General features: G+C 35.0%; 12 protein-coding genes, 2 non-coding genes and 2 pseudogenes across 20 annotated transcripts in view; 8 read left to right on the top strand and 8 right to left on the bottom strand.

Annotated features, from left to right (window-relative positions):
* Positions 1 to 13307: 13307 nt before the first annotated feature.
* Positions 13308 to 15804, bottom strand: LOC144556016 (ferritin-4, chloroplastic-like). 2 transcript variants are annotated; one of them, XM_078304486.1, is made up of 9 exons: positions 15452 to 15804; positions 14682 to 14765; positions 14521 to 14581; positions 14315 to 14402; positions 14100 to 14161; positions 13895 to 13960; positions 13728 to 13791; positions 13563 to 13645; positions 13360 to 13502 (listed from the first exon to the last, which is right to left on the bottom strand). In XM_078304486.1, the coding sequence occupies exons 1-8, from the start codon at positions 15724 to 15726 to the stop codon at positions 13590 to 13592; spliced, it is 756 nt and encodes a 251-aa protein (XP_078160612.1). In that variant the 5' UTR covers positions 15727 to 15804; the 3' UTR covers positions 13360 to 13502; positions 13563 to 13589. The 2 variants fall into 2 exon arrangements, with proteins under 2 accessions (XP_078160611.1, XP_078160612.1); XM_078304485.1 differs by having other exon boundaries at positions 13308 to 13645; positions 15452 to 15803.
* A 7255-nt stretch (positions 15805 to 23059) lies between these two features.
* Positions 23060 to 25210, top strand: LOC144556134 (O-Glycosyl hydrolases family 17 protein). Its single transcript, XM_078304625.1, has 2 exons — positions 23060 to 23542; positions 24013 to 25210. Exons 1-2 carry the CDS (start codon positions 23136 to 23138, stop codon positions 25115 to 25117), a joined length of 1512 nt encoding a protein of 503 aa, XP_078160751.1. The 5' UTR covers positions 23060 to 23135; the 3' UTR covers positions 25118 to 25210.
* A 461-nt stretch (positions 25211 to 25671) lies between these two features.
* Positions 25672 to 26073, bottom strand: LOC144555626 (egg cell-secreted protein 1.4 pseudogene; annotated as a pseudogene).
* Positions 26074 to 26970: 897 nt separating this feature from the next.
* LOC144555625 (egg cell-secreted protein 1.4-like) lies at positions 26971 to 27384 on the top strand. Its single transcript, XM_078304023.1, has one exon. It carries the CDS (start codon positions 26971 to 26973, stop codon positions 27382 to 27384), a length of 414 nt encoding a protein of 137 aa, XP_078160149.1.
* Positions 27385 to 27968: 584 nt separating this feature from the next.
* Positions 27969 to 31908, top strand: LOC144555750 (autophagy-like protein). The gene is made up of 11 exons (XM_078304166.1): positions 27969 to 28237; positions 29175 to 29217; positions 29510 to 29563; positions 29685 to 29748; positions 29876 to 29932; positions 30129 to 30235; positions 30771 to 30809; positions 30922 to 31010; positions 31086 to 31164; positions 31264 to 31311; positions 31575 to 31908. Exons 1-11 carry the CDS (start codon positions 28053 to 28055, stop codon positions 31650 to 31652), a joined length of 843 nt encoding a protein of 280 aa, XP_078160292.1. The 5' UTR covers positions 27969 to 28052; the 3' UTR covers positions 31653 to 31908.
* Positions 31909 to 39171: 7263 nt separating this feature from the next.
* On the top strand, positions 39172 to 41570 carry LOC144555423 (uncharacterized). Its single transcript, XM_078303743.1, has 2 exons — positions 39172 to 40056; positions 41086 to 41570. The coding sequence occupies exons 1-2, from the start codon at positions 39310 to 39312 to the stop codon at positions 41287 to 41289; spliced, it is 951 nt and encodes a 316-aa protein (XP_078159869.1). The 5' UTR covers positions 39172 to 39309; the 3' UTR covers positions 41290 to 41570.
* Positions 41571 to 41844: 274 nt separating this feature from the next.
* TRNAG-GCC (transfer RNA glycine (anticodon GCC)) lies at positions 41845 to 41915 on the top strand. Its single transcript has one exon. It is a non-coding gene; the product is annotated as a tRNA-Gly (tRNA).
* An 8036-nt stretch (positions 41916 to 49951) lies between these two features.
* Positions 49952 to 50022, top strand: TRNAG-GCC (transfer RNA glycine (anticodon GCC)). The gene has a single exon. It is a non-coding gene; the product is annotated as a tRNA-Gly (tRNA).
* A 1292-nt stretch (positions 50023 to 51314) lies between these two features.
* LOC144555587 (uncharacterized protein At5g01610-like) lies at positions 51315 to 54063 on the bottom strand. Its single transcript, XM_078303980.1, has 3 exons — positions 53794 to 54063; positions 52381 to 52435; positions 51315 to 51911 (listed from the first exon to the last, which is right to left on the bottom strand). The coding sequence occupies exons 1-3, from the start codon at positions 53878 to 53880 to the stop codon at positions 51541 to 51543; spliced, it is 513 nt and encodes a 170-aa protein (XP_078160106.1). The 5' UTR covers positions 53881 to 54063; the 3' UTR covers positions 51315 to 51540.
* Positions 54064 to 55898: 1835 nt separating this feature from the next.
* Positions 55899 to 57420, top strand: LOC144555558 (uncharacterized). 2 transcript variants are annotated; one of them, XM_078303941.1, is made up of 3 exons: positions 55899 to 56049; positions 56852 to 57014; positions 57097 to 57420. In XM_078303941.1, the coding sequence occupies exons 2-3, from the start codon at positions 56853 to 56855 to the stop codon at positions 57142 to 57144; spliced, it is 210 nt and encodes a 69-aa protein (XP_078160067.1). In that variant the 5' UTR covers positions 55899 to 56049; position 56852; the 3' UTR covers positions 57145 to 57420. The 2 variants fall into 2 exon arrangements, with proteins under 2 accessions (XP_078160067.1, XP_078160068.1); XM_078303942.1 differs by lacking the exon at positions 55899 to 56049 and adding an exon at positions 56542 to 56663 and having other exon boundaries at positions 56726 to 57014.
* A 2288-nt stretch (positions 57421 to 59708) lies between these two features.
* On the bottom strand, positions 59709 to 62564 carry LOC144555861 (putative disease resistance RPP13-like protein 3). Its single transcript, XM_078304298.1, has 4 exons — positions 62154 to 62564; positions 61385 to 61772; positions 60522 to 61286; positions 59709 to 60428 (listed from the first exon to the last, which is right to left on the bottom strand). Exons 1-4 carry the CDS (start codon positions 62425 to 62427, stop codon positions 59867 to 59869), a joined length of 1989 nt encoding a protein of 662 aa, XP_078160424.1. The 5' UTR covers positions 62428 to 62564; the 3' UTR covers positions 59709 to 59866.
* Positions 62565 to 69810: 7246 nt separating this feature from the next.
* Positions 69811 to 71993, top strand: LOC144555767 (small ribosomal subunit protein eS7). Of its 3 annotated transcripts, none has more exons than XM_078304195.1 (6): positions 69811 to 69938; positions 70332 to 70421; positions 70512 to 70585; positions 70689 to 70812; positions 71295 to 71477; positions 71684 to 71993. In XM_078304195.1, the coding sequence occupies exons 2-6, from the start codon at positions 70347 to 70349 to the stop codon at positions 71804 to 71806; spliced, it is 579 nt and encodes a 192-aa protein (XP_078160321.1). In that variant the 5' UTR covers positions 69811 to 69938; positions 70332 to 70346; the 3' UTR covers positions 71807 to 71993. The 3 variants fall into 3 exon arrangements, with proteins under 3 accessions (XP_078160321.1, XP_078160320.1, XP_078160322.1); XM_078304194.1 differs by having other exon boundaries at positions 69812 to 69899; positions 70324 to 70421; XM_078304196.1 differs by having other exon boundaries at positions 69883 to 69899.
* A 1043-nt stretch (positions 71994 to 73036) lies between these two features.
* On the bottom strand, positions 73037 to 76054 carry EMB3147 (Acyl-carrier-protein S-malonyltransferase). The gene is made up of 10 exons (XM_078304165.1): positions 75624 to 76054; positions 75172 to 75257; positions 75005 to 75071; positions 74727 to 74866; positions 74589 to 74637; positions 74350 to 74487; positions 74175 to 74255; positions 73728 to 73904; positions 73547 to 73633; positions 73037 to 73306 (listed from the first exon to the last, which is right to left on the bottom strand). Exons 1-10 carry the CDS (start codon positions 75924 to 75926, stop codon positions 73244 to 73246), a joined length of 1191 nt encoding a protein of 396 aa, XP_078160291.1. The 5' UTR covers positions 75927 to 76054; the 3' UTR covers positions 73037 to 73243.
* Positions 76055 to 100574: 24520 nt separating this feature from the next.
* On the bottom strand, positions 100575 to 101585 carry LOC144555996 (abscisic acid receptor PYL4 pseudogene; annotated as a pseudogene). The gene has a single exon (XR_013512169.1). The product of XR_013512169.1 is annotated as an abscisic acid receptor PYL4 pseudogene (transcript).
* Positions 101586 to 118885: 17300 nt separating this feature from the next.
* On the bottom strand, positions 118886 to 126460 carry LOC144555363 (SNF2 domain-containing protein CLASSY 2-like). Its single transcript, XM_078303662.1, has 4 exons — positions 126280 to 126460; positions 123695 to 125041; positions 121417 to 121560; positions 118886 to 120952 (listed from the first exon to the last, which is right to left on the bottom strand). Exons 1-4 carry the CDS (start codon positions 126430 to 126432, stop codon positions 119051 to 119053), a joined length of 3546 nt encoding a protein of 1181 aa, XP_078159788.1. The 5' UTR covers positions 126433 to 126460; the 3' UTR covers positions 118886 to 119050.
* A 10631-nt stretch (positions 126461 to 137091) lies between these two features.
* The window catches only part of LOC144555362 (SNF2 domain-containing protein CLASSY 1-like), an 8151-nt gene continuing 1712 nt past the window's right edge, over positions 137092 to 143530 (bottom strand). The window contains exons 2-5 of one of the 2 annotated variants that reach the window (XM_078303660.1): positions 143138 to 143388; positions 141023 to 142240; positions 140653 to 140799; positions 137092 to 139128 (exon numbers count right to left, since the gene is read on the bottom strand). In XM_078303660.1, the coding sequence (XP_078159786.1) occupies positions 137230 to 139128; positions 140653 to 140799; positions 141023 to 142240; positions 143138 to 143388 (3515 nt within the window). In that variant the 3' untranslated portion in view covers positions 137092 to 137229. The remainder of the gene's footprint in view (positions 139129 to 140652; positions 140800 to 141022; positions 142241 to 143137; positions 143389 to 143530) is intronic. The other variant, XM_078303661.1, reaches the window with a different exon arrangement.

The raw sequence follows: 143530 nt of genomic DNA, 5'->3' as shown, positions 1-143530 counted from the left end.
TGATGCGACTGACACCACCACTGATGCGACCGGCACCACTACAGTGCGACTCGCATCGACACCAGAAGAACCTGTGGATGCGACCCACAATGGTACAGTGCGACCCGCATCAAGAGAGTCTGACAAGTCTGACAAAGAGAAAGGGAAGGGAGTTGAGAAATTGGCACATTACAGACCACCTGTGCCCTTTCCCCGACGATTAGCTGAGAACAAGTTGAATGCACAATTCGCGAAATTCACTGAGGTGATCAAAGGCATGCAAATCACGATCCCGTTCACCGATGCCTTGACTCAAATGCCCTCCTATGCCAAGTTCCTGAAGGATATTCTATCCAATAAGCGAAGCTTGGGGGGAAATGAAACGGTGAAGTTGACAGAACAATGCAGTGCCATTCTGAAGAACGACCTACCTCCCAAATTGGACGATCCAGGTAAGTTCTCCATTCCTTGCATCATAGGAAAGGCGACAATCAGGAAAGCTCTCTGCGATCTAGGAGCAAGCGTGAGTCTCATGCCACGCACGATCTACGAGCGAATGGGGGTAGGTGAGCTCAGACCCACGCGAATGACGTTACAGCTAGCTGACTCCTCGGTACGGTTACCACTTGGCATTGTGGAGGACGTACCAGTGCAAGTTGGTAAGTACTTTGTACCTGTCGACTTTGTGGTCATGGAAATGGAAGAGGACAAAGAAGTCCCCATCATTCTTGGACGTCCTTTCCTCAGAACAGCAGGCGCAATCATTGACGTTTCTCAAGGAACGCTGACCTTGAACTTCGGAGGAGAGAAAGTGTGTTTTCAAATCGACCGCGCCATGAGGTATCCTTCAATCGAATCTTGTTTCCGAGTAGATGTGCTCGAAGAATGCCTAACAGATTTGGTAGAAGACTACCTTCTTGAGCGGACCAATGAGAGTATGAACGAACACTTCGAATTTCTTTCTGAAATGCAAGGTGAGACGGGAAATTCAGAAGCATGTGGAGCAGATGTGAAAGCAGCTGAACTGGGAGAACATGGACGCAACCTGCATCAAACTCATACGACCCGCTTGGAGCATGATGCGACCCGCTTGGAGCATGATGCGACTCGCATCAAAGCCCAGGCAGAGAAACCCACTCTTGAGCTCAAGCCTCTACCAGCCAACCTCAGGTATGAGTACCTTGGACCAGATCAATCTCTCCCCGTTATAGTAAACGCCGAATTGAATCCCGAACAAACCGCCAAGCTTTTGGAGAAATTGAGACTTCATCGAGGCGCGATTGGGTATTCGATCAACGACTTGAAGGGGATCAGCCCGTCCATCTGCTCACACCGAATCTTCTTGGAGGATGATCACAAGCCATCTGTTGAGCACCAAAGACGGCTCAATCCGAACCTGAAAGAGGTAGTCAAGAAAGAAATTTTCAAGCTTTTGGACGCCGGTATTATATACCCTATCTCTGACAGTAGGTGGGTGAGCCCAGTCCACGTGGTGCCAAAGAAAGGAGGGGCAACGGTGGTAAGAAATGAGAAGAACGAACTGGTCCAAACCCGTGTGGTGACGGGACATCGCATGTGCATCGACTACAGGAAGCTGAATGCAGCCACACGCAAGGACCATTTCCCTCTGCCATTCGTTGACCAACTCCTCGAACGACTTGCAGATCACTCCTATTTCTGTTATCTGGATGGTTACTCTGGTTTCTTCCAGATACCGATTCACCCGCAAGACCAAGAAATGACCACTTTTACCTGTCCCTACGGTACGTACGCGTACCGTAGGATGCCATTTGGTCTGTGCAATGCACCGGCAACCTTTCAAAGAGCCATGATGGCCATCTTTTCAGACTTCATTGAGAAAGAGGTTGAAATTTTCATGGATGACTTCTCGGTGTATGGAACATGCTTCGATACTTGTCTGACCAACCTGTGCAAGATCTTGCAGAGATGTGAGGAAGTCCATCTCATTCTGAACTGGGAGAAATGCCACTTCATGGTCCAGTCAGGAGTCGTCCTTGGACATGTCGTGACCTCAAAGGGCATAGAAGTCGACAAAGCCAAGATCGAGGTGATCGAGAAACTAGAGATTCCAACGAGCGTCAAAGGAGTTCGAAGCTTTCTTGGACATGCTGGATTCTACCGTCGATTCATCAAGGATTTTTCCAAGATTGCTAAGCCATTGACCAATCTGCTCATCAAAGAGTCTGACTTTGTCTTCACTGAAGAATGCGTCAAATCTTTTCGCAGCTTGAAGGAAGCTCTCATCTCAGCACCTATCCTGCAACCACCTGACTGGTCTCTTCCCTTTGAGATCATGTGCGATGCGAGCGACTACGCAGTAGGAGCTGTTCTTGGGCAGAGGAAAGGAACGATGCCGTGTGCCATCTACTACGCTAGCAAGGTGCTAGACCCTGCCCAGATGAATTACACGACTACCGACAAAGAACTTCTTGCTGTTGTGTTTGCTCTTGACAAGTTCAGGTCGTATCTGGTTGGTTCAAAGATCATCATTTACACCGACCATGCCGCGCTCAGGTACTTGTTGAAAAAGCAGGACGCGAAGCCTCGACTGATAAGATGGATTCTTCTCCTGCAAGAATTCGATCTTGAGATCAGAGACAAGAAAAGAGTCGAGAACACAGTAGCTGACCATCTTTCCAGACTTCACTTGGATGACGAGAGTTCTGCCGACTTGCCAATTGATGATTCCTTCCCCGACGAGCAGCTCTTCTCCACTTCAACTCTGGCTCACCTTGATGCGACTCGCATGGAGTGTCTTGCGACTCGCATCCTTCACGATGAGACTCGCATGGGAGTCAATGCGACCCGCTTGAGCAGGTATCGAGACCCTTGGTATGCAGACATGGCCAATTACCTTGCCTCTGGGATCCTACCAAACGCCATGACTTACCAGCAGGGGAAAAAGCTAAAATCTGACGCAAAATTCTATTTCTGGGACGATCCCTTTCTTTTCAAGTTAGGGATCGACAGCATCCTCCGACGCTGTGTACCACATGAAGAGACACGTTCCATTCTCGAGCACTGCCATTCATCCGCCTATGGCGGACATGCCTCGTTCTCCAAAACGGCCGCCAAGGTTTTACAATGTGGTTTCTTCTGGCCATCTCTCTTTCAAGATGCGAAAACCTTGGTGATGTCATGTGACAAGTGTCAGCGCACTTATGAGAACACGCGCCGAGTCGATTTTGACACTTTGGATGCCTTTGGGGTTCGCGAGGAATTCCTTCGTCTCACTGGAAGGATCGGGTTCACTCCCGCCTTCTGGGCAATCGAGCGTAACTGCTACACCGAGCTTACCCTCGAGTTCCTCTCCTCTCTCAAGCTGCGTCAGGATGTGCATGGCAACTACTACATCAAGTTCCAGATGCTCAACCAGACGCACCGGCTCACTCTGGTCCGACTCCGTGAGTGGTTCGGATTTGACAGCGACCCCGATACCGATTTCCTTGACCATCGCGTGGGGTTCGACAAGGCTCATTTCTGGCGTCTGATCTCTGGGATGATGAGTGCCACCAGTGCCCAGTACCGCAGCATTGCCATCTCTCACCCGGTACTGCGGTGCATCCAGCGCACCATCGGCTGCTCTATCTTCGCACGCGGGGAGACTGCAGCCCGAGTCAATGAGGAGGACCTTTGCCTTATGGACCACATGCTCCGTCCTGAGGCTGAGTTGGTGCGACCAGACCTGATGTTGTTCATGGTCCGTCACTGGGTGGATCTCCAGCGCAACACGAAGGTGGGTGGCACTGTCCGCATTGGAGCCTATGTCACCCTGATCGCTGATCGGCTGGGCATCTCCACCGCAGGCCTCACTCTCTCCACTGGCCATCTCACCCTGGATGCCAGGGCCTACGAGCGGGCCACTTTTCTCAAGATTGAGCGCGGTCCTGCTGGCCACCGTTCTTGGTATTTCTGGACCTTGAAGGGTCATGGCTCGCATCTGATGCCTCTCCGTCTTGCACCCTTATCCTTTGAGGATGAGAGCACATGGTTTTTCACTGAGCCACTATCAGACGTGCCAGCACCACCTTCTCCGCCTATCCAGACCACTTCTCTAGCCCAGGAGGATGTCGCCATGCCAGATGTCCCTCGCTCTCCTACCCACCCTTACACTTCTCCTATGCACCTTCCTGATTCCACATTTCAGGCAGGCACATCCACCTTCCAGGCAGGCCCATCTCCCTATCATGCTGGCCCCTCCACTTCATATGCTGGTCCTTCCTATCCACCACCAGTTCCCTCACCCACTATCCAGGATATCTACAGCCTCGTCTATGACATGAGGTCTGAGCAGGGTGCCATTCTCTACGACTTACAGCGCCGGGTGGGAGACATTGAGGATGTTCTGCGCGATTGGAGGTTCGACCCCTCCGATGACTGAGCAGGTTTGTTTTTCTTCTCCCCTTCCCTTTGTTTTATCCTAGAGTCTTGAAGCATTGAGGACAATGCTCAGACTAAGCTTGGGGGGGTGACTTTAGGATTTTTAGGATTTATTCGTTCTTACTTAGGCCATGTTTACTTGTTTATTGCATTTTTAGGTAGGAATTTGTGTGATTGTGTAAATTGGAAACTTTTTGAATAATTGTTGGTGTTGATCAGGATGACCCTAGGAGATTCGAACTATCCCATAATTGACCAACAAACTGATGAGGACGAATGTTTTGACCATTTGTAATAATGAAAACTTGAAATGTATTGAGAAACTCATTTAGAAATTGACTTGTGCCTTCTCAAATAGGGAAATGGGGGTTATTGATAAAGAAAGTTTGGGATATCATTTGGTATGAATGAATATCAAAGGATGTGTGTATTCATGATATGTGCAAAAGAATAAAAATATAATAATAGATGGAGAAACCAAGAGTACTGGCAATAAGTCCTTTTTAGGGCGCCTTTGAGCTCATCTCCTAAAAAAAAAAAAAAAAAAAAGAGAAGAAATGAAAAGACAGAGAACATAAGAGTACTGGCAATAAGTCCTTTTAGGGCGCCTTTGAGCTCGTCTCCCACTTAGAAAAGAAAGAAAATTTTGCACATATCAACACGCGAAGTCTGCAACTTTCTGACCTAAGCTTGTTCCAAGCTTGGGGGGGTTGAAAAGGGAAAATCTCCACAAATGAGGACAATAGTTAAATAGATAAATGATAACTTGATTGATTCAAGTGCTCAGCTTTACAAGTATTCAAATGTTTCAGAATTTGAAGTTTGGTTGGTCGATTTGTGTGGAGAATCAAGGTTAAATAGGAAAGTCCAAGTTATACCAACATGATTTTTAAAGTTCCTAATTGAAACAACTCATATAAATTCTTACATTTAGGAAACTCGCATTTAGAATTTAGATTGGTACCAATGTTTAGATTTCTGCTTGAGGACAAGCAAAGGTTAAGCTTGGGGGAATTTGATATCACTTTATTAGACCTATTATATTGACTTGTTTCCATACAGAAAATGATATTTTGAACCAACAAATAGCACCTTTTACATTGAATATCCATAGAATGTGGTACTGCTATGTTTTGGTTCCTACTTTGCAGGAATCAGGTGAAATCAGGCAAAAGGCAGACTTCAGGAAGCTCTGATGCGAGTCGCATTCACCTGGTGCGAGTCGCATCCAAGCCCAAAGCGACATGCGATGCGACTGATCGGCGTAAAAGCGCAACGCAAGTTTCGGTACGCTTGGGAGCGTACCTTTTAAACCGCGGTTACACCTTCCGATTAGGGTTGCAAGTGCACAACCCTATCGAGGAGTATAATCGGGTATCGATCCACAGGGACGGTTTCTTTATCTAGAATTTTACTTAGCTTAGCTAAAGACTAGAAGTGAGAAAAAGGGGTTTTGGTGTTTAATTTTCCTAAGGAATCAACTCAAGCAATCACACAATGATATAGAATAGTAAATGTGCAAGAAAAGGTATAAACTGTGTTTTGATTTGGGATAAAAGGTGTTTCAAGGGTTTCAGACTTCATCTCTGATTTGCCTCTAGTGGTACGGCCCTTACCAAGTTGGTACGGCCAGGCCGCACCAACCTGGTATGACCAAGCCGTATGGGGCTTGGTACGGGTAGGCCGCACCACTCTTGTAAGGGCCGTACTGGTTTACCAGAACAGAGCTTACAAGTTCGAGTTGATGCATTTCTTGCTGGTACCTCGTATTAAACTCTTGATAAAGGTTCAATTGACCATACCTAAGGTTCCTAAACCTCAACTCTCGTTTGTTGGTTCAAGATCTAAGTTTTGGATTCAATTCTTCACCTTCTAGGGTTTCTAAACCTCAACTCTCATGTTTTGGTCCAGATCCTCTAGTTGATTGATTGGAGATCTAAGGTAACCTCTAATCTGTCGATTAGAGGAGAATTCAACCTTTCGGCTTCAATTCGATCAAGTCTACCTAAAGGGATTGGTTTGGTTGAGAGAAGGCAATGGTCACATGACCTTGTTAGGGTTGATCTACCACTATAGGCACACCACATGCAATCACAGAAACACAAAGCAATCAAGAAAAGCAAATTCACAATCAATTCAATCACAAGAGTTCATACAAGATCCAAATCAAGAAAAGCAACACAAATCAAGAAAAGCAACACAAATCAAGAAAATCCATCTACAAACCCTAGAAACGAAAGTCTACTACTCACAAGTCATGGATCTGTCCAGATATACAAGAAAAGAGATAGAGAAAGTCATGAAAGAACTAGATTGAAGATCGGGAATGGAGAAGGTGTAGATCCGTCGATTCTCGCCTCTTCCTCTTCCTTGATCTTCTCTTCTTGCTCCTTTGCTCTCTTTCTCTCTTTCACTGAGCTCTCAATCTGGAATGAAGTGGAATCCCCGAAAATGGAGAGATCCCCCGCTATATATAGCCTCTGCCAAGATTTGAATTCTGTCAGGCGGCACCTATGTACGGCCCGTACCAATTTGGTACGGCCAGGCCGTACAAGGTGGGAAGAAGGCTGAAACGGCCAAGTTTGGTACAGGCCGTACCAAGTTTGGTAAGGGCCGTACCAAGGTGTCCAAAAACGCCGTTTCTTCGTGTATTTTGCTCCAATCCTGCAGAAAACAAACAAACTCTCAGCAGTACCAAATTCTAAGAATATATCAATGAAATGCACATGGTTTTGACAATTTGGAACATGAATTTGGTATGAAATCAAGTCAAATATAGGCTAAATATGCGAGGTATCAGCGACCCTCACTGCTCTCTCTTGAAGACCATCTGATGCGAGTCGCATCCAGTTGATGCGAGTCGCATCAACTGTTGCCGCCCAATTCAAATTCGACCTGATAAGCTCCAAGTCAGATCTAATGCCTATATAAAGAGGTCCTAAGCCAGAAATTGGAGAGCTTTTTCCCCCTCTACATTCCAGAACACAAAAAGAGCGAAGATCAAGAGAGAAGAAGGAGATTGGAGCTTGATTGAAGAAGAAGAGAAGGGAAGATTTCAAGATCCTCTCCAATCTACTTTGGATCTTCGAGCTCCATCATGATTTGCTTATTCTCTCTCTCTTTCATGTTTACTTTTGTTATGCTTGAGTAGATCTCTAGTTCTTAGGGTTAAGATGTAATCTCCAAACCTTTTCTTTGAGTTGAATGATGTTTTGATCTAATGTTGAACTTGTGTGATTGTTGTTTGAGTATTCATCGTTTGCTTGATTGTGATTTCTTGATTGATTCTTGATTGTCTACTGTTAGATGTCTATAGCATCTATTCTAGTAATTAGGCCTTGATGTATCTTGCAATTGTAATTGAGCACTTGAAGTAGATCTAAGATCAATAGTAACCGAGAGGTGAAATTTCTATTATCGAGAGGTTATAGATACTTCTAGTTAACCAGACAATCAATTTAGGATAGATACCAGTAGGCGAGAGCCACAGGTTGAAGCCTCGCACAAGAAATCAACTTAGATACGAACTCATGTCAGCTCTGCTCGAGGGCCATGCGACCCGCATCAGAGATGATGCGAGTCGCATCACACAGGTCGCATCAGAGATGATGCGAGTTGTATGATAGGTCCAGAGAAGGAAAAGTTTGAGATGAAGTCTGAAACCCTAAGAACACCTTTTATAATTGATTCAAAACCAAATCTTTTAATCGCTTTCATTTACCTTTAATTGAATTGTCTTTTGAAATTAGGAAACATAAACAAATCAAACCCAATTCTTCAAACTTCTAGTACCTAACTTGGATTTGTGAAGGTCTAGAATTGAGTTTAACCGTCCCTGAGGATCGATACCTTATTTTACTACACGGATAGGATTGTACACTTGCAATCCTAGACGTGAGTGGATTCAAGGTTTAAAACAAGTACAATTAGTTGTATTTGGAACTTTGTAAGCACTTTCTGAGAAGCGAACAACAATCATGCTCACAAATGCACCATTCATCATAACATAAAACAATTTACACTTTCATTTAATAACTAATAGCTCACTGACCATCACTTTGCTTGTGATGTGTTAATTCACTGACCACCACTTTGCTTGTGATGCGTTAATTCACTGACCACCCATCAATTGTGGATGCGTTATCTTGCACTTTTACCCTGCTAGCAGTTATCACTGACCATCACTTTGTTTGTGATGCGTTAATTCACTGACCATCCATCAACTGTGGATGCGTTATCTTATCTTAATTCACTGACCATCCATCAGCCGTTGATGCGTTATCTTATCTTAATTCACTGACCATCACTTTGTTTGTGATGCGTTAATTCACTGACCATCCATCAACCGTGGATGCGTTATTTATGATTAATTCACTGACCATCCATCACCCGTGGATGCGTTACCTCATAATTAATCACTCAACATCAATTCATATTTACTTCATGATATGCAACAATCCCAAGGTATCTACTATGTTCATTAACCGTATGCAAATCTTTGGTTAACAAGATAATACCCTATCCATTTATGATTTCCAATGATGCCTAATCCAAAATATTTACGGAAGGTTCGATTCACAACATGCAATCAATTCACACGTATGCATCATGAAATAAAATATTAAGGAAATAAGTATTTTACAAAAAGTCTAGGAAACCCGCACCTGTTTGCGTAGTAAATTATTGACTGTTAACCACGTCTCTTAGTCCCTCGTAAGTTGAACCTAAAAATTAAATATACCTCTATTTAATAAAGGTCACACATTCTTATTTTCTAAAGTTCTCTATTTATCATTATAATCACAGATTATTAGTTCTAACTTTCTAAACCGTGGCTAGTCTAAACCTCTGATATTATATGTGCTATTAAATAATTACAAGAAATAAAGAAAGCAAATCAAGCAAATTTGAAGCTTTATATCACAGATGGTTTTGATTCACATGATTTATATTTATTTATTTATTTTGATATTATAGATTTGAAAAGAATTAGTATCTATTATATAACTACTAATTAAGAGAATAATTTAAATGAGTACTTAAAATCACAGAAGTATATCTTTACTCCATTACATAAATAATTTAAGAATTTCTCATTAAGAAAGGAATGAATTTTATAACCGAATCATTTTTATCAATTTTAACAACTAACAATAGATGAACAAAACAAAATCAAATCCATGTGGAGTACAGAAGCATCATGCCATGCATGGTTATTCAATTAATATAGCTAAGTAATGTGTCATTATAAAACTAATCATTTTTAATTAAACAAAGGAGAAAAGGAATTAAAGAAATAGATGACTCGGTTATTGTACATCATTTTCTTCGAAAATTTAGAACATCTAGGTTTCATGAATACAATTTAATACCAAGACCTTATCGTTAAGAAAAATGAGATTTATAAAGTGTATTATTTGAAATTTGCAGTTTAGGAAGGGTACGCGCAGCAGTCACTGTTTTGGACGGTTCTCGATGGTCGAGACTCCGATCGGGATGAATCCAGCGCTCACGGTTCCATATCGCCAAGCACTACAACTCTCATGTTGAATGCTTCTCCAAAATCCGGACGTACGGGCAGTGGTTCTCTTCGGAAGTTGGCTACCCGGTTTGGGTCCAGCAGGGGTTTAGATCCGAAATGGAGGAAAGGGTGCTGTGGCGGCTAGGGTTTGAGAAGAGGTTTATAGAGAGGTGAGGCTAAGGTTTGCCTCCAACTTCTGGTTGGGTTGGACTGGGCCTTTATAGGCCACGATCAAATTTAATATGTCAATTTGGACTAAGAACATAAATCTGTTTCTGTTGTTTTATTTTTCATCTTCAAAGATTGACAAAACTGGAATTATGGGTTCGGAATATGAAATTATTTTTCACATAAGAGTCGTAGCATTTTCTGTTATGGTTCTAACGCGACTGTTTTCACCTTAATTGGATTTTCCAGTGAGGAGAAAAGATAGAAATGGTCAACAAAGGTCTGCAGTCTCCGAACAGAAACGTCTACTGACTTTATAATTTTATAGAGAATCCTACATTCGGAATTTAGGGTAGTCTTATACACGAAAGTTGTAGATCATTGTTCTCTTTTCAGCTATTAAATTTCATTCAAATCTGAATTAATATGAATGATCTGTGATTAGGATACTAACGGTTGTTCATCTGAAAATTACAACAGAAGCTAAATTCGGAAGGTTATCAAAAGATATAGCTCAAACGAAGTTTTTAAATAAGATTTTGATTTGTATTTATTTCATAATTATTTGAAGTCAACTAAGAAAACCTTTGTTTCATAAATTAGAAGGGCAATTATTTTAATTTTTATGAGATTTTTCTACAATATTTTCTATAAGGATAATTATGCGTGTCATTCTAACTCAAGACATGTATAAATATTTAATTTGTTTCTCGATTGGGCTTAATTTTTATTTTTTTTATTTTTTATGGTATCAAATATCATACCTAGAAATAACATGGTGTTACACTCCACGAGTGCCTAATCCTCCTCGGTAAGTTCCCCACCAGCTTCTTCTTCCTCCTCTGCAACCATCAGATGTGCTCGGTTGCCTCCTCTTCCACCTCTCCGACCTCTCCGACCTCCACGACCGCGACCACGACTCCCAAACTGCCGCCTCCTACCTGTGTCTCTCTCATTTGGTGGCTTAGGGCAAGCCTGCTTCAGGTGACCTACCTCACCACAGTTGTAGCACTGTCGAGTCTCACCTCTGTACCCTGTGTTACCTGAGTTGGAGACCACTAGTGCTGACTTCACTCCTGGAAGTCCTCCTGCTCCAGCCTGTAGCTTCATCCAGCTTTCCTCCTGTATCATGGCTGAGACTGTCTCCGCAAGCGAGGGAATCCTATTCCCGCTCAGTAACATAGCCACCCTCTGCTCAAATGCTGGCGCCAAATGCTTGAGGAACAACATAGTCCTATCCTCCATGGAGGCCTCTTTCTCAGAACACGTAGGGTGTGGGCAACATGGTCGGACCCTGAAGTGATCATGCTCTAACCATAAGCGCTCCAGCTCTATGGCATATTCCTGCACGCTCTTCTCCCCTTGTACCACATCTAAGATCTCCCCCTTGATCTGGTACACCCTCATGATATTCCCCACACCATCATAAGTTCGTTTCAACTTTTCCCAGACATCCTTTACCTTCTCCATGCCATCCACTGTGGATGCAATAGACGAAGGCAACGAACTCAGAAGCCAGATGTACACCTGCATGTGAGTGGACTTCCACTCATCTCTCCCCAGTGCACCCTCAACTGGCTCTGCCTTCTCCCCAATCAAGTACCCCTCCAGATTCTTTCCTTCTAGAGTGTACCTTACTCGACGTGACCAGCTCAGATACTTTTCTGGCCCATCGAGTTTCGTATCAATAGGTGGAAGATCCAACCTATGCTGCCTCGGCTCAACAGGAACTACAGGGGCTGCAGGAGTTTGGCCCAATCCAGACATGGCAAACTGTCGCATCATGTGAGTCATCATGGCACTCACATCCTCCGCAGTCAGCTTTGCAATAGCCTCAACAAACGGATCCCTCTCCTTGTCATCTTCCGACATCGATCCGACTCAGATATACGCCTCACGTATTGTTGTTCTAAGTCCGAATCACTTTTACAAAATCGAGTTCTCGACCCGATTTAGATCCACATCTCCCCCTCTTGATCCGATCTTGATCTAGCGCATCAAGGTTCGAGTCAAGAAAAAACGATCAACCTTAATCAAATCCCGCTTCTCGGGTATCGTGGGGTATAGGCCCCCCACGCCGGCCAAAATAAAAAATAAAAAAAACAACATTTTTTTTATATATATATTAGAAAACAAAACAGATCAACTTAAACAAAAACGACAGTGATCAATGCACTACCCGTTTCTACTATAATAGATGTATACTATTTATTAAGGAAGCATTTTACGTAGCTGCTTCAACAATCAACAAAACAAAAAAAAACAGACTCTAGAGAGAAAGGCAACGACGGTAAGGAATCGGCCTAGGTCATCAGATCTGAGCTCGGCTGGTGCAGCGGCGGGGCGGAGCTCAAACGGCCGGCGCTGGCAGGGCGGAGCTGTTCTCTGCCTTGGGCGGAATCTACTGTAGCTCCAACAGTAAGTTGCGAAAAAACACAGAAGGGTTTCCTGGCTCTTGATACCACGTGGAAAAATAGAAAAAGTTGTATCTTCATTGTTCACTTTGGGCATATATATGCACCAATCTTACATTCAAGTCCTTACAATATTCTATATTCCTTTTCTTACCAAAAGGTCTCTATAACTTCTATAATTGCATAAACATACAAATCTCAACAGTTATTTTGTTAAATATGACTTGTTTTGTTATCTGGTATTTCAGATTTCTCTAGGTTTGTATAATTAAATGTAGTTGTGGTATGATGCAAGAACTTATGTAAGACTTAGCTATGGAAGTCGGTACCACTTTTTTGTACCTCTTTTCAACTTGTGGTTTCATATATGAAATCCGTAGCTATGTCCACTTCTATTCAAAAAAACAACTATAAACTGTTCATGATTAGAAAATGTTAGATACCCTGCCATAATGCCATTGGCTGCATACCATATGATTTTACATGATTAAACAGAGCAATAGACTTGACTATCGAGTCCTATTTCCATTGGCTTTCTGCATCCGCTTTCAGTAATATACACGAAATGCATAATCCCGCAATCATTTTCTTAAGAACAGAGGCCATAGCATCAACGAATCAACAATTTAAATGCTTACTTTTTGAAAAAGAAAACTGACACATTCACAGCCACCCATTACCATTTCATTTTAAAATCGAAGCAATATTACAAATATTGTCCATGTTGAACCCCCCCCCCCCGATTAAAAACCTTGAGAGAGTTGAGATTGTAAGTTCCCAGAATATGTATAGAAAGGAAGAAGCACAACGACTATTACTTCTCCCAAAAAAACAACTTAGATGTATACTGGTACACGGCAAGTTGGCAACCAGGTACAGATACCAACAACATAGCATCAACAAAGTAAACTAATTACAACAGCCAGCAGCAGCCTTTATGTAACAATCATTTTTAACTGGCCAACAATTCAAAGCCAATTACCAACTTTTATTTAGACATGCACATTTCCTATAATCTCCTTACCCTCACCCAATAAAGGAAAAGAAAAAGGTAAAGTCAAACTCATCCCACAAGTAACTTCATCATGAAATCATGTAACTAGAGCCTAAGCATGAACTGCATCTCCTCCATGCAACATGACCTGATCGAAATGCCAAACCCCTGAAAAGAATAACAGGAAATGATTAATAAATTTTAAAAAAAAATATTACAAAATGCAATTGTTTTCAGGGATGTAACTTACCATGACCAGGACCCACCCTCCTCAGCTGCGAAATGAACTCAGAAATTTTCTTTATTGCCTCTACCTAACAAAACAAGATAGTGAAGTACATTAGAGAAGGAATCCAGACAATCTGACAGTCTTGGCAAGTGAAAAAGGTTTAAGAAAATCTCTGACTCTAGACTCACCTGTTCTCCCAGAAACTCAGACTCAATAAAGCTCATGAGCTCGACATCCTTGCATTCTTCTGCCACCTATAATGAAATTGAAATGAAAACTAAACTGAATACATTTTTCTTTTCGGACCAGAAAAAATGAACTATAACCACAAAAGAAAGGAAATATGAATCATTTTTAACACCATTGACCCAAAACTGCAGAAGAGAATCTTACTTTATGCAGATTAAGAAGCTTATCATTTGTCAGCTTCTCTAGGGCCAGAGCAAGCTCCATTGCTGAAAAATAAGAGAAGAAATTAAGTAGATTAGTTCGGATGTCTAAATGCTAGTCATATTGAAAATATCGACTAGGTAATACTTTGGTCAAACTATAATTCAATCTAGTATAATTACATTAAAAGGATATGATAGCAATCTAAAAAGGTTTACCATATAGTGCATCGCCTTTTTCAGAATGATTGAATTCACAGACAGGCATCAAGATTGCTTGCAACTTCACTCTTCCTCCTCTCTTATTCTATTAGAACCGAACCAATTTTAATATAATTAAACAAATAGGTAAAAAGGTGTGGTTTAATAGGAATGAAAAAAAAAAACCCTCTAAAAGATCTACAGAGATGAGGAAAAGAAAATACCTGGTATTCCATCAGTTTCTCTGCATGCTCTCTTTCTTCCTCACTGGATTCCTTGAAGAACCTGAAAGTGCAATGTTGAGCAAGTGTTACAACAGCGAAAAACTAGTGTAACAAGTAACACAAATGAAAGATCCATTTGAACTTACAAATATAGAACTTACTTCGCAAAACCCTTCAATGCAACGTTATCACGGTCAAAGTACGCATACATTGCATGGTAGATATATGAGATGTTGTACTCAACGCTGCTCCATATAATAAATAAACATGCAACAATTAGACATTGGTTTGTAAGTTCACCTTAAGAGGATTTAGACAAAATAAACTAGTGTACATGACATTCTGTTTCTTCTTTGAAGTAAAATCATACACCCCTGCTTTCAATTAGGATCAAGATTCAAGAAAACCAATCAAGAGTACAGAATCAATTTTTGGAGAACAAGTATATCTTTCTTTGAAGAGATAAGAACTTTCTTCAACAACCAGGACACATGATTAAACAGGTATCAAAGTAAAAGTAATAATAATAATAATAATAATAAAAAAAAAAAACAGAGATCTTCTATGTTCTTTAAAAGTAGAGTACTACTTTGTAAATTTCGGGCATTCCCTATTTTCTTTTAAAATAGAGTTCTAGTTTGTAAATATATCACAAATTCTGCTTCGCGAATTCAATCTCCCTAGAGTGAGCATACAACTCATCGTCTAATTAAAACCAGTAGAGAGCAAGTCATAAGTTATATTTTACTATGTATCGCTTAATTTCTTCAAAGAAAAACTGTAAATTGCCATCTCGTACCCATACAGAGTTACAGACTTACAGTCTTACTAAAAATTGTACTAACAGTAAATACTATTGTAGGATGACTTCCAGTTCTAGCGCAACATAATAGCAAGAGAAAGATCTGATTTAGAGGTAAATCAAACGCACTTGATCTGCTCATTGACAGCAGCCTGGCTCTTCTCGGAGTACTTGTAGCGAGCAAGCGACTTGTCAGCCTCAACCGGGATCAGAGCCACCTCGGGCTTATGCTTGAGCTCCTCAAATGGAGAGAATATCACGCCGGTGATGGCGCCGCCTGCTGAGCCCTTCGCCATCGCCACTCCGTGTCTCTCCACTCCGATCAGTCGCCTTGTCAGATGAAAGGATTTCCAGGGAAGGTTAGGGGAAGAGGCAGAGAGCGAAGGAGAGATTTTGAGAAGCATGATTGATTTTGGAATGAGGAGCTAGAGGTTGAAGACGACAAGAGAAAGGGGTTTATGGAACTAAGGGGGTTTTTGCGGTTGGGTTTAGTAATATGTAATAACCAAATGCAATGCATTCAATCTTCTCCGGTTGTGCGATAAGCAAGATGCAGAAACTTCGATGGTGAGTATGTAAAAGAGAACTGGAGGGAACTGGAGTTGAGAAGTAATGGAGGTTTCTGTTCGGAAGAATTTCCAGAAACGTCGTCTGTCTCAATAAATGATCGCTGACTCGGTCACTGAGGTAGTGAGGTGGCCATAAAGTTAATAAGACAAATAAATAAATAATAACACCTCGAATAATCTTGTGACAGAATTTTTTTTGCTAGCGTATAATTGTATAAACCATTCACATATTGTCCATGATAAAATGTTAAAATTTAAATTAATAATATCATAGAAACTCAAGAATAATTATATGACAAACTTAATTTACTTGTGCTTGTGTCACTATTAAATTATTGAAGTCTTATTTCTAACATGTGAATGTAGAAAGGGATGAAATTGCTTGCATGATAACAAAATTGTTAATCTCTTTCAAGAAAACTCAAGAAAATGTATATGAAGTTTGATATAAAAATCTCACTGAAATTGGAAGAAGCAGTCTTGATTATAACTATAAAACTTGACTTCTTAACTGTTACTTAAAGCTATGATGTTATATTTGACTTGAAAGATCGTGACTGGATAGAGACGAGTAACAACACTGATTACCTAGAACATTTTTTCGATAAAATCCAAATTGCGTTTCGAACGTAGGTCATAGTGCGCGTGGCAACCACGGCGTTATAGTTGCTCTGTCCTGCCACATGCCGTTGCGTTCTGACATTATAACTGATCCTAGCAGAAACCGTTATAACCGCACGACTTAAAATAAATATTTTTCACCCGGCCAAAAAAGAAAAAGCTAATATATGGAGTAAAAGCAATCCAACTATTTGTTGAAACTTATATAATTCAAAATTGAAAATTGAAAATTTAATATGTTAGCTATAAAGTATTTATATGTTATATTCGGACTTTGAGGATTAAATTGGAAGTACATTTAAAATATATCATTGAAACGTTATAATTAAATAGACTCCTGACTATTGCAGGCTCTCTATCTCGAGTCTGGCTAATGTCATAACATTATAATTTCAGTTTAAATTATAACGAATTAGTTTTTGCGATTTTAAAGTCCGAACAGTCGATATAAACTGTTCAACATGATCTCCATAGTAAAATACACCTGGAGAACAAATATTATATTTTTTGAAATTCTTTTATTATTTTTTTAGATAGGTACAAAATCATTGTTTTCAGATAATTCTGAACTATCCAAAAAAGAAATTTTGTACCTATCTAAAAAATAGTAAAAAATTTGAAAAATATAAAATTTGTTCTCCAAATAGGGGTGTCAATGGCACCCTTTTACCCATTTACCCGACCCGTATCGTATCCGAAAACACGAGTAAGGATAAGATTTTTTTTCGTTAGCTAATTGGGTAGAGGTAAGGGTAATGATTTTTTTTCTTTATCTTACCCGTTTTCGTATAAGATAATTTTTAAAAAATAAAATTATATACATAGATATATATTTGTGTGAAGATGATACATGATACAATAAAGTTTTTGTATTTTATTAAATTTTCATAATACAAATTAGTTGTATTCATTATTTTTTTTCTTATTTTGAAAAATATTTTATCGAAAATACAAATCGAAATGTTAATGACACTTTTTTATCCGTTTACCCGACCCATACCGTATTGAAAAATACGAGTAAGAGTAAAGATTTTTTTTCGTTACCATAACGGGTACGGGTATGAAAATATCTCCACCCAACCCGTATCGTACCCGTTGACACCCCTATCTCCAAACACATTTTACTATGGAGATCATGTTGAGCAGTTCAGATCGACTGTTCGGACTTTAGAATCGCAAATACTAACCCGTTATAATTTAAGCTGAAATTATAACGTTATGATATTAATCAGACTCCTCTCTCTCTCTCACTTACCATTAAAGATATAAAATGCCATTAATTATTGTTTTATTTTTTTAGTAATAATTAATTTTCTCTCTCAAATAAGATATTATTTTTCTCTATTTTGCATCAGAGAGAATAAAAATAAAAACCTCTTAGCCCTTTCTTATTGGGACTAGTATTGTGTCCGTACGTTGCAACATAAACATATTATAAGAGGAAAAAAATTATACAAAATGACATATTTTTATTAAAAAAAGATCAAACTAAATAACAAATGACAATTCTTAAATGACATCTTCATGTAAATAGCGTTCCTTAAATGACATTCATGTTTTTTTTTGACATATTTTTATAATAAAAAAATATCATACAAAAGGACATATTGTATGACAAATAGCATTCTTTAAATGATATAAAGAAATAGAAAGAAATGAAGACATGACCAATCAATTATCAATAAATTGTCAATCATTTAAAAAATTCCTTAAATGACATCTAAAAAATAGAAAGAAATCAGAACTAATAAAAAAGATAATACAATTTGCATGTGGCGAGTACGTGTCTAACTAAATTTGAACTTCTATACGTAAAAAATAAATAAAAAAGATGCATAGAATAAAAAAAATTATTTAATTGGAGGGTTGATATTCAATCTGAAATTTTCTTTTTTAATCACAGTCATTGACGAATCAGGACGTATGGGTTTAATATAAAAATGGAGATATACCCATCAAGATAAAGAGATATCCCCTCTCCATTTGTATCTGACAAGAAAATAGAAAGATTTTTTTTCTTTTCTCTTTCTCTTATGTCATTTTGAATTCAATTAAATCAATAATTCAATGCATAAAAGGGTATTATTTTTGCCACTAAATCAAAGATTGGTTCTCAGTAAAAACAAAAAACAAAAAAACAAAACCTAATTTCTATAATATTATTATTGTACGATTCATACTATGCAGTATTTTCTTTATTTTTAGAATGATTTTAAGAGTTATAAATTGAGTTTTTAATGCCGTAGCAAAGGTGAAAACCTTCTGCAATATTTTGTTTTGCAAATATAAATTATTAATTATTATGCGTCTAAATTGAAGTTCAACAGTTATATAAGAAGATCATATGTACGTATGTCTTTTTTATTTTTTTGATGAAATATAAAATTCTACTAGACTTTTGGATTGAGCATGCTTGTTGCTATCACGATAAACGTCAACCTGGGCTTTAAGAGACGGAAATTGCGGACGTACCTAATTTATTACATTTGGTGGAATGTCTCTCTCTCTCTCTCTCTCTCTCTCTCTCATACAAAATAAAAATTTTCACGTGGTTGGTTATCAGAAATAGAATATTAACTTAAACAAAATCTTAGAAAAAGAGGATGGATAGGTAATACTAGATGTAGGGGTGTCAATGGTACCTTTTTAGCCATTTACCCGACTCATACGTATTCGATAAGGCGGGTATGGGTAAGATTTTTATTTCGTTAGTTTATTGAGTATGGGTATGGATAAGAATTTTTTTTCGTTAATCAAATGGATAAGAGTATAAGTAATGACTATTTCGTACCCGTTACCCTATAGGATAATTATAAAATCTAAATATATTTTCAATTTAGTTTCCTACCCACATAAACATATATTCGTGGTTTTCAATTTTCTTCTTTTATAAAATATAATTTAGTTAGAATTAATTATACATTTACTTTTATTTTTTATAAGAAATACAATTACATATGTGTGAAATAAATGAGTTTTGATGTTTCATTTGTAAAATATAATAAAATTAATTATTATAATAGTATTATCCGTTATTCACCCGCTACCGTTTCGTTACCCGATAATATTAACGGGTAAGGGTAGAGTAGGGTAAAGTTAATTTTTAATGGGTATTGGTAAAGCCAATTTTAATGGGTATGGATATGAAAATACCTCCACCCGACCCGTACCGTACCCATTGACACCCCTAACCAGATGCCACTTCTGCGATGCAGAAGAAACTACTAGCTAGTCATCTTTTTCTTAAGTGTCCCCTCACACAACATATATGGTTTTGGATGGGGTAATGCCAACTAGCTAGTCTATAAACAATGGAACAGATTTCAGGACATAATTGATTTTGCTATGTCACTTAGAGGAGAGCATCAAATTGCACTTTTAATCATGCTCAGTGCTTTGTGTTGGTCATTTAGAAGCTCAAAAATGAAATTTTGTTTCAACAAACACAAAAAAAATCTTTTAAAACTGTTATTTTATTAATTATTTCTCTCATTACATACTGGCTAGGCAATGCGAAGAGACATGCGAAAGAGCTAGTTCCTTTATGGATGCCAACTGAGCTTTGATGAGATACCTCTCCAGGTGTGGAACCCTACTAAGGAAGATCTTCAGGGTACGTTTGGATGTACTTTAGAATAGCTAGAATAGCTACTATTTGAGAATAATATATGAAAATAGTGATTTTTGGAAGAGTGTGAGAATAGGGTTGATGTGGTGCTATTCGGAATAGCGAAAATGTTGTTTGAATTGAATATTTAAAATAGCGATGAAGGGATTAAACATTTGAGAGAGCACCAATTCCTATTCCAACTTTTTGTAGGAATAGCGAGAATAGTGAGAACAGTGCTATTCTCGCTGTTCCGAATAGCAAGAATAGCGAGAACAGCGCTATTCTCACTGTTCCGAATAGCAATTGAGTATGTTTGCATGGATCGAAACAGCGCTATTCTCGCTATTCTTGCTATTCTCAGTACATCCAATGTACCCTCAGATGGTGGTGTACTAGGCATCTACTGCCATGGATAGCTCCTCTGATGCTAGCCAGTAGAGGAGCATACCAACAAACTTATCTGATGATTTATGTTTTATATTTTGTACTTAGTGGTTTCGCTTGATGCTGTACGTTTTGTTGCCAAATTCTAGTAGGCGATGTTACATATATTTCTGCATTTTTAGCCGAAATTTTTAAATATACCATGGTTCAAAAAAAGATAAATCCAAACACCCTTTTTTTGAAAAATTTCGAATTTTGACACGGCCGCATCCCGAGGGAGCGGCCACCCTGTTTTCAGTTCAAAGTCACATGAGAAAAAGGCAAAAAAAAAAAAAAAAAAAAAGGGCCGCTGCCCCTAGATGCGGCCCACAGAAAAGTGACCGCACCTATGCGATGCGGTCATGTCAAAATTCGAAAATTTTCAAAACCGGGGTGTTTGGATTTATCTTTTTTAGGATGATGGTATATTTAAAAATTTCGGCATTTTTAGACTATGAGTAGGTAGTTTTATTTTGTGTTGCGGTTTGATAAATGATTTGATTTGTATCAAACAAGCGAAAACCCTTTTATCCAAAAAAAAAAGAAAGTTGTGGGCCTAATAAGTACAATATCAGTATGGACTAGATAACAAATATTGGGGCCATTGTTTTAGGAAGACACCTCTGAATCCCGTAATTTTTATTAATACTCTAAAAAAAAAATATCAAATCTGCCATAGCTTTGAAATTAATTTTAAAAATGTCCTGACCGTTCAACGTTGGAGCGATCAGCCTTTTTCACCAAACCGCTCAGCATTTGGGCGGTCAACTTTTTTTTTTTTTTTTTTTACCAAACCACCTAGCGTTTGAGTGGTCAGGTACTAATATTTTTTTTAGAGACCTTAAAAGTTTCAGATGTTTACCAAGGTATAAACTAGTTTATACTAGCAAATAACAAATATATAGCAAATATATACTAGTTCTAAAATTGATTGTGATTTTTTTTTAAAGATGTTTACCAAATAGTAATTTTTTTTTTTAGAGAGATTTTAAAATTTTCATCTAAAATGTATATTATATGACACCTATCCTAGAATTGTAATCATAGAGAGATTATGTGTTGTTGTATCGATCAAATTAGATTAGTTTGAAGAGACATTCTAATTTGTCAGAATATATTGCAAATACTTGAACAGCCGTCAGGCACCCATTTGAGATGTAAAATTGACAAATGCATATCCAAAGTTGCCAAAAAACAAAGGAAATGGCCTCCAAACTTGAGTTGAAGTTTCCGATTAAGTTATTCATTTTTATTTTTCGAACATGTAAAAGACCAATTTTTATAGCAAACATTCATTCTATACACACTAAATATCTCTAAAAATAAATAAATAATAGCAAATCGCCCCACTGTGGGGCGGTCAGCTAAACATTTTCTTAGAGATATTTAGTGTGTATAGAATGAATGTTTGCTATAAAAATTGGACATTAGAATGAATGTTTTGATATATTTTATATTGTCTTTCAAGTTAGATTGATTACCCTGAGGTTTCGCAACGCGGGGTATTGCCTTGACATTTTTCATTTTTAGCACTGAATTGAACATTAAGAAAAATATCAAAACAAGTGTTTGCTATAAAATTAAACATTTTTTAGTTCCCATTTTTAGATAAAAATATTAAGATCTCTAAAAAAGAAAAATATATTGTAGCTGACCGTCCAAACGCTATGCAGTTTGGTATAAAAAAAAAAACTGATCGCTCAAACACTAGGCGATTTGGTGAAAAAAGCTAACTGCCCCAATGTTAGACAATCATGATATTTTAAAAATTAATTTCAATGTGAGAGTAGATTTGATATCTCTTTTTTTTTTAAGGGTATTAATAAAAATCACGGCTCTAAACGTATAGGAATTTGTATCCTTACTACAAAAACACTGTTTTGTATAATAAGATGATTCACCCTTTTTTTAATCTGGAACGATCTTAAAGGGAACAGTAGAATATAAATAAGCACGGATTAAATTTGGTATGGCTAAAAGTAAATATGAACCGTAAAATTGTGACCACCGTTTGGTACTGAGGAGGATGGGAGAGTATTCTTTGCGGAGCTTTTAATCTGGTCCGTTTGTTTTGATCGGATGGACCAGATTAGAGGGAGTCCAAATTTTAAGATCTGATTTGGTCCGTCCGATTAAAACGAACGGACCAGATTAAAAGCTCCGCACAGCTCCGCAAAGGATAGCGTTCCGGAGGAGGATACGGATTCGAACCTATAGTGGACCAACATAATTGCGGATCCGTATCCTCCCAGGTACCTGACTCAACACAATTGAAATGGACGGCCCAGATTTAATTTCAGCCGGTAGGCGATTGAAAGGGCAGTGGGGGCAGTATTATGTGTGCTTTGAGATGCGTGCCAAGTTAAAATTTCCATCTTCGGACCGTCCGATTCAATTCTACTCGGTCAGTTAACGGGAGGGGATACGAATTCCATAATTGCTATTACGAGTTGTGTTCTCTTTTTAAGACTCAAAATCATATTTTAATCGAATTAACCGGACATTCTTCTGCGACTGCGATTATTTTGTTTAAGAAACCTTCATAAACCCTTAGCATGTGTCGTCACTTCCCTTCAAATTCCAAAGACCAATGCTCTGCAGTGACAGCTACTGGCTCCTCCACCAGTCAATGTCATCACTCATGCGGTCAGAGCACCGCCCGGTGACTCTCTTTTTAGTCCTCCTCCTCTCATGGAGCACTGATAGTGTGTCAGCGGTGGGGGTAAACTGGGGCCTTGCTTCCTCCACCCCACTTCCTCCCTCCAAGGTGGTGAACGGACTCCTCCTGTCAAACGGCGTGACGCGTGTCAAGCTACCGGACGCTGATCCGACCGTGCTTGAGAGCCTTTCTGGGTCGGGTATAGGGGTTATAGTAGGGATCCGAAATGAGATGCTCCGCTATCTCAGCCAATCAAAGAAAGCTGCGGCGAGTTGGGTTCATGACAATGTCACTCGCTATTATTCTGATAATCGCGCTGGTGGTGGTGTTCAAATTGAGTAAGGAAGCCCTTTTTATATATATTTTTTTTATTTGGCTGTTGGCTTCTCGATTCATATCTTATGATATTTTCTTTGGGTAAAACCAGAATCGCTATAATTAGAAATTATATGTCTAATCTTTGTTCAGTTATGAAATGGTCCTTTGGTCAATGAATTTGTGAGTGTTTAGACATTGAGATTTTGAATTACAGAATTAACATCAATTTTATAAGGGGGGGAAAAGCATTGTGCCTCGACATTATTGAACTTCATTGTAGGACTTTTAACAAATTCACAATCAATCTCCTAGTTAATAGCTCAAAAGTCAAAAGGAGTATTGCAACAATTGAGAATCTAATCATTTCAATAATTTGGTAAATCATTGTTTTTTCATTTATTTATCTTTCTTGTTCATTTCTCAAATTATTATACTCGTAGCTTTTACAAATTTTATTGACTAATTTAATCTTTTTTATTTTTTGTGCCAGATACATTGCAGTAGGAGACGAGCCTTTCCTTCTCAGCTATGGCCAGCAATACCAACCTTATGTAATTGGTGCAGCTATGAATATTCACACAGCATTAAAAGCTGCAAAGCTTTCAGAACGAATAAAACTGATTGTACCATGCAGCTCAGATGTGTACCAGACCAACTCCAGTCTCCCTTCCAAAGCCCACTTCAGGCCTGATCTGAACAAGACCATGGTTGACCTCCTCTCTATCCTTTCTAATCACAGTTCGCTGTTTGTACTTGACATGAATCCATTTTCAAGCTTCCAACAGAACAAGAACCTTTCACTGGATTTTCACCTCTTTCAATTAACCTCGAGGCCTTTAACTGACGGCCACAGTAAATATGGTAATTACTTCGATCTAAGCATAGACAGTGTGGTATCTTCTTTATCCAAGGTTGGCTTTGGTGACATGGACATAATGGTTGGCAGTGTAGGCTGGCCCACAGATGGAGCCTCAAATGCCACATCAGCAAATGCGCAACTCTTCATGCAAGGCCTAATTGACCATTTAAAGGCTAAAACCGGTTCTCCACTAAGACCCAAGAGGCCTCCAACTGAGACATACCTGTTTACCTTATTAGACGAAAATCAGCTTAATATAACCACAGGAAATTATGAGAGGCATTATGGTATTTTCACATTTGATGGTCAAGCGAAATATAACATGGACGTAGGTCAGGGGTCGAGGCCACTTAAGAATGTGCATGAGGTGGATTATCTCAACCAGAAATGGTGTGTAGTGAATAATAACAAAGATTTGTATAATGTAACAGCTAGTGTTGTACAAGCTTGTTCAAATGCTGATTGTAGCTCTTTATCTTCCGGAGGCTCTTGCGGTGGGATTGGATGGCCTGGAAATGTGTCATATGCATTTAATAGTTATTTTCAGGCCAATGGGCAGAGTCAGGAGAGTTGTGATTTTAATGGGTTAGGTTTGATAACCACTGTTGACCCGTCTGTGGGAGAGTGTAGGTTTGTTATTGGGCTCCACACATCAGGTTCTAATTCATTTTTTCAGAGCTTGGTGGTATTGCAGCAAGTGGTGTCTGTGTTTATCTTTGTCGCCTCCTTTGTTTAGATTTAACTGGAACTAGGTGAAGAGGGATGTATTGTTGTAATTTAAGCTTTAATGCCACGACTCCTTGAAATTAAGTGGAAAGGGTGCTGGGTCTCTTTTGATTTCTTCAAGCTGCTAATTTTTTTACTGGGTTCTATGTATGGTATGTGCGCTATCTTATAATTGATTTTACTATTCTCTGGTTGGACTTATTTGAATGGTTTTGCCATTATATGACTTTATGTTGGTTGGTTAAAAGTTTTGCCGTGGTGGGTTATGGCCTCCTTTTATTTTCATGTACAATGACTTCTCAATTTATTAGTACCGTGGTTATTTACCTTGGATTACCATGCCACAAAAGGCTGCATGTCTTGGATACAGACATAAAAAATAAAATTGCATATTATTACCTCGTGATAAACTTACATAACATAATCCCTAGTCAAATTACCCTACTAACAGAATAGTTCTAAAAGAGATGCATTCAGAAACAGAAATTAACCAGCATTCATTATTCTCAAGCAAAACAGTATCAGTAAAGACCACTCTATATTGCACCAATATTCAAGGCAAGCCTAACAATCTGTCGGACCAGGCGCAACTGGAGACGGCTGCCCTCCAGTTCCTGCATCATCTCCAGTGCTGGCATCACAGTATCCACGGAGAATGTTACCTTCATGGACCGTAAACCCAAGAGCAGCCAGCATGGCATCAGCAGCCCAGCACTGGTGCTCTATGATCTGGATTGCACGGCAGCAGCTGGGGCCCAAGTACGTCTCGCCGTTCAAAAAGAACAGCACGACCTCGCCGGAGCATGACCGGAGCTCCATCAGTGAGTCCCAGCACTGCTTCAGGGTGTTGGCTTGTAAGCGCGAGACAAGGTTAGGAAGGTTTGGATGTGAGGCAATTGGGTTGAGCATGGCAGAGAGAATAGTGGCAAGGAGAACAAGAGAAATAACACGCTTAAATGTGGCCATTTGAGAGTTTCTGAGCGTTTGGGAAATTGGGGTAGAACTAGAATATATTAGTATGCAGTTTGATGTGCTTGGAAAATTTGGGTAAATGGTTGCAATATATATAGTTGGAGCGAGGGATATGAGGGAGCTTGACAGTTATCTTATGGAACATGAGGAGGCTCGAGAATATATTTTTTGTCGAAAAAAATCGCGCCATAAATGGCTTTGGAGTTTTGGAATACCGAACGGTGATGAACCTACCGTGATAGCTAACAAGCTCCAATTAGGTGATAACTGAAACGAGCAATCAATCAATCCTATTAGTTCACTTAAATAAACGGTAATATCTCAGCACCTTGTCCCTTCTCCAAATTTCTTTTACTTCGTTCCCAATTCAAATTTCTTAGTTAAACAGCAATAATTGAAAGAAGCAATCAATACCTCTAATGTGATAATCAGTGATTCTTCCACAGAGAAGGCTGAAAGGCTAATAGTGCTGCATTTGCTGACTTGGCTTTTAATGAAATATATGTTGTTAGACGATTTATCTCAGTAAAAGAGATATTAAGTATTGGACCCTTGATTTCCTGTGCGTTACCCCGTATTTATGGCATTTCAGAGACAATAATTAACCACGTTCGCAATCTCCAAACCATTGACATTCCACATTAATCTATTCCAAATTAACAAACGGGATGAAAATAATTAACCACGGTTGTCTCCAAACCATTAACATTCCAAATTAATTCCCTTTTTATAACCTAGGCTGTTCATATCCCTTAATTAGCCTCACTGTGCAGACCCCAAACACTATTTATAAATACAAATTGTAGCTACATGCTCCACACAACAATCATACTTTTACAGTTCAATTTGACACATTACAATTTCTCAAGTTCTTGAGTTCTAACAATATTCATGGCTCCCCTGAAAGTCTCTTTGCTCACCATTCTCCTCCTAACCATCACTCTCTCCACCATGTCCAACCCAACTGAAGCCCGATCCTTTGGCTCAAATCTCGAAGCACGACTACAATCGAATGGCCTTGTCCAGTGCTGGGACTCTCTGATCGAGCTTCGCTCATGCACCGGTGAGATCATCCTCTTCTTTGTCAATGGCGAGACATATCTCGGACCAAGTTGTTGCCGTGCAATAGGAGTCATACAGCACCAGTGTTGGGCTGCTGATGCCATGCTTTCTGCACTTGGATTGACAGCCGAAGAAGGAGATGTTCTGCGAGGTTATTGCGATGCTAGCGAGGAACAAAACTATGCCCCGGTTTCGGCTCCACAGATCGCACCTGGTCCTGCCCCTGTGGCAGCTCTTGCTTGATCGCATTTGTTCACTGTTTTAGTTTGGTTTTTAGTTATTGTCCAATAAGTAGAAAATTTTTTGCTAGTATCACATTTTCTGGGTGTAATCATGTTACTTTCATGGTTTATCTGATATCTTAGGGTTCTACTTATATGTAGGTGTTGTGCACTTGTGCTTCGTATGTTCGTATCACGGATAAGACTTACTATGAATAAAGTTTTTATTTCGCAACTGACCTTTTGCTTTTCGTCGTTTTTTTTTTTTTTTTCTAAAGTAGCAGGAAAATGCTTACTAAGTAATCCGTGAATTGCGAGTTTAATCAGTCGAAAATTTATTTCCACAAACCATATTTAAAATCAGAAGCTTGGGTCGGCGCTGAGAATGATTGAACATACAAATTTTGTGGCAAAAAAAAAAAATGAACTCCTAGCATCGGCCCACAGTATCAGATTGTAGGCCCATATGTCTCCTTGAGCCCAAACTATCTAATTACTGGCTGTTCCTGGATTATGATATGGTAAACCGACTGAAAATAGGACCCACAATACTGTATACTACAATCCACAGATCACGGGAAATGAACTCGTGAACTCGTGAACCGTCCAAAACTCAGGGTTTGTTTTCCAGTACTAGGCCAGCACTTGCCCTCTCCACTCTCTTCTCCAGTTCTCGTCACTGGCCTAAAAATGGGGAAACGAGATCTCCCCATATCGCGCGCTCTACTTTTCTTTATGTTACTGGATTCTCTCCTCTCGTTAGCAGCTGCGAAAGCGTCGTGTAAGCTCGGTGTTGTGCACGGTAACACTCTCTACAACTACAGCCTCGCATCGCCATCCGCCGAATTCCCTCATGGAATCCTCAGCGAAGACGGGTATTCCTTTTTCTTTTTTCTTTTTTGTTTTGTCTGTCTCGTACTTGTAGGATGTGAAGAGAAATCACCGTTGGAGCACCTCCATGTAGTCCTGAGAGGCGTTCTATACTTGGATCTTGATCATAGAATGAAATATCTTGTTTATTTTATCTTCCAACTCAATTATATATTGAGATATCCTTCCAAATTAGTAGAAGAGACATGAGGAATGGTACTTGATGGATTTTATAGGAACTTGTTAGAGTAGTTGTTTCCAGTGGTGTGAAAGGGATGGAAACGAGTACCTCTGTGACCACTGTAATTGGCATCCAGTTTGACTGAAATCATGAATCAAGTCTAATTATTCTCTCTATCTTTATATCGTTTATTAACCTCACAAATCCTCGATTGTGATCATGAATCATGCAAAATCATGACATTTTTGTTTATGTACAAATGTGAAATGCTGGAAATTGGTACTTTGGAGGTGGTTATGTAATCTTCGCACTAGTGAAATTTAGAGGTGATAGTGCTTTAGATAATTGGGAGTTCTCAATCTGTTATATAATTATTTACTTGTAAGTCCTGTGGGTTTAGTGCATCACAGGGGCGGATCTACATTCACCCGTACAGGTGCTAAGCCACCTTATGATTTTAAAATTTTAGTTATGTATATTGAAATTGAATTGAATTTTTTTTTTTTTAGAACTTTTTATATAGCCTAGCCCCCCTCATAAAATATCACATGTCTACTTGTAGCCTAGTGGTTAGAGCTTAGTTTGTGGTTGTGGAGAGCTTGGGTTCAATTCCCACCAACAAGATATTGTTCATTTTAAATTTTAGCACCCCCTATTATGAATTTCTAGTTCCGCCCCTGGTGCATCGGACAGTTTGCAAGCATTGTATTTTTGACGGCATGCAAGTGTGCGTAATAAGATCATCCTTTCTTTTGTTTCAGGTTTTACAAGGTTGCGTTGGATGGCACAGTTCTCTGGTTCCAGGTTTGCTATGCCAGGTTACTTTATTTGATTAACACATCTCTCTTTCTTTTTCCAAACAAATCCATCCTTAAATTATTTCTTCTTACTTGGTCATATCATAAAATAACAGCTTTCATGGGTATGCACGAAAGCTCATTTCATTACTTGTAGCCTCCAGATTCTCCCTTTTAGTAATGCTACTCGGAAAAGCATCCAATTATATATATTTCATAGCTTTAATTTTTACTTTTTACAAATTGCAGCTTCTATTGTTCATGTATCATTGAAAAAAATTCAACTGTATTTTTCGCAGCTCTGCAGTAACATGATATTTAATCATGATCAACCTGCATGCTTTGGATGTCAGGTCCGTTCTAGAGAAGCTTCACATATCTTATTTTTCTTGTCCTTTTCTTTTATTTTCTTTTCTATCATATGATATCTTGATTTTTTTTTTTTAAATGTTTTTTATTGATTTGCAATAAAAGGATTGTGGAGGTTCCTCACGATGTGGCATGACATGCAGTGCATTGGTATCAAACAACATAGGAGGCATGTTAAATATAAAATATATTTTGAACTGGTTATATTTATTAGTTTTGAGATGAGAGTAAATTTTTCCAAGATTTTCTTCTTCAACCTTGTGCCCAAAATTTGTTATTTCTGCTTTTACATTCAGGATATGATGTCTGCACTGCAGTTGGGAATGCTTCAAATAGTCAGATTTCACTTATTGGTAACTTCAGAATATATCTTCTGATTATTATTTCGAGGCTTGTTTTAAAACAACTGATCAGTCATTTAATTGTTTACTGATTGGTTTACCTAAATAGTTAACCATTTTTTGGAATGATTAGTTACCCAACTATCTTATATTTTTTCAGAACCTCATTATGATTATAAGGTATTTACTTTATTTTTTAACTTGACAGATGAAAATAACCCCAAGAAAGGTGTTTTAGTCAAGATGGTATCATCTGGCAAAACAAATAATTGTTCCTTGTCTGTTGCTATTTTGTGTGACTCAAGTGTAGTTAGGGTGAGTTAGTATAATTTTTTTATAATTTAATGATAATCATATTTTAGAGTAGAGTTAGGGTGTTCTTAAGCTCATCAAGCCCTTAGTGAGCTTAACTCTAAAACCTATTGGATTGGCCTGAATGATGAATCCAAACGTTGAAACCGATTTGCTTCACAAGTGATGCGTTTACATACAAAATTTATAAATTTATAAATAAATTTACTATAAAGTCAAGTGGTCAAAAAGTGATGAAAAATGAATAAATTGAAATAAACTTATAAACTTTTTTATTTTACCGTTTGACTTTATAAGAAATTAATTCAAAAATTTATAAATTTTACATACAAATGCATCACTTGTAAATTAGATATGTTTCAATGCTTTGGATTCGTCCTTTGAAGCCAATCCGATAGGTTTTGGAGTTAAGCTCACGAAGAGGCTTGGCGAGCTTAAGAACACCCTAGTTATACTCCATATTTTAATTTCTCAAAAAGCTCATTTTACCAATTCTACTGAACTCCTCCCACATTACATTTTGTTGTTTTATATCTAGGTACCCACTTCATTTAACCTCTCAGGAGATTGCAACTATGTGAGTGTTGTTATTACTTACTGGATACGAAATTGGATACATGCAATTTGTACATAGTGCACACATGGTGCACTTGAGAGTATTATGTGAAGTCTTTCTGTTCTCTTTGCAGGCAACTGAACTTACTCATCCTTCGGGCTGTGCAATTACAGTTGCAGTAGGTGGAAAAGGATTAGGCTGGTTTGGAACTTTGCTATTGATGTATGTGCTTTTTGTTTGGCAGTTAAACAAATAAATTACCGAATTGTTTATTAATGTATAACAATTGTTTTGTAGAGTAATATGCCTTCTTGGTGGATACATCTTGATCGGCACAGTTTACAGATTCTTTTTCCTTGGAATTCATAGCATAGAGGTACCAAGCTGTTACCTGCACTTTATTTTAGCTAGTGTCTTCTTAGTGGTTCTTTTCTAAAGTAATAAAAGCATCTCCATTTCTGATCTTCTTTTTCAGGCAATTCCAAATTTGGAATTCTGGATCAGTTTGCCTGAAAGAATGAAGGTAAGGTTTTGTGCAAAGCTGCTTAGTCTCGCAAATTTGTACTCCTTAGCATGATTTTTTATTATCAAAATAAGAATAATTTCAAATTTGCCAAATTTTGTTCTTTTTCCAGATTGGAAAATTTGTTGGATTTTTTAAAAAATCAGTTCATATTGCCATCCCATCTCCTATAAGCGAATTTTGAGCTGAGTGCTTTCATTTGTTCTTTTATTGGTTTCTTCATAGAAATGGTAACTTCCCTTTTTGTTCTCTCTCCCTTGCAGAGTTTACTCGGTTCTATAGTGAGAAAGTTTACAAGCCAGAGTGGAGGCACCAGAGCTACATATGCTCCTATTAATTGATACATTTTGATGAACCTTTTTCAGAACTTTTTTTGCGAAAACAACTCCACGGGATGCTAAAACTACAGCATGATGCCAGAGATTCTAGGTTAAACATTTAGACTTTTTGTTAGCATCCATTCCTAATAAGATTATAAGAGGCCCTAGTTCAGTTTTATAGCATGATAGATGATTTGAATTAGTCATTTGACCAGTAGTGTCTCTCAAAGTAACATCAAATTTTGTTCCTTGAGATGATGAATTATTTTTTTTGGGGGGTTAGCTTGGTTTTACAATTATATTCTTATAAAGCTGTTAATACTTTACAATGGTAACTTTGTGTGCAGCTTATTTCTATTTATTGGATATCTGATTACTGTTCTCAATCATCGATTAAGATTGTGCCCCCCACCCATATTGCACTTAGCATTTAGTGTAACTGCTTAATTTGAATCTGGTGTTACAAGCGCAGTGCAATATCAATCAAATTGTTTTAATTGATTCATCGAACCATACAATTATTATAGAGCAGCTGCACCCAAGTCAATTTGCCAGGGTGCCTTGTGAGTCTGTAATTGATCGAAACCTGTCATCAAGAAGAGAGCATCACAGTGAAAAAGTATCTCCAAAGAAAAGAAGAAAAAAGAGGGGTGAAGATACATTTGTCGGGAGCGGTAATTGGCCTTTGCTATTGACCACTAAAAACTGGTGCCGTGCACACGCAAGATAGAATATTGTGAAGAAGGAGCCTCCAAACAATGGTTTAAAGTTCTGATCGTTGTCGTTGCCAACATGTGAAAGGCACAGGCAGTGAAGCCAATAGCCACAGCTTTTTGGTGATAAATGTTGCAATGTTGTTTTCTGAACAAAAATCCAAAGGCCAATGTGTGTTGTCAGATACGGGATAAGTTTTTTTTCTTGTAGAACTGTTTATTCATCATGCCTGAAAGCTCAGGGGTTAAAGTGGAGGGAAAAAAAAAATGTCCGCAAGGCATCAAGAAATCTCAAGTTTGCTTTTACGTTTTCAAGATAAGATAGTGATTGCGTTGTCTTTTTGGAAATATGAGAAATTAAAAATACTCTTTCAGGCGGCATAAAATGGGGATGGTTTTCATATCAACGATGATGATTGTGCCCGCCGTTTGTAATTCTGATCAAATTTTAGAAAAGAACGGTGTCGATCCTCCAACACCGATGAATTGCTGTCACATTCACTCATGTTTTAGCTCAGTTTGTTCTTTTGTTTATGAAAAACATTTTCGTTTCCGTTAAGTTTGAGAGTATGTGGTTTTTCATATAGCCCGTTTGCAGTTTGCTGAAGTTGGAATATTTGATTCTTTTTTCTCTAATTTTATGAGTAACGTTAATATGCTTATCCAATTAGTAAACGTCACATATTAATTATTCAGCTATTCCATTAGTACAGAATCCGAATTCGCTGTATTAATGTATTTTATTAACCTTTCTTCGTTATGACTCAAATGCCAGAATGAGGAAATTAATTAACAATGCATACATGCGAATTTATATTTGGAAACGCAATACGCAATATAGCTTATCATACAACAAATATGATAAGTACATGATTTAAAATAATATCAACAGCATATCCACGGGGATTTCAGATTTGGAACCATTTCTCTTTTTCTTTTCTTTTTTTAATTCATATTAAATGTTGATATATTAACATCTCGTGACCATATTTTGAATGTCCTCGTTATATATATTAGAAGACTAAAACCTAAATTTCAGACAATTATTTAGAAGTAATGACTCAAATGCGGTCATTTTTCAGTTGATAAATAATGTAACTTCAAAAGGAACAAAAACTTTATTTAAGGGGGTAATTCTTGCCGCACAAAAGATGCTGGTATTTTTTTAAAAACCGTTGCTCTTTTTCCCCGGTGTCATTGGAGAGAGACCCGTTTAAAATTTTAAATAATTATTTATTTCTAATTAAACCCAAGACCCGGTTAAATAATTGCATGCGTGATCAAGCTTCCTTCAAGTTTTCAACCAAGAAAAGTCCACCGCAGCCATTTCAAGACAAATTCCACCCCATAACTTTTTCTTATCGCCTCAATCAGCCAATTGGGAATAGAAAAATGTAAAAAGAAGCGCAAAGAAAAAGTAATATTTAGAGGGACTTTTATCTTCTGAACTGAATAACACATTTAAGCTCCATGTGGCCATATGTGAGTTGAACAGTTGCCAGTTGTAAAGATTGGGTTCAGGTAATTATCGACTTTGTATATTTAATTTAAATTGATATTTGCTCGATTTTGACTAGTCTATATAATTTAAATTTGTATGATATCGAAATAATAATATCGATGTCTGATAGAATAATATATTGTAAAAAAACTCTCATCATATAACAATTGTCTGGTCAAATTAATAACGATCGTACATAATTTGTGTATCATACTAAGACTCGTCTCGTAAAATTGTACTTAATGGTATTCATAATATCTCACTTAAGTTATACTTAAATGTATTTGAGTTCTGCACTTAAAAATACATACACTAGCACGATTTTTTTTTAAAAAAAAATAGAACTGTTTTTAATCTTTTTAATGGAACAAGCACTATTCGTGCTAAAGTTATAAAAAAATACTCCACTAATCTCTGGGTGGAGACAAAAAAAATTCTCCATCAGTGGAGCTATTTTCTGACCCGGCTGATAGGGTCATGTTCCCAAGACCCTTTTAGCTTCAATCTGGGCCATGAACAAAGCCGGAATTAAGATCTCTTTTTGAGAGGCCAACCCGGGATACAATGCAAAGCCCACGATTGAAGTCCCTTATGACAAAAGCCCAAAATAGACTGGCTTAAATAGGCTGAGATAGCCCGTATCTCGCGACACGGAGCCTGAAGTCGCCCCTGGGATGATAACCGCTCATAACTGGTCGCGATGTCAGTTAAGCCATAACGTTCACGACATCGCATAACCGCTGGTTATACGTGGCCACGATCACGTGGTCTTATAACTAACCCACGACCTGACTTATCCTGACATGGGTGAGACGGTACGTAGGTCACACTATATAAAGTCCTCCCTTTGACAAGAAAAGGGCAAATCACAAGCAATACAAGCTTACACACTTACACTCTCAGAGATATCAGAAAGGAAAGAGTTCGATATCTCCAAGATCATCCCTTAGTCTCCGAGGTCGTCTTCTGACTTCCGAGATCTGAGACACGAGATCATCCCTTGATCTCCCCGAGTTAGTCACTCCTCGACCTGCAATCCCAAACAGGACGAGCCCAATCCAAGCCCTTATTATCATACGACCTGCTATCTCGAGATAGCCCGTATCACTGGCAGTTTTGTCATCACAAAAGATCCTATCCCTTACCTCACCGAGGCTGGATTTTAAAAAAATACCCCACAGGTGCAAGTTGCAACGCAAAGATGAAGTGAACCAAATAGGAAGAAGTATTAATTCTTGATTCTCATTGATTTGATTGATTATTATCTTTGAACCGTCAGTTCTTTATCCAACGGTATAAAATACATTTGGCAGTCAATGATATTTGTATTGATTTGATTTGATTATTATCAATGATATTTGTATAAAATACATTTGGCAGTCATTGTCAATATTTGTTTTAAAAAGAATTGTATTTAATAAATAAAATGTTTTAAGTTTTTTTATATATATAATGTGGGACAAATATCACATTGCTCTTATAATTTGTCAAATATAAAAATATTTTGAAAAGAAACTGAACAAGAATAATTATGCAATCGACAATTATTCCGAATTAAATGGTAGAGGGTCCCGATGTCAGTAACACACTTTAACACCAAAAACAATAGTTTACGATCCTCTCCACCGTTATAACTACGGAAGCACGTCCTTAAGCGTGCATTTACATTTGATGTAGATATAACACAAATCACGAGGAATTCGATCGGGTGGTTTTAGCAAAGTGAGCGAGCCTCGTTGCAGAGGATATATTGAAATTGGACACAATGATCGAGGCAGCAAAAGAAACACCGTACAAAAGAAATTTGAGGCTCTGCCGACTTACAGAAGCGTGGAGATATTTTGTGTGACTAATTGTGCAGATTGTTATAGCTGAGTTAGAAAATGGCTCCACTAATTTTAGAGAGCAGCGGAGAAAATGTTTTTTTGTCTCCACGGATCTCTGAGTCTTTTTTTATAACTTTTGCACAAACAGTACTTGTTATATTAAAAATATTAAAAATAGTTCTAGAGTGAGTCTATGGTACTATGCATATCACGGGTTGTTACCGTGCTACGGCACTATATTTGAGTTTTCAAATCCTAACGGTCGATCCGAACCGTTCATCTTGTTCTCCATATTAATATGTGTTTGGAGACCAAATTTTACATTTTTTTTGAAATTTTTTTACTATTTTTTTAGATATTTAGAAAATCACTTGATCTGAAAATTCTGGACCATCCAAAAACAGTGATTTTCAATAAATCTAAAAAAATAGTAAAAAAGTTTCAAAAAATATAAAATTTGGTCTCCAAACACATATTAATATGGAGAACAAGATGAACAGTTCGGATCGACCGTTGGGATTTAAAAACTCAAATATAGAGCCGTAGCACGGTGCCAAATCGTAATATGCATAGTACCATAGACTCACTCATAGTTCTATTTAAAAAAAGATTCACTAAACACAATATATGCATATAAAATTATTATACACAAGGGTGGTGTTATTTTGAGAGCAAGATTTTGATTATTGAGATATAAGAGAAAAATTTATCCTTTTTATACCCAATTTGTTCTTAAACTCTCTTTTTATTTTATTTTTGAAAATTAATTCATAACATATATAATGAAAAGTGAAAACAGAAAGATATAAGACAATATATTGCAATGAGATAAACGATACATCTCAAAAGTAAAGTGCAAAGGTCGGTTTTTCTTTTCTTTTTTTCCTGTTTTTTTCACTGATCCATCATCAATTTAGAACGTATACATGTTATGTATCATTATTTTCTCATCTTTCATAATAAATACTTGGTGATATAATATAATTGTGTTTCTGTCAATGAAGTTATGGAACAATAAAAAAGAACAGGAAAAAGAAATTTAAAGACAGCTTATATATTTCCGAACTTTTTTAATAGAATTTGATAATTTGAATGTATATATAGTACTGGATTTAGAAAAAAAAAAAAAAAAAAAAAGATATGCGTGATATAACATATAGCATATTGAAAATTTGAAATAAAATTTAGTGATAATTAACGTTACGATTCTCTATCGAACAAAATTTCAATATAATTTCTAAAAAAAACTTAATACAAACATACAGACACAAAGAAAAAAAAACAGAAGATATTGTTGTATTTTGTTTTTGTATTGTAAATTATTTCCATAAAATTGTTTCTTTGGACGTCCATTAATTTGTTTTCCTTTAAAGAAGTATTTTTATCGCACTGTAATTATTTCGTTGTTTTCTTTTGTGTTGTGCATTTATTGCACAAGATACGAGGAAGAAAAAACTAACAACCAAATTGAATATAAAAAAAGATGAAAATTTCTTTCAACTCAGTAATAATTGTTGTACGCTTAAAATAGCCTCACCTTAGAGTAGAACTAGGGTGCTCTTAAGCTTACCAAAGTTTTGGTGAGCTTAACTCTAAAACTCATCAAATCGATTTCAAATGACGAATCCGAACCGTTAAAACCCACCTACCTTACGTGTGATGCATCTACGTGTGAAATTTTTAAACATTCGAATTAATTTAGTATAAAGTCAAGCAGTCAAAAACGTTCAAAAAATGAATGCACTAAAATTAATTTATTAACTTTCGAATTTTAACCGCTTGACTTTATACTAAATTAATTCGAATGTTTAAAATTTTCACATGTAGATGCATCACACGTAAGGTAGGCGGGTTTCAACGGTTCAGATTCGTCGTTTGAAATCAATTTGATGAGTTTTAGAGTTATAAGAGCACCCTAGTTCTACTCCTCACCTTACATCCAATGAGTTCGGAGAAAGAGAAGTCTGAAACTGAACAATACATAGCATACTACATTTAAATTATGTAGGCACTAATTAATGTTGAAACTTAAATAGAACAAATTATATAGTTGTCAAGAAATAGAGTTTTTTTTTATCATATTATAGAAGGAAAGAAAATCATTGTTGTGTTACTCCATAGAGTGCTGTAACAAGTAGTAACTAGCAAGCATAGTCACAAGATTCATAAATTATATCTGAATTATACTCGAATAATTTATTTTTTGAGTGATTTCAAACCGAATGCCGAATCATTCAGTTGACCGAATTAAACCCGAATAATTTGCTAATTTTACAAATATTTCCCAAATTTTTTCCAGATTTTTTTTGCTCTTTTGCAGAACTAAGATTTCTGATCCAAATAATTCCGAATCATTCCAGAATTATATCCGAATTATTCCCGAATCATGAATTTTTAACATCGCCGAAATGAACCCAAATAATTCATTTGTCACTATGCTAGCAAGCATAGTGTGACAAACGAAAAGTCCAGGTTCGGTTTGGTGGTTCAAAAATTCATGATTCGGATATAATTTGGAAATGATTCGGTACAATAAGTAAGCCAAAAAAAAACCAGCAAAATTTTTTTTCAAAAAAATTCAAAAATAAAAATAATTATTTTGTCGCTTTTTCATGTTTTTCTCGGGAATAATCCGTGACTCGCGTTTTATACGCATTTTATTAGAAAACGTTTGTTTTTTTGCTTTTTATTCGAGGTTCAGTTCAGAAAATCAAAGAAATATTTTATACGCGAATTAAACGTGAGTACACGAGTCAAAGAAATATTTTATTAGAAAACGCGAGTCATCTCACTATACTAGCAGGGAACAAATAGCAAAAGGATACATGAGTACACGAGTCGATAGCAATAGGAAGGGAACATGAGATCTGAACTTGCGGGATCTCCAAGTGTAACTGGAAAGTCTGGAAACATCCAGCTCCAGATCTTTTGGACTGATTCTCTGCATCATTTTCTTTCATCTGCTTGCGTGTAACGAATCCAACTTTTTTTTTTTACTGGCACCACCGCCCCAGAAGGCAGAAACTCAGAAATCATTGGTAAGGAAAAACTGAAGCAGATTAGAACTTAGAAAAGCCAGAACAAACAATAGATTTGCTACAAAAACCGAAAAATGTTTTTATCCTTGACACCGCCTTTATTATCCGCGACTTCCTGGATCCGATTAAGAAAATTAAAGTAATTCGTAATCGAAATTAAAAACGTTATTAACACGAAATATCTTCTCTTCTTTCCCGGTCGTCCCTTGCAAAATTCTAATTCTCAATCCGAACCCACCTGTCAGTGACAGTGAAAAACGCTCGTGACTCGTGAGACGTGAACAACTTGAAAAGAATATAAGGATGCAGTTCGATTCTGTCCTCCCAATATCTAGCGTACTGTTTCTTAATTAACACCAGTGGCAAAATCAAACCAAAACAAGCCAATAGCCATAATTAAATATTATGGGATTAGCTAAGCTAACAACTTAGCATAGGAGGGGAAGGAAAAAAACGCTTCCTCCTCCGATACAGACAGGGATTCGCAAAGACTGCCTCTGTATTTCAACGAAGAACCCTTCGTTGCGCCGTTAAAATCCCCTCGATCCTCCTCCCAAATCCTAATTGACAAACCCTAACACCTTCCTCTCTACCTCTCTCATGGCCGCCGACGCATCGCCCAAGTTCCACCCCTCGCCCGACCTTCTCTCGCCCGATCTGACCATGATTGCACAACACGATGGCCTCCGCTTCTACCAGTACATGGCCGCCGGATCCCTCGCCGGAGTAGTCGAACATTGCGCAATGTTCCCGATAGATACTCTTAAAACGCGCATGCAAGCCGGGTCGCTTCCATGCCGACCGCCGCTAGGTCTCCGTGCTGCGTTGCTCACAGAGAATCCCGCGGCGCTATACCGCGGCCTCTCAGCAATGGTCCTTGGCGCGGGGCCCGCTCACGCGGTCTATTTCTATGTCTACGAGCTGTCAAAGAAGCTCCTTTCCGTTAACCAAAACCCTAACAATCCGTTAATCCACGCATCCGCTGGAATTTTTGCAACAGTCTCCAGCGACGCAGTTTTTACCCCGATGGACACCATCAAGCAGCGGCTGCAGCTGACCAATAGTCCGTACAAGGGGGTGCTAGATTGCATAAAGACAGTGAGGAGGGAGGAAGGCATCGGGGCATTCTTCAAATCGTACAAAACGACGGCTGTGATGAACGCGCCTTTCACTGCTGTACATTTTGCGACTTACGAGGCGGCAAAGAGGATGCTGGCTGAAGTGTCACCTGAGAGTGCTGAGGAGGAGAGGCTGGTTGTTCATGCCACAGCTGGGGCAGCTGCGGGGGCTATTGCGGCTGCCGTGACCACGCCTCTTGATGTGGTCAAAACTCAGCTACAGTGCCAGGTGGGTTTTTTGAACCAATTTGTCCTTTTGTAATTCACTAGGTTTGGTTGGTTTAATTTTGTATGGTTTGGGGATAGAAGCAATTTTATAAATCAAGCAAAATTCTATTGAAATGGGACTGAAATTTTAGTCTAATTGGTCGTCTAAATACTGCCGGGAGTCAGGATGTTGGTTTGTCGATAGAAAAATTGTTTGATTAAGGACTGTATCAGCCAAAATTCTGAACTCTTTTATATGTGTTGTACTTTCCATAGAACAGTATATTTCTGTTGCTTAAATAAAAACCTCAATTTAGTTCTGATGTAGTAGTTCAGCAGATGTGTCATGTTAAAAACTACTACCTGACAATTCTTAATTATCCACTATCAGCAGTCTTCCTGATAAATATAGTCAAGCATGTGATCTGCAATTGGCAACGTTCATGAGGTCCAAATGCAAGTTGTTATGAACTCATGTTGCTATTTAACTGTGACTTCAGTGTATAGAAAAACTTTGGGTCCATTTTTTATCACAGAGTCATCTTTGACAATACCATATAAAGTTTCTTTTTTCGAGTTTTGCAATCATTTTGCTTTCCAAAATGTATTTGGGAAATTTATTTTGCTCTTAAGGCTTTTCTGACCCTTCCATACTGATCGCGTCAAAATACATAGGAAATTAGGTTGGATTGGAAATGGTAAAATTACTGGTATACTGTTGTAAGTTGCAAATTATCACAGAAAGTCTGTAACTTATGTGAAGCTGCACTCTTAGGATAGTTTGTGAATTGTGACATAAGCTTTAAAATAATAGATCTCTTCTAATCATGAGTTTAATGCCTGGTAATTTTATTAATTATTCTGTACACTAAAATGTACAACCTTTATTTTGCCAATTGCCTTTTTATTGAATCCTACAAGGACAATGCAACAGTACGAGTGTTTATTGTTTTTATCTTTGCTACTTACCAGAAAAAATCTCTGTTTGATTCTCTGTCCATATATGATTGATAATTTAAAGACTCTGACCCACTTCCCATAAAATTTGCAGGGAGTATGTGGTTGTGAGAGATTCTCAACAAGTTCAATAGGAGAGGTATTTCGAGTTATTGTAAAGCGTGATGGCTACTCTGTGCTGATGCGAGGATGGACGGCACGGATGCTCTTCCATGCACCAGCTGCTGCCATTTGCTGGTCCACTTACGAGTCTGCCAAGTCATTTTTCCAAAGACTAAATGAAGAGAATGAAAAATAAGAGGAGGATTCAAATGAGACAAAAATCTTACCCGCTCTTGATTTTTAGAGGATGTGTGGATAGATGCCAACTAGAACTCCCTCCATGGAAGTAGATAGCTGTGACAGCAAGTGGATGCGATTGTGTTGTAGAAGATCCAATGGAAAGATTTACATGTGAAATGCTGTCAATATTTATTTGACTAGATTTCGAGTTGTATTTTAGTTGCTGCCTTGTTTTTCAGAATAATATATAGATGTTCCTTCTTCTGAATAATAAGCACGAATTTTGTTAAATCAGGTGCAAGATTTATTCTTCTTCCTCCTTTTATTGTAACAAAGGGAATTTTGCTAATGCAGCTAATTTTGTTTAAGAATGGTCTGTGGCTGAAGCTTGCAGCTAATTTTGTTTTGACCGTTATGTTACTTACGTATGACATGTATTTTGTTTGTAACAAATAAAAATATATTTGCCAACAGTGTCCGTCCTTTTGTACGATGGTGGTGTATTTTGATGAGAAGTAGCTGACTAGGTTCGAACGAATATCACTGAATTCAATGAATCTATCTCAACAAAGCACCAGTGGTCTAGTGGTAGAATAGTACCCTGCCACGGTACAGACCCGGGTTCGATTCCCGGCTGGTGCAATTTTACATTTTTTGGATATTCAGCCAGTACTTTGATTTTGTGCTCTGTTTTCCCTTCAACGATGACAATTTTCTTTCGGGAATAACTCCAATACTTCTTTCTATCTTAAAATTCGGAATTAATTTTCGTCATAATCATTTTTTTAAGTATGAAGTCATAATTAGGAAATACTTTTGTCAAATGTTGAGAAGTAATAATTTTCATCGTAATCATTTCCGTTTATAATTTTCTCTCAACTTCCTGCCAGAAGCAGATCAAGTAGGAAAAATATTGAGTTTAGTTGTTTTTTTTATATGTACTTAGTCTCTTATTTCATCATGTGGAGTTTATAAGAAGGAAAAATTAATATTATTACAACATTGTGTTACTTTTGTAATTTAATTTAAGCAATAAAATATCACAAAAGGAAAGAAGAAAATTGTATAACATAAAATAGCTTTTAATGAATAATGTATGAAGTAATAATCAAAAAGTACTTCAATTATATCCAGTCAGGAGCGGATTTAGTCCGGTGACCAAGTCACTCCATAATTTTTGAAATCAAAGTAGAGTTCAATTGTCGTTATTTTTTAAAAAAGAAAAGAGAAATGCCTCTGGATTCTATTAATGAAGGACACCAGAGGTGTCAAAGAGTGCAATCATCATCATGCCTTGTTTATACAAAAATAAGATTCTAATAATTTTATTTTAGTTGTATTGAGAACTAAAAAAAAAAAGATGGTGGAATTTGAGACTTTATTTTTTCAATTACTATGGATACAAATTGCTCTTGATTATTGAATTAATCATGACTATGAAATAGTTTGGTCAAATGAAATGGATATGTGAGCTATGTCCATCAGTTATAGGTATTACATTCATATTTTCGCTAAAATATATCATGTAGTAAATAACTAAATTGTAGGTCCACTCTCCGTTATTTATTTTTTATTTTTTTGAGGTCCATGCAAAACAGTTTGAAATTATGAACTCTAGCTAGTTTGACATGCCTAAAGATATGGCTTCAACGTTCTTCTTTTTACTTTTGAGGAGAAGTCCTCAGCCGAATACTTTATTAGATGAAGGATAACTAATACATTAAGGACCTGTTTGGCGAGCTTTAAAGGAATAGAAATTAAAAGTTTAGAACTAATTTTTACTGTTCACGTAGAGATTTATTAAAAAAAAAAATGTTCATATGAAAAAAAAAAAAAATTTCAATCAAAATGAATTTTTGTTTTCGCATGTGAACAATAACAGGACCCAAGTCAATAAAAAATAGATCCTAGTCCCAATCAAGACAAGCACCCTATGAAAAGCTCATTGGAACAGGTGCAAAAGTTTTTATAGTCGAAAAAATAATTCTAGATAAACAAATATTCATTGCCCCCACAAATCCAATGCACCCCACGAGGCCACGACTAGGGGGCGCTTCCTACAAAACAGCAAATATTTAATTTCACAAACTTTTATAGTATGATTGAGATTGCGTAACTTATCATGAGGCGGGTAAGTTTTGAACTATTCGAATGCTCCAATGTAGGTGTTACGGAGAACATCACATGAGATTGAACAGAAAAAAAAACTTTTGTTGTGAATTTGTGCCACTATAAATGTTAATAAACGTAACATTGTAACAAATGCATTTGACTCGTTATACCGTTGTAATTTACTTGCTACACGGTAGCTAGATTGTAAAGAGAACAATACAAAAGATACTGCCAATTAGAGAAGTTTGTGTAAATTGAGAAATAATATTAAAATGATATAGGAATTAAAACAGCAGTATTTTCTACCGTGATATTCAAATAATATAAAAAATTCTGTCCGACAGCCATGAATATACTTTCTAATTTTTTTATTAATAAAAAATAAATACAAATATTTCGAAATAAGAGTAGGTTTTTATAAAATTTTGAAATATATATAAGAAGAACAGAATGATTTATCTTGTTCAACTAATTTCATCACTAATCACGCAAAATTACTAAAAAAAGACCCTAAACGGGATAGTCTATCCCGTCTAGTACTGGTCATATTTTTTTTTTCTTTTTCTTTTGTTGGATGGATTATCCGTCCAATTTTTTTTTAATTAGCGAATTTACGTGGTTAGGGACAGATTTTGCTGGACATGAGAATTTATGATGTTCTTCCTATATTTCAAAATTTCACCAAATCTTACTCTTATTTTGATATTTTATTTATTTATTTATTTTCTATTAATAAAAAAATCGGCACTCTCTTTATATATGAATATGGTCCTTTTTGTTAATTTATACGACATTTGACGCAAAATTCCATAAATTCAACATTTTTGTATCATTTTCTTTACAACCTATCGTGTAGCAGGTAAATTACATCAGTATAAATGTATAATAAGTTAATGTTCATTTGTTACATGCTACACACGCCTTACTGAACCAAATTTTGATTTGAGAGGGTTCACTGTTAAACCCGAAATCTTACCTAAATCAGTCATTATCTCCATCAGTGCCTGAACTTCCCGGGTTGTTGCTCTTCCCATAATCATGAGATCGTCAGCATACATAGTATGCGTCAAAACTAGTGCAGTTCTTGCCAATTTAACCCCTTCTACTTTCCCTGTCCGTTGAGCCTGGTCGATGGCTTTGGTTAGAAATATTCATTCCATGTAGAATTGGTTTAGAAATTTGATTATCTAGACTTAGAATTTTTGTTGGAGTTTGAGTTGATTTCCTTCACCTTCAAATAAGTGTCTAATGTGAATGTCTTTCTCTTAGACATAATATTATATGTATACAAATTACACACAGAAATATATCACTTCATTCGTAATTCCATAGACAAGTTATTCTTAACATAACTTTTTTTTACACAAATCTAATAATTTAATAGATGAAGATGTAATTTTTTTTACACTAACCTATTGAGAATCAATGATCTGAAATAGAATAAAGAGAGACCAAGAGAGTAAATTATATATTCTAACAATTCAATGAGGTGCATACTTCCTCTGAGAATCGGAGAAATAAAATTTGGTGCATAAGTGAAATTTGGTGAAGACGGTCCAGAATTTTGAGTAGTTGCCTAGTTAGAGTCGTGAAGAACGGATAGTCAAAGACACTTCAATTTTTACAGGATTAGAGGATCGGTGCTATAATTTATAATTTGGATTTTTTTTTCTTCAATTTAGGAATTTGTCTATTTCAAAGAAACAGATACTTTGTCGGTTCTATAAAGAAATTTTTATTTTGTTCTTTTCCCAGCACAAAACACAAATAGAATAGATATAAAATCTATTTTTGTAATCACTAATCAGAAGGCCCAGGCTTGACTGGCCCAGATATATCTATTTTGTTATTTAAATTTTAATTTGAAGTCCCATAACTTTGTATATTATTATTGGGTTGTATTTGTAAAACAAATCATATAGTATTGCTTTTATATACTTAGTAATAAAAAAAATTAAAATCTTGAGATGGTTTAACACCTCCCAGGTATACTTATGACCCGCCACTGGATCATATAGTTAGTGTATTACTAGTATTATTACTATTAGTAGTAGTACTACTATTATTATTTTATTACTATCTACTTCACCTTATGACTACAATTAAGTTTCATTTTTAACATTCCTCAACTTATTTGGAACTAGAGACTTGGTTATTATTGTTGTTGTTAATGTTGCTACACTCTTTCTTTGTATTGTATTCTCTTTAAGTCCATGTTTAGGTTTTCTGGTTCACAGAATCACAATTATCTGGGTTTTCATGTAATTGATTAATTGTAGAATTGTAGTTTCCTCAAACATAAAAAAGATGTAATTGAATTGCAGTTTAGCTGTGCTCTTTCTTATACAAGTATTTATAAAAATAAACCAACGAAATCTTTTTTTTTTTTGCTCTAAAAAACAAAACAACACACCAGAACAGATGCCAATGATGCCACGATTAACAGATTCCTTGCACAAATGAAAAGGGAAAACACCAACAAAAGTAAAAGAGGCAACCCATCTTGCCTCTTCTTTCCTATTTTTCACCCTTTTTTATCACATTATCTCCTTTCCTGGTCCCAACTTTCAATTATATGGTTGGTTAGCCCAGAATCTACATGCAGAAATTAGAGAGATAAAAAGGGGGTTATCCTACAAATCAGGTAAAATAAACACTCCTAACATGCTCTACAAACCATCCACACTTTACATTTGCCTTCCTCATTCTCTTCTATTGTTTTCTCATCTTAGTTTAAATTTACGATAAATAAGCTAGCTAATACTGGGCGCGCAGATCGCCTCCACTGCCACTGTTTTCATAACATTGGGGAATGGATCTCCACCAAAATTATTTGGGGAGATTGTAACAGTACATCTCTCTTGGCCAATGCATTTATGTTGAGCAAGGAAAAGACGGATAATAAGTTCCATAAATTAATGAAGTGAACCTGTAACAAATATGATATATCTGGGGTTCCAAGAAAATATATATGATATATCTGTAGTTGTACAAACTAATAGAAGGAGGAATAAAAATGTTCAAGTAAAATTCTCAAAGAACAAAAGATAGTTTGAGATTCAAGAACCTTTTCTAGTATAGTATGTGAATCTGGAGAATGGCAAGTTCCCTTCTGATAATTGCCACAGGTACTCAAAGGTGTCCCAATGCTCGCAAATTTTATCTCAGATATGTTCTGACCACGTGCACAGTGCAAGTGCACCTTGGCGCAGCGCACCTCCTCGGGTTGGCCGTAGCTCTCTATTTGCTGGTTGTGAATATTCGGGTGCCACTCTGACACATCAACACACACTGTAGAAACAGATCATTTTACCAGAGAAATTTTGCCCGCATTCCCACCAAGTTCCTCAAATACCACCAATAGATTTTGGGTAGGTTGGAGCAAGGATCTAGGTACATGGTACCTAGTTAAAATTTTAGAAAACTTTTAGTTGATTTTGAAGGAATAATTGAGTTACTACAGAACTTTGGGTAGGCGAATTTGTGAAGGATGCTCAAATGTATTGAGTATTATTTTAACTTTTGTAATCCTGTCACAAAGCTTTTGTAACTATCTTATTGAAATTAAATGTGGACTTAATTGATCCACATTTTATTCTCTCAAAAAAATAAAAATAAAAATAATAACGGTAACAAAAATACAATTTTAAAGATCATTTATCCATCCTTCAAATTTTATTATGTAATAAGACATCGATCATGAGCAGCAAGAACTCATTCATACAAAATAGATAAAAAAAAGAAAAGACAAACAGGGTTGGCAGGAACCGGTGCTCCTAAGCATGTTCCTAACAACATAGACTTGTTATGCCTTGACTTGGTGGCTATAATAATCCGTGATAATTTGCTTCCTGCTTAACTCCCATCCCCTCATACAAGCCCGAGCATGAGGCACATCATCACGGATCTATTATATCCACCACATCCACATATGGTTATCATTGATGAGTGAAAATAGAGAGAATGAGAGAAATAGATCATTTAGAAATAACTTGTGCTTTGAACTTGTGTTAACCATTACCATATATATAAATGGCAATAATTCTGACGCAGCGAAATCTTAAAAGATTGTGAGTATCCATATTTGTACATGATGAGACAAATAGCTATAGTTGCTCCACTTAAACGTGTTTTGTGATGGCTTTGAAATCAATGGGACACCATGATGACAAATAGCTATAGTATCCTCCTGGAAAAGATTCCTTTCACTTGACGGTTTGATGCATGCCAAATTAAAATCTTCCTATTAACCTCTCAAAAAAAAAATCTTCCTATTAGGGTACCGGGAAGGATGGGGTGTAGATTTTAACAACAAAGTTTTGACTCAAGCAGCGTCGAGGTAAGAGAATTATTTTTATTTAGACCATACTACCCTTGCTTCAAAAATAAAGTTAATAAAAAGACTATTTTGAATCTTTCAAATTAAGAAAGTTACGTGCATATCACCGAATATTAATCTGCAACTCATTAGTTGGCTTTTACAGCTGAGTACAAACAAAATATTATTTGGTATTTCGTGCCTCTTTATTATCTCTTCTTCAACACATTATTCAAAATTTCCAAATCCCTACTCAAGAACAAAAAAAAATGTAAATATTAAATCAGCTTTATTCTTCAAACGTTTTCAAAAAGTTTCTCTCTCATTATTTCTGTACGTATGAAAGTTCTAAACTAATTAGTAATTTTTTAAAGGAAAATTTATTTAAGTTTTTTTCCTTGACAATCTAGCGATATAGTACAATCCGATCAAAAAAAATTTATTTAACTATACTTTCATAATAAGATACATAATTACATTGACAAAAGTGTACTTTGCAAGACTAAAAAAAAAATACAATATTAGTATTTTCAACAATAATTTTTTTTTCCAAATTAATGATTTTAATGATTTTTCTTAATTATATTAACAAGACTGATAAGCCGGAATTATATCTATTGAAACCTAGGGTTTGTTATGTAAATTAATATTCTAACTTGTTCCTATGGAGACGATCCCTAAGTACTCCTCGATAAGGTTGTACACTTGCAACCAAATTGAGTGCAATTTAGAATTTATTAATTGCATTGTAATATCTCACATCAAAGACTAAATGAAGTTAATTTTCTACAATTATAGTGGCGTAAGAGTCATTTAACCCCATCAAAAATTGAAAGACTTTTTCCCGTTGTTGGTATTGAGAATAGTCTTTGACAATTCCACAACCACACATCGGAATACAAGTTAAGGATTCGAGTTCATCCCAATATCCCTTTAGGACCGTGTAATAAGAGGTAATGGAAATATCATTCTGAACGTGCATGGAAATTGCCCGTTTGATGTTATAGATCTGAATAGAGTTGCTCGGTGCGTATCTTTCTTTCAGATCATCCCACACATCTGACATCTTTTGCAGTTTTTAAGTAAATCACGCTGTTCGTGATTTCTTTTGACACGGCATTCCAGATCCAAGAGAGCACCATCGTGTTGCACTGCTCCCATAGACTTAGATCTGGTGCATTTGTGGGTTTGGTTACTGTTCCATCAACAAATCCGAGTTTGTTTTTGGCTGAGAGTGCAATAATCATTGCTTGACTCCATGTTGGATAGTTATCTTCAGTAAGCAGCTGTGAAACTAGCACGATGCCGGGACTATCGGCATGATGCAGGAAAAATGGGGATAAAGAATCTGACCTATCAACTAGAGTTACAGTAGCAGACTCATTAACATTCTTCTCTTCCATTTTTAAGATATTGCACAACAAATTTTCTTTGGATCAAAATCGCTCTGATACCATGATAAAATTAGAGAGAGTATACAGACATAAAAGTTAGTAGGTGGAAAAGTGATTTTCTTCAATCTATCTTTGTACAACTTCAATTACAGCATATTTATAATATAAACAGAGAATAGATAAAAGGAAACACCTATACATGTCAACTAATAAATTTCAGAAGGAAAGATATTGATATAAAGATTATTGCTGAATTTTGAGAATCTAAATAAACAGAAATAAATAAAACGTGAGATAGCTAATAAAATAAATATATGGAAATAATGATTAATGTTGGTAAAATTAATTAAAAAATTGTAAATGAATTTAGAGTATGTTCGATGTTTATGGGACTTATTTTGATTTGATGAGCTCAATCATTGTTCAATCCACTTTAATATGTGTGTGTTTCACATTAAAATTTGTGCTAGTCTGTTTCAATTTTCATGCTAACAGATCTGAAAGCGGATCAGACGGTAGTGGAGCCGCTTTAAGGTGTTTCAAATAAAAATAGAATTTTTGTTTTTGCATAGAAATATTGGTCGAAGGCAACCCATGGAGTTCTTCTTCTTCAATAGCAGTCCGGGTCGAGGTCGACATGTCAGACTGAAACCTGACTTGCTTAGGTGGGTATTTTTTTGTTTGAAACCCTGATAATGGCATTCTATTGGAATGCATCCAGCTAATTAGGATAATAAATAGGAGCTAGTCGGATGGAGTAGATTATTTTTCGTCAACTATTACGGTATTACCCTGAACCCAGGATGTCAATTTGATTAATGTTATATTATATAAGTTTATTTTTCTAATGTAAAGCACCAGTGGTCTAGTGGTAGAATAGTACCCTGCCACGGTACAGACCCGGGTTCGATTCCCGGCTGGTGCACTAAATTTTTTATTTTTGAGCGACAGAAAATTTTTCTGCTTCGGAAATTGCAGGTTCAAAACTAACATAACTATGATTCTATGAAAGAAAATAAAAAAAGGATCGCAGACAAAAAGATGAGGATTTCGGCTTTGAATTTTCACATTATCAAGTAGTACTCTTTTTTTGATAATTTCTGACAGATGCTGCCAGGTCTGTATTTATACCAAAATATCAGTAAAAATTACAAAAAATGAGTTGTTGTTATTCTCCATCATTCATCCCCGCGCACTACAAACAATTAAAAAAAAAAACTAAAAAAACTAACAGCCAAAACAACTCCCTAAGTTAGCAAGGTAATTGACACAAAAAAATCAGCAAAACATCAACCATAGCCTCCCTTCTGTCAGTATCCTTTCAACCAGTATTGGTGGATGTCTCATTCCACCCCTAAATACACGTTCGTTCCTCTCTTTCCACAGGGTCCATGCGACACAAACAAACCACATAATCCATGTTATCTCATCTCCATTGGAACTGTTTTTGTAAGCTGCTAATGAATTATATCGATTCAACTGTCCCACCTGGTATGAATAGTTGAAAACCAAGTTTAGAAGAGACCAAGTACCAAATATGTACAGCATAGGGATGCAGAAAAAAACAGATGTAAAGAAGATTCAATCGGACAGTTCCGACACATAACACACCCGAGAGTACAATAAATCCTTCTTTTTCTTAAAACATCTTGTGTCAGTGTTCTTCCTCTTAAAAGCAAGTAAGCGAAATTTTTTGTCGTTCTTGGACATTTTGCTGCCCAAAGTTTTTCAAAACCCCACCTGACCTTTCCCCCTTTAAGAAGCATGTCATAGGCATTTTTTGCAGAGTAGATACCTGATGAGCTCCACTTCCGAACCAAGTAGTCTTGTCCGGTGCTTAGGATCGGTACCAATTCCAGAGAAGGAAGTAGTTCTGTAATGTTAGGCATAGCTTCAGCTAGGGAAAATTTCTTGTTATCGGGTTTAGGTAGACCATCAGGTCGTGATCTGAGTCTAAATTCATGCCATTTGTCGTACCAGAACGATATTAGATTGCCATCTTTTATGTTCCAAGTCGTGAACCACTGAAACAGGTCCTCCAAATTTAGCAATTGGGTCCAAAAAAAGGATCCGCTCTTCATCCATATACTTGGACCTACAGCTCGACCTCGACCTCGTAACCTCTTCATCCATATACTTGGACATCACAGTGTGGTACTATTATCCTCAAAACTATGAAAGAAAAGAAAAAAAGGATGGCAAACAAAAAGATGAGGATTTCGGCTTTGAATTCACATTATCAAGAAGTTATCAAATTATACAAAAATAGGAATAGGACATCACAGTGTGGTACTATTATCCAGTTTGTGGGTATTTGAGTCAAAATTTACAATCAAAAGCTGAACACAAGGCAATTATGAAGCCACAAAAGGGTAAAAAGAAAAGAAAAGGAATACAGAGTGATTAAAACATGAAAATCTAGTACCAGTAGCTCCAAAGTAATCTAGAACTCCTCTACAGGGATGCCATCTTTGAGAACTTCATATACATCTCGTGGCCTATTTTTCTTCACCCCCACCTTAAACTGAACCTTTGACCCCTCGGTTTTTACATAAATAACATTTGACCATATCAAAACTTTGGTCTTTATACCCTCTATTTCTAACAGCTTTCCTTTCTCGAGGCGTCCAGTTACAGTGGTGTCAAACCGCACGACGGAGGAATCACGGTAGGGAACCTCGCAGATAGAAGGCACGTACACTATAATTTTCTTCGTCTCCTCATTGAACTCATAATGGGTTGCATCACGAGGAAAGAGACCCGCTGGCAAGTCATATTCGCGTAATAGCTCTGGGAGAGGTTTCTGCATCTTTCCTGAAGTTCACTTGCATTGTTAATACAGAGGTTTTATTTGATAGTATTAAATTGAGCTCTAGCCCTTAAAAATGTTTGAATCAATTAGCTAGCTAGCTAGGATTTTTTTTAGTGCCTTTACTTTTAAACAAAAAAAATAAAGGAAAAAATTTAAGCGCCACTTATGGGTTCCCTATGTACAATTTGATAAAACAACTCTCGTATTTTTAACTATTTTTCTTTCCATCAGAAAGATAAACCAGCCAGATAACTGTTTGACAATTTTATTGTACCTGACCCGTACAAGGAATCGCCAAACTTCTATTATTGGTTTTTATTGCAACATGAACACATTTCCTGGAGCCCAGCTCAAGATACCTTGGAGAGGGCTTACATGAAACAGCAATCAAGATAAAACATTTTTTTTTTGAAGAAGAAGTGAACAGCAATCGAGAAAAAGTGAAAATCTGATGCAAGGAAACATTGTTACCTTTCATTTTGTTCACCAACCATTTTGCCCCATCCTGGATGCTGGTAGAAAGTGACTGAGTTCACAATTAATGCACAAAATTAGAGCATAAAAGAGGATTTTGCTCAAATTTGTTCAATAGTTTTTGTTTTTGTTATTTGCAGGATGCATTTCATGTGCCACCCTGGGAAACTTGAAAGTCTCTCCCCTTTTAAACTACAAATTATCACAGTATTGGGTAGCACCAAGTCAACCTCAGAAAGTTAACTTCCTCAAAATTGTTTTTTTCCTAAAAAAACTTCCTCAAAATTGTGGTCCACTTCTCACTTTGCGGCTTTACCCAATTCTTCCCATTTGAACAATTTACAAAAGAAAAAGAAAACTATCTAAATCTTTCTTTGTCCAAATCAAGAAGTATAAATTGGTGATTCTTCCATGTGGGTCTTGCTTTATTGAAATCTCTGTGTTTACTGATCTCACTTGAAGAATTCCATGTTCTTCCTTTTTTCAATTTTTTTCATCCATTCATTACTACTTATATTAATTCTTAATTACCAAGCTATTAATTTCATTATTCTAAATCAATCTCTTACGTACTTATATCTGTTACTTCTTATTATAATTATCTTAGAATTGACTTCCCAAAATCACTTTCTTTATAACATGATGGTATTAACCAACAGTATATTTGTACAATTCATTAAATGAAGTAACAAAATGAAAAAGTTTCATTATAAATCATCAACATGTGTTACTTTTCTTTTATGCAATTGGATGGAGTTGCAATGAAAGATGTTTAAATGATCAATTTGACATCAAAAAGTTACTGTTTGGGATGTAAATATGTTGGTACTAATTTGACACCAAAACCTTCGACAATGGACCCATCATACAGTATTTGCTTACTAAGTAACAATATGATAAAAGAAATTGGGTTAAATGAATGGAGTTTAACTACAAGTAATGATATGATATTAATGACATGTTATAAACTTTCTGAAGGTATCCATGATATTCCGTAGTTTTGAAGGGCATATATTACATTTATCATGCGGCAGGCTTCATGTTATATTTCTTTTTTAAAGGTGCAAACAAAACTCTGCTTTTCTATTTAAGCTACATGCCTGAGTTCAATAATCAACACACAATTCCTACATACTAAATTGAAGTGTTGCAGTACATAATCATTAATCAAGTTCAATTACTCCATAAATTCAACTTTTTCCTGAGTGAATTGATTAATATATGTGCGTAGGAAGATAATTGGTTGTAATAAACAGCTCCGGAGCAAATCAGTAGTCTAAACTCTAAAACCTCTTAATCAAAGTGAACTAGAGTAATATCTTAACAGCGATGAGGATTGGAAGAAGAAAAACAGTAATTTTATTTAGAAAGGCAAAAATAAAAATAAAAATAAAGAAAAAACATTAAAACCTCCATATCATCGCCGGCCGAAGAGATTTCCTTGTTGGCACGTTGCTTGAAATAAAAGCTCCCGAGCTTATTCATTATCTCATCCATCTTTCTCTTGATCTCCTTTCTCGAACTCGATCAATTAGATTTTGATCTGATTTTTTTTTTTCTGGAAGAAGAGGAGAGAGAAATTTTGAAGAGGTAAAGTGGCGTAAATGGTTGCTATGACTAATTCAAGGTGGAAGAGAACAAAAGGTTTGGAAAAAAAATGTCGCGTCGTTGAAACAGAGCTGCTTGAGAACGGAAGGAAGGTTCCTAGGCCTGGTGTTGTACGCCGTATAAAAAACTTCGTGCTTATATAAATATTTTTGACTTGCATATAAAAACCTCCGTAGCTTGTATAAATATTTTTACGCAATTATGCAAGGAAGAAAATTCTTGTATATGAAAAGAAAAAAAATAATTTTAAATAAGAAGTCTCGTTATTTTTCATATTGATATTTTTAGATTTTTTTTACAAAAATTAGAAACATATTTATCCATTCTATAAAGCACAAAACTCATCCTATACTAAGTCTGTGATTCAAAGAAAAATAAAAATATTTCAAGCCGTCAAAATTAGCTAAGTTAGAAAATAAAAAACTTGGAGGAGAATCCCTTCACTACATACTTCTCATCTTGAAATTCCTTCACATGAAACCAATTGTGGTTAATATAAAATGAGACCTCAACCCTCATTGTTTTTGAAAAAGAAATTGCTAAATTAAATTATTAGTATGGGAAGAAAAATTTATTTTGTACCGAAAATTAAAGAGGGAGATTTCTCTATTTCACAATAAAAAGATAAATTTTTAGTAAATATTATTTAACAAATACTATCACAGAATGACAAAACCATAATTAAGAAAAAAAAAATCAAAATATGTTAGTGCTACGATGGAGACGTCTAATTGAATTGCTGCCAATTTTTCATATTAAAAAAATGTTTTATAAACACCTATAAGCTATAAGAGCCGTAATTACCGCGTCTTGGAAAATATTAACCAAACCAAACCAAGAGCTCCTTTTTTGTGTACACGCTTACACGGATTGTTGCCTTGTTGGCCTCTATACTCCGAATTCGCATCCTCTCCTCTGAGATATCTCAAACTGTGATTATTTTTCTGGAAAATGTCAATCGTTAACATACGTTCTGCACGCATCTTAAAGGATAAATAAGACAAGTCCCTTGCGCTATCCCGAATAGACACCTAGGGGTGAGTAAATCGCTCATAACTCGTGAGCCGCTCATAACTCGCTCATTAAAAGCTCATCTAAACTCGCTCATTTATCCGCTCATTTAAACTCGCTCATTAACAACTCGCTCATTTATTTAATGAGCGAGCATGAGCATGACCCAACTCGCTCATAACTCGCTCATTAAGAATTTGCCACACCTAATCCCTGGCACATTTAATCCTATGTAATTCTGTATAACATCAACCTTGCCTCATTAAAATTGATAGATAGTGAGCATAGTTTCATATTTAATCATGTGTAATATAATGAGTACAATGTAACATTTAATCCTGTGTAATATACTAATATTCATAGTTTCATATTCATTTTTTTTGTAAATCGGCAGAATCAAAACCTCTGCCAAAAGCCCAAAACAAGTAATAGTCATAACAACTCACTTATTTAAATGAATTATAACAATCTGTTGGATTTTATTACGATGACTTTTAACAAATTTTGTTATGCGTGGACACACTATATAATTTTGTTATGAGTCACAAGTCATAACTCGTGAGCCGCTCATAACTCGCTCATTTACAACTTGCTCATTTATCCGCTCATTTAAACTCGCTCATTAACAACTCGCTCATTTACTTAATGAGCGAGCATGAGCATACCCTAACTCGCTCATGCTCGCTCATTAATCACCCCCACCGTATATGTCGGTCACGCAAAAGTTGAGATATCTCAGAGAATACGCGCTCCTGTACTCCAACGTCAATTCAAAGTCGCCATTGTAATAAATAAATAAATAAAAGACGAATAGCAAGTGAAGTCATATTGAGTTATTGACAACATAGTCCGGATTCCGGCCAATTGCGCCTAATTGGACCCAATTCACCAGTCCAACTCAATTCAGACTCCAATTGTATCAATTCTATATCCTCAGTTCCTCGTATTGGCACAAGAGCGGGTTTGTCTATTATTCTATCTTTCTCATCGATAGAACAAGCGAATCCGCTGAATTCCTTCCATTCTCTCGCCGATCATCCTTTCCAGGTACTGACACGACGATTGTTGAACTATTTCTATGATATCTTTTTGTCAGATTATGTATTCTTTTATTCGTTCGGGGGTGTTTGTTTGGGCTTTATCTGATTTTGCACCTAAATACTGGGAGTTATCCTTGGACTTTAGTGACTGTATTGATGATTTTTGTTCGAGCGCATTGCTTAACTTTAGGTTTCTCAGCTCATCCAATTTGTTTGGTTTCTCTTTTGATGAATCATCGTATCGATATAGATTTACCCTACCTTCGATCCAAAATCCTCTATGTTGATGTTTAGAGATGCTACTTTTATGCGGACCTATATCCGACCTGAACCTAACCAATTAAGCTTAATTTATGCACATGACCATGGCTGTGTGGATGGATTTTCTAGCACAAACCTGAATCTGATCCTTGTTTACAAGTAGACATGCATATCAGGAAAAACCAAAATTTTATAAGAGACTCTAATTTAAAAACTTGCAGAACAGTTATCAACTTTTAAGAGAAGTTACAACTCAATCACTATGCCAACATATTTGGATAGCATTTCTCATTGGAGTTAAATTGCATTTCACAGAAATTCTTCAAATCAGGTGTTTGGTACGTCCATAGTATATATCTTGTAGAATCAGTCCTTACAAATTTCTTTAATGTGGTGTTTCCTATATATGACATTACATAAAGTCTGTCAGAGTAAATATACCAAGTGGATTTCTTCATTCTTGTTTACTTGAATTTATGATATAAACAAGTTAACAGAAGAGTGTTCAACCGGATAACCAGTAAAAGTTTATTTTTATTTTTCAAAAGGATGATGTCAGAAGCACCAGCAGTTCTTCCAAGAGAAAAGCTCATTAAGCATCAGCAGTTCTTCCAAAATATCAGCAAGCACACATACCTGAAAGGCAGATATGATGTGATTACCTCAGTTGCTATACCTCTTGCACTGGCAGTTTCCTCTGGAGCTCTTATTGTAAGCATGCTCTTTTCTAGTAACTCATTTTAATGCAATTGGTTCGCTTGCTGTTCTTAGACGGTTATACTTTAATGTTTAGGCTCGTGGAATCTTCAACATGCCCCATGGAATTGGCAAGAAAGCTTGAGAAAGGAGAGTGATTCTCTCTTTTCTGATTGAAGGAGAATGATCTTCTCCAGTTCAATAATGTTTTTTGTGCCAAGGCCCAATTTTAATTTGTCTTTTTATTATATCCAATTATATCTTTGACTTTGCTTTTTTTTCTTTTTTGTGATAAGAGAGTGCGAGGCATTTCATCTGATATTTAATGAGATCTTTACTTGCTGACTTGCTGTTCGAATAGTCAACTTTGTAGCTTGCATGGAAATAATATTCTGAGATGAGCTAATTGTGGCACAATATTATTTGCATGGTATTGCACACAGTTATTTTCCCCCCTTTTGTTTTGGATTCCAGAGTACATAAAGTAGCTGAAGCTTTACAACTTTGACATGGGTTTGAAATTCAGCTTCAGCTGGTATAAAAAGGAGCTTATGCCTCTCTTGTCAAAAAAAGAAAAAAAAATTTTAAAAAATAATAAAAAAAAAAGCTTAGATGCACAATTTTCTGTTACAATGAAACCCATACCAGTCGAAGTATTGGGAGTTGCCAGCAAAAAATCACGAATATACCCGAAGCCCAAAGGGTTTCAATAATATCTTGGTATGAGAAGGTCTGAAATATGTGGGATTCTAGAAGCCATAATTTTCTAGAGAAATTGAAACAATGGATATTGGATTCAGGATTTTGGTCAGAGTAAGACATAAAATATGGACAAGAGTATAATATTTTTTTTTGTTTTGATGAATCGGATTGGAGTAGTGGATAGAGATCTAAAAAAGTCACGGCACGATCAAATACGTCATGGCACAATATGGTTCCATCACGGCACGTGTGTCAGTTACATGCTGTGATCATCTTTCAAAAATTTGATACAACAAGGCAAATTACATAAAAGATTTGGTCACGGCATAACACATGGTCATGGTCATGTGAAATTAAGATCGTTAGATCTTGATTGAATCTTGAATCTTAAATAAACTAACATAAATTATGAAAAAATAGTTAAACGTGACAAATGTGACTCATCACATGTGATTGCGGTATTATTAACGTGTTATGACCATTCACGTGTCATATCTATTTTTTTAAATTTGATCACAACACAACACATAATTCAAGTTACGATGTGACTAGTCATTGCACGGTACATATTTATATCTTTAGTAGTGGATCTTTTTTTTCTCCTAACAAATCAACGATTCTTTTAAGTAAATAACTAATCGGACTACGTCCTTTTTTTCTGTCTTTCTTTTATGTGCAACAATCTGGACTGGTTTTCTTTTTCACACAATTTTTTTCTACTGAATTGTAAATTAAATCTAAAAATAGATATTATATACATCCAGAAATATCACAGCTATAAAATAGCACTGTGTTTAAAAAAAAAAATCGAATTCACTTGCCTACCCCTGTCTCTTCTTGGGGTCCGCCATTGGATGTCACAGGTACATTTATATATCGAGTCCGACGCAATGCATTTTCGAAGATCATACAATCAGGAGAAATCATGTATTGATTTTAAGACGTATCAGTCAGACGTCAAGTTTGTAAGAACAGTTGTGGGAAGTCGGAGCATTATGCTGAAATATTATACTTTGCTAATTTAAGTTCATTACTTCAATTAATAAAATATTGAGTCTATTACCATAGTGAATAAGCCTGGATGATTTTATTAATATGCAATATGGAGTTTGTTTAGTTTAACATCGCTAAAAGCCTGAAACGCAATCAAAATCAACACCAATTGCAGGATAGAAAAATAAAATAGGCCAACAACAATGATTGCAGTACACTATTACACATGATATAACTCCCAATAATACAACATCAGTTGAAGCAAAATGCATGCACAAGAATAATAAACATAAAGACAATTCAGCAGAAAATAAAGAAAGCAAACTAGAAAGGCTGAGCGGCGGTTTGACAAACAAATTCACTTATGTCTGAGATCGGACCTGACTTCTTCGAGAAACAGACGGTCTGAAATGACGAGTCAATTAATTAAACTATTCTTGATCTGAGCTATTTGACTGGAAAAGCAAATCAGAATCATGGCGACATGGATCTATCCCGATGTGGTGGGTGGAGTCTTTGGGTCCCTGGATCTTCTCCATATATAAATTATAAGAAAACCCAATTGCTCCCAAGAATACAACAGCAGTTGAGATATCCGTTTTTTTTTTTCCTACCACCCTCAAAAATCAGAATTAAATGAATACCATCCGAATAATCAGATTTCAGATTCTGACACGTTCGCACCGTGGATCTGCGAACGGATCGCCAACCCGTTCGTGAAATGGATCTGTGGACTGACCCGCTCGCGCCCTGACCCGCTCGCGTGACCCGTTCGCATCGTGGATCTGCGCACCGACCCATAGATCTGTGCACTGACACGCTCGCTTTGACCCGCTCACGTCATGACCCGCTCGAGTGATCCATTCGCACTGTGGATCTGCGAACGGGTCAACCCGTTCGCAGATCCACGGTGCGAACGTGGCAGAATCTGAATTCTGATTTTTCAGATGGTATTCATTTAATTCTGATTTTTGAGGGTGGTAGAAAAAAATAAAACGGTTGAAACCAAGTGCATGCACAAATAATTAACATATATAAATTATAAGAAAGACCAATTGCTCCCAATAATACAACATCAGTTGAAACAAAGTGCATGCACAAAAATAATAAGCATATATAAATTATAAGAAAAACCAATTGCTTCAGGAACAGAATCTGCACTTCCAATTTGATCAAGACTTACATTCAACCCGATTAACTACTAGTTTCAGTGCCTCATTGCACTTGATAGACTTTGGTAGGTCAACAACTTTTGTATCAGTGAGATCCAAATATTCAAGGCAATGCAAGCTGCCAATTTTTTCTGGCAGTGTGTCGTTCTCAAGCTCACACTTGCGAAACTCCAAATGTCTCAGGCTGATCAGATTCTCCAACCAGGTGTGCCTTCCATTTCCGAATGTCACACTGGTACGGTAGACAATCAACACTTTCAGCAGCTTCATTCGAGAGTGGATGGGCAATATCGTGTTAAAGAACATCACGGTACGCACGTTTGGTCCTGTGTATTCGATCACGTCTTTGTTTTCGGTGGAGTTGCTTTGCACCTCGGGTGTGTAAAAATGGAATGAAGCATGGCGTGCAGTCTCCTTCTTTTGGTAATCTTCGTGCTTCCAGAATATGGTGATGAAGCCCTTCTCCTTGGCTTCATGAACAGCTAGGTTCCTGAGTAGTGTGTGCACTCGACATCGCTCGATGGTGCCGCTTGAAGTTTTTGCTGTGACTTGAACCATACATCTGCAAAAAAAGGTTATATTATGTGAGCATGATACTATGTATACTTAAAAAGTAAATGAAATGATAATTAAATTACATAAAACATGCAAGTACCTTTGGACAAGTTCTTCTAAGAAACCTTGACCTTTTTCTTCCATTGTGCCCCTCCCATCCTTGGGTATGAATCCCTCGACACTCCAATATGAAATGAGAGACTGAGCATTGATTTCATAGTCCTCAGGAAAAATAGATAATGACATGAAACATGATTTCAGATGTAATGGCAAGTGCTTGTAGCTAGTTGTGATACTATCGAAGCAACTTTTTCCATCTGTAACCCAATCCATGGTATGCATGAACCTTTGCCAAGTCGAGTAGTCCCGGGATTTTCTCGATAAGAGACCCCCTAAAACCACCAATTGCAGAGGCAAGCCGCCACATTTTATGGCAAATTCTCTTGCAAGCTTTTTAAGATCTTGAGGACAAGCTTCATTTGGGCAAGCCTTTTGACGTAGAAGCTCCACGCTTTGTTCTTCATTTAAATACTGCAGTTGGTGCGGATTAGGATCTGCTGTCTTAGCAACATTAACAAACCGAGAAGTTATCAGTACCCGACTACCATTTTTAACATCAGGGAATGCCATGTGTAATTGTTCCCATAAGTCTTCTGTCCAAATGTCATCCATAACAACTAAATATTTTTTCTCTTTCATGGATTTATAAATTTCCCCAATCAAGTAGGCTTCGGTTGAGTCGTGATAATCTCTCTGGTTGACTGGTTGAAGCTTTTCATGCATCCTCTTCAAGAGGTCAATCAGGGTGAACTCCTCAGAAACCGATAACCATATATGAATTTTAAATCTGTCCTTGACCTCAGCACTGCAGTAAAGGAGATAACAATGCTGTAAGGTTTAAAGGCAGAGAACATAAATGCAAAGACAACAATATATACATCTGTGTAAAGCATAAAGACATACTTGTTGTATACTGTTTTGGCGAGAGTGGTCTTTCCAATACCTCCGGGACCCACAATAGAGACCACAGAACGCCTCGAAGTATGTTCATCAAGGAGTCGGCCAATAATGTTCTTCTTGTCAGATTCAAAGCCAACAACTTCCATTTCTGTCTCGCCAATGTCGGGAAGAATCAGTCGTCTGTTTGGCGGCTTCGATCTTTCCGAACTGCCATCGTCAAGGCTGTTTACCCCCACTGTCAATCTGGATTCAGTGATCTCTTTGATCCTAGCCTGAGCATCATCCATCTCACCGCCGAGTGTGTGGAGTGCTGGAAGCAACATGGGTTTCTTGAAAATCCTCTTCATGAAATTGATGAAGCCAGGCTCTTTATAATTAATCCAATCAACTTCTGCCTGAAATTATCTAAGATCTTTCAGTGCATATTTTGATTAAAAAAAAACAGTTTTATTAGCTAGAATCTTTGCTATGCATTTTCTAGTTGCGCACACAGTCCTATGCCGCAGTTAACTTTTTTTCCCTGTTCTAAAGTATTTGGTTATTTCTATTAAATTTGCTCAGCAGAAGGATTAATTTAATTCGATTTATTGTCATAACTTAAGGTAAGAATATATTGCTAAATTATCAAAATTTTGTGAAAATAATTACTAAGTACTGAAGCTTAGGATCAGGTCAAGGATCTCGGAGTCATGTTCGTTTGGTCAATTTCGATCAGCACTTGAGCTGTTCCAGGAATAAAGTAGCATGCAAAGTAAATTCAATGAAAGAACACTTGCCTGGAAGGTGTCAACAGCATCCTCAATCAAGTATGCAAGGTTCCTGACCTCCTTGACCCAGTTTTGGACCCGCGCTTCGCCGGAGACGGAGGATTTTGAATCTGCGTCTCGAAGGAAGCTTTTTATCCTCACTAGCTCTCGTTGCACCGCACTCACCTTATCAGTGACCCCGTACAGAGAAATACCCTCCTGAAGCAGTGCATCTTTTACTGGGCCAGTCAGAGCATCTTGCAGCTTCTGGCATACAAAGTCTACAACGATCTCTGCCATCTGTGTATCTTTGGTCTCTTGATTTCTCTCCCTCTTATTTTCTTTGTTGGAGACAGAATTGGGTTTTCGAAGAGGATAGGAAATTTAGAGCTAGTTTCTGAGATGCCACCTACAGGAGGATCTGAATTTGATTGGTCAATTTATTATTAATGTATGACCCGCGTCCAATAAAAATTGTTTTAGGACGGTGGATTAGTTTTTAAATTGACTACTTGCTGTGCACTTATTTCCAGTAGGGACAAACGCTAATTCCTCTCCAATTGAAGTTAAATGGAGATATATGAGCTACCAACGAAACTTCGTCCAGTTGACATATTGTTTTTAAGTACTAAATAGATATGAATTTATAAAACTAGAGTGTTCTTAAGCTCACCAAGATGTTTGGTAAGCTTAATTTCAAAATATATTACATCGATTTCAAACGATATAATTTAAGCTATTGAAATTCATCTACTTCTAAATTGATGAATTTACATGCAAAGATTTTAAGTTTTCAAATTATTTTAGTATAAAGTCAAGCAGTCAAAATTAGAAGATTTATAAATTAATTTTAATGCATTTATTTTTTGAACTTTTTTTTACCACTTGATTTTATACAAAATTAATTCAAAATTCTAAAAACTTTACATGTAATTTAGATTTTGAAGTTATATAAGCTTACCAAACACCTTAGTGAACTTAAGAACACCTACAGGGGCGGATCTTAAGCCAATCAAAAGGTGGCTAAGCCACGCCTATGATTTAAAAATATTAGTTATATATACTAAGATTTAATTAAATTTTATTTTTTTAAACATTTTATATAGTCCAGCCCCCCTCATAAATGATTACATGTTAATTTTAATATAGTGGTAAAAGCTTATGTAGTGTTGAGAAGAGCTTGGATTCAATTCTCACTAGCCACAATTTTTGTATTTTAATTTTTAGCCCTCCTATTAAGATTTTCTAGTTCCGCCCCTTAACACCTAGTTCTACTCTATTTTTTATATGATTCACATTTAACACAAATATAATTAATATTTGCCGACCTCACACACATTATTCAGATATGCAAAATTTGAGTTTTCTTTCGAGAAAAAGAGGCTTTGAAGGTTCATTTTTTTTTCCCCTATTTCTTGGCAGCGCATTAAACTTTATTTTTTTTGTTACAAGTTGATCTGTACATAAGTACATGTACATTTATTGTTTTACTAGGTATTGAATGTAGCCTATTCTAAATAAATTGATTAATTAGATTTTTCGTCTAATATATAGAGTACCTTAAATGTTAGAAAAAAAGATAACCTTGTCATCACTGAGTAATTTAATTGAAATTTCCAAACTATGGTGATACTAAACAAAGTGCATTGACCTCAAAGCTGACAAAATGCAAACCTGACAAAAGGAAATAAAAAGAAATGGAGCAATCGATGAGGGCCCTGATGTTTGTAAATTTCTTAGCAGCATCCAAAGCTGAGGTATCACCTCTTGAACCCATGTGGCTATCTCTGCGTCGTGGTCAACTACTCAACTTCTTGCTTGGATTAGAAAATGGAAACAAATTGTTTAAAATGATTGCATGACTAACCACGTCTCCAGTAATATGCTCTCGTGCAATTCACAATTAATAGGTGCATGGTAACTTTGTCGGAAATTATTATTGTATGAAAACTTAAGTTATTTATTTTTGGTTTAAAACCTACGGTATTTTCATTAATCATGACAAACCAGTTACACATAATTTTGTATCAGTACATATAATATTTGTATCAATATATTAAATATTACAACTAAATTCTTTTACAAAAGTAGACAAGAAAAATTAGAAAATAAAAGCATAACCAATTGATTCTGCGTTCAGATCGGTAGATATATATTGAGCCTACCGGATTTAATGTGCTTGTGCTCAGATTGGTAGATTGTGAGCCTGCATAATTTCTTGCCGTTAGCACAAAACAGTGATGTTGAAATCAAGGCGAGACAGAGGAATCCAGAGGAGCCTTTATGCTCAGATGAAGTTTGTGCCTAATTTATTCAAATGGAAATATGGCGAGGACAAAGATAGGTTGAAGCAGAGGAGAACGAAGAGGAGGAGAGAAGAAGATTACATTACTGCTGACAACATAACTGTCATCAACCATAAACACGTACCTTATTTATGTATATATATGGTAGATACTACAGGCGAAGCGCCTCTATCCGAACTTGGTGAGTTGAGACGAGAGAGTAGCGGGACAAAGCGGTGATCAGATCCATTAATGAAAACACTGCTCGAATTAAATGAGACGGAGTGGACCGGGCAGAATGAGAGGAGGGAGGGCCATAGCTTGAACTAGCCGGGATTTCAAGGATTTAGGATTTAGCAATTTGAGTTTAAGTATGTTGATGTTTTTTTCTAGTCAACATATGTGATTTAATTCGTTAGAAAAATTATGCAATTATGTAGCAATGTATTAACATTTATTGTGTTGAAGTATGTATTTAATTATCTGATTTTCTCTTTATAATTTTATTCATATGTTGATAACATTTTTTTCTTTCTTTTTATGTTATGAATTACAATAAAATAAGAAAGTAATTAACATGTTTATTCAGTATAATTACCCTCCTATTCAACGGAGCGGTAAAGATAAAATAATTCAGTATAATTACCTTCCTTTTTGAAATTTTATCTTTTAGTCATTCGAGTTTTCTTTTGGTCATTTTGTTAATGGCCCATAATTCTCCAGTATAATTACCTTCCTATTTAAAAATCCAATACACATCTTGGAATGAATTGATGGCATTCGAGTTTATCTAGTTATAAAACAATAATAACCTTCAAATAGTACATAATTTGCAAGAAAATTATTGGATTATGAAATTAATTAATTAACTGATTGATAGTAGAAGCTAGAGTATTAATTATACCCGACAAGGGTATACCCTACTCTACCCGCCCGTGCCCGCCGCCCGGGGTACCCATGCCCGAGCCCGGGTATGGGTCGGGTACGCGGGTACGGGCAAAAAAAGGGCCGGATCGGTTTTTTTGGACAAATACCCGACCATACCTGTACCCGACCTTACCCGTACTCGACTTTATCCTACCCGGCTACCCGTCTACCCGTACCCGTACCCTTATACCCGACCCAATAATTCAAACCCCAAATTCAAATCCCCCCCCCCAAATTCAATTTAATTTCTGTTTTTAAAATTCTGTTTTTTAATTTATGTTTTTAAAATTCTGTTTTTATTTTTAATTTCTGTTTTTTATTTATATTTATATTTTATTGTTTTTAAAGTAAAAAAAAACATAACAAAAACAGAAAAAAAAAATAACAGGAAAAAAAACGGAAAAAAAAAAACAAAAACAAAAAAACCAGAAAAAAATAGCAAAAAAAAATAAAAACCCGTATCCGGACCGCCCTACCCGTCAAGGGTACACGGGTATGGATATAGGACGGGTAGGGTATGGTTTTTGAAAAAAATATCCGACATACCCGTACCCGTATACCCTAGTACCCGTCATACCCGTACCCGAGACGTACCCGCCCGACCATTAATACACTAGTAGAAGCCTATCGGAATTTAAATTCGCATGGGGCAACTTTACAGCGTGTTGACAAACCATTTAATTTGCTCAAAAGCTCAAGATCAAACTGGAGTATTACAGAGTGAAATAAACATATTTATGAAGAATTTATTCCTCTCCATTAATATTCTTTGCTTCAATATTAGTACTAAACAGTGTCTTGGAAGAAAAAAAATAACGATCGTTGGAAGAAAATTTAGGATGTAAAAAATTTAGTTAATTATGTTTTATATAGGTTTGTCAATTGGATTTTCAACAGTGGATGATAAGTCGATAACTATTTCAATTCATAATTAACCAAGGTAATTTTTATTTAAAAGCGATTATGTTTATCTTGTGGATGACCAATAAACTGACATGGTAACTGTTGTTCAAGCAATAATATTTTTCGTTTATTTGACTAATTTGCAAAAACATACAATTATTGAATTTTATGATTTCTTCTATTTTTAAAGTTATGCAGATTTAAGCAAATTGGAATTGCAATAAGAATTGTTTGAATTGAAGAAATCATGAAGACATTTATCAAGAATTTAAATTGTAATATTTTAAAACTTGGTAAAATGTGTTTGATGTTGTTTCAACAGAGAACAAACGTTGGTAACGTTTGTACAACGTTACAACGATTCAGCCTGTAAAGAAACGTTGAGGAACAACTTGATCAAACTTAGAAGGAATAACAAACATTGATAACGTTCGTCAATCGTTACAACGATTTAATTTCAGCGTTGTAATGTTTGATAAATGTTGTAACAATTTAAATTAAATTCAACATTCAGAAATTCCTATCTTTGATCAAGTTTGTACAGTGCAAAACGTTATGTAACGTTTTACAATCGTTGGTAACGTTTTGATCAATCTCGCAGAAAAAGAAAACCTAGAATTCAAAATTGAACTAAAACATTGTAATGTTTTAGGTCAAATCGCTCTTTTTGGAGCTGTCTCTACAAATAGAGCTGCGGGGGTCTCTTCTCCACTTATCTCAGCCGACCCTAAATTTCAAAAATATTGTTTTTCTGTGAGCTTGGTTACTCCATTGTTGTGAGAGCTTAAAACTTCAAAATCTCTCAAACAACCTCAAACCCACTTCACTAATCCTAAGTTAGATTAGGTTAGAGTTATCTTTTGAGTGTTTTTCTTGAGTAGCTTAAACTTAGAGATTTTGTTCTCTTCTCAAGTTGGTCGTATGACTTTTCGATTGGATTGTAAGGGCTCACCGGTTCACAAGTTGCAAACCTTGCTCATTGGTATAGAAAGGCGCACCTAGAAGAGGTTGCGATGCCCCGAAGACGTAGGCCTTTGTTTTGCCGAACTCCATTAACATCCTACGTATCAAATTTCTCTAAACTCATCTATTTACTTCTAATCGCATTTATTTTCAGTTTTTGAATGATTAGCGGTGCAATTAGAATAACAGTAACAGCTAAAGGTGCTACTTTTACCTGATTACCCGAATCTGATCCGGAACTGACCCGATACCCGGTTAATTTGGATAGGGTATGGTTTAAAAATATAACCGGTTAAATTATAGGTATGGTTACAAAATTAATAATTTAATATTCGATCCGAATCTGAACTAGAATCGATATTGTAATGGATAGGATATGGGTTTGATTTAGTTATCCGACCCATAACCGAACCTGACCTGATACCCGTATAAATACCCGATAAAACATATATTAATAACTATGAAAATACAATTTTGTATATAATCAAATCAACAAATGTCACGTCAATAATCATACTTTGCATATTAATTTTTTGAATATAATTTATTGCTCTGAATATATTCTTCAATATTTGCCTTCTATATCCTATGCATAATCATAGAAATTTATTGTTCTCATTAGTATGTCATTTGCAATAAAACTCATTGAAATCAAATATCAGTCATATATCATTCTTTGATGTCTTTGTCTATCAATATTTTACTTTCTAAAAATATATGTCATCTTCAATATTTTACTTTTTAAAAATTATATCTCTTATGAGGAGGGTTCAAATGCCTGCATTATGTCTCCATTTTTTTAAACTTTAATAACTCCAAATTTAAAACTTAAAAGTTAAAATAAAACCGTTAGATGTGATCTATGTTATTTTCTTTATGTGCTCATAAAAAATTATCACATTTCAATTTTGTTTTTATGTGAATCAATAAGTTAAAAAATCAACGTCTAGAAATTATCCACATTAGTACGTTTTTTACAAGCTCTTGATGACAATCAAAATAACATTGAAATGTCATAATTTTTTACACGTGCATAGTTAATATGATGTAGATCATATTCAACGGTTTTATTTTGATTTTTAAGTTTTAAATTTTGAATTATTTAAGTTTTAAAAAATAGAGGCATAGTGGAGACACAAAAAATGAAGGCATTTGAACCCTTCTCATCTCTTATTCAATATTTTGATTTTCAAAAGTGATATCTGTTCGGCCTCCTGAATTCAAAAGCTATTAACAAAAAAATAAAAAAATTTCCAATACTTTTCGGCACACCATGAGTACTCCAAACAATGAACAATCAAATTCTGAAAATACTATCCAATAATCCAAGAAATTATAATTATATTTAAATGTAAATGATTTCTCAAATACTTAGGAGTTGTGATAAATATCCACTCCGGATCTGGAATCACCCCATATATGAACCGGATCCGATAATCCACAAACAAGTTATGGGTATCTATCTATCCGGAACCGAAAGACTGGACCCAAAATATCTACGAGTAGATAGGTATCCGGATCCGGACCCGACCCGACCCGATTTGAAACAAATAAGTATATGGATCGAAATTAAGATCCGAACACATTTAGAGTACGGATCCAAATATAATAGTATCCGGATCCGACCCGATAGCACCTCTAGTAACAGTCACATATTTTTTATGAATATTGATTGACTTTGCGCTGACGGGCTTTAAATGCGTAAAAACCAAGTCTTTCATGACGAGGCATAAAGGGATAATCATATGAGATAGGTCGGTTTCGTAGCAGCATCAAGAAACCAGAGAGGATACGAACTAGGGGCGCAAGGAGATATATTTACCCGTGCGGATCCGGATTCGATACGTATGCCAACTTTTATAAATTTGAATATTCGAATACGGATCTGAATATATATGAATGTGTTACGGATAATTATCCATCGATAATTGTATGTATTAATTATTTCGATATCCGTTTGTTTGAATACATATTAAGTTTTGGAAGCGGATACGAATCGGATAATTATCTGCATATGCATTTGTATATTTTAATTTTATGAATATTTGTTTGTCTAATATAGTTTTAGTTTTGAAAGTGAATATAGATAATTATTCATATATGTATGTTTTAATTTTTCAGATGTATGTTTGCTTTATAAGCATGTATAATTAGAGAGAAGAATATTTTTTGTATTGGTATCTTTTGATTAAAGACATAATTATGTTGGTCATTAATTTTTGTTTATGGTGATTGAATATTCAAATTATACGTATTTAACGTTACTTTTATTTAGTAATGAGAAAAATAATTTGTCAAATAATATATTAGTTTTGTTACATTATTCGAATTAATTTTATATTATATACGTATTTATATTTATATTCATTTAATATCTGATTTCTGATTTGAATCTATATATCCATCTCAAAAATAAAAATAATATGAATATAAATTTTGTTCCTATCCGATTCGTATAAAAAAGATATCATAAAGGAGGCACAAGAAAAATAATCAAATAAAACCAGAAGCCCATTAACAAAAAGAATTATGGCCCGTTTTCTTATTATGGGCCCATAACAGTTCTTGTACATTTTCAGCGTTGGGACAAATGGAAATAAGCGTGAATATAGGCAGTGTTAGGTTTTGAAAGCCTTCCCTTTGTCGCTCCAAAAATCTAGAGAGGCGCCGCAGCTCATTGCAACTCCTTGCAAGGTATTCTTCCGTAAAAGCTCGTATCTCGATTTCTACATGGTGATTTATCCTCCATTAAGATCTCGACGTTGTGTTATTCAGTTTGGGAAAAGTTGACTGGTTAGATTTATTCCTAAATTGTTTTTGGGAAGTAAATCGAAATGCATATACCTGTTTTCGTCCTTATGATCTGGGACTATTGTCATGAATCAACTACTTGTTTCATCTGTTCATTTCATTAGATTGTTTTTTCATTAAATAAATCTAAACAATATTTGGTCGAATTATCTCTCTTCCGATCAATTGGTTAGATCCAGATGAATAAAGTGTCGGGCAACGCGACCATTTTGTTATTCTACATCCTATACTCGTAATTTTGAAGAAGTTGATTACCCTATTCAATTTGATTAACTCTAATGTACAGATTTTGTTTTCTTGTTTTTAGAATTGCAGACCAGGTAAGTGACAATGTACACAGCATCGAGTAAGATCCGCAAGGACAAAGGCCTTGAGCCATCTGAGTTTGAAGACTCCGTTGCTCAGGTAATTCTTACTGTCCTTTACTCCTTTTGATTATATATTGTTTTGTATTTTATTTTCAAATCATTGTTGTTTATGTGCATTGTTTTTCAGGCATTCTTTGACTTGGAGAACAGCAATCAAGAGCTGAAGAGTGACCTGAAGGATCTCTATATCAACAATGCCATGTAAGATATTCTTTTTGGTGTTAATTCCATGGCAAAACAAATTTGGTACTCTGCATAAATCTGTAAATGTAATCATTTGATGTTTTTTTTAATTATTGTACAGTCAGTTGGATGTGACTGGAAATAGGAAGGCTGTGATTATTCATGTCCCTTACAGACTCAGGAAGGCCTTCAAGAAGATCCATGTTAGGCTTGTCCGAGAGCTTGAAAAGAAATTCAGTGGCAAGGTATTCCTTTTTTTCTAGATGGTATTAGGTTATCTTTTGACAATTCTAAAGTTGGATTAAATGCCTAAGTCATCATCATTAAATTAGTTAACTAAATTAGCTGCATTGACCCTGCAGCTTGGAAGTACTGAATCTTAGTCTGGGTCTTTAAATTTGTCTTGGTACCTAACAATTATTGTTGATCTGGAAAGGGGCTCCTGTAATAATAACATCTGTGTTTGGTACTTGTATTATTACTATAAGATATTTGGTATCCTACGATTAAATCTGTCAATATAAGACAATTTCACTTGTATTATCAAATCGGTTTTCGATGCCTTTGTGTTAGTTCCAACAAGTCCTGAAACTCTTAAGCATTTATGTAATATGCCTGAATGGTACTAAATTTCATATGTTAGGTCCTTGAAATTCAGTATATAAAATATTATGGTTAAAAGAGCTAGACAACATTATCAAATAAATTTGTCATTTAATTTTGGCAGGATGTTATTGTTGTTGCAACAAGAAGGATAGTAAAACCCCCAAAGAAGGGGTCTGCTGTGATACGCCCCAGAACACGCACTCTGACTGCAGTGCACGAGGGTATGTTGGAGGATGTTGTCTACCCTGCTGAGATTGTTGGCAAGCGCATCAGATACCGTCTCGATGGCAGCAAGTTGATCAAGGTCTGTTGTTATTTAGAGTTTGTATCATAAGGTTCTGGACTAAACAGTACATGTGAAAATCCTTTCTGGATGGCAATTGTAATTTATACTTGATTGTGTCTGATTTTTACTGGCAAACTCTTTAAAGAAAGACACTTTGTGTCACTACCTATACAGTTAGAAGTAATTGAAATTAATACTTACAATTTTATGGTACTTTTTTTTAGATCTTCTTGGACCCTAAGGAGCGCAACAACACTGAGTACAAACTGGAGACATTCTCCTCGGTGTACCGCAAGCTTTGCGGGAAGGATGTGGTGTTTGAGTACCCAGTTACTGAGAGCGCTTAAACATCTCGGGAGCATATTTGCCATTTCTTGAATCTAGAAAGTTTTGGTTAAATTTTTCAAGTTGAATCTTGTATTCTGTTTGGTGTTATAATAGCTAGGGATTTTTGTCAATATGTTGTTTTAAGTTCTGGACAGATGAAATAGGACAGTTCTTTTTTGGTTCAATGAAGATAATTTAGGCTCTTTATTTTTATATTTGTTTTGCTTAATTTTAGCAAAGTTATTATTAAGTTTAACATATTCATTCATCCTATCTAAGGCTGTTATTTGTTACAAGCTGCAATTGCTGAATGTAGTTTGAGCTCAACCTTTTTTTAATTAGATTTTTGGCTAGTTTTAGCTGGAACTCGGAATTTATTTTGGGTTGTTTGCTTAAGTTAAGCGTGAATTGAAATATTTTTATTTGTTATTCAATGTGGACATCTTAGTCAACAATTTACCATAATATGTTCAATATGCTTAAATTAAATGTAATTTTTTAAAAAATTGTATCATGAAAAGCAAAATAATATTACCAAGTATATAATGAGAAGTTTGGCTAGCATAACATCAGTGTCATTTCAGCCTATATAATACAAACTCTAAAATCTATCAAATTGACTTTGAACGACTAATTCAAACCATTCAAACTGTTTTACATTACAAGTGATGCGTTTACATACAATTTTTTTATATTTTCAAATTATTTTAGTATCAAATCAAGCAGTAAAAATATTTAAAAATTAATGTATTAAAATTAACTTAAAAACTCACATTTGACCGCTTGACTTAATACTAAATAAATTTAAAAAGTTGTAAATTTTACATGTAAACACACAACTAATGAAGTAGATCGGTTTGAATTCACAGTTTGAAATCAATTTGATATGTTTTAGAATTAATGTTATATAAGTTGAAATGACAATAATGTTATAAATAATGTTATACTAGCCAAACTCTGTAATAAGCACCTAATATCAAATAGCGCTAGGAGCTGGGAGCTAGAATCAGCTCTCCCGGAGCTCAAACTCATTTTCAGTCCTGAATCATTCATGTTTCAAGTATATCGATAACTATTGTACTATTTCATGAACATGAAATGCCAAACTTCAGTTACAGCATATTTGTTCTATGATGTATCTCGACCATTGCTTTGCAGCATTCACTAAGTATTGAACGTTTAAGGTCAAGTAAGCGCGTTTCAAAGAGCATATTTGTTCTTCAAGTACAGTTATAGCACAACAAACAAAGTACAAAAACCCAGCTTTGTTAAATGGACGGGCTGAGCAATATTGAAATAGTTTTAAAATACAAAATTGTACAAAAAGAACCGGGGAACCTAAGAGGAGAAAACAATTTATATTTGGTTCTCCTAAATCTCTGCGCTAATAGTATTCCCGCAAAAGCATCAATCTACTTCAAGCACTCTGAAACACCAGGATGGAATGCTGGAAAATCTCATGCACCTATATTTTCAATAGCAGCAGTCTTATCCAGTCTCTTTACGATTCCAGCAATGACCTAAAGAAAATAAAAGGAAAAATGTACCAAAATAAGTATGATGTCCAATTTATGATGCTGTTCTGGTCTGACTGGTACAGTCTCGAGTCATACAAATCTGTCAGGTTCAGGCCAAAATGTACCGAGATGCTATGTCCAAATTTAACTGTATGTATTTGTACACAACATAGCAGGGACAGGAGGTACAATTAAAAGGATGAAATCATGAGCATTCAAATCAAATTTTTAATAAGAAATCACCTTGCCAGGGCCCAATTCATATCCTTTCTTAAGCCCCTTCTCCAAGAGTGTCTTCACTGTCAATTCCCATTGAACTGGAGATGTCACCTGCACCAGCAAACCATAATAACCCATTATGCAAAAGACAAAAATCTACAAAGTAGAGAGCTACCAAAGGACATGCAAGGAAAATCAAACTAACCTGGCGTGCCAAAATCTTCTTAATTGTATCAGGGTTTGAGTGAGGCTGCGCATCCACGTTTGAAATAACAGGGATCCTTGGGATCTTAATTTGTGTCGCCGCCAGTGCAGTTTCTAGCCTCGAAACAGCTGGCTCCATGAAACTTGTGTGAAATGCACCTGCAACAGCCAGACGTACCTATAAAGAGAAAAAGAAAATAAAAAGAAAGAATACATTAAGAGCAGAACTATAAAAATATTTGACATTTTCTGTTCAGATCCTTTTCAAGATTTGGTAGAAAGACAAAAAAGTACAGTAGATCCTAAAAGATCAGAATGCAAGCTACGAGGGCCCCAGTTCAGGCCAAAAGCAAAATTCGTAAGGTAAAACAGATATATATGTCAAACAAGAAATGGAATGTTAAGATACAAATGACAATGAATTGTTAAAGAAAAGAAATGCACTAACCGTCATACGAGCCTTGAAAGACTTTGCCTTTGCTTCTACCACTTCTATTCCTTTGACCCCACCGGATACAGCATAATTTCCCTAGGACCCAAAATTACCAATAACCAAATTACTTAGACAAACACACTATAGGCAAATATTAAATATATTTTAATCTAGAAGATTTTGATCTTACAGGGCACAAGTAATTAGCTATCTGAACTTTTTCGCTCTCATCTACTTCCTCATTGGCTGCATCGCATAGCAGTTGCACTTTATCTGAGTCGAGCCCGATCACGCTAACCATTGCACTACTTGCTGCATCAGCAGCATCCTGATAAATATAATTAGTAAACATCCGTCTTAGTATATTAAATATTATTAAACCATGTGCATTTGATGCAATTTAAGAGTAAACATTTTTGTACTACTGACCTGCATGGCTTCCCCTCTAAGCTTGACCAGCTTGAGACCATCCTCAAAGCTGAAAATTTTCAGGTTCATAATTAGCAACATAACAAACTAAAATCTGTAAACTTAAAAGAGTGCAGAAAACAATAAAAGGAAAGGTACCTAAATGCACCAGAAAATGCAAGTGCAGTGTATTCCCCTAAGCTGAGACCACAAGTAACATCAGCTGACTCAATTATATCTTCACCTCCACGTGCTCTCAGCACCTCCACTGCTGCTAGACTGGTTACATATATTGCTGGCTACAAAATTAAATCATATGTCCATTTAACTTTTAATAAACTGAAATAGGTGAAAGCAAGCTCAAATAGAGAACAAGGATGGGAGCTTTAGGGAAAAAAATAAAGAAAGCATAAGGTAGAGTAAAAGCCGTGCAGTACCTGGCTTATAACTGTTGAATTGAGCTTTTCTTTTGGCCCATTGGTACAAATATCTAGCAAGTCAAAGCTACACAGAGGAAAGGAAAGGTTAGCAACCTGAACCACCAAAACCATGGATAATTTGAGAATAACAAACAGAGAAGTTAAAATTGTGATAATTGACTGACCCAAGTATGTCATTAGCCTTTTTAAATAGCTCGGCTGCTGCTGGTACGGTTTGAGCTTCTGCGCCCATACCAACTGCTTGAGCGCCCTGATCCATGGTAAATAAAAAAAAAAAATCACTATGTATGAAATGAGCAACCCAATCTATGCACATTTTACATTGTTGAAGGGTATACAGAGTTGAGTGAGTTTAAGCAAAATGAGACGTTACATTTAAGAAACAACTAGAATTCACTAGCTTCAAAGGTGAAACCTTATCCATGTCTTGCCATAATTTAAGAGAACAAAATCAATGAATTCTGCCCCATAGAAACAAGAAATTCAACTTCCAATAGGAAAAACATGGTATACCATTGAACCTATGTAATTGAATTATTGGAATTGATTGTACTTGTTGCTCACTATTAAGACTTATATAGAAGTAATTTGACATGAATTGAGCTCAATCAAGTACCTGACCGGGAAATAAAAAGGCACAGGTAGGCTTGTAATCCTTCAAAAGCAGATCATCTGCAACAGCCACTTGCGATCCCACAGAGGCAGTCATAGAAACCCTGGACCTCGTAGCAAATTTGTTAAGAGAAGAAACACGAGCTCTCTGGCCATGGGTTGAGATCTGACGGACGGGAGCAGATGGAAGAACAGCCATAGAAGCTGACGCCATTGGTGAGCGATTGACGATAGAGAATCTCCTAGGAATCGAAGAGAGGGAGGAGGGAAGACTGAAGGTTTTAGAGCGAGAAAATTGCAATTGCATAAGAGGTGTTGGTTTTATTTGTTTTTATCAAGCAGCTTGGCGGAGTTTACAAAGTTACTCTGACGGAGTGAAGACGATGAAGAGAGAGGGAGAAGATGGGCTGATTTTTAAATTGGACTTTTTATTTGGGTCTCGGCTAATTTTACATTTTAAATTTTACATTATCTTTCGGGTTGAGTTCTTCCTGGGCCGGGTGTTGTTTATAACCAGATAAGACCTTTTAAGATTACCAATTCAAATGAGCCCATGTATGATGAAGTTGATCTGGGCCTTAGTTGCGCAAGATAATGGATCAAAAAATGACAATCTTTTTCAGCCTAGCGAAATGTACATTATTATTTCGATACTTGTAGAGAAAGAGAAGAAAAAGGATGATAACCAAACCACCGACATTTTTATTTTTACTCATTTTTAAAAATATTTTATTAAAAATAACCATGGTTCAGCTAGAATTTTAAAAATACCCAACCCGTGAAAAAAAATTCACGGTCCGGAACTTTAATTCGGAACCGTGAATTTTTTCCATGGTTCGGGGTTTTTTTTTTGCACTATAAATAGGGTTTGGAGTTTATTTTCAGTTGCATACAGTATATATAATATAATATATGTATATATAATATATGTATATGTGTATGTATTTATATATAATATATGTATAATGAGATGGGCTACGGTGAGTTGCGAAGTAAAACGCGTTTCTACTTCACGCTGTATTTTTATTTTGAAAGTTCAAACGACCGATCCGAACCGTTGGATGTTTAATCCATATTGAAATGTGCTTGGAGACCAAATTTTATATTTTTTGGAATTTTTTTACTATTTATTAAGCATTTTTGAAAATTGTTGTTTTGCTGTGAACAGTAAAATTTTCTGAACCATCTGATCAGCGACTTTCAAAATTGCTTAATAAATAGTAAAAAAATTCCAAAAAATGTAAAATTTGGTCTCCAAGCACATTTCAATATGGAGAACAAGATGAACGGTTCGGATCGACGTTTTAAACTTTAAAATCGCAAAATATGAGCGTGAAGTAAAATAGTCGCTTTACTTTGCAACTCACCGTAGCCCATCTCTATGTATAATATATATATGTATGTATATCAAATTTGACCTTTGCTAGTAAATCAGCAAGTTTGGACTGATACAGGGGCCAAATTGCAAAAGTGATTACACTAGCATGTAGAGCATTAAAAAATACACAGAATTGACACAAATTTCAATTTATTTGAATTTTTCTACAGATCAGCCTTTGGCTAAGAAAGTTCAACTTTTGAAAAAACTTTAAACAACCATGGCTAGAAAAGTTGAATTTGCGCGTATGACCACTTTTCGAAGGGGGGGGGGACGAGACGTATTCAAATTTTGCCTGGGGAGAATCCCCGGACATTCGAAGCATTAGAATTACAAAAAAAATATCATTTAGTGCCTTAAAAATTCAGTTTAAGTTTTTGTTCAATGGTAGGCATACAAAGATCGGTATTTTGTTTAGTCAAAAGCTTGAGAGATTATTCAAGAATTATCCATTTATTATTTTAAAATGCATTTACTATTTACAGATCGGCCTATGGGCGGTCAGATCCCTAGTGGAACGCCCCTGCCCCAGGTGGTCAGCTAGAAAACATACACATATATTATATATTATATATGCATATATGCATATACATATACATATATTATATTATGAGGAGGGATTAAGTTACAACAATTTTTGAGTTACAACAAGTTACCACAACTATTTTCTACATTTTCAAAGTCCAAATTGTCGATTCAAACTGTACAACATGATCTCCATAATAAAATATGTTTCCAGATCAAATTTTACTTTTTTTTTTGAATTTTTTACTATTTATTAAGATGGGTACAAAATTCAATGGTCTAAATTTAACTAGTTTTTGTACTCATCTTAATAAATAGTAAAAAAAAATTTCAAAAAATGTAAAATTTGGTCTCCAAGCACATTTTATTGTAGAGATCACATCTAACGGTTTGGATCGACGATTTGAATTTTGAAAATGTAAAAAATAGTTGTGGTAACTTGTTGTAACTCAAAAATTGTTGTAACTTAATCCCTCATCTTATATTATATATACATATACATATATTATATTATATATACATATATGTATTTACTATATTATTATAGTAAATGGGTATTTAAAAAAAATGTGGAAAAAATTAACGGTTTCGAATTAAAATTTCGGACTGTGAATTTTTTTTCTGGAATTGACCATTTTTAAAATTCCGACTGAACTCTGATTATTTTTAATAAAATATTTTAAAAAATGGATAAAAATAAAAATGTCGGACCAAACCAATTTGCCGAACTTCTTGCCTATATAGTTGTTGCAATCGAGTTAGGACTTGATTTTATGGTCGGTACTAAATATGACTTGCAAGCATCTCACATGATAACGGTACAAGTCGACCAATTTTTAAAAAATAATGTAGGATGGTCTTTCTAAGAACGATTGTAAAGGAGTCGAATTAAGTAAAATTTGAACTCGGCTCCTGCGAGAATGAGCATCAATATGCCAAGATTGAGTTTGGTCGAGTTGATCACGAACTGAGCCGATCCAACTCGTTCGTGTTGTGAAACGCACGATCAAAGATTTTCATCGATTGTGAGCACACATTGATCACAAGTCAGGAAGTAATTTTATTTTTTTAGGGAGTTAACCCTCTCATGGTCAACATGAAGAGGAATAATAAAAGACTACCAGTTGAGAAAAAAATTATATTCTTCATACAACGAACTGAGAAACGAATCAAACCAGCACGATTTGGGTTGAGTTAACATTGAACTAAGTCATGACAAAATCTAGTAATTTATTACGAGATTTTATCGAACTGATCTCAAACCAACCACGAATTAGTATTTTTTTTTTTTTTTACAACCGTAATTTTACTGATTGTCCAATAAGACAACAGCCTAAAATGTTAAAATGTAGAGTGCCATCTACATTTTTTATATATTTATTTATTTATTTATTTTTGTGTTGCTGCTGCTAGTTGATATGAGAAGCGACCAATTTGACCAATTATAGTGGAGCTAAAGAAGAGTACTACTGTACTAGCATACAAAAAGGTTAAAAAAAAAAAAAAACTTTTGTTACGTCAAACATTTAATTATTCAAGAGTACCAACTCTATAGTGTTATTGATTTAAAACATTGGAACATCATCATAACAAAGGGCAGTAGTTAATATTTTGTCAATTGGAACATCATGTATTAACTCACTTCTATTTTAAAAAAAACAATAGCTAATATATTTGAATTTTCTTTATGGGTTGTATGGTCTAAACATAACATAGTTATTCTTAATAATGTTCTCAATCTGAGCAAAAACTTTTGCTTAGTTATATTATGTTGCTATTTTATATTGTCAGTTTATATTTCGAATTTGGATGAGTTGTATTTGATGTGATGTATAACTGGTAGGATGGACCTGAGCAATTCGGGCTACCTAAGGTTTGGCGGTATTTTGTGTGAGAGGGGGATAGGAACCAGAATCATCAGATGGAAGAACAATAGTCACATGTCACAGGAAAATATCTCCAATTATTGTTATAAAAAGCATGGAAAGTTGAAAACCAATAAACAAACACCCACTGAATAAAGAAATTTATTATGGATATTAAATAGTTAGTTGACTTCACTTTCAATCTTTATCTAAAAACAAGACAACATCATTAATTAAGTAATATGATTAAATGTAAATTTGAAAATTATGCAATTTCTTTTAGTAAATAGGTTAATTCCGACCTTTTACTACTTGACAGTTCTTAAAGAGGATCCTGAATTTGACTTGTTCAAAGTTTCATTCAAAAATAATTTAAGGGTCTCTATCATGTTTATTTTGTGGGTCTCTATCAGAAGAGTTCAAATATCTTTATTTTATGGGTCTCTATCATGTTTCTATTTTTAAAACTATTATAACTTAAATTTTTAAACTTAATTGTCAAAATAAAACCGTTAATTATGATCTATATCATTTTCTTTATGCACACATACAAACTTATGACATTTTTATTTTGTTATGATTAATAACAATTGCTTACAAAAATACACTGATATAGATAAATTTTGGATGTTGATTTTTAAACTCATTGATTCATATAAAACCTAAATCGAAAGTGATATTTTTATGTGCATGTAGAGAAAATAATATTGATCACATCCAACGGTTTTATTTTGATATGTAAATTTAAAAAATTAAAAAGTGCAGATACATCAGAGACAAAAGAAATAAAGATATTTAAATCCTCTTCTCTTCGACATATATTTACTTTTAGGGGCGGATTCAGAAATTTGATCAGGAGTAGACACAAAATACTAATAAGAGTGCAAAATATTTTTTAACTATATAATCTCATGAGCTAAAGTACAAAATGCTAACAAGATTATAAAATAAAAAAGTAGTAGTGTTTTTACATATAAAAAACAACAAATATAGTAATACCTAACTAGTCAAATCAAGTCAATGACAATGAATAAAGATTGCATTTACAGTTCTTCATACGTTGAAATCTTTGCATAATTATTTCATTCTTAACACTCCTGAACAAATCTCTCTCAATACAAGTAACTAAACAATCATTCAACCATTTATCTCCCATGCTATTTCTTGAGTTGTTTTTCACCAAATTCATTGCCGAAAATATCCTTTCAACACTAGCAGTAGCCACCGGCAATATTAATGCCAATTTTACTAATTTGTAAACCAAGAGATAAACAATGTGTTTTTTCTTTTCCACAAGTTTTTGAGAAAGTTCAACTAATCCCCTTACCTCCAAAAAATAACTATTATTTTGCAAATCCAAATGGTAATTCTCCAATTGATTTTTTAGAGTAGCGAGCTCCCATTGGTTGAAATCCGAGGGATTAAATTGAGCAAGTTTAAGCAACTTGTGTTTGTTAAATGAAGAAAAAGAATCATTTGAGTCTAAACATGACATACATATAAGAAGTTCGGTAGTTGTTTCCGTGAATCTATCCTTAAGCTCTTGTAATTACATATCAATAACCGTGTTAAACATTTCAACACGATAGTAATGCAAATTATTAAATCCCATTGGTCGACGCCATGATATACCGGGACAGATACTCTCCATGTCCGGAATTTCAATATTGTGTTTCTCACAAAATGCATACACTTCTTGGAATAACAATCTCCATTCATTATTCCTCATTTTTTGCAACCAAGATTTAGCGACACTCACCAAACACATAGCATTAACCACATCTTGATTTTTAAGTTGCAAAGCTTGCGATAAATCATTGTTGATGCCTAATAACTTTCTCATGAGATGACAATTGAATACAAAATCAAAATATTCCATCGTTTTCAATCTTTCTGAGCCCAGGGTTAGGCACAATAATAATTCAGGAGTAGGCACTGGGCTATTCTATACTAGATCAAAAAAAAAAAAAATTGAAATCTAGGGATAGGCAAGTACCTATCCCTGAACTTTTATGGATCCGCCACTGTTTACTTTTGTGGTACATAAATAGTGAACTTGTTGGTGTACATGTGTGGGCAAAAAAAATTACATTCATAAATTATTCTCCACCATTTAGACAAAACATATATTAAATTGCATATAATTAATATAGTTTATTCGCTGACCATTTAATATAAAAGTTTATATTAGTAGTTTAGTTAACAATTTATAAGTAGATGAAGTAATAGTTTTCACATCAGAATGACAAACAATATGTCCAAAATATCAAATATTTAATTAATATTCCCCCTGCTTAAAAACAATTGGTTAAAATATCAATAGATGGAAAATAAATTGGACTATATGCTAAAATTATCGTTAATATTTCATATTGTTTTTTTTTTTTTGTATTGGTCGATAATGGGTGCTCAATATCTTGTACATTTGAAAATCAATACATGATTCCGCGCACCGAATCTTATCCCATCTTAAAAACAAATAAACTAAGGAAAACACAATTTGTAATCACAATTAATTACATGCTTGGCATTATTTAAGCGCTGTATTTAAGATGCTCTGAGTATTAAATTGCCAAAAAGAAAGTTCTCCTCCTGTTCAATGGTGGGTAGGCATATTGACACCACACACATTTATATTAACACAACATCTTTACAAAAAATTAATGTATGGACAATTTTAACCCTCATTAAATCTCTTCCTTATAACTACCATATTTTTTCATAATGTAATTAATATAGCGATCATTAAATTATTTGGTTTCCATAATTGATAGATTTTTTTTTTCCTTTTTTTTTATATTTTGCATTCATATTAAATCAAAAGTTACAGAATTTCGTTGATCTTCCTTTTTTTTCATGGAAATATAGCTACATAATTTACACAAGAAAACATTCAATTCAATTAAGATTTTAAGCAGTCAAGTCAAAATATGTATTTAATTTTTTTTTAATAATAAGATACACTCGCTTTAATATGCGATATATTCCAACTCAAATATATTATAAATTTATATTTTTTTCTCTTAATTTTGATACTTATAATCTATTAGTCTATTTTAATTAAAATTGTTAGAAATTTTTTTATTGATGTTTTGTAATTAAAGTTTTGAATTATGCAAATGAAGGCAATCAACTTTTTAATTTGAAGTTTGAATATTCTGATGATATACTTCTTGTCGTTCGTGGTTTATATGGTGCTAAAGGCTATGTACGCTAACAACTCGCGACTTGCGACCAAATAAATTTGGTATTTTGTAGTGTTTTGTTGTACTTTTAATTTATTATTTTAGTCATAAATTGAATGCAAAATTATTCATGATAATTTGCATTCAATATGTTTTTTTATGTAAGTAATCATGTCATTTTCTTAGCGTTATTGCGCAAAAAAAAGATAAATTTTAATAGACAAAATAATATAGTAGATTGTTAAAAACAAATTGTGAAGTTTTACAAAATAGATCGATATATACAATGTTGATAGATTTTAATAATATAATAAAATTAATTCACTGTTGTAATTCCCTTAAAAAATCTTAAAGATTTGATTAAAATAAATAATGAATACTTATTATATGATAACATAAATAACTTTTAAGTAATAGATTTTAAAATAATATATGACAGAAAAATATATTTTACACAAAATAACATACTTTATAAAACATAACTTTTAAGGAAAAGCATAAATGTGCTAATATATAAGAGAGAATTAGTTTTTAAAGAAAACACTTAATGAAAAATAAAATTGTCTATATAGTGAAATATTTTGATAATATTGTGTTAATATAAAATTGAATTGTTTTAATATTATCACCCTTGAATGGTCGATAGAACCAACAAAGAAAAAGTATCTCTAGCAGAAATCATAAAGGGATACAACGGGAGACAAAAATGGCAAGTTGCACTTTAATTAGATCGTACGGAAAACCCATTTGCAAATAAAATACCTTTTCCGTACATGTGAGGAATCGATCTGTACTGTAACTCGGTTGCTTACCAAAGGAAAAGAAAAGAAAAGGCATTGTCCTGTACTCATAGGATTCCATCTCAGTGCCACTTGGATCTTGCTGTTGTTCATTTAGGATGAATTACATTGCACAAGGGACGACCTTTTGGAATTCTGTAAATAAAAATTGATGGCTTGTGAAAAGTTGACACGATGTTTGTACAAGATAGCAAGTACTCGTTTCCTATTTTGCAGTCATTTTTATTAATATCTCAAAAAAAAAAATTAATTTAAAAAAAAACTCTGCATTCTATTTTTTTTTAAAAAATAACTTAACCGTCTGGCCCACGGACAGTCCAATAAATAAACAAACCGTCTGGTCCACGGGCGGTCTCCTAGGAACCAACCCCCCCCCCCCCCCCCCCGGAATTCACATCCTCTCCAATACCTGATAAGGGAATCTTTTACAATTACTAGATCTGAACCGTACTTTTTAACTTGGCACGAATCTCAAAGCCCAAAAATGGGGCCCCCTACAGTGACCCGAATCCCAAGCCGGTTGAGATTTAATCTCAAACCGTAAAGTAAGTGATCCTCTGCAATAATTGTGCAATACCTGAGAGGATACGGGTTCTCCCCCCCCCCTCCCCACGGGCGGTCTCCTCTTTTTTTTTTTTTTTTTTTTTTAGAGATCTGAGTTTTTTTATTTAAATAATTTTGTGAAGAAAAAGTTTTCTTATTTAGAGTGTATGCCAAAAAAATAAGACATTTGATAAATTTATGAAGTGATGTCATAACTCTTTATAACTTTGATTTTATTTGCCAGTTAGATATCACAAGTCTAAATATAACACTAATAAAAGACTTGGCCTTTATTCAAAAATTTCCAAGCTCTGACAGCTTGTTGATCTTTTTCTCTTTTTTTTTCGGTTTTTTTATAATATATGTATAATATATACATATATACATGAGGAGGGTTCAAATGCCTCCATTTTTTGTGCCACCATCATGCCTTCATTTTTAAAAACTTTAATAACTCAAAATTTAAATCTTAAAATTCAAAATAAAACCGTTGGATATGAACTATATCATTTTATCTATGCACATGTAAAAAATTATGGCATATTAATAAAAATGGCGAACAAGATGAACGGTTCAGATCGACTTTTTGAATTTTGAAATTTCAAATTTGGATCGTGTGTATTTCGGCCCATATGCTACCGAAAGCACATTAGCCCATCTTTATATAATATATGTATATGTATATATTTATATATACATATATACATACTAGTAATCGTGCCCGTGCACAGCAACGAGAGCAAATTATGTAGTAGAAATCATTAAGCTCCTTAATAAGGAGGAGAGATAATTTAAATCAAATTTGTAGTGAAAAATAGTTAAATACTATATTTATCTACAAGATAACACATGTGAACTCTAGTGTAGTGGTAAGAATTTTGGCACCAACAGAACCCAACTGGGTTCGAATCCCGTCTTCAGCAGAAAAAAAAAGAAAAAAGGTGCGCGGTGCACAGGCTCGGTCCGCAGGTGTGACGCGTGGTCTAGGGGCACTGGGATCATATGCGACGCGACCAGTGCATACTTAAGTGTTGAAGCTCATAATTTGGAAAATTCATCTATGTGCGATCTGGAAATTCAACGGCTGAGCATCATTCCAAAAAAAAAAAACAGTAAATCAGGACCCTTGCAAGATCTAGACATTAAGCTCCTTAATAAGGAGGAGAGATATTATAAAAAAATGAGTTTATAAAAAAAAATTGTATATGTGTATATGTATATATATATGTATATGTATATGTATATGTATATGTATATGTATATATGTGTATGTGTATATGTATATGTATATGTATATTTGTATGTGTGTGTGTGTGTGTGTGTGTGTGTGTGTATTATACATATATTATAAAAATCAAAAAAAGAGAAAAAGACAAGCTGTCAGAGCTTGAAAATTTTTGAATAAAGGCCAAGTCCTTTATTAGTGTTATATTTAGACTTGTGATATCTAACTGACAAATAAAATCAAAGTTATAAAGAGTTACGACATCACTTCATAAATTTATCAAATGTCTTATTTTTTTGGCATACACTCTAAACAAGAAAACTTTTTTTCCACAAAATTATTTAAATCAAAATACTCAGATCTCTAAAAAAAATAATAATAAAAAAAAAGGAGACCGCCCGTGGGAGGGGGGCGGGGGGGGGAGGGGTTGGTCTCCTAGGAGACCGCCCGTGGGCTAGGTGGTTTGTTTATTTACTGGGCCGCCCGTGGGCCAGACGGTTAAATCATTTTTGAAAAAAAATAGAATGCAGGATTATTTTTAAAATTAACTTTTTCTTTTGAACTATTAATAAAAATGACCGCCTATTTTGTAAACAGATGACTGCATATGGATTGGGAATAAAGTGCCTGAGAATTGAGAACGCCTTTTTTGTTACAGTGATTAAAGAGATTCTAGCTCCATAAAAGAAAGAAAGAAAAAAAAAAAAAAAAAAAAAAAAGAAAGAAAGGAATTTAGGAGTCTGAAAAAAATTGAGCACGGATCAAATAAAATAGAATGTCAAAATTTATGTGTCATATCAAGATTAGTGCTGTCAGAATCTCTCTTAAAATCTACAATTTATGTTATTTTATTTATATCTTCCTTCTAAAGAATGATGCTCCAGAATACTAAAAAGTTTTTAGACGGTTTCTATTTTAATTTTGTCGTACAATTCTAATGAGAAAGTTAGAATGTTTACGTTTAGGAGCATTAAGGTCATTTTGATTTTCAAAATAAATGGAGAGAAAATAGACCGGGTCCAGTGTACACCGTGCATATTTATCTATGATAAATCAATTATTAGAATTTAGTCTGTTAAATTTGTCACTAAAAAGTTAAAACTGAATATGTAATTTTTACATATTAATTTTAAATATTAAAAAAATATATAATTTATTCTATTATTCTCATTAAAAAAAAGGTGGTGTACTGTAACAAAAAGTTTGATTTCCAAAATATATTTTATGCCTTTAATTAGAAGTTGACCTTTCCTCATACCCCTACAACAGATCATCGTACAAGATTTATATTTTCATAAAATATCTTCCAAGATTTTCGTGCAGACGTTGACTTGACCTTAAATACTAGTGGAGTACTAATATCTAATGCTCGTGGATCGGGGTTTATTTCAACCTTACATCGTGCAAGGTGGTATAGCTATTGGTCATGTTTGGTTATGAAGTAAAGTTAATTTAAATTAAATTTTTTATTTTGAATTAGAATATATTAAAATAATTATGTTTGATTAGAGTTTGAAGAAAGAAAATTATAACATAATGTTACTCTAACTACGAAATTCACAGGTGTAGCAAGTTACTTTATCTAAGAAAATAAACTTAATTCGAATTAATTCAAATATTACTCCATCTTACTCTTTCAAATTTACTCATCCTTTGACTCCTTAAAGATGGAGTAAAAGGTTTACTCCACCATTTACTTCAGAACCAAATTAACATGACCTGGATGACATTTTAGCTTCGTTTATTTTAGTTTGACAATAATCTTAAAGACTTTCTGTGCATTTAGGACAGGTTCGAAAAACATAATTCTTTTGGCTAGAATTAACTCAAATGCTACAGGTACATCCAATAGCATACATTACACCTACACATTGAAAGCACCATATTCCCAACATAAAAACACTGATTGGTGTCATCTTTACATTCAATGTGTAAATTCCGAAAGAGAAATCTAAAATTAATTTATCATACCATTTTCAATTTAATAAATTCGCATTAAGATTATACTTAAATTCAACTATTCAAATCTGTTTCATCAACAGTCTTTTAAGAAATGAACCATATAGGAGACGCATAATGTTAGATTTAAATATGTTCTTTTTTCTTTTGAGAAAAGAAGCACATTAGTATTTTTCTTTTCTCTTTATCTTTCTAAACTCTTTTCTTTATGGTGTTATAGAGATAAGAGAGAAGAAGAATATCAAGATGTTTCTTGTTTTATTAAAAATGGCAAAAAATAATTTTTGAAGATCAGTGAGCATTGGCTCAACCAAAAATGGCAAATTTGGATCCCATAACGTTACATTATTAATTAGAAGTTTGTAAGTAGGAGCTAAATTAGAATTTTAATAGGAGAGAACAAAACTGGTATTTTCTTCTTCAAAATGTCACAAAAAGAGTGTAAAATGACTGGGCCACAGTAAATTTAATTTTATTGAACCATTTTTTTTTTTTGGCACACGGGGGAGATTTGGACGGATCCGTATCCTCTCAGGTACCTGACTCAACACAATTGAAACGGACGGCTCAGAAATTCTCAAAATCATTTATTTGATATTTTTTGATAATTTATTTAGATAAAATATTAAAATTATAGACGTGTATTTTACCATTTAAATATGAGATATATTAAATTTGGTCTGATTCTGTATTTAATTAGTTGGTCATCCATCGAATCATTGAATTTTATGGTTTAGTTTTGTCAGCCTAACTTTTGAGTTTTGATAGGTAACTTAAACCTAAATTGAACAAATTTGATGTATGTATCATAATTATGAATGATACATCTACGGCATCTGATACTGTACTTGATTTAAACCCACACTAGAACCAACTTCAGGAGTTGGTATAAATGATACCAGAATTCAACAAGGTTGCGTTCACTTTTTTGTTTGATCAATACATCAAGGCATTTTTCTACCATCCAAAACAGTCTTATAACGAAGGAAAGGATCCCAAAGCAGATCAGAAAATGAATATAGTTCAAGGGTCAAACAAGAAATCTGATCATCATAGATTAGTTCAAGCTCAAGTGCTCAACAATTGGCTTCAATAATTTCTTTAACATTACTCCTTCCAACTTGTTTTCCAATTCAGCTTAAAAATTAACTTCAATATTAATTATCCTCAGTTGACCATTTTGCCGCTCTGAAAATTGAGAAGAACACTGATTTTTAAGACTTTTTCCAAAAATAAAATGTAGATAATGTTAATAGTGCTCATATATAATTCAATATAATTCTAAACATAATGCTTAAATTGAATTCATAAGCACCGCTTGCAAAGTAGCAATATTCAAAATTATTCACTGGTCATGTCGGTCTCTATTTAGATTATTATCTGAGCTATCAGATTGAGTAACAATATTTGCAAGATCACGCTCCAATTATAGGCTCGATTCTGAATGTTAATTAACGGATAAAACTTATAAATTATTCCGTTAATTTTCGTACGGAAGCAGATTTTGCGAGCGTAGCAGTATCACTGGTTCTGCAAGGAATCACAAGCCGAAGCCGGAAGCCCTGCATTTTTCACGACCTAAGACCTTTAAGTATTAACATAGTGTTTTCTTTTTTACGAAACAGTGGCAGTTACTGTTATCAATATCTGATTGTTTTAAGAGAGAAGGATAGAGTTTATATAAAAATCAATGCACCTCTTCATAATAGGTCAGCACCTCTTCATATATATATTTTTAAGTACTTGCTCTCACACTTTGTATCATATCTAGATTAAAATCAATATCATTTCTATGTTCTACTAAAACATAGAAGCGATTGCATGTGTGAAAAGACCAATCAACTGTCTGACATACCTTTCATTTTATATCTCATGTGTTATGGTAAATATATTGGTATTAAATAATTTGTAACAATATAAATGAATAAGAAAATAGCATTCATTGCATTTATCCCACAAATACAAATATACATAATATACTGTTCAATCAAATGTATAACTACAATTTACGTAACCCTAGAGATTTCACATGACCAATAAACACATCTCTAGGTATTGCCTTTGTAAAAGGATCTGCCACCATTTTGTATGTAGATAAGTATTGCATGCAAACTTGCTTTTTCGCCACCATGTCTCTAACGAAGTTAAACTTAGTATCAGTGTGTTTGGTCTTTGAGTGATACTTGGGATCTTTTGTATAAGCGATTGCTGCTTGGCTATCACTGTGTACCAACACTGAGTTAGTTTCATTCTCACCGAAACCCAAGTAATTCAAAAATCTTTTAAGCCAAACTCCTTTTGTATTGCTGCTGAAAATGCTACAAATTCAGCTTCCATTGTGGATAAGGATATGCAACTCTGTTTCTTACTACTCCAAGAGATAAGTCCATTACTAAGTAAGAAAATATAGCCTGAGGTAAATTTTCTTTCATCTAAATCTCCTCCCCAATCAGCATCGATCTGCGTAACCCATGAGTTGTAAATTTTCTCCTTGGAAACACAATGAATAATTTGCAGTACCTTTTAGATACCCAAGTATTCTTTTTACTGCTTTCCAATGGGACTGTCCTGGATTGGCTTGATATCTACTTTCCATCCCAACGGCGAAACTGATATCCGACCTAGTACACATCATAACATACATGAGGCTGCCAACAACACTTGAGTAAGGAACTTTTTTCATTTGTGCTTTTTCATCTGGAGTCTTTAAACACATTCTTAAACTAAGACCTTTGACTTTTGTTAGAGGAGTATCAATGGGTTTACAGTCTTGCATATGAAACTTTTCAAGTACTTTCTTGATGTAATGCTCTTGTGATAGAGCTAACATCTTCTTAGAACGATCTCTTTCAATCTTCACTCCAAGAATGTATGCTGCTTCACCCATACCCTTCATATCAAAATTGGAGGATAACCATTCTTTAATGATTTGCACATACTCTTTATTGTTACTAGCCAACAATATATCATCCACATAAAGTGATAGAATCACAAATTTTTCTTTGGATCTCTTGACATACAACAGTGGTCTTCATCAATCATTTCGAAATCAAATGATATGATTGCTTAATAAAACCGAATGTACCATTGTCTAGAAGATTGTTTGAGACCATAAATAGATCTCAACAATTTGCATACTTTGTGCTCTTGACCTTCGGCAACAAAACCGACAGGTTGTTCCATATATATCTATTTTTCCATATTGTCATTTAAAAACACAGTTTTAATATCCATTTTGATGCAATTCCAAATCTAAACTGGCAATAATAGCTAGTATCAATCGTATAGAAGTAAATCTTACAACAGGAGAGAAAGTCTCTTCATAATCTATCCCTTCTTGTTGTGTATACCCCTTAGCAACAAGACGTGCCCTATACCTCTCAATCGAGCCGTCAGCTAGATGCTTAATCTTGAGAACCCATTTGTTTCCAATTGCCTTGCGTCCTTCAGAGATATCTACTAATTCTCAATCATTATTTGATCCCATTGACTCCATTTCTTCTTCCATTGCTTTCATCCATTTCTCTTTAGCAGGACAAGTGAGAGCCTCTCGAATATTTCTTGGCTCTTCTTCATCTTGCATGACAATCATGTAAGATTCATTTTCGATTGAAAAATGACGTTTAGGAACTCTAGCACGATTGCTATGCCTAATTTGTGATTGTGCTGAACCTGGCTCAGCATCATCTACTGACTTGCTCCCACTTGGATGAGATACTATTGAAGATTCAAGAATATGTACCAAACGATTTGAATAGCCTTGTTCTAAAAATAGCCTTCTTCACATCTAATTTCACCTGAGTTCAAATTTGTTTGCAAAGTTGGAAAAAAAAAGAAAAAAAAAACCTTCCTAGTTGAACTTGAAGTGATGTTTTACATTCATGCATGAGTTTCCAAATATGATTTGGAATCAACATTAGCAAATTGTGAAGTATAATCTATGCATTTAGTTACAACAGTAATTATTTCTTCAAAAAAAAAAAAAATTCAAAGCAAAGTACACACGCAATTGACTTTTTCATGTCAGAACTTCATGGGACAAATTTTCAGTTGTGAGCCTTCATGCTTCAAATACAAATTAAATCACAAATTTTGGAGTAAAAGATGGAGGTCAAGTGCTTTATTTTGACTTGGTGGAGTCTTTTATGACTTCGCTTAGCCGTCCTTTTTTTCTGTTTTGCTCAATTGTTTTGCTGTTTGCAAAAGGACTTTTTGTTCAGCATGGGACCAAAAATAGTAAAATGTTGGTATGAAAGGATAAACTATAAGCACCGTATAATGCTAGTTATAGAATAGCCTAATGTAAAATTAAGTAAAACTATAATTCTGCCAAAATTTTGTAATACTTCCTCAGCTGCAGAGAAGACGAGCAACTACTGCTTATAAAATGCCTGGAATTAATTACATAAATTAGAGGTATTTTTTAGACTTTGCAAAACATGTCTATTAAGAAAACCTTTTTTTAAAAAAAAAAAAAAAAAAAAAAAAAACTGGCCTATTAAAAGTTGGGCATTCAAAAAAGCTTGAGCATATATTTTTTTTTTAAATGTTGAAGACATACAATACTAAACACCAAGATTAACCATCTAATAATTCAATATAGACACACACAAAAAATTATATTACTTACAGTTATTCACATCAAAAAAAAATAATGAGAAAAAAAAAACATGATACAAGATTCTTAATCAAAATAAATAAGACGAAAAATTGAATAAAATGAATGAAAACATATAAGACAGCACAACTAAAAATCTTAGAAACTTAAAAATGAATTTCTATTCTTTCAGTATACATCTCCTAACGTAATAAGCAACAAGAACCATATATCATTTTGTTTCTATTTCAATACCTTTTGTCATTTATTAAAACAATTAATATCATTTTTATTATAAAAATTTCAGTGTATAGACTTGTACATCAGGTTCCTGTGTCATTATTTATGTAGCAGTCATTGTCGAGTTTACAATAATACCAATAATGAATCCAAACCTGCTGAAATTTCAAAGGGAATTTCAAAAACCCTGCAATTCCCTTCTCTCTCTTTTTTCTCTCTCATTAACTCTTTGATGAGAGAGAGCAGAGAGATAGGGAGAGAAAGAGATTGTAGGGTTTCTGAAATTTTCTTTGAAATTTCAGCGGATCTAAATTCTACCGACAATAATTAGAATACCGATAATAATAAGTAAACAACAATTGTAAATTGATTTTGGACTTTTTTAAATGCCACGAGTGATTGAATTTCGCTATCAGATCCGCGTTAGCAGGATACTCGTAGCTTCAAGCATGCATCAAGTCTTTAAATGGGTCAAGAGTCAAGACTGGATTGCCTTTTTTTTTTTCTTTTTTTTTTTGCATATGGGTGCACGAGCACAAACCTTTTTTGTCGATTTAAGTTGACATCTTGCTTCTTCCCCCTTGTAGCAACAGTTTTATGACCTTTTGTTTTCAAATGGTCGATTTTTTTTGTTCCCGGTTAGTTTAGGGACCGGACTTTGATGCGATTTTCTGGGTGATAAAAAAAAAACAATGGTGTGTAAAAAAAAAAAATTAAAGGAATCAAACTATGAGTTCCTTTTCTTAAGTATTTTTAAAGAAATCAAATGAATAATTTGGTTTCTTCTATGACATCATTTGTTTTTTAGTCTATCTAATATTTTATATTATTTTTAGATAATTTCTAAAAGAGCAGGATCAAAATGCAAGTGCATAATAGGTCTAATAAACTTTGAATCTATTTTTGTTTCTAATGGGTACTAGAGTCGTCTGATGCACTTTAAAATCTGTGCGCCTCCTGATCTGAGATTCGTGTTAAAGATTTTAAGAGCATCAAACGGCTTTGGGGTCCATCAGACTTACTTTGTGCTCTTAAAATGCACAATTAATTTTGTACTTTAATTATGAGCAGCCATTTTTATTAATAACCAAAAAAAATAGTTTTTTTATAAAAATACCCTCAAAATATGAGTTTTTTCAAATATAACCAAACCGCCCGAGACACAGGCGGTTTGCTCTTCTTCTTCTTCTTTTTCTTTTTTTTTTTCTTCTTTTTTTTAGAGATCTGAATTTTTTTCTTAATATTTTCATTTGTGAAGTTTTAGTTGTTTTTTTGTTTAGGGTATTTGCCAAAAAATAAAACATTTGATATATTTATAAGTGGTGTTGTAACTCTTTATAACTTTGATTTGATTTGTCAGTTGAATATCACAAGTCTAAAGATAACACTAATTAAGGACTAGGCAAATGCCCACTGATTTGATTTGTCAGTTGAATATCATCAAGAATCTTAACTCATCTGAGAATTAAGAGAAATGAAAATTGAAGAGATTAAAGTGAAAATCCGCTGTACTATTCTTTTTCTTTTCCTTCTTTTTTTTTTCTTTACGGGAGAGAAGGTCCCTTAATTAAGGGTAATAACTTGTTGTTTCACTCAACACACACAAAATTTTGTATGTATAAAGGGTTCAAGTATGGATTGATACAGCATGTAGAGCATTCAAAAATACATAGAATTGATATAAATTTCAACTTATTTGGATTTTTCTACAGTTAGTTATGAATTTCCAAAGTTTAATTTTCGAAAAAACTTTAAATACCCATAACTTTGGCTAGGAAAGTCAAATTTATGCGTATGAGCACTTTTCGGAAAGGGGAAGACGAGACGGATCTGATTTTGCCCGGTGAAACACAGGCATCGGAAGCATCAAAATTTAAAAAAAATATCGTTTAGTGCCTCAAAAATCCAGTTTTCGTTCGATGGTAGGCATTAAAAAACAGCGATTTTCAAACCATCTTAATAAATAGTAAAAAAATTAAAATAAATGTAAATTTTGGTTTTCAAGCACATTTTAATATAGATTAAACATCTAACAGTTTGGATCGGCTATTTAGATTTCGAAACTAGAGATATGAACGCGAATTAAAATGCCCCGTTTAATTCATGAAGTAGCGTAGCCTTACTTTACATGTATATATATGTATATTATATATTATATATATAATATATAATATATGTATATATTTATAATGAGGAGGGATCGGATGACACCCTTTTTTGGTGACATCGGATAACATCGTGCATTTTCAAAGTTTTCAAAGTTCAAACGATCGATCCAAACTGTTCAACTTGATGGATATGTTAAAATGTGCTTTCAGCTCAAATTTTACCTTTTTTAGAATTTTTTAATTATTTATTAAGTATTTAACAAAATCGCTATATTCAGACCATTGAATTTTTGTACCCATCTTAATAAATAGTAAAAAAATTCAGAAAAATATAAAATTTGATCTGCAAGCACATTTTAACATATCCATCAAGTTGAACAGTTTGGATCGACCGTTTGAACTTTGAAAATGGACCGTTTCATCCGATGTCACCAAAAAAGGGTGTCATCCGATCCCTCCTCATTTATAATATACATATATTATAAAAAAAATGAGTTTATAAAAAAAAAATTGTATATATGTATATGTATACGTGTTTATGTGCATATGTGTATATATGTGTATGTATATGAGTTTATAAAAAAAAAATTGAACTATGGTGAACTAACTCTGTAATACTATGCAAAATATGTAAATGGAATTAATGATTGAAGGTAATATACAAAATGCTTGAAGATATTTTTATAGAATAAATTGCATTTTAGTGTCAAGTATCATTTTATTAAGCATAACATCATATATTTAAGTTACTTTGTCCAATTATATGTTGTTAATTTGAAATTCCAAACTATTCGAATATTCGAAAGTCAGACAAATTAATATTCGACAGTTAGACAAATTAATTTGAAATTTCAATTATAAGCACCTAGTTATAATTAATATTCTTCTTTATAAGTTTTTGGACTGATTTATAAAGTTTGAAAAGTTTAAGGTCAAAATTATACAAATGCTAACTTTAAATAATAAAATAAAATTGAAGAATGGCCACATGGCCAGTGGCACGTGGTGTGTGGTGTGTGCTGAGTGAAACAACAAGTTATTACCCTTAATTAAGGGACCTTCTCTCCCGTAAAAAAAAAGAAGGAAAAGAAAAAGAATAGTACAGAGGGTTTTCACTTTAATCTCTTCGATTTTCATTTTTCTTAATTCTCAGATGAGTTAAGATTCTTGATGATATTTAACTGACAAATCAAATAAGTGGACTTTTGTCTAGTCCTTAATTAGTGTTATCTTTATACTTGTGATATTCAACTGGCAAATCAAATCAAAGTTATAAAGAGTTACAACATCACTTATAAATATATCAAATGTTTTATTTTTTGGCAAATGCCCTAAACAAAAACAAAAACTTCACAAATGAAAATATTAAGAAAAAAAAAAAAAAAAGGAGCAAACTGCCCGTGTTCCTGGCGATCTGCTATAGAAGCAGACCGCCCGTGTCCCGGGTGGTTTGGTTATATTAGAAAAAACTCATATTTTGAGGGTATTTTTGTAAAAAAACTATTTTTTTTGGTTATTAATAAAAATGGCCGAATTATGAGCCACATCTTTATCGATTTGAAAGTCCGAACAGCTATTTTGAAATGCTCAACGTGATTTTTATATTAAAATTTTTGAGTAACTGTTAGAGGTCAAGCCACTCAACTTATTTAATATTTACAAAAAAAATGTTCTTTTCAGATTTCGAACATACGACCTCCTACACAGAAAACATTGCCTTTGATACTAGATCAAAGACTGATTCTCATCTTCATATTAGAGATCAAATTATATATATATATTTTTAGATAGAAATAAAATTATTGTTTGAGAAGATTCTGAATCATTCAAAACAATAGTGCATTTTAAGTTCAACTCTACTCTTTCTAGAATAAAAATTATGTTTTTTTTTTCTAAGGTAAAGAAAAATTATGCTTTTTGCATATGGGTGCACGAGCATAACAGCCTTTTTGTTAATCAAGTTGACATCTTGCTTCTTTCCATCTTTAGCAACGGTTTAAGACTTACTGTTTTCAAATAGTTGATTGCCTTTTGTATTCAACCTAAATGAAGACATCACATGATTTTTGTGAAAATTTTACAAAATGTTCTTCCTCTTAAAAACAATTATTCTTGTGAATTTCATATACTTCGTGCTCTCCTTCTCTCCTTTTTCTTTTTCTTTCCTTAAAAACAATTATTCTTGATAATTTCAACGACGTAATGGAGTCTTCGAGCTTCAAAAACCAAAAATTCTAAATCACCGGGGTGGATCTTAAGTCAAGCTGAGGGGGAGGTGCTAAGCCACTCCAAGATTTTACAATCCGTTTACCAGGTACTTATAAATTTAAGTAACTTTTTTTTTATATATGGATTAGCCCTCCTATAAGTAATATAATAAATTTGAAGGGCTTACAAATAACATTTAGAAATTAGAATAGCAGACGGTTGCTCATTCATTTCCAATTAAAAGCTTTGATTTCCGAATCCAGTACGGTGAAAATAGGAAAGACATCCATTCCAAATACCAACGTTTCTCTTTCCAACTTGGAAAAGTTAAATATAGTAGAAAATAAAATAAAGAAAGTGCCCAATGAGATGGAAAAATAACAATCTTTGTAGTTATTCTCTAGCGGAAAAATAACAATCTTTGTAGTAATATCTTCACCTTCAAAATTTCTATCTCTATTGAAGCAGTGCGAAATTTATGTCGGCACTTTTAAAATCAATTCACGTTTTGAATTGAGGTTTTGGTATCTATCTGCAAATTGTTAATTAATACTATTCATTATATTTTTTGATAAAAGTTGATTTCACTATCATGCCAGATTCAAAAGGGTTAATTTTACTTTCATGCTAAATTGTTAATATGTTATTTTTCTTTATTCACGATTAAAATTTTAATTTAATTTTGATAGACATGTGCGTTATTGGTGTTAGTAATCTATTGTATATTTTTATGAAATTAAAAGGTGAAATATCTAATTTTCCTGGGTTATATTATATCATATATTTGTTATTTAAAAAAAATACCTGTTTAGCACCCCTATACTCAAATTCTAGTTCTGCCCCTGTAAATCACGCTTTAAAAATTGATCCCACCTTGGCCGCATCCAAGGACAAATCCAGAGCCGCATCCAAGGACAAATCCAGAATTCTTATCAGTAGTAATCGAATTCAAATAGCTAATCATGTACAAACTCATTAACTTATCGAGTACACAATTACAACTGAATCTCTATAACTATATTTATTATAAAATATGTTATAATCATAAAATCAATTGACGCAACATTAAAATATTTTTAGTATGCTAATTAAAAATTTGTTTGGCACAATTCAAAATAGGACTGTTCTTAGGCAATTTGCAAATTGAAGTCAAAGTTTAGATAAAAATTTAACATAAATATAAGTGTTGAATAATAAAATGCACAAAATTCGGCCAACCCATTTTCTTAGAATTATAATAATAGGTCCCACTGTCAGATCTATCTTATTCTCTTATTTTCTTTCATTCTATGTATGAAATAGAGTATCGTATATCCCAAAAAAATGAAATACATAGAATCGACCAAAACTTATAAGAAATTAGTACAAGAATCGGACTAACTCGAACTAGGAGTAGGCACCACATCGAACTAGTAGTAGGCACATTAAACAATTGATATTGAATTGAAATGAAAAATTCAAATTTCGAGGTAGATACTTACCTACCCCAATTTGTACATGGATGCAGCCAGTGACTGCATCAGTCAAGTTAAAAAAAATATATATGATTCCAGAAACGCACATTATTAATTTTGTCCTCCACCACGACTTCATATTAAATTTAGAAATTTCAATTTTGATTTTTTTTTAATAAAATTTAAAATTGCAAAACTCGTAATTTACTTTTTGATACATCGAATGATCGAATCGATAAATTGCTTATTTCTAAAATATAAGCAAGATCGAAAATATGATATTACTCAACTCTAATTTCTTAATTAAAACTTTATAAAGTGAGTTAAGTTTCAATGTTTTTCACCTATGCTGCATTATTAACATTGTCTCCATTCAATACTATTCCCTCTTCTTATTTATTATGATCAAAGGGCTCATAATTTCCTTTGCCCATGAGATGAAGTTATAACCTTAAAATAAATTTTAATGGCATAAACTGGATGTCAAACCTGAAGATCCCATATTCCCATATGAACAATTTAGAGCTTTGAGAATTCTCTCTATCTTCTCGTCGTGATGCTAAGTGAGCAAATGACTCATTCTTGTTAAATTATTATTAATTTTTTTCCAAAATCTTGCCTAAAAAGTAAATATTAAAACACTATCATGCAATATAATTCTATTATTGCAGTTTAAGAGGACAAAAATATAAAAATCACAGAAGACGAAAATTGGCTGCGATATGAATTCCGCAGCAATTTGAACATATTTATTATCGTGAGAAACTTGATAGAGACCTATCGTCAGAAGGGTATATACGTAAAGTTTATTAAATAAATAATCATGGCAACTTGGTACTGTCATTCATCACGCTTGACAGAGAAAGGGCGAAGAAAATTAAAGTGCTGGAATTGTGAGGATTAAATTATTAATAAACTAATAATTTTATATTAACCAGAGACTTATCACTTATCTGGAAACAACCATTATTTTGCAGGCTTTTGTCACGACAGTAGAGAGCTGTCTTTTGGTTGAACTCTTGAATTCTTCTTTGCTTTCCATTTTTTTTTTTTTTTTTATGTATCTCAAGCATTCTCGATTCTTCCCAGCTGCTTACCGTGGATCTGACGCAAGAAAATTCAAGCTTCATCGGTTGAAGGAAAGTAGAATTCTATGGGTAATGGAATAGGAAAATAAAATAAAATTGTATGAAAATATGGAATTATTTTTAATTAGCTATGAGAAACATCTCGTTAAATATTGACCACTATACTTTGTAGCTAATTCTGTACGTATTACTCTTTTGTGTTTAGTTACCACGTAGATTGACGAAGTATCGGATGAATGATAGAAGTGATATTTAGTATGTTAAACATTTTAGAATTATCTTTACAGTCTATGAGGTTTTGCCAATCATCAAAGTTTGAATAACTTAAATTATTTTGGTTCACTACAATATTGACCCCACCAAATATACTCAAAATTTAAAAAAAAAAAATTTGAGCCATTTTTTCTAAAAGAATAATCAATGATACTCTTCAAAAATCACCATCATCTGACGCTTTTCTTACTAGGCTTGCTTGATGCATCTAGTGATAAGTGGTTTTGTGGATGCCTTTTTGCAAAGTTTTTTGAATAAATTAGGATGTAATTATACCACTACCGGATAAATAAAATAGGAAGGAACAAAACGTAGAATAATAACACAAAAATGAAGAGCGTGTTATTATTCTTTTTGTGAAACTGGAAAGAATAATTTTTAAATTTCTGCAACGCACAGATGCATCACATTCCGTGGCGATCCAATTAACCGCGACACCGAGGACTTCTATAACAATAAGCAGCAAGCATGTGAGGTCAGTGACTTACCACACTGATAGAAGCTTAGTAACCGCCTCAGAGAATTCTTAAGAGATAAGTTAGTCGTACAACAACTTGAGTTCGTCGTTTCTTGATCAAGTGGATTGCTGTTTGGGTCCCACCCACTGCGCAGCGGCGCGACAGATAACAAAGAAAAAACCGCCTAAAACCAAATAAACGCTTCTCTATTTTTGTCCACATCCTCGTAAAATACTAAATTTCCCTGGCGACCTTCCAGAAGAAATCCTGTTTTTTTTTTTTTTTTTTCAATTGAACGCAAGCATTTTTGAAGGTACTACGACCAATTCTACTAGGATCGTAAATTGATTACATCTTTATAACACCACGTTATTGGAATTTACAGATTTTTAAGAAAACCTCTTTCAAACATTAAACCAAACCCTTGTATCACTTGTACATACTCCAATAATTTTTGTTAAACAGTAACGAAACTTAAAATGAAACAGTAACGAAACTTAAAATGTATCATCTTGATTCCTTCCTCTAAGGATATGGATGTGCTGTTTTTCCGAATCTAACCGTTCAAAATTTTATATTTACGTATCTTTATAAATAATTTTTTTATGCACAAATCTCAAAAAATTTGAACTGTTAGATTCGAAAAAGCAACAGAGTTGATTCCTTCCTCTAGGATATGAATCTGTTGCTTTTCTTATATAAAAACAGTTTGCTGTTTTTCCGAATCTAACCGTTCAAAATTTTATATTCACGTATCTCTATAAAGAAATTTTTTTATGCACAAATTTCAACAAATTTGAACGGTTAGATTCAGAAAAGTAACAGAGTTGAAGGATATAAATCTGCTGCTTTTCCGAATCTAATTGTTCAAAATTTTATATTCATATATTTCTAATTTTCTATAAAGAAATTTTTTTATGCACAAATCTCAACAAATTTGAACGGTTAGATTCAAAAAAGCAGCAGAGTTGATTCCTTCCTCTAAATTCCTTCCTCTAAAGGGACCCTGTAAAGAAGCAAAATATAGCAGCAATACGTAACAAAAGAAATGCTAAGACAAGAATGCCATATACACAATTTACGAACAGAAGAAGGAGAGTATGCTTGCACAAATCCATTACTTGAGGGTACAATCGCAAGTCCATTTTTTACAAGGATACATGCGCAAAAAAAGCCCTCAAAAAACAAACAAACTCAACAACCAAAAAGTAAAGAAAAACTTCCCTCCTCCACGCACAGTGAAAATAAGAAAAAAGAAGAAAAAAATGATGACATTTTACGCTTTGACCCTGGCCTCACGGGTCGCTAACATCTCAGCCGTCTTTGCCAGAGACTGAAGGTTACATTTCACAATGGTGTCGACAAAGATCCTAGTATCCTCTTTGGTGTTTCCCGGCGGCACATCCACCACATAAGACTCCACCACCACCGTGCCATTGCCCTCTTTGTTCTCATGCACTGTCGTCACAGATCGGTAGTTCTTCAATCGGTGCTCCCCTCCAACCACTCTAAAGCTAATTACATGTCTGTCATCGTCTAAGATCTCTAACCTCTCACGACTGGACGCCGCAGGGAGACCAGAGACGACATGCACCTCTCGCAGAGTACCGACGCCACCATCTCCGGCGACGACCGCGCAGCTCCGGACGAAGCGCTTGTAGACCTGTGGTTGGTCAAAACGCCGGAGAACCGACCAGACAGCGGAGATAGGGGCGGAGACGTGATGCACAGAAGCGGAGCAGCACTGCGTCGGGCCAGGAGACTGGTGTTCGTGGTGGCGCGCCACCTCCTCCGGTACCTCGTGATTGTAGCACCGATCAGAGGTATGCAGACCTGGTCTAGCGTGGTGCTGGTGCTGACGCTGGATTGAGAGCTTGGGCGGAGCTAAGCAAGGCATCTCTTCCTTTTCCTCTCTCCTTTCTCTCTTTGGAGAGATTCTGAACTTTTTTTTGGTAAATTGTGGGGTTTGGAAGGGTTTTGGTGTTTATTTATACGACCTACGAAGTTATAAGAGCGAATGCAAGTGGGAACGAAAAGACAGAGTTTGCGCGAGTTGTGCAAATTGGGCAAATTGGGCAACTTGGAACGACCAAGTTGTGGGGTTGTTTAATTGTAGGTGGGATTGGGTGGGATTCATTTATGGTTGTTACAACTTGCATCTTTCTAATTTGGGCCTCAGCCTTTTCATTTTTACAGTTAGGCCCAAGAGAGCCCGTGCTTATAGGGGTGTCTCTCAAAGATGCACATATTTTTTAAGGCTGTGTTCGCAAAACTAGTGACAGTCATAAAATTGAGGGATGTGGTTGGTTGGTTGAGATGAGGATATCAGATATATAGTATTAATTGTGTATTAACTGGATAGGAGTATAATATTGCTTTTGTATTGCTGTCTTGTTTTTTTATTATATGGATCAGCTTAGAGCTTTTAATAATTCTTTGGGTACATATCGAGACTCAAGAGTTTGTTTGTTGTTTCCTGTCCAGTTTATAATGACGTTTTTTTAGCATATATAGTTTCTGAATTATATTCATAATTTACCCTTTTTTGTGATATTTGTTTGGCTCACTTCAATATTAAATCATGTAATTAGATGAGCAAGCCTAGAATTATGAGGCACTTTAGGATGTATACATTTTGCAAGGACATTATTGGGTACATTTAGCAACAAAATCTTTAATGTTTGTATAATTCAGGATATGAGGATAACATTAATAAAAACAGGTATTGATAAAGCGGTGTGAGCATTTCATGGGTGTCTCGTTACATCATAACAACAAATTAAATTATTATCATACATTAAATTAGTTCACAGGGAACACTATTGTAATCGCACGCAAACACAATCTTTGAATAATTTATTTTAGTCGTAATTATTGAATCAGCAAAAGTGAGAGAAAAATTGCAAATTTACCTGGAAATATAATATTTAGAAGTAAACGCTTTAAATACACATCCAGAAGCATCTGGATGAATCGTTGCACATGTACAGGTCGCTTGAAATTCTTTGTTCAAATTAAATAAAAGTCCCTGATTTAATCAAGTACATAATCGTGTTATTTATAATCGTTTGCATTAATCTAGTTCCTTTAATTCAAAAGAAGAAATAATAGATTATATAAACACACCTTACTTCAAAGCTTTGACCTTAATTTTTTTTTTTCTTGGAAATCCTCTCAGACCTTGATTACCCCAACTGTACCCTTTGACCTTACAACAAATTTCAAATCTGCACATATATAATTTTTCATTTTTGAGGGTAACCAGAATAATGATTATATTATTAGGCTAGGCCAATTAATTGAATTTATAAAATAATAATTGGAAGATGTAATATGGCCTGTATTTTTTTTTTCCAAGAACATTAAACTGGACTTTTATTAATTTTAAAATATATGGTACTTTTCCTCTTCCAGTTGAGTTAATGATATGTTTTCTTATTATTAGGCTGGAGAGTAAGAGTTTATATGATCCTTCCCAAGTATAAAATGCATAATGAATAATGATTGTTGTGAAATTCAAACTATAATCCTTGCCCGACTCTTTTTTAGTTTAATACATGTCACTATTTACGCTAAATCATGCCCGACTTTTTTTCCTTTCTGGTTGGTGGATAAATTCTTGTTTAGCATTTCTTTGAATTTTCTTTGCGACTATTCTAAAAAAAATAAAGAATTCAGTGCCGACATGAGCACTAAACAGTGGGTACTTAAATCAGATCATAGTGTATCCCGTGTAAATAAACTAAAAAAACAGCCCACTTGAACAAATAATAGCTAGCAAATGGCAACCCCACTTGTAAATTGGTTCCTTAGGCCAAGGGATTTAAATTATTAATTAGTTAAAAGTAAGTACCTCTTGGCCAACTAGACAAGGCGCTTTTTGCCCTTTGGGTTATTAACCGAGTCATTTGTTGTTTTTTTTTTTTTTTTTCTTTTTGTTATCAAATAAAGATAAATAAGCATAAGCAAGAATAAATAAGACAGAGAGAACACATAAAAAATAAAAAAAAATTTATTCATATATTTCTTATATGTGTTATATATGTACAATACAGTATTATAAATGCTCTATTTATAGGCTATAAATTGTAAATGAAAAGTCATCTAAATTAATCCAATAATAAATGGGAAAATGAATTCCTAGTGGAGAATGAATTGAGATAATTAATGTTAAGAGTTACAAAATGGAAGAATTGTAAATAAATAAACATCCACATTAATATTTTATTTATAACACTTTCTCTTAAATGTTCATTACATAAGAATATGTCTCATTAAAACTTTACTAGAAAAAATCTTATAGACCTATTCGGCAGCACTAGAACAGAGGAATTGGACAGAATTAAGATTTTATTCCAGCCAAACAGAGTTAGAATGGAGTGAAACAGAGGACCAGTGTTATAGCACTTTTCCAGCCTTTTCAATTCCAGGGGAGAGCTGAGAAAGGGGAGATAGCACAATTGGCTAAATAAATGTCCTAGGGTTGTTATACCCAAAGGTCGAGAGTTCGATTCCCCTTCACGAATCTTGGTAGTTACTACCAAAGTTTTCAAAAAAAAATTTCAGGGGAGCTGGAATTAAAAATTGGACCGAAATAGAGAATAGTCTGTGACTCTTTTATCCTTGTTTTCCATTTTTTATTTCCTCCCTCCTTCGTTGCACACTCCCAGAGGAGAGAAATAAATTTCTGCTCCATCTCTTCGTGGCCTGTCTCTGGCGATTGTTCGAGAAAACAACAGATTAAAGATTAAGACATAATCTACTCGATTTTATCTTTCATATGAGATCTGTCTTCTTCAGATAAATCTTTCTTCTTCATCTCTGTTCTTACTCGATTGAGCCGGGCACCTTATTTCGCTTCCAAAGCCAGGTGCGTGCGTAGGTTTCTCAAGCCGTAGAGTGGTGCGTGTGTTCCTCAGCCTGTAGGTTTCTCAAGCTACCATGGGGACGGGGTTGGGATCATCTATCCTCCTCTCTTCTCCCCATCCCTATCTCAGCCGTCCATTCCTGCCCCTTCTATGCCTGAGATCACATCCTCCTCCCCTTGTTTCTCTTTCTCTTTCTCCTAGGTTAGATAAATTCATTTCCAAGTGCTGTGTATCCAATGTCGAGGTTGAATTGGATTCTGTACCTGTAACATGTCAGAATGTTGAATTGAACAGCATCCCTTCTCTCCAATCCGGTTGCCCGATTACATTACTTGCTATAACTAGAGATGATCTTGATCTTGATATTGATCTTCCAACGCCACCTTTTGGATTGTTACTAGCCGGCCGAAATTCTGTTTTTGAAGAGTTGCCGGTAAGGAATTGCACATGAACTAACTATTCTTTCTAGTTCTCAAGTTACTGGTAATTTTCTTTTAACTGTACCAGTAATTTCTTTTTTTATGGTGATGTAGGTTTTGTCTGCTGGAGAACAACAGTCTTTGGCCGCAACCCCGGCTAATCCAAAAACTTTGTTGTCCGATTGTCTTGTTGAATTTTTGTCATCTCTGATTTTAATTTGAGTTTACAATAGAGTCAATTTAGGAGCTTTTTAGTTGAACTTCAGTTGCATGACTTGAAGAGTCAATTTAAAATGTATTGCTTCTCATCTATTTTTTTTTTTTTCATAGATGTCTGAACATGGGTTTGTGTGTAAACTGTAAGAATGGGAAATTTAAAAAGAAGTTCCTAGTTGGCAACTTTGTACAGATGTTAAATTTTCTTGGTGGAACTAGTATCATACTCAAGAGGACCAATGCAATTCTGGCCTGACATCATTGGTTAAATGGTATTGTAAGGATAGTTCTGATGTATGTGCCACTGATATCTACTGGTACCTAAATGCATGTACTAATTACATAATTGCTATGCTACCATTTAATCTATGGCATCCTCTTACTAAACAATACAAATAGTAGGTTTTATTAATGTGTAAAATTATTTTAAACAAATCTATAGGCAATATGGATTAATGGGTAAATATCTAAATCAATTGTCATCTAAATTTCTCTTTTTATTATTATGTAGGCAATATGGATGAAATGACAACTGAAAACTATTTATTATTTGGATTATTGTTATTTGGTGTTTAATGCTAGTTTGTTTACGTACTTTTTAATGAAAATTGCACGATTATATATTTATTTTTTTATTACAGAAAATTGCATGGCTATATTGTTATTTTCTAACAAAAAATTATTTATCACTTTATTGTTATTGAATATGTAACATTTTTATTGCCCTGATAGATTAATTAGTCTAGTTTCTCCTTCAGTTGCATGCATTTTAATTCATTATAAAATCAAAATTCAATAAGATCATGACAGTCATTTCCTATCATTTCTATATTTTAATGAATGTTCTCTTCCGCTATTCTAATTGTTGAGGTTGCCGAACGTAATTGGAATAGAGAAGAAGAGTGGCCAATTCCTAATTCCACAATTCCTCTATTCTCCTCTATTCTCTTGTTATTCCATAGCTTGCCGAACAGGCCCTATAAGATAAAAACCTAGTGAAGGAAAAATAATAAATTATTCTTTTAATACGCAACTACAACCTTATCAGAAAAATCCTATGGAAAAAACCATGGTAAAATAAAATGTAATGCATATTAACTTCACTTCATGACAACATTAATCAAGATCTTTAAGTCGACCAACTCTAATATTAGAGATCGCCTTTTCAAATATTAAAGTATGGAGCGCCTTAATGAATAAATCTGCTAGATTCTCACTTGAACGAATTTGTCGAACATTAATAATATTATCCTTTTCAAAATCAGGTGTGAAAAATAATTTTAGTAGAATATATTTTGTTTTATCTCCTTTAACCTTCTTGTAATTGAGCAATATATATAGTATGGAATATGCTAACATGCTACGCGTAGCATAGCTCCCCTCCGTGCAACAGCTCAATATTCAACTTTTCAAAATCCTAACGGTCGATCCGAACCGTTCATCTTGTTCTCCATATTAATATGTGTTTGGAGACCAAATTTTACATTTTTTGGAAATTTTTTACTATTTTTTTAGATTTATTGAAAATCGCTGTTTTCAGCAAATCTGACCCATAAAAAAACAGCGATTTTCAATAAATCTAAAAAAATAGTAAAAAAATTCCAAAAAAATGTACAATTTGGTCTCCAAACACATATTAATATGGAGAACAAGATGAACGGTTCGGATCGACCGTTAGGATTTTGAAAAGTCGAATATTGAGCCGTTGCATGGAGGGGAGCTATGTTACGCGTAGCATGCTAGCAGGTTCCCATATAGTATTATTTTCATATATGATCGTCGGGATCATTTCTCCAAAAGACAAGCCACATGTCTGACGAATGTGTTGAATCACAAATTTTAACAAAACACATTCTCGACTTGCTTTGTGTATTGCTATAATTAATAATATAATAATAAATATATCAGGTCTTGTATGTCCAATAAGATATATAAATACTCATATTGCACTAATATATGATACTTTAGGACCAAATAGTTCTTCATCAATTGTTCTTTTCAACACACATGCAATATACATTTCTAAATGTATAAAAATGTTATTTCTCAAATGTTCAATTTGCAATCCAATGCAAATTTTGTCCTCCCAAGATCTTTTATTTCAGATTCTTTCTTTACACAATTTACTGCTTTTGGAAACTCTTCAGGAGTTTCGATGATATTTGAATCATCAACATAAACTGCAATTATAACAAACTGATTTTCATATCTTTTCATGAAAATACATGGACAAATTGTATCATTTTTATATCCATGTTTCAATAAATATTTACTAAGACAATTATACCACATGCATCAAGATTGTTTTAATCCATATAAAGATTTATTCAATTTAATTAAATAATGTTCTCGAGAACCTAACTTCATGCATCTTAAATCCTTCAGGGATTTTCATATAGATATCATTATCAAGCGAGCCATTTAAATAGGTTATAACAATATCTACTAAACACAAATTAAGTACTTCACGTATTGCTAGATTAATTATAAAAAGAATAATTGCATCCATCATAGGTGAGTATATCTCAAAATTTTACCTTTTTCATTTTGTTTTCACGTAAATATCAATTTCTATCATTCATAATTTATGCCTTCATCTATTAGGACTACAGGCCTAGCACTAATAATTTTTTTTTCTAAGAGAATTTAACTCTATCTCAATTGTGTCTTTCTGTTTTGGCCAATCATTTCTTTGTCGACATTCTTTAATAGACTTTGGGTTATGATCCTTAATATTTATTATACTTAGCACTATATTATATGTAAAAATATCATTGACATTCATTTGATCTCGGTTCCATCTTATTTTGTTCATGATAATTTATCGAGATCTCTTCATTTTCATGAATTTCATATACCTGAGTTTCAGCTGGAACTCCAATATTACTTATAATTTGACTCTCTTCTGGAGTTTTATTTGAAATTATCATATCCTCGACTTTACTCTTTTCATTCTGTGCTGCTTTTCTTTTTTGAGAATTTTTATCTCTGAAACCGATTGGTCTTCTACGCTTCATGTGTATTATAATTTCATTAGTCTGTCGAACAGGGACATAGACTTTAATTGGAGCATTAATAGCTGGTACATATGATTTGGTCACTTTCTTTGAGTTTGTGAATGTGTCTGGCAGTTGATTAGCTAATCTTTCCAAATGAATTATCTTTTAAACATCTAGTTCACATTGTTTAGTATGGGGATCAAATTAGACAATGATAATTCATTCCAACTAATATCTTTTTCCAGCTGATTGTTTTCTTCCCCTAAGTTGAGTATATTGATTCATCAAAATGATAATTGACAAAACTAGCTGTGAATAAATCTCCCATCAATGGTTTTAGATGCTCTATTATATATGGAGATTCAATTTCAATATAAATTATCAACTTTCTTTGATGTTTCATTTTAGTGCGTTGTGGTGGAGCAATTAGAACATATACCGCACATTCAAAAATTCTTATATGGAAAATGTTAGGTATGTGACCAAAAACTAATTATAAAGGGGAAGTTTTATATGTTGGCATGATGCGAACTAGTGTTGTTGCATTAAAATTAAATATCATATCTTCTTTTTATATATGAATGTTCAACATTATTTTCGGCATTGACTAGACGTTTTTAATCAAATCAATTAAACAATTAATCTCGCAAACACTAGGTTGCGTTTTAATAAGAAACATACATGTGACAATCTTGTTGATGCATCAATTAAAATAATAAAATATTCAAATGGTTCACACGATGAATATAGTGTTCCACAATATCACATTGTATACGTTCTAGAAATAAAAATCAACACAAAAAAATTCATCAGATTGAAGAATCTTCTGGTTCTTTAATGTATGTTCACATTAATTCTCTATTATTTTTTGTATCATTATTGATCCGGAATGACCCAACCGATCATACCAAACTATAAACACATTATTGTATGTAAACTTCTGATTTACATTAACATATGATTTAATTGTATTAATATATATGTAGTACAAGATGGAGAATAACACAATCATTTTTTTTCAATATGTATTATTTTTATCTAAGATTATACTAGTAATTCAAATATATTCAACAGTCTCCCTTAGTTTTCTCAACATGATATCCATTTCGGTGGATATCCTCAAAACTTAACAAATTTCTTTGAGACTTAGAAGAATATAATGCATCATAAATATAAATTTGTGTTTCTCCATATAACAAGAATATTGCTCTTCCGGAGCCTTCAATCAATTTTGTACTACTCAAAATAGTACTAATATTGACTTCTTAAATTACTAAATAAAATAAATACAATTATGCATACACTTGATGAAAATTGAGCTAAAAAAAGGGACAAAAATTTGTAAATAATTACCAATTAAGGCTTGTGGTGATCAATTCTTAGCAGCTTAAAACAATAATTTGACTTTGACTTAACATAATCAATTTATTTATTTGACCAATATATAAATTGCAGCATATTGATAAGCTCAAATTGTATCTATTGAAACCTAGGGTTTGTTATGTAAATTAAGCCAAGTTTTGTTGCAATTAGGTTTGATTAGGTTAGAAATGTCCAAAAGTTCAAGTTACTGTCCTAGTTATGTTTATCTTGCAGGTAATCAAGTGTTTGGAGCTTAACAGAGCAAAACAGGTGATTTGTAGCAAGTCAGCACGAAGTTGGAGCAGTTTCACTTTCATTGCGGCCCGGAATCAACCCAACAAATTTCCAGCTTTCAGATGGCTTTCCTGGACTCTCATCTGCGGTCCGCAATAGGTTTGATTGCGGCCTGCAATGAGTTTACAGTTTCTGCGCGACAAAGGGTTAACTACCTGCACTCATTGCGACCTGCAATGGGTATCTTACGGCCCGCAATAAGGCAGTTCCAGAGCCCGAATTTGCTATTTTTAGGGATTTATTTCTGGGCTCCGCTGGGCCATATAAAAGGAGACCTATAGAATAGATTAAGGATGGTTTTTAGAGAGAGAATTCTAGTTTTTACAAGTAGAAAGGCAGGAGAGAAGAAGAAAGAGGAGAACATCATTTTCATCAATCGGTTGTATTATTTTCTTTCCTTTGGAACTCCTTTACTTGTTTATTCCATTTGTGCTTTAGCCATGAACGACTAAAAGTCTTTCTAGGGTTAATTAGGGTTGTACTTGAAACTTTTGTTATGATTTAGTTGGTTTTATCTCATATCTTCTTGTTCTTTGTTATGACCAATTCTTTATTTTATTTGAGTGTGAAGACTTAATCGAAATCGCATGAAATCTTAGTATTTGGTATTTGCAATTGAGAAATTGAATATTAGGTCCAAACCATAAAGAATTGGGTATTTGATAGGCTAAGTACCGAGAGGTGATGCTTGTCTTATACGGGCTTCACCTAATAGTTTAGAAAATTTTGCCAAGTACCGAGAGGTGAAAGATAGCTTTCTAGATCAATTGGGACAGTAAAGAACTTAATGACTTTAGATTAGCGTAGCTAAGTACTGAGAGGTGACGTTTATTCTAATTTAAAGATGGTATTAATATAGAGATATCACTTTGTACTTACAACATCCAACTGTGCCTTCATAAATATAAGAACAAATTTAACAAACCAATTAATCATAACACTAGTGGATAGCATAGTAACAAATGAATTATTCAGGTTCGGTTCGGCGAGGTCAAAAATTCGTGATTCGGGTATAATTCGAGTATAATTCGGGAATGATTCGGAACGAAACTAAACTCTAAATCTGAGATTTTTTTTATTTTGACATTAAATAACAACTTAAATACAAACTCTTATATACAAAAACAGCCACAGAAGATCAAGTCACGCAAAAAGTTGAGATATCTCAATGATACGTGTACACATTCACGTGGTGTAGCAGCCCTAGAGGCCTATACTCTTAGAAAAACGTGAAAAAGCAAAGGAATTCAAAATTTCTCCAAATTTTATGCTAAAGGTGCAGACGAGTTTTTGCGAATTTAACGCGAATAAAACGTAAAATTCGTCAAATACGGGATTAATTCGCGAATTGACCATTTAATACGCGAATCATCGTATTAAACGCGAATCATCGTATTAAACGCGAATTGATTCGTTGGTAGCTCCAAAACGTTTAATTCGCGAATTAAACCCGAACCCTGTTACTATGGTGGATAGGAACCCTAAGAAACCCTAATTTCTCATACTTGTTAAAAAACAGATTTCGCTTTAAGACTTTAGTTTAATTCAGTTTAATCGCAATCAAATCAACCTTTTGAAGAAACAAAAACCTTTTTATTTTCTTTTATTAAATTAAATTGTTAGGTTAGATTTGATATTCCAACTTGTCCCTGTGGAGACGATCCCTAAGTACTACTCGATAAGGTTGTATACTTGCAACCGGATTGAGCGCAATTTAAGATTTATTACTTGTATTGCAAACAACACATCACATATCAACAATTAAAACTTTTTATCAAACTTTATGATCAAGTAAATTAAAGATAAAAATAAGTCTTATATCAAAAGGTCCCCAAATCACAACACAATTATAGGGTCTAGGTCAACAAATTTGAACAGATACCAGTCAAAATAAAGCTATTCTATCCTTCAAAAGTACTAAATATCTTTTATTTCAAAGTTATACATATTTAAAGAAAAGAAATAAATGCGCAATAAATAATTTATTGTACTATTGGAATATATATATATATATATATATATATATATATATATATATATATATATATATGAGGAGGGTTCCAATGCCTCATTTTTTTCATACCTCATCATATCTCATATTTTATATTTTCGTTTTCAAAGTCTAAATTATCGATCCGAACCATTTAACAAAATATTTATACTAAAATATGAATAGAGATGAAATTTTATATTTTTTGAATTTTTTTTGCTATTTTTTAAGATAGGTACAAAATCACTGTTTTTGAACCGTTCAAAACACAATGATTTTCTACCCATCTTAAAAAATAGTAAAAAATTTTCAAAAATTATAAAATTTCATTCCTAACCATATTTTAGTATGAATATTATGTTGAACGATTCGGATCGACAATTTAGACTTTGAATATGAAGAAAATGAAGATATAAAATATGAGGTATGATGAGGTATAAAAAAAATGAGGCATTGGAACCCTCCTCATATATATATATATATATATATATATATATAGTGACTAATGTGCATTCGTATGCATATGGCTCGATATGCATACGGTCCAAATTTGAAATTTCAAAATCCAAAACGTTGATCCGAACCATTTATCTTGTTCTCCATATTAATATGTGCTTGGAGACCAAATTTCACATTTTTCTGAATTTTTTTACTATTTATTAAGCCACATTGAAAATTGTTGATCCAACGATGGCTTAACAAAACAGTAAAATCAGCAGCCACCATTGGATCAACAATTTTCAAAGTGGCTTAATAAATTGTAAAAAAATTCAGAAAAATGTAAAATTTGGTCTCCAAGCACATATTAATATGGAGAACAAGATGAACGGTTCGGATCGACGTTTTGGATTTTGAAATTTTAAATTTGGACCGTATGCATATCGGGCCATATGCATACGAATGCACATTAGCCACTCTCTCTCTCTCTCTATATATATATATATATATGTGAGAGAGAGAGAGAGAGAGAGAGAATGGCTAAGCTCAAAACGTTTTTTCCTGGCCCCAAAAACAAACGATTTGGTTTTCCAATTTTCAAAGTTCAAACAGTCGATCCAAACCATTAGATGTTTAATCTATATTAAAATGTGCTTGGAGACCAAATTTTACATTTTTTGGAATTTTTTTACTATTTATTAAGATGGTTTGAAATCGTTGTTTTTATTAAAATTCTGCACCATTAAAAAACAGCGACTTTCAAACCATCTTAATAAATAGTAAAAAATTCTAAAAAATATAAAATTTGGTCTCCAAGCACATTTTAATATATATTAAATATCTAACGGTTTGGATCAATTGTTTGAACTTTGAAAATTGGAAAACTGAGTTGTGTGTTCCTAGGGCCAGGAAAAAACATTGTGAGCTTAGCCATTCTCCATATATATATATATATATTTGAAATCTTCTTCTTGAGTGAGATTATATTATTGAGAAAAAAATGTTGATTAAAGAAAATAAATTCCATGACTGGTTGTGTGAAGGTGTAATTAATCTAGCAAATCAACCATGAATTATTATTATTATTATTTTAAGATGAAGAGCAGCTCCAACATTATAAAGTAAATATAAATATTGTTACATGAGGCCTTTTCACACAAATCAAATAATTTACCGGAAATCAAAGAAAGAAAAAAACTGATAAACGTATATATTTTCTATTCACCACTAAAATACACGAGACCAACAGATTTAACGTATATATATATTTTTCTATTCACCAATAATTTACACGAGGTCAACAGACTGAAAAACGTACATGAGAAATCAAATACATGGGGCCAACATATTTAGTCAAGAAATCAAAGAAATAAACTGATAAACGTACGTTGTATTCGATAATTTGTTCCTTAAATTGAATGTCATTTATTACCATTATTGTTACACAGTGTCTAATTACAACACAATGCATCTCCACATTCACATCTCATGAGTTATGAGATATTCTTTAATTTATAAATGTTACATAAATTAACACTATATAATAATTCATATCTTTATAATCCATTGAAATTGTATACTAAATAAAAATAATAATATGAGTATGATCTAAAATTAATATTGAATAGATCTAATTTAATCCAGTTATATCTAAAATTGCACAATTTGGAGAGAAAAAATTATGTTTAACAGATAGCTTTAGGCTATTTGATATTAATATAAAATAAAATAAAGATAACATTAACTTTGATACACACTATTCATATGACTTCAGGCCATTTCATTAACATAATGTACGGTGTTAATATTTTTTGTTCATTATGTTTCCACTTCTGGTGGAATGATAGGTCTTTTCTTCATTGCCACATCCATATCTAAGAGTTTATCCATAAATCATTATCATATTATTTTCTTCATCATCTTTTCACTTCTGATGAAAATGAGTATTTTAGAAATAATCATTATTATAATAACTTCGATATTGTCCATGTTCATGAGTTTGTCCAAAAATAATATTATTATATATTGCTTCATTCACTTCAAGAAATGAAGCATAACCCGTTGGAATATTTTACTCAACAACTTATTATTTTGTTCAAACATAAAGAGATAATATACTAACTTGGAATATTTTTTGAATTTTCTTCAGGAAGATTAAATTATTAGAAGAAAAATTAATATGAACATCATGTAAAATTTTGATATCATTTAAATTTTCTTGAAATCTTCTTCAAGAAAAACTTCTTAATATCTTTTGAAATCTTCTTCGAGAAGACCTTCTTAATATATTTTGAAATCTTTTTCGAGAAGATTAAATTATTGAAAATAAAATAACAAAATGAACATCGTACAAAATTTGTACATCATATAAATCTTCTTCCAGAAGATAAAAAAAATTGCACTTCATATAAAATTATATGAACCACATTAAACATATTAAAATAAATGTACATAAATTAATAACTTATTCCATATAGCAATTACCTATTAGAAATATTATTTATTTAAATGGAATTGAAATAAAATATATCAAAGTTACCTCGAACCTTCAACTAGTAGAGCTCTTGTGCTGATAACATGTTATTAAATAAAGATAAACAAGCATAAGCAAGAATAAAAAAGATAGAGACTAGATGTGACTGACTCAAGTTGACCCAACTCATTTTATTTGATCATTTCGTTGTGAATTATTTGTTAATTCAATATTTGATTGTTATAATATTACATAATAACAATGATCAGTTCAAGTGTTCAACATTTCAACACCTTAAACGAGTTGACTCACGAGTCACGAGCCAACTTGAGATACTCGCGAGTTGAATTCGAGTTAGCGAGCCAGCTCGGCTCAAAATTCTAACTTGAGTAAACTTGACTCACTATCTTCCGAGTTGAATTCGAATGATCTATAACTCAAGCTAACTCGTCTCGTTAGCAGCCCTAGAGAGAACACATAAAAAATGGAAACCTCTTTATTCATACATTTATCATGTGTGTTACATATGTACAATACAATATTACAAAGCTTCTATTTATAGGTTATAAATTGTAAATGAAAAACCATATAAATTAATCCATTAATAAATGAGAAAATGAATTTCAATAATAGTGGGGAATGAATTGAGATGATTAATGTTGAGAGTTACAAAATAAAAAAATTACAAATAGATGAACATTCACGTTAATATTTTATTCATAACACTTTCTTCATATTATTATCAAAATGGTGCTAATTTTTGGCAGTGCCAGTGAGCCAGGATAAGAAGTCCTGATAGTTTGGCACTTATAAATAGTAAATAATAATATAGTACACACACATTGGAAACTACGTAGATACCTCCTCTAGTTCATTAATAAAGATGAGACAGTCGAATTTTAATAATTTGATAAACAACAATGATATTTTTTTTCTGAAATATGCAGACTTAATCTTAATATTTCTTCTTCTTTTGAAAAAAAAAACTATTACATCCCTTCCTATTTCAAAATGGGCAAACAACTTTTGGAACAAGAGAAGGTACACTATAGAGGCGGATGCATGTTAATTTTTATTTATTTATTTATTTATGTATGATTTTTTTTAATATAATTTGAAGTAAAATGTCACTAGTATTGTAAAATTGATCTTCATTTTTAGCATAAAAATATTATATGATTGACTCATTCATGTTTCATTTTCAAAGTTTGAAAGTCTGACTTTGTGCTTTATATTCAAATGAGTTAGGAGTTGATGTTAGAGGAGGGATGAAAGAGATGAGTAAAGGTAACTATGAACACGATTGTGCATTAAAATTAATAATTATTTATATAACAGTTAAAACTGTTCTATTTGACAAATTATTTGGGCCAAAATTAATATGTTATCTAAAATTAAATATGAATTAAATTATATTGTGTTGTATGAATTATGAGTCATAATTTTTGCACTCTATGTAAAGTTGCGAAACTGACCTGTAATATGAATACACGCATATTCTCTCAAACCGATAGAAAGTGAAAAGAGGAGGTTGTATGTTTGGTGCTAGTACACCGAGTTACAATTATTTTCAACTTGTTTGTATGGATACCGTAGAGACCCAGTTGTTATTACTGTGAACATTTAACACGCTAGTAAAGCAAAAGTAGATTACAACTATTGTTGAGAAGAGACGAAATACCGCTAATGGTATACATAAAATCTTAATAATCTTAATTCGGATAAAAATTAAAATTGAACTGTAACCTATACTCTTAACTGTATTCTCAACGATAACTATTTGTTTTTCTCTTTCATATTCTTTTAGATCTCAATCTGACACACGGGTACACTTCCTTCTCCTGTCTCTATCTCTTTGAGTAGAGAAGAGAATGAGAGAGAGGAGAGGGGAGAGTGCCGAGCCGAGCAGAGCCGACCAGAGCCGAAAGTGTGGTATTATTGGAGCTTGGAGCTAGCGTATAGTCTCTACCATCTCGATCGGAGTGAGGTAGTGAGTTGATCCAGCCATCGAAGCACCGCGGTGAGTAGATCCGGCCTTCGGAGCACCGCATTGAGTAGATCCGGCCGTCAGAGTGCCTCGGCGAGTAGATCGGACTTTCGGAGTGCAGTGGTGAGTAGATAGGACCGTCGAAGTGCGGCGACTATCGGAGAAAATAAATCCAATTGTGAAAAGGGTTAGAGAATGATGTATTAGGGTGTTAAGAGTATAAATAAGTAATATTAGATTGTGAAAGTAATTTAAATAGATTAATGAGAATAAACAAGTTTAGATTTAGGAATTAGAGTTATTTGACTTGTTGTAAATACGTTTTTTATCAATGAATTTGTTAGTTGGCATTTAAAGCTAATAACCTTTTAAAAAAAAACTATTTATTTTTCATCCTGCTACGGTTGAATTTGACGTGGAAGGGATGACAGGACTAGTTAATCCGTCCTCAATCCTCTCCTAGTCATGCTTATATTCACTAGTTTATAATGGAAATTAATAGTAACTTTTTTTTTTCCAATAAAATAAGTTGTTTTAGAAAATTCTAAAAATGTTGTTCAAGAGGTTTGGAATTGTGTAAAATTATAATAAAATAGTGGTAGAGCAAGAATGAAATTAATTGGAATTATAAAAAAATAAATAGAAAAGAGTAATTAGACTGGAGTTTTTGCAATCAAACACTAGTTTCTTACAATCGAGTCCTTCCTTTTTTTTTTTCTAACACTAAAATTAAATTTTTTATTCCATGAAATTGGCTCATTTTTCCATGCCTTTTTCGCTCTTACACATTTTAAAAAATATATATATATATATATATTTTTTTTTTACTTTGAACCGTTTATAATGACATGAAATAGAAGTCTCGCAACAAGACTTCCACATTTACGGTTTATTTAATTAGAATGGGAGAACCGATTATATTTCTTTCATTTGGCTCTGCCATTATATATGAATATTAGCGGTATGTTTTGTAGCAGTAATAATTTAGCACTCAACCCATATAAATGACCATTGAACCTTCTCGATGGAAATACAATTCAACCGAATATTCGCACAAATTTAAGGTAGTTTCTAAGTTCTTAACTGTTTTAAATTTGAAACATGCATAAATGATAATTTTGGTCAATTCTGGTATTCTCTTTTAGCTAGTTGAGCATAATTTGGAGGATGAACATTTTAAAAGAAACGACCGTACACCTTAACGCAACAACCATTCAAGTTGCCAAAAAAACCCAACCATTTAAGTTGCAAGTTCGCCTCCATCATTTTAGGCAAAGACAGAACAGGCCCATTATTTTAAGAAAAAAAAGACCGAACAGGCCATTTTTTATTTTATCGGCTTCATTAGTTTTGGGCCAGAATCATATTTAGTTTCTTTTTTCTTACTAAAGATAATTCATGGAACAAGCGTTAATCCGATACGCACGGGTAACACAAAAAAAACATGGTACGAGGTGTTACACGTGTCGTGCCAGGTTTCCATGCATTGTTAGGAGTGGGTTTGTCTGAATTTGTTGGAATCAGCACGGTAACAACGGCACAAATTGACACGTTTAAAACACGCCATAGCTTGACACATGTAAGACACTCCTGACACATTTTATGAAAAAACTAGATAACCATAATGTACCAGACCACAAAAGAAACCACCACAATGGGATTCATCTAAGAGCAGAGCCAGAAAATTAGAATTGAAGGATCTACATAAGTGTATTGCAATTTCAGTTTTATAAGGAGACATATAAGCATTTGTATATACAAAAATTTTAACCTCGAAAGAAATAAATTACAATTATCTACCTCCTCTTAAGCAGTATCGAAATAATTAAAAGATGCTAGTTGTATTTAGATCTTTTATTTTCGATCAGACCGTCTATATCAAATTCGACACTTTACCATTGAAACCAGGGGAAACAGAGATAAGCTGATAAGCAACAGTGATGCGGTAAGACTCGATTTGGACCGCAATTTGAAATGGACTATAATTTGAACGGGATTATCTAATTATTTCTGTATAAAACACAGTTTGGTTATTTAACCAGTGATGATTGATGAAATTTGGCTCAGCTGATGTTTTTCAAGTTTTTTTAAATAAGAACTAGAACCAACGTAGGTGTTTTTCTTAGTGACTCTGTAATGAGCATTCAACAGGTAGGATAACATATCTAATGTTCAAATCATGCAGTGTTTGTTTTGATACTACCCTATACTGCAAAAAATAGATACAGGCTGGTATTTTATGTTGAGAATACCAAATACACCTAAACTTTGTTAGTGATGTGTTTGATTATTCAATTACACTATTCAGACAATATGTTCACTCCCCTGATGTATTTCTTCCAATGCAAACTAAAAGCAGAGCTGATATATGAAATATCAATTTAAGAAGAACAACATACGCTTCAGAAAGTCGACAATTACAAATATTACAAATATTCACATCTGTCCCTGCTTCCTCTGTTCCAACCAAACCTCATCATTAGTGCTTAACAACCATTTTTACAGTCTTATTATTGCCTTCCACAATTTCTCTCAGCAACTCATCAGTAATACCACCAACATTCACTGGCTCAGCACTTGAATCCTCTACACATGTCCCTGATAAAACCATCTTAGACATCCGAGCTTTCTTTTTGTTAATCTCATATTTACTCTCCTCCCACGAACCCGCAGCCAACAATAGATAAACATAAACTACCTTCTCTTGGCCAGGCCGAAATGCACGTGCTATCGCTTGTTTTGTTTTGGAAGGATTCCACTCAGAATCAAGAAGCACTATCCTCGACGCGGCTGTCAGGCTGATCCCCTCAGCACATGCATTGGTTGAAGCTAGTAGCACCTTTCTTTTCCCCTCATTATCTCCATTGAATTTATCAATTATTTCAGATCGCACCAAGAGATCTTGATCTCCATAGAGAAATAATATCTCATTCCCTTCACTCCATCCAAAACAAGATTCTATCGATTTAATCAAGAGTTTTAAAGGCTCAATATTGTGAGAAAAGACTAAAACCCTCTCTTTCCTAATTAATGACTTCATAATTACATCGATGACAAATAATGTTTTCGAACCCCTATAGAAACTTCTTTTGCTACCAATTTCCTTTAACTCCTTTTCAGTAAAGATGGTTTTTGCAGCTTTTGATGTGCTGACAAGACATGGATGGATCGCTCCGACTGAAACAAGGAACTCTATCTCAAGAGGGTAGCGGAACAAATTTTTGCAAGAGTTTTGCAATTTTTGCAAGACCTTTTCTTGGGGCTTAGTACATTGGAGGAAGATAGTATACGTCTCGAGACCAGGAAGGTTTTGCAACTTCTCACCATCAAAGGCATGGATAAAACCAGATGTAATATTTCTCAAGAGGTCAAAACCATGTTTCCGACCACATCTACTATGAGACTCAATCTTATGCCCGATCTTCTCAACAAACAATTTCTGCGCACGTTTCTCTTGATCTTTTATTTTCCTTCCCCGCTTGGTTTCTCTGGCCCTTTTCTTAGGCTCCAATTCAGCTATAACATCTCTCACGAAACGGGGTCTGGCAAGACATAACGTGTTGAAGTATTCTTCGAAATTGTTTTGAAATACTGTGCCAGATAAAAGAATCCTTGATTCAGTGTTCACCTTCATCAAAAGCCTTCTCACCTTAGAAGAGGTGCTTCTTGGATTGTGGCCTTCATCTAGCACCAATAATCCTGGGCTGGTTTGCAACACATTCGCCATAAACTCGTAATATTCATTCCTCGATTCCCCTTTCATGATAGAATGAAAAGAAGGATACGTCATGAGTAACACTCCTGGATTTTCATGCCACAAATGAACCTTTTCTAAAGAATCTATAATTCGAATTGTCTTATTGCTCATCCGAAGATGTGAATCCAGATAGCCCTTAGTTTTTCCAACAAATGTTCTCCTATTGTAGGCTATATCTTGATGGATTATGTGTACCGGGACTTCAACTCCCCACTTTTCAAATTCCCTTTGCCAGGTGTGAATGACACTTTTGGGGGTTATTACTAACGGGTGGCTTTTAGGGAACACTGCCAAGTAACTTATCAGGAATGAAATTACTGTTAAAGTTTTGCCTGAACCAGGAGAATGAGAGATAACACAACCACCTGTGTTGCCATTGGTGCTGCTCATTTTTTCTGGCTCTAGAGAGCCGACCAGGTTCTTCCAAATGAACTCAAAAGCTTCTCTCTGGTGAGGGTGTAATTTAGGCTCGATGCGGATAATTGGGGTCCATATATGGTTACTGGATTTAATCTGGCTGGTGTTGGGAGGTGTCTTTAAAAAAGATTGGTCTATTTCAAAAGGGTGTAATTTGGGCTCAATATTGGCTCTTTCCTTGGGCATTTGATAGCTTCTTTCTTTCATCTGTAAGATCAGAGGGGGGAGCCTAATTTAATTTCATAACATACAAAAAGAAAAAACAGAGGTTCTAACCTTTCTAACATTTAAGATAATGGTCATATTTATTTCTTAGCATTTTAATATTAAGAACTTGCAAATGATGGCATTATTGTGTGCCCTGGATGAATTACTGCTGCAGTTAAGATGAATTAATCCAATCTGGCAAATAACTTAACAAAGCACAGGAAAGTAGAAACAAAAAGAACATGCCGAGTACTGGGCTTGTACACTTCAGTACTGACTGCAATGTACCGACCTAACAGAACTGGAGAAAAATCCACGAATGCAATCAATAAAGAGCAGGAAAAAAAACCCCATTAGTATAACAACTTATAATAAATGTAAACTGGGTATGAAATTTCACATTTATGATGGATAGTTCAAACTAAGAAGATTTACGACATCTAGAAAAAAGCTTACAAACTTACCATAGGTGGAAAAATGTCCTTAATCTCGGTTATTACAGCATTGCATTTTATGCAAACATAACCAATTTGTTCGTTGAGTACACAGTCGTGCACATACAATTCTTTATCTTTTCCAGAAGCCACCTCATCTTCAGAATCAAACTGCTGGAAAACATAAAAAAATCACTAGTAAGTTGTAGCAAACGAAATTAAGCAAAAAAAAATAAAAAAAATTAAGAGTACATCAACCCAACTTTCAATAATCAGAGCTCCTGAATTACTTAGCGATTGAAATATGATATATTACTCATCATGAACAGAATAATGAAAAGTCACAATGCAATTTTTCTATCTAAACAACAACACTAGTCAAGCTGATTTTTCCCAAGTGGTAAAAAAAGAAGACTGACATTTGTGGGTCAGTGCTAGATTAACAATTTTTCAGAATTAGGATTTATTTTCATTTCATGCAAAAGAATCTTAAAAACTCTAATCCACCAAATTCATGAACCAAAGTTAAAAGAAAAGTTCCCACAGTCTTGGTCTTACCCCTCTCCCGTCTCGATCTCCCCACCACCCAGTGCCTGTAAAATTTCTTTTGGTGTGGAGGAGATCTCTCTCCAAATGTCTCCTGGATGTTCTATGTTAGCTGCTCATGATTTCTCAGAAATAATGAATCTTTTGATAATTATTTAGTCTCTTATTATTGGAAACAGAAATGAGTGTTTAAAGGCTGCAGATGACCCAATTGTGGGATATAATTTGATTTTACTTGATTAATTAATGGCCTCTTCTACTTGGCAACTAATTACATTACTGATTTGCATTTTTTTACCAAATAAATGTCTTTATTTTTATACCTGATAATAATGCTATGTTATTCTTATGATATGCTAATGTGGTAGCCTTGTTAGTTTAATGAAAAACTTAATGACAATTACTTGTTTTGGAAATAAAAAAGTTAATGACAATTCTTTTTCTATCCGATCAGTCTCGTAAAATATATTCTATGGGCATATATTAAAATAGTTGATATCTGACGAATGACAAGATAGTCAAGAGAACTGCCAGAACAGCAAAAACTTGCTCAACTACAATCAATATTCATTTATTTCAATTAAGCTCCATGCAAAGTTGATTTTATCATTTGCATTTCTAGCCAGGAACTTAATAGTAGATACTGGCTTAGTTACTCCTCACCTGTACAATTAACAACTAAAAAGACCAGCCTAGGCATCTCAGTAACTCTACCCAATGTAAATGAATTCAATTACAAAATATTAGGCAAAAATACCCATAAACTTCTGAAGCATCAAGATATCAAATTTGTCACTCCAAAGATAATGTTAGATTTTTCTATTTGAAACTAAAAACCCTATGAGAAAATAGATCATATCGAACTAAAATTAAATTCATATCTTTTATTTTTCTGTAATTTATTATTCCTTCACAAAAGTTTACCAGATACCACATAAAATATAAGTATTTAGTATTTACCAAAATAAAACCACAGCAGAGAGACATCAATGCAACGAGTAAATGGTGGCAAACGTAACGGGTGTAGAGCTGATCGATTATCAAAGATGAGAAGATAGCTAACTTAAACAACCACACTGTCCCCTGAACAATACATGAGGGGTATAATAGGAATACAAATTAGTGGCATAGCTGACATGGCATTGTAATGTAAATAAGTATAAACTTGGCAATCACATTTGGAGTTATAAGATGATCACGTTGAGATATGGCATGCATAGGAGTTTTTTTACCAATTATACTAAAAATATATATTTTTATAACATTTGACTTGAGAAATTGAAAGTGTAAGACATTTCTAGATTCAGGGTGTTCTTTTTACAACAATTACATCTATCATGATTTTGTTATATTTGTGGTCCTATATATTGTAAAAGGAAAAGAGAAGCATACTGTGGACTATAGTTATGGTGAAATGTTCAAGAATAGAACCAAATTACAATTATCTTTGCCATTGCATTTTATTGATTATTAACATACTGATGAAGATATTCTTCTTTTCAAACTGTTGATATGCCAAAATCTGTAATAGCTAGTGGTGTAGTGAAAAAAAGGACCAGCCTAGTATCTAAAGTGTACACAATAGATTTGGGTATAATTACTGGTATGAAACAGGGTCGCTGGCAATTATGTTTTTACACAGAGGTACTTCCAGTTTGAAATAATCATCACTGCCAATGGCTTACTTGTTATACTGTCAACACATCCAAGGCAATAAACCTATCAATTGCAATTAATAAATAAAAAATACAGACTAAAGCACCTTTTTTTCTTCTTCAAGAACAAGAGTGTTTAAGCAATAGTCCATCTCTTCCCAGAGCTCCTCATATTCATCTTTCCCCTTTTCCTTCTCAATTTCACCATCACTGTCTACTGGGGACCACACAAAGTTTTCATATATTGGGTAATACCCCGGAGCAGACATGAAGGCCTCCTCTTCCTGTTGGAAACTCGGCTTAGCCTTCTTGCTCATGCAACAACTGATGTCAGTCATAAGCTCCTCTATGTAATCATCACATTCCTTGGTACCGAAGTACTTTCTTTTTGCACCATGTTTCTCATGTTGCTCATACAGCTGCTCCCTTTTTTTTCGCATTGCTTGGTCTTTAATGACCTCGTCTATCAAACCATCACATTTCTTATTATTGAAATACTTCACTTTTGCACCATGTTTCTCATGCAGCCGATAAGGCCCCCTTTCTTTTTGCATTTCCGGGCCCTTCATGAGCTTTTCTATAAAATCACTGCATTCCTCAGTACTGAAATACTCCTTCCTATTTGCACCATGTTTCTCACAAGGCATATATGACCTCTCTTTCTGTACCGCCTTTTGCTTTGGTTTACCATTGACAGAAGAAAGTTTCGCTGCATGCTTTTTTAGGAGTGACACATCTTCTTTTACAGGCTCTTCCTTAGATTGTGATGTGGACAAAGAGAAAACTTTTGCAGATGGTGCATTAGAAGAGCAACCAAAATTTGGAGACGTGTAGCTACTAAAAAAGATTGGTTGGAATTTTTCACGCTTTGATCGTCTAATATTCATTTCTTCATACACATTATTTGCATTTGAAACCACGAGACTCTTCTCAATACCTCCAGTTGAAGCATCTTTTTCTTCTGTACATGTAGGTTCAATGGTCACCCTCTCGACCTTAGGCTTAATAACACCGTCACAATTCATAAAATTCACTACTTTCATGTTCACAGTTGAGCCATTTTGGTTGATATCATCTCCTTGGACATGATAAAGAATTCTATCTTGCACAACCTTTACTTCTATCACACCAACCAAAGTGGAAAATACAAGAAGTGTTGCTATTGCTGGAGAGAAGGTGTCAGTGAAGTTGAAGAGCTTGGTTTTGTAAATGGAAGTTCCATTTAGGGTTGAACGTGGAAAGATGTTTCCATTTTCGTCTGGTTTATTGTTGAGTTTTTGTAGTATGGAAATTTGGTTGATCTTAACCAGTGTCACTCTTGCACGGTCTTTCACGAGACTTCGCATGTGAATCAGGCCATTATTTTTGTATGGCATAATGGCGAATAAACAATTGCATGTGTCAGCATGAGATCGTTTGATTTTGATAATTCTTCCATCGAGCCATGCCAATTGCTGCAGGAAGAAAATAAGCATGCGTTAGAATCTCAGTGACGATCCCTTATTAGAAGGTTATTAAAGACAAGTCTATTAGATGACTAGCTTGTCTATGGTAACTTCTGTACTTGTGATACCTCTTTCTCAATCAGGTAACCTCTGATTTTCGGAGTTTTCTGCATGCTTAGTCATTTATATATATAGTTTTATTATTTACTTTTTTTTTGAGTCGCGTGTGAATTTAATAAAGAGTATGGTTAAAATGCTATTGGTTTTGTGCTCCAATCATGCTCCACAACCTTATCTCCGTTTTCAAAGTCTGAATAGTCGATCCGAACTGCTCAACATGATCTTCATATTAAAATGTATTAGAGACCAAATTTTATATTTTTTTGGATTTTTTTTACTATTTGCTTAGATAGGTACAAAATCACTTTTTTCAGATGATTCTAGACCATCCAAAACAGTGATTTTGTACCTATCTAAAAAAATGGTAACAAATTTAAAAAAATTATAAAATTTGGTCTCCAAGCACATTTCAATATGGAGATCATGTTGAGCGGTTTGGTTGGACTGTTCGGACATCGAAAACGGAGATAAGGATGCGGAGCATGATTGGAGCACAAAATCATTAACCCTACTCATTTAATAAAGTTACTTTGAGATATAAGATTTAGCCAGACGACTTTTCAGTCACTCCTTAAAAAGAAAATAACAATTTAGTCACTCCAACAGAATCATTATGACTTTCAGTCAAAATTCAATTTCCCTTTGGAGAATCACAATTCTGCCATTTAACTTGATTAAGTAAAAAAAAAATATAAACAGATAGCAGTGTGAACCTCTTAGATTAAATGTAAGCATTTATGAATAATAACATACTTTCTTTGACCATTAGCCCCCACATTGGAACACATATTCATTACTGATGTAGCATGCAGTAGTTTAGGTTGTTTCATCTTTCGAAGAGACTAGTATTTAATTTTGTTTCATCTTTAATTTCAGCATTTTTTACTTTCTTTTCCGTTTTTGCACTTTTGGGTCTTCATTGCCTCCAGGCAATTATTTCTTTTCTTATGTTTTCACAGGGTTTCTTCTCAGAAACTCAACCACTGTAACCGATCCAATTATGGTTAATGAAAATGAGGGCTAGACCCCGTTTAATTTCTCAAAAAATTTTGCACTCTACCAAGATACATGGTGGTCTTAGATAAACGTATAAAAACATAAAACAGTGTAAGAAGCATATGACGTACCTGAGGTTGGGAATCATGGTCTGAATTTGATGAGGCTGGCTGAGGCAAAAGCGCACACACATCAATGCCAGGTTTTAGAAATTTACAACAATCAAGAGAGGTTGCCTTCCTTGACCGCATGCGCATGAAATCGGTATGTATATTTTCCAGCATAGTCGGTGTGGGACACTTAGCTCGAACAGATATACTCCCGTCTTGTATGGTGTTGGTATGTTAATCATTGTATTAGGATAGTTTGAGGGGTTTATTTGTAAGAGTGTTTGTAAGGCTCTATATAAGCCTAACCCTTTGATTAATAAAGATAATCCTTTTTACACAAAACTAGTTGGTATCAGAGCCACTTTTCAGATCTAGGGTTTTGCGTCAAAAACCGTGCAACAGCAGCCACCTTCCGCCAGCACAGCCAGCACCTCCGCCAGCACCACCGGACCTCCGCCAGCTCCGCCAGGGGGTCCGCCAGCCCTCTGCCAGCTCCGCCAGGGGCTCCGCCAGCTCCGCCAGCTCCGCCAGGGGGCTGCCGGCTCTGCCAGGGGTCCGCCGGGTTGCCAGGTGCTCCGCCGGCCCTGCTGGTGCTCCGCCAGGGGTGCTGGAGCTCCGCCAGCCGCTGTTTGTGAGTCGTTTTGGCTGTTTTATCTTGGTAACAGATCTGATCTGATCTCCGTTTGGCTGTTTTTGGTGACAGATCTGATCTGATCTGATCTGATCTCTTCTTCTTCTTTTCTCTCTTGATTTGATCTATCCTCTTCTCTTTTCTCTCTATTTCTCTTGTTGATTGTTGCTTGGCCGGCGTGGGGGGGTTTATACCCCACGATACCCGAGAGACGGGTATTAATCGGGTTGTTTGAAACTCGAATCTTGATGTTTTGAGATCAAGATCGGGTTAAAAGGAAAGGGAAGGGGTTCGAGGTAATGATTTTCTAGATCTTACGGGTTCGAGATCGTGTCTTGGGGAAGAAGGAGGATTTGACTCAATCTTGTGTGTAGATCAGAGTCAGATCAATGGCAGGTGAGGGTTCGAAGATGGGTTTAGCAATGAAAGAGGCCTTGGAGAAGCTGAATGGTGATGAGATCGCAATGTTGATGCGAGCATTTAGCTTTGCCTCTAGTGACACTGCACCGAAACCAACCCCAGCACCTGCACCAGCACCAAGGGTGGAGCTTCCCCCGATTGATGTGAAACTCGATGGTCCAGGTTCGTATCTGAGCTGGTCACGTCGGGTGCGGTACACTCTAGTTGGGAGGAAACTAGAGGGGTACTTGACTGGAGCGATTGCTGAGCCAGCTGAGGGTACTCCAGCGAGGGATGAGTGGAGGTCCACTCACATGTTGGTGTACATCTGGCTCTTAAACTCGATGACTCGAGAGATCGCGGCCAATGTTGATGGCATGGAGGATGTGAAGTGTGTCTGGGAAAAATTGAGGAAGACGTATGATGGTGTGGAGAACAACCTGAAGGTTTATCAGGTAAAGGGAGAGATTGCTGCTTGCGTACAGGGGGAGAGGACTGTGCAGCAGTATGCCATAGAGCTGGAGCGCTTATGGCTGGATCATGACTACTGCACGAGGACGTTGTGTTGTCCTGATCCTGCGTGCAGGAAGACTGAGGCTTGCATGCAGGATAGGACCATGGGGTTCCTTAGAGGTCTGGCCCCAGCCTTTGAGCATAGGACTGCGATGTTACTTGCTCAGCCGAAGATTCCCTCGCTGGAGGAGGCAGTCTCGGCCATGATACAGGAGGAGACTCGGATCGGGCTCCAGACCGGGGCAGGGGGACTTCCAGGGGTGAAGTCAGCTCTAGCCGTCTCCAACTCAGGTGGTACCAGGTCTAGAGGTGAGACCCGGGAGTGCTACAACTGTGGGGAGGTAGGCCACCTGAAGTCGGCTTGCACTAAGCCACCAAAGGTGAGGAACTCTGGTGGACGTGGTCAGTCTGGGGAGCGCGGTCGTGGTCGTGGCCGCAGAGGAGGTGGAAGAGGGGGCTACCGGGCAAACCTGATGGTAGCAGGAGAAGAGGATGAAGGGGGTGTGCAGGATGAGGAGCTCTCTGCGGAGGATCAGGAGCTCTTGAGAGCCTACTCCCAGTTACTTAGGAGGAAGGGAAAAGGTGCGGCAGAGGATGCATCTACCTCGGGTAACATTGCCACTTATGCTCATTCAGTTGCAGGTACTAGTGACACCCATGCTCTTGCCTCCATATCCACCGTTAGTTCACCATGGATTATTGATTCTGGTGCGTCCAGACATGTGACGGGTACTGTTGGGGAGTTTTCTTCTTATACTCACCTGGCAGTCCCTGAGAGTATTCAGACAGCCGATGGTACGGCCCAGCCTGTAGTGGGTAAGGGTACTGTGCGATGTACCGACTCCTTGACTTTGTCCAATGTTTTGCATGCTCCATCTTTTCCAGTAAATCTCTTATCCATTAGTGCTATTATCCTCCAACTGAAATGTGTTGTTTCTTTTGATATTCCAAAGGTGATCTTCCAGGAGAAGGGAACGGGCAAGAGGCTTGGGACTGGCACATGGCGTAACGGATTGTGGTTCCTTGAGAGAGAAGGGATGGACTCAGCCCTCGCATCTGTGGTGGAGAGATCTGGAGGAGTGAGGAGTAGTGTGGAAGACTTGTTGTTGCTCTACCATAGGCGAATGGGTCATTCTTCTTTTAGTCTTTTGAGTCGTTTGTATCCAGCTATGTTTGAAAAAGCTAATAAAGAGAGACTTGTTTGTGATGCTTGTGAGCTTGGCAAGCACACCAGGAGTTCGTATGTTAGTACAGGTAGTAGGAGCACCTGTAGTTTTGATTTGATACATTCTGATGTGTGGGGACCTTGTTCCACAACTTCTGTTAATGGTTTTCGATATTTTGTGTCCTTCATTGATTGCTTTTCTCGTACTACTTGGCTTTATTTGATGAAAAACAAGAATGATGTGCTTGCTTGTTTTAAAGATTTCCACAAAGGGGCTCAGACTCAATACGGGGCAGTAGTGAAGGTATTGAGGTCTGACAATGGGACAGAGTACATGAACAATGCGTTCAGAGAATACTTATCCTCCCAGGGAATTCTGCATCAAACCACGTGCCCATACACACCAGAGCAGAATGGAGTGGCAGAAAGAAAGAACAGGCATCTCCTTGAGGTAGCGAGAAGCATGATGATCTCAATGAATGTACCAAAGTACTTGTGGGGACAGGCAGTCCTGACAGCTGCGAGACTGATCAATAGGATGCCGTCACGTGTGTTGGAGTGGAAGTCCCCGCTTGAGTTATTGAAAGGTGAGATTAATGATAGTCTCCCCTTGAAGGTATTTGGTTGTGTGTGTTTCGTGCAGAACAACAGACCAAATGTGGGAAAACTGGATCCGCGAGCGGTCAAATGTATTTTTGTGGGGTACTCGGCCACTCAAAAAGGCTACACATGTTGGAGTCCTGTGGAGAGGAGGTTGTTTGTTAGTATGGATGTCACATTTCGAGAACATGAGCCATACTACTCCTCTCATGTTACATCACCTTTTGGAGACTCGCTCGATACTGGAGGTATGAGGCGAGAGGGGGAGAGTAGCAGTGGTAGTGAGAGGAGGATGGTGGGTGTGAGCGATGTCCCTTGCGCGCCAACAGTTGAGGAGTCGACTGTTGTGGAATCGGCTGTGGTGCCGGAACGAGGCGGGGATGATCCCGATAATGGTGGCACTCAAGCTCAAGGGGAGCTGCGAGTGTACACGAGGAGAAGGAGGCAGGTTGAGGATACCGCGCCTACAGTGCCGCTTGTGCCAAGTCCCTTGTCTCTTCCTACCCCGACTTCTGAGACACCATCCACTGACTCAAAGCACACAGGTGATATGATTCCTCTCTCTACTCCTCCCACTCCCATGTCGGTAAGGAGGACTCCTCGCCTCAATGCGGGAGTTCCCCCTGATCGATACGGTTTCCCACATGATATTGCCCAGTTTGTTTCTTACTCTCACATCTCACCTGCACATGGAGCATTCATTGCATCTCTGGACATTGTCTCTATTCCTAAGTGTTGGCAGGTTGCTAAGGAGGATCCAAAGTGGAAAGCCGCCATGCTTGAGGAACTTGAGGCTCTCGCGAAGAACAAAACCTGGACGCTTGTGCCATTACCACCAGGAAAGAAGGCGGTTGGATGCAAGTGGGTTTTCACTGTGAAGCAAAGCCCAGAGGGTCGGGTTGAGCGCTACAAGGCCCGGTTGGTGGCAAAGGGGTACAGTCAGACGTACGGTATTGACTATGATGAGACTTTTGCACCCGTGGCGAAGATGAGTACAGTGCGGACACTTGTTTCCTTAGCAGCGAATGGGGGTTGGAAGTTACATCAGCTTGATGTGAAGAATACCTTCCTTCACGGCAAGTTGTTGGAGGAGGTATACATGGAGGTCCCACAGGGTTTTGGCACGAAACAAACGGAGGGTAAGGTGTGCAGACTCAAGAAATCTCTTTATGGGCTGAAGCAGTCCCCTCGAGCCTGGTTTGACAGGTTTAGGAGGGCTATGGTAGGCATGGGGTATCAGCAGACCAATGCAGACCATACAGTGTTCTTCAGGCGACATGGAGTTCACATTACGATGCTGGCAGTGTATGTGGATGACATGATTATCACTGGTGATGATGAGGGTGAGATTACATCACTGAAGAAGAGGTTGAGTAAGGAGTTTGAAGTGAAAGACTTGGGGCAACTCAGATACTTCCTTGGGATTGAGATAGCTCGTGGTGCAGAGGGGATTGTTTTGTCTCAAAGGAAGTATGTGCTGGATTTGCTTACAGAGACAGGTATACTAGGGTGCAAACCTGCGGTGGCCCCGATCGATCAAAAGTCTAAGCTGAGTGCTGAGACAGGAGAGCCAGTTGATAAGGAGAGGTACCAGAGGTTAGTTGGTCGCTTGATCTATTTGAGCCACACTCGTCCCGACATCTCCTTTGCGGTGAGTGTGGTGAGTCGCTACATGCATGACCCTAGGGAGGGTCACATGGATACTGTGTACCAGATCCTGAGATATCTGAAGAGTGCACCAGGAAAGGGGTTGATCTTTCGCAAGAATGGGCATTTGAATATTGAGGGATATTGTGATTCAGACTGGGCAAGTTGTGCCGATGATAGGAAGTCCACGTCTGGGTATTGCATGTTTGTAGGAGGCAATCTGGTCTCCTGGAAGAGCAAGAAACAGTCGGTAGTTGCGAGGTCCACAGCTGAGGCAGAGTACAGGGCCATGGCTTTAGGTGTTGCAGAGATGATGTGGTTGAGAGCTCTGTTGGTGGAGCTCAAGATGGACCAAGGGGCACAAATGAAGCTGTGGTGCGACAATAAGTCAGCTATTAGCATTGCTAATAACCCTGTGCAGCATGACAGGACCAAGCATGTGGAGATCGACAGATTCTTCATCAAGGAAAAACTGAATAGCGGACTACTTGAGCTGGGACATGTAGCTACTAGAGAACAAGTGGCTGACTGTCTCACTAAAGGGCTTAGTTCGTTGGATTTGTTGAGACTATGTGACAAGATGGGCCTAGTGGATATTTTTCGTCCGTAGGCTCATCTTGAGGGGGAGTGTTGGTATGTTAATCATTGTATTAGGATAGTTTGAGGGGTTTATTTGTAAGAGTGTTTGTAAGGCTCTATATAAGCCTAACCCTTTGATTAATAAAGATAATCCTTTTTACACAAAACTAGTTATGGAAATAAGGTCAGCTGCATGCCAAGATCCTTCATGAAATACCTCGAATGCTGAAAGAAAGAATTCAAACCTGTGAGGAAGTTCAACATTAAACATGTATTTCAAAGATGGACATAAACAGAATTGATGCCTCTGTGTTTTGATCAACTGAATGATCTTCAAAATATACAACAGAATATACATGCAACTCTTTTTTAATGATAATATAAATAGAGGGTTCAAATGCCTCCATTTTTATGCCTCCACTTTTAGAATTAGAATAACTTCAAATTTAAAACTTAAATGTCAAAATAAAACAGTTAGATATGATCTATACTATTTTCACTGTGCACACGTAAAAGGTGATGACATTTCAATTAGTATCAAGAGCTTGCAAAAATAAATAAATTATGGAAGTTTATTTTTTTTTTAAATTAAAGGTTAGATTTTTCAATTTATTGATTTATATAAAACTAAAATAAAAAAGAAAAAAGTGATAATTCTTTTATGGATATGTAGAGAAAATAATATAGATCATGTCTACCTGTTTTATTTTGACATATCAATTGTAAAATTTTTTTATTAGAAAATTAAAAAGTAGAGTCATGACGGAGGCACAAAAATGGAGGCACTGAACAATCATATAAATATCAGAATTGTACGAGCTATATGTAACTACAAAACAGAAGATCCCAAAATTTAGTGTCTCGACCCCTCCTCGGAAAAGTATCCTCTGCGGAGTTTTTCCGTGCGGTGCTGTGCGGCTCTTTTAATCTGGTCCGTTCATTTCAAATCGGACGGACCAAATCAGATCTTGCCCGAATTTTAAAAAAACTCAAAATTTGGTGAACCCTTAATCCAGTCCGTTCGATCCGAAACGAACAGACCAGATTAAAAGCGCTGCACAGCACCGCACGGAAAAACTCCGCAGAGGATAGCGTTTCACCCCTCCTCCTCCCACACCTCCCTCTTGAGCAGGGGCAGCAACATTGTATGGGGGTCAATTGACCCCCATTAATTAAAAAATAAATGTATTTATAGATGATTTTCTATATAGTTTAGAGCAAAATGTATAGGTATTGTAAAATTGATCCTTATTTACAACATAAAAATTTTATATGATTCACCTTTATTTTGAAAGTTTGGATCCGCCCCACTCGAGAACCCACATTTCTGTAGCTGAGGCATAATACTGGCATCTCACACACTAATAACGATTTTTTTTTTGTTTTTCACTTGGAAAAAAGCAGGTCTCATCTGAGCACTGAAGTACCCCACATCAGCTAAAAAACAAAAGTTTAAAATAAAAAAAACACAAAACAAAGCAACATAGAAAAGGGAAAGAGTAGAAATCCGACGGGAGCCCAACATTGATCATGAAAGAGGCATATCTGAACCTGTATTATTACATGCACTAAAAGCATTTGTAGCTAATTTATCAGTATCAATCTACAAAATTCCACACTATTTCGTTAGTATCCTACTCAATGGAGAATACTGGTGCACTCACGGATTATGTCAAGTGGATAGTCCAAATCAGACGACGGTTTCTTCGACATTTCACTCGGAGAGACGAATCAATCGGTGCTTGTTCGACACCACAGAGAAGAACTGAGAAATCGAGATTCGAGACGCTGAGTGAAGCCTTTTGCGTTTGAAGGAGAAAATGAAAAAGAACACACGGTCTTCTGCGGATAATCGCAGTGGAAGAAGCCACCTCCGGCCTCTTGGTTGGAGAAGCAATTCAAGCAAGAAAGGGAACTGTGAGAGAAATGACAAGTCAATTGCCTTTACTGGTTTTTGTACGTTTTGTATCAGGAAAGTCGGAACTCGAAGACCAACTTTTAATGCCAAGATTATCTGTAACTCTTTCCACCGTCTTGCGACTTGTTAAATGCACTGTTTACTATCCTGGAATATACTTGCTACATATAGTACAACCTTCTAAAGGGACGCAGAGAAACCGGTGATGTGCTAATTTATTTATTTATATTTTAACAACCACCCGCAGGCTTAATTTCATTATTAAAAAAAATTAAGAGAAGAAACAAAGCTACTGCTGATTATTATTTTTAAATAGAGTTAAAAAAACCTTCAAATAAAAGAAGCATCCGTTGGATAAATTTTAGAAAAACAATTCTAGAAAGTTAATTTCTCCACCAAATTTACGGTACGGTGGACCACAGTACCCGGCCAAACTTCCTGCCACAGAGAATCCCACCTATGAATCCATAACTGTTGGTTAGATGGACCCTTTATTTGAAAATTTCTGTTGGGCTCCCCTCCCTTTCTCTCTTCTCCTCCCAAACCGTGTAATTACTTGTGTATGATTTAGTATAATTTTGTTAAATTGTAGAATTTTACTTGTTTAATGCATTTTATTAATATGTAGTATATATATATTTTTTTTTTTCAATTTTTGTATAATTTAGTATAAATTTGTGTAATGTAGTGTAAATGTAGGATAATATTTGGAAGATATGATTTGGTAATATGTAGTGTAATTAACTGGGATTCTTTTAGTTACCATTTGATTGGTAAGGTCAAAATTTTGAACTTTTTGAATGGTAACTAAACATATTTCGATGTAATTTAGTATAATTTAGTGTAAATTGTAAACTAAAAGTTTAATAAAATATGGTTATATTTTTATGATTAAGGTAAATATGATCTAGTAAATATAGTATATTTTAAGGGCTTAATTTAGAGTTTCCTTAAAATTTCTAACAAGGTCAATGAATTCCGGAGTTGTTGAAATTAGCACCGCAAAACCACAGGGGCATGGAAGTTCATCATAAGTAATTTCGGTTAAAGTTATTAATTATTTGTTTCGAATAATTATTATATGAAATATTTCAAGAATTTATAATATTTTAATTCTTTTTGACAACCTAAACTCTTAGTTGCGAGTAAATTTATATTAGGCCATTATTACTTACAATAGTCGAATAGACTTTACTCTGCAGAGATTAGGATTGTACCAAATTGTTCGTCTTAATCATGCTTATATTCACCCATTTGTAATGGAAGTTAGTAGTAAAAAATATTTCAATAAAATAAGTTGTTTTGGAAATTCTAAAAATGTTTTCAAGAGGTTTAAATTGTGTAAAATTATAATAAAATAGTGGTCGAGCAAGAATGGAATTAATTGGAATTATAAAAAAAAATAGAAAAGAGGAAATAGACCGGAGTTTTAGCAATCAAACACTTGTTTTTTTACAATTGAGTCCATCCTTTTTTACACTAAAATTCAATTTTATATTCCATAAAATTGGCTCATTTTTCCATGCTTTTTTGCTCTTTTACTACTATTATTATTTTTATTATCTTATTTTTCATTTTTCACTTTGAACATGAAATAGAAGTCTCACAACAAGACTTCCACATATACATTTTATTTAATTAGAATTTGGAGTCAACCGATCACATTTCTTTCATTTGGCTGTGTCATTATATATGCATATTAATTAGCAGTATGTTTTATTTAACTACTGATGTAAACAGTAATAATTTAGCACTTAACTCGTATAAATGAACATTGAAACTCGAAACGGTCTGAAATTTCATTGTTTTTGTTCCAGTGTAAATCCATTCGGGTCAGAAATCTCTTGCGTTGAGTATTTATCATATGAAAAATACACCAGAATTAATGTAGCCAAAAACAAAATTAATTAATAAATAAATGTAGCCAAATAGAGAATTTGTTGTTCCATTTTTCCTCTGACATTAGTGTATTAAAAATACAGCGTGTCTCGCACACGTGCCGATGTGCACAGTTAAGAGTCCTAGAGCTGTTTATGAATCGAGTTGAGTCTGAGTTGAGGACAATTTGGATTCAACTCGTGAACTCATGAGTCGAGTTGAGTCCGAATTGTTAATCCAGTTCCGAGTCAGAAACTCCAATTTGGAATCAATTTGCGAGCAACTCAAGTCGAAGTGAGTCGACTCGTGACTCATAATGTAGTACATAGTGAGACAAACTAATTTAATTATAACAAAAGAAATATTACACAATATATCAAAATAATACACAATTATAAAATATCAAAATATTACATAATTAAAAATTATCAAACAAATAAGGTTTATTTGTTTGAGAAGTGATAATTTTTTTAGTTTCAAGTGACAATACATTAGATTGTGAAAATCAGATACAAGGTTTTGAGACGCAAAAATTAGGAATATATGGACTAGGATTTGGTATGAGTCCAACCGAGTTGATTCCGAATCAAGTTGGGGATAACTTGGATTCGACTTATAAATCAACTGAGTTAGTAAACTCGAGTTATTAGCGAGTTGAATCCAAATTAATTCCGAACTGAATTTCGAATTGTGAGCTTTTTGTGCATCCCTAGTTAAAACATGAAAAAACATGGCACAAGGTGTTACACGTGTTGTATCAACTACCAAGTCGTGCCCATGCCTTGTTAGGAGGGAAATAAATCTGCTACGATCCTGAGGGATCGTAGGGTCCTACGATTTTAAATTCAATCTTTTATTTTTTGAGTTGTACAAATCTCCATAGAAATTATTTTTAATGAACGAATCTCAAAACAAATGAAAGATTAGATTTAGAATCGTAGAACCCTATAATCCCATTTAAGATCGTAGCAGATTTATTTCATGTTAGGAGTGGGTTTGTCTGAATTTAATGGAATTGGCACAGTAACACGGCACGACTTGACATGTTTAAAACACGGCACGGTTTAATACGGACAAGAGACTCCTGACACAGTTCATGAAAAAACTACACAATGATAATTTACCGAACCACATAAGAAACCATAACAATGGGTATCATCTAGTGTTCTAAATAGCTAGCTATAGCTTTTTGAGACCGTAAAAGCTATGGCGCTATGAGTGATATATAGCTAGGCAGCTAGCTATCGACGCTATAGCTAGCTACTTAGTGCAATCACTTTTTTTTTTTAACCGTTCTGCTATACTGCTATAATCGCTATTTAAACCATTGATTTCATCTAAAAGCAGAGCCAGAAAATTAGAATAGAAGGAACTAAATAACTAATGTAGTGCAATTTTAGTTTTGTAAGGAGACAAATTAGCATGTATATATAAATATTATAAGGTCAAAAGAAAGAAATTACAGTTATCTGGTTCATAGGAGATGCCTGATGTACCTCTTCCAGTGCAAACAAACACCAGAACTGAAATATGAAATATATCAATGCAAGAAGAACAACATACGCATCAGATAGTCGACAATTACAAATATTACAAAAATTCACATGTCCCTGCTTCCTCTGTTCCATCCAAACCTCACCATTAGTGCTTAACAACCATTTTTACAGTCTTATTATTGTCTTCCACAATTTCTCTCAGCAACTCATCAGTAATACCACCAACATTCACTGGCTCAGCACTTGAATCCTCTACACATGTCCCTAATAAAACCATCTTAGACATCCGAGCTTTCTTTTTGTTAATCTCATATTTACTCTCCTCCCACGAACCCGCAGCCAACAATAGATAAGCATAAACTACCTTCTCTTGGCCGGGCCGAAATGCACGTGCTATCGCTTGTTTTGTTTTGGAAGGATTCCACTCAGAATCAAGAAGCACTATCCTCGACGCGGCTGTCAGGCTGATCCCCTCAGCACATGCATTGGTTGAAGCTAGTAGCACCTTTCTTTTCCCCTCATTATCTCCATTGAATTTATCAATTATTTCAGATCTCACCGAGAGATCTTGATCTCCATAGAGAAATAATATTTCATTCCCTTCACCCCATCCAAAACAAGATTCTATCGATTTAATCAAGAGTTTTAAAGGCTCAATATTGTGAGAGAAGACTAAAACCCTCTCTTTCCTAATTAATGATTTCATAATTACATCGATGACAAATAATGTTTTTGAACCCCTATAGAAACTTCTTTTGCTACCAATTTCCTTTAACTCCTTTTCAGTAAAGATGGTTTTTGCAGCTTTTGATGTGCTGACAAGACATGGATGGATCGCTCCGACTGAAACAAGGAACTCTATCTCAAGAGGGTAGCGGAACAAATTTTTGCAAGAGTTTTGCAATTTTTGCAAGACCTTCTCTTGGGGCTCAGAACATTGGAGGAAGATAGTATAGGTCTCGAGACCAGGAAGGTTTTGCAACTTCTCACCATCAAAAGCATTGATAAAACCAGATGTAATATTTCTCAAGAGGTCAAAACCATGCTTTCGAGCACATCTACTACGAGACTCAATCTTATGCCCGATTTTCTCAACAAACAATTTCTGCGCACGTTTCTCTTGATCTTTTATTTTCCTTCCCCGCTTAGTTTCTGTGGCTCTTTTCTTAGGTTCCAATTCAGTTATAACATCTCTCATGAAACGGGGTCTGGCTAGACATAACGTGTTAAAGTATTCTTCAAAATTGTTCTGAAATACCGTGCCAGATAAAAGAATCCTTGATTCAGTATTCACCTTCATCAAAGCCTTTCTCACCTTAGATGAGGTGCTTCTTGGATTGTGGCCTTCATCTAGCACCAATAATCCTGGGCTGGTTTGCAACACATTCGCCATAAACATGTAATATTCATTTGATTCCCCTTTCATGATAGAATGGAAAGAAGGATACGTCATGAGAAGGACTCCTGGATTTTCATGCCACAAACGAACCTTTTCTAAAGAATCTATAATTCGAATTTCCTTATTGCTCATCCGAAGATGTGAATCCAGATGGTACTTTGTCTTCCCAACAAATGTTCTCCTATTGTAGGCTATATCTTGATGGATTATGTGTACCGGGACTTCAACTCCCCACTTTTCAAATTCCCTTTGCCAGGTGTGAATGGCACTTTTGGGGGTTAGCACTAACGGGTGGCTTTTAGGGAACACTGCCAAGTGACTTATCAGAAACGTAATTACCGTTAAAGTTTTGCCTGAACCTGGGGAATGAGAGATCACACAACCACCTGTGTTGCCATTTCTGCTGCTCATTTTTTCTGGCTCTAGAGAACCGGTCAGGTTCTTCCAAATGAACTGAAAAGCTTTTCTCTGGTGAGGGTGTAATTTGGGCTCGATATGGATGATTGGGGTCCATATATTGTTACTGGATTTAAATTGGGTGGTGTTAGGAGATGTCTTTAGAAAAGATGGGTCTGTTTCAAAAGGGTAAAATTTGGGCTCGTTATTGGCTCTGTCCTTTAGCATTCGATAGCTTCTTTCTTTCATCTGTAAGATAGCCGAATTTAGTTTCATAACAATAGAAAAGAAAATAAAAACCAGAGGTTATAACCTTTATAACATTTAAGAGAACTGTCATATTTATTTCTTACCATTTTAATATATGAATCCTGATAACAATCCCTACACTCTTATCCCCGCATTAACTTCCATAACTACCATGGAGGACCACTAATCATTAATAAAATGTGATTATTTAACATGAATCATTTAAGTATATTTATCTGGAACAATTAAGTATTAATCCATATGCAATAAACTCTATTTATGTAAGCAGAAAAAGTCCATCAGTTATCCCCGCGCAAAATTTTCTTTTTTTTTCTGTATTGCCCAGCACTACGGGGGGGCACTAAATAAACATCAGGTTCCAAAACTCATACGTTTATTTTTAAATAATAAACAACTGGGTCAATGATAAATACTTCTCAGACATAATGATAAATACTTGTCAGAAACAATGATAAATATTTTCTTGTACATCAATAAACAAAATAAACATTTATTTTTAAATATTTTAATTGCAACTTTCAGTAAAACATCTATGACTTAAATATATTAGATGAATATTTTATGGTACATAGATAAATACATGCCAATACAAATATGAATTCTTTATTCTTGAACTTGCTAACAAGTAATATTTAATCAAATCGATGTATCTTCATGACAAAAATAATGATAAATACTTATCATAGATAATGATATATACTTGTCAGACATAATGATAAATATTTTTTTGAAAATTAATAAACAGATAAATATTTATTTCTAAATAATGATAAGTACTTGGACTGACAAAGATAAATACTTTATTCTTGGCTATTTTGATTGTATGTCTGAATTGACAAATCTTCTCTACCAACAATATTAGAGAAAAAAAGGAAATTGCAAGGAGAAAATGACTTTTGAAATTTGAATCAGGAAAGAGAGATATAGTATATTAGTGGGGACAGTATAATTTAATTCAAAAGTTAGTTAAGGCAGTTATTAGCAGGACCATCGGCAGTTAAGAAAGTTAATATTTGATAGTGATAGTGCGGGGAGAAAGCAAGGACAGGGGTGAGGGGAATGATATAATTAATCTTAATATTTATGCTTGCAAATGATGGCATTATTGTGTGCCCTGGATGTATTAGTGCTGCAGCTAAGATAAATTAGGCTTTACTTGCAGGCTTGTGGCATAGTTTGCCTATCTAATAATGGTTGCCTAGCAAGACTTAATGGAGCTTGATTAGCCAAATCTGGCAAATAAACTTAACAAAGCACAGGAATGTAGTTTGAAAAATAACATGTTGAGTACTGGACTCGTACACTTCAGCACTGACTGCAATGTACGAACCTAACAGCGCACTGGACCAAAATCCATGAATTCAATCAAAAAGGGCATGAAAAAACCACCATTAGTAATTAACAATTAATATAAATGTAAACTTGGTATAAATTTTTGCATTTATGAGAAAAAGTTCGACCTAATAAGATCATGACATCTAGAAAAAAAACTTAAAAACTTACCATAGGTGGAAAAATGTCTCTGATTTCGGTTAGTACAACATTGCATTTTATGCATACATAACCAAGTTGTTCGTTCAGTACACAGTCATGCACACATAATTCTTCTTTATCTTTTCCAGAAGCCACTTCATCTTCAGAATCAAACTGCTGGAAAACATAAAAAAATCACTAGTAAGTTGAAGCAAACGAAATTAAGCAAAAAAAAAAAAAATTAAGTGTACATCAACCCAACTTTCAATAATCTGAGCTCCTGAATTACTTAGAGGGTGAAATATGATATATTTACTCATCATGATTGGAACAATGAAGAGTCACAATGTAATAAACCTAACAATTGCAATAAATAAATAGAAAGTACAGACTAATGCACCATTTTTTTCTCTTCAATTACGAGCGTGTTTAAGCAATAGTCCATCTCTTCCCAGAGATCCTCATATTCATCTTTCTCGTTTTCCTTCTCAATTTCACCATCACTGTTTATTGGGGACCACACAAAGTTCTCATCTATTGGGTAATTCCCCGGAGCTGAAGCACAGGCTTCCTCTTCCAGCTGGAAACCCGGCTTAGCCTTCTTGCTCATGAAACATCTGATCTCAGTCATAAGCTCCTCTACGAAATCATCACATTCCTTGGTACTGATGTGCTTTCTTTTCACACCATGTTTCTCATACAGCCGCTCCTTTTTTTTTCGCATTGCTTGGTCTTTAATGAGCTCATCTTTCAAACCATCACATTTCTTATTATTGAAATGCTTTACTTTTGCACCAAGCTTCTCATGAGGCATATATGACTTCTCTTTCTGTACCGCCTTTTGTTTTGGTTTACCATTGACAGAACCTTTTGTTGCATGTTTTTTTCTAAGTGACACCTCTTCTTTTACAGGCTCTTTCTTAGATTGTGACTTGGACAAAGAGAAAACTTTTGCAGATGGTGCATAAGAAGAGCGACCAAAATTTGGAGATGTGTAGCTACTAAAGAAGATTGGTTGGAATTTTTCACGCTTTGATCGTCTAATATTCATTTCTTCATATACATTATTTGCATTTGAAACCACAGAACTCTGCTCAATACCTCCAGTTGAAGCATTTTTTTCTTCCTTACATGTGGGTTCAATGGACACCCTCTCAACCTTAGGCTTAATAATACCGCCACAATTCATAAAATTCACTACTTTCATGTTCACAATTGAGCCATTTTGGTTGACATCTTCTTCTCGGACATGATAAATAATTCTATCTTGCACAACCTTTACTTCTATCACACAACCCAAAGTGGAAAATACAAGAAGTGTTGCTATTTCTGTAGAGAAGGTGTCAGTGAAGTTGAAGAGCTTGGTTTTGTAAATGGAAGTTCTATTTTGTGTTGAACATGGAAAGATGTTTCCATTTTCGTCTGGTTTCTTGTTGAGTTTTTGTAGTATGGAAATGTGGTTGATCGTAACCAGTGTCGCACTTGCACGGTCGTTCACAAGAGTTCGCTTGCGAATCAGGCCATTATTTTTGTATGGCATAATGGCGAATAGACATTTGCATGTGTCATCATGAGATTGTTTGATTTTGATAATTCTTCCATCGAGACATGCCAATTGCTGCAGAAAGAAAATAAGCATGTGTTAGAATCTCAGGATGATATATTATTAACAGGTTATTAAAGACAAGTTTATTAGATGACTAGCTGGTCAATGTTAATTTCGATCTGTACTTGTGATTCCTCTTTCTCAATTAGGTAACCTCTGATTTTCAGTGTGTTCTGCATGCTTAGTCATTTATATATAGTTTTATTATTTGCTTTTTATGAGTCATGTGTGAATTTAATGTAGCTACTTTGAGATGTAAGATTTTGTCAGACAACTTTTCAGTCACTCTTTTTTTTTAAGAAAAAAAAAAATTAGTCACTCCAACGAGTGTGTATCCTATGAGTCTGAGATATCTCATATTTTGCGTGACCCACATGTCCGGTGTCTATTCGGGGATAGTGCAGGAGGCCAGTATTATTTGGGCTTTGAGATTCATGCAAAACGTATTTGAACAGTTGAGATTTTCCAAAAAGTCACACAAAATATGAGATATCTTAGAGGATGTGAATTCCACTCCAACAGACTTTCTGTCAAAAGTCAACTTCCCTTTGGAGAATCACAATTCTACCTTTTAATTTGATTAAGCCAAAAAAACATATAAACAGAAAGCAGTGTGAACCTCTTAGATTAATGTAAGCACTATGATTTATGAACAATAACATACTTTCTTTGATCTTTAGCCCCCACATCGGCACACATATTCATTACTGATGTAGCATGTAGTAACTTGGATTGTTTTATCTTTCCAAGAGTAATATATTTTTTTTCATCTGCTGATGTGAATTTGCCACTCTAGCAAGATGGTGGTCTTCGATAAACTATGCATGTTTATCGTAGGATCTTTTTTTTATAACAAAAAAAGATAACGTATGTATAAAACATGAACAGTATAAGAAGCATATGACGTACCTGAGGTTCGGACTCGTGGTCTGAATTTGATGAGGCTGGCTGAGGCAAAAGTGCACACACATCAATGCCAGGTCTTAGAAATGTACAACAATCAAGAGAGGTTGCCTTCCTTGACCGCATGCGCAAGAAATCGGTATGTATATTGTCCAGCATAGTCGGTATGGGATGCTTAGTTCGAACAGATATATTCCCGTCTTGTATGGAAATAAGGTCAGCTGCATGCCAAGATCCTTCATGAAATACCTCGAATGCTGAAAGAAAAAAATTCAAACTTGTGAGGAAGTTCAAAAATTAAACATGTATTTCAAAGACAGAGATAAACAGAATTGATGGCTCTGTGTTTCGATCAACCGAATGATCTTCAAAATATACAATAGAATATATAGATTACAT

This window comes from Carex rostrata, chromosome 6 (genome assembly GCF_964058835.1).
Source record: "Carex rostrata chromosome 6, lpCarRost1.2, whole genome shotgun sequence".
In the NCBI taxonomy this organism is placed as follows: Eukaryota; Viridiplantae; Streptophyta; class Magnoliopsida; order Poales; family Cyperaceae; genus Carex; species Carex rostrata.
The sequence above is the reverse complement of the archived record's forward strand: the minus strand, read 5'-3'. Positions and strand labels throughout refer to the sequence as shown.

What these genes read in the sequence shown, in the direction of transcription:
- LOC144556134 (XM_078304625.1), top strand. Translation starts at nt 23,136, where the DNA reads ATGCTCTGCAGTGACAGCTACTGGCTCCTCCACCAGTCAATGTCATCA. An exon ending in GGTGGTGGTGTTCAAATTGA is followed by an intron (nt 23,543 to 24,012) that starts GTAAGGAAGCCC and finishes TTTTTGTGCCAG; the next exon opens with ATACATTGCAGTAGGAGACG.
- LOC144555750 (XM_078304166.1), top strand. Translation starts at nt 28,053, where the DNA reads ATGGGGAAACGAGATCTCCCCATATCGCGCGCTCTACTTTTCTTTATG. An exon ending in GGAATCCTCAGCGAAGACGG is followed by an intron (nt 28,238 to 29,174) that starts GTATTCCTTTTT and finishes CTTTTGTTTCAG; the next exon opens with GTTTTACAAGGTTGCGTTGG. An exon ending in GCACAGTTCTCTGGTTCCAG is followed by an intron (nt 29,218 to 29,509) that starts GTTTGCTATGCC and finishes TATTTTTCGCAG; the next exon opens with CTCTGCAGTAACATGATATT.
- EMB3147 (XM_078304165.1), bottom strand. Translation starts at nt 75,926, where the DNA reads ATGCAATTGCAATTTTCTCGCTCTAAAACCTTCAGTCTTCCCTCCTCC. An exon ending in TTAGAGGGGAAGCCATGCAG is followed by an intron (nt 74,488 to 74,588) that starts GTCAGTAGTACA and finishes TATATTTATCAG; the next exon opens with GATGCTGCTGATGCAGCAAG. An exon ending in ATGAATTGGGCCCTGGCAAG is followed by an intron (nt 73,307 to 73,546) that starts GTGATTTCTTAT and finishes TATTTTCTTTAG; the next exon opens with GTCATTGCTGGAATCGTAAA.
- LOC144555363 (XM_078303662.1), bottom strand. Translation starts at nt 126,432, where the DNA reads ATGCTGGAAAATATACATACCGATTTCATGCGCATGCGGTCAAGGAAG. An exon ending in ACCATGATTCCCAACCTCAG is followed by an intron (nt 125,042 to 126,279) that starts GTACGTCATATG and finishes TTCTTCCTGCAG; the next exon opens with CAATTGGCATGGCTCGATGG. An exon ending in AGGACATTTTTCCACCTATG is followed by an intron (nt 120,953 to 121,416) that starts GTAAGTTTGTAA and finishes CTGATCTTACAG; the next exon opens with ATGAAAGAAAGAAGCTATCA.
- LOC144555423 (XM_078303743.1), top strand. Translation starts at nt 39,310, where the DNA reads ATGGCCGCCGACGCATCGCCCAAGTTCCACCCCTCGCCCGACCTTCTC. An exon ending in AAACTCAGCTACAGTGCCAG is followed by an intron (nt 40,057 to 41,085) that starts GTGGGTTTTTTG and finishes TAAAATTTGCAG; the next exon opens with GGAGTATGTGGTTGTGAGAG.
- LOC144555767 (XM_078304195.1), top strand. Translation starts at nt 70,347, where the DNA reads ATGTACACAGCATCGAGTAAGATCCGCAAGGACAAAGGCCTTGAGCCA. An exon ending in CTCTATATCAACAATGCCAT is followed by an intron (nt 70,586 to 70,688) that starts GTAAGATATTCT and finishes ATTATTGTACAG; the next exon opens with TCAGTTGGATGTGACTGGAA. An exon ending in ATGGCAGCAAGTTGATCAAG is followed by an intron (nt 71,478 to 71,683) that starts GTCTGTTGTTAT and finishes ACTTTTTTTTAG; the next exon opens with ATCTTCTTGGACCCTAAGGA.
- LOC144556016 (XM_078304486.1), bottom strand. Translation starts at nt 15,726, where the DNA reads ATGCTTCTCAAAATCTCTCCTTCGCTCTCTGCCTCTTCCCCTAACCTT. An exon ending in AAAAGGCGATGCACTATATG is followed by an intron (nt 14,162 to 14,314) that starts GTAAACCTTTTT and finishes CTTATTTTTCAG; the next exon opens with CAATGGAGCTTGCTCTGGCC. An exon ending in CTGAGTTTCTGGGAGAACAG is followed by an intron (nt 13,792 to 13,894) that starts GTGAGTCTAGAG and finishes TTGTTTTGTTAG; the next exon opens with GTAGAGGCAATAAAGAAAAT.
- LOC144555861 (XM_078304298.1), bottom strand. Translation starts at nt 62,427, where the DNA reads ATGGCAGAGATCGTTGTAGACTTTGTATGCCAGAAGCTGCAAGATGCT. An exon ending in TGTTGACACCTTCCAGGCAA is followed by an intron (nt 61,773 to 62,153) that starts GTGTTCTTTCAT and finishes AATTTCAGGCAG; the next exon opens with AAGTTGATTGGATTAATTAT. An exon ending in TTAGAAGAACTTGTCCAAAG is followed by an intron (nt 60,429 to 60,521) that starts GTACTTGCATGT and finishes CTTTTTTTGCAG; the next exon opens with ATGTATGGTTCAAGTCACAG.
- LOC144555587 (XM_078303980.1), bottom strand. Translation starts at nt 53,880, where the DNA reads ATGGATGAGATAATGAATAAGCTCGGGAGCTTTTATTTCAAGCAACGT. An exon ending in CGGCCGGCGATGATATGGAG is followed by an intron (nt 52,436 to 53,793) that starts GTTTTAATGTTT and finishes TTGTGAACTCAG; the next exon opens with TCACTTTCTACCAGCATCCA. An exon ending in GTTGGTGAACAAAATGAAAG is followed by an intron (nt 51,912 to 52,380) that starts GTAACAATGTTT and finishes AGTGAACTTCAG; the next exon opens with GAAAGATGCAGAAACCTCTC.
- LOC144555625 (XM_078304023.1), top strand. Translation starts at nt 26,971, where the DNA reads ATGGCTCCCCTGAAAGTCTCTTTGCTCACCATTCTCCTCCTAACCATC.
- LOC144555558 (XM_078303941.1), top strand. Translation starts at nt 56,853, where the DNA reads ATGATGTCAGAAGCACCAGCAGTTCTTCCAAGAGAAAAGCTCATTAAG. An exon ending in TTTCCTCTGGAGCTCTTATT is followed by an intron (nt 57,015 to 57,096) that starts GTAAGCATGCTC and finishes TTTAATGTTTAG; the next exon opens with GCTCGTGGAATCTTCAACAT.